At 41.3% G+C, this 144,179-nt stretch overlaps 5 protein-coding genes and 1 long non-coding RNA gene across 10 annotated transcripts; 5 read left to right on the top strand and 1 right to left on the bottom strand.

Moving 5' to 3' along the window:
* Window positions 1-15,252: 15,252 nt before the first annotated feature.
* On the top strand, window positions 15,253-25,497 carry LOC118121583. Its single transcript, XR_004698347.2, has 2 exons — window positions 15,253-15,495; window positions 24,507-25,497. It is a non-coding gene; the product is annotated as an uncharacterized LOC118121583 (long non-coding RNA).
* Window positions 25,498-34,484: 8,987 nt separating this feature from the next.
* On the bottom strand, window positions 34,485-36,541 carry fam43a (family with sequence similarity 43 member A). Its single transcript, XM_035177227.2, has 2 exons — window positions 36,415-36,541; window positions 34,485-36,300 (listed from the first exon to the last, which is right to left on the bottom strand). Exon 2 carries the CDS (start codon window positions 36,269-36,271, stop codon window positions 35,231-35,233), a length of 1,041 nt encoding a protein of 346 aa, XP_035033118.1. The 5' UTR covers window positions 36,272-36,300; window positions 36,415-36,541; the 3' UTR covers window positions 34,485-35,230.
* A 1,236-nt stretch (window positions 36,542-37,777) lies between these two features.
* lsg1 (large 60S subunit nuclear export GTPase 1) lies at window positions 37,778-43,925 on the top strand. The gene is made up of 14 exons (XM_035177213.2): window positions 37,778-38,086; window positions 38,730-38,856; window positions 39,117-39,237; window positions 39,323-39,409; window positions 39,559-39,645; window positions 40,206-40,266; window positions 40,453-40,629; window positions 40,808-41,182; window positions 41,429-41,530; window positions 41,629-41,772; window positions 41,908-42,031; window positions 42,524-42,603; window positions 43,004-43,177; window positions 43,313-43,925. The coding sequence occupies exons 1-14, from the start codon at window positions 37,994-37,996 to the stop codon at window positions 43,490-43,492; spliced, it is 1,932 nt and encodes a 643-aa protein (XP_035033104.1). The 5' UTR covers window positions 37,778-37,993; the 3' UTR covers window positions 43,493-43,925.
* Window positions 43,926-44,892: 967 nt separating this feature from the next.
* tmem44 (transmembrane protein 44) lies at window positions 44,893-52,854 on the top strand. Its single transcript, XM_035176928.2, has 10 exons — window positions 44,893-45,144; window positions 45,227-45,356; window positions 45,797-45,887; window positions 46,079-46,230; window positions 46,384-46,470; window positions 46,589-46,759; window positions 47,653-47,814; window positions 47,926-47,988; window positions 48,143-48,262; window positions 52,635-52,854. Exons 1-10 carry the CDS (start codon window positions 44,981-44,983, stop codon window positions 52,818-52,820), a joined length of 1,326 nt encoding a protein of 441 aa, XP_035032819.1. The 5' UTR covers window positions 44,893-44,980; the 3' UTR covers window positions 52,821-52,854.
* Window positions 52,855-56,794: 3,940 nt separating this feature from the next.
* Window positions 56,795-90,079, top strand: atp13a3 (ATPase 13A3). 2 transcript variants are annotated; one of them, XM_035176526.2, is made up of 34 exons: window positions 56,795-57,058; window positions 64,740-64,820; window positions 68,786-68,872; window positions 68,961-69,134; window positions 70,833-71,066; window positions 71,645-71,715; window positions 72,014-72,097; window positions 72,918-72,987; window positions 73,270-73,404; window positions 74,358-74,430; window positions 75,232-75,363; window positions 75,524-75,706; window positions 76,059-76,216; window positions 76,574-76,762; window positions 76,970-77,031; window positions 77,136-77,286; window positions 77,543-77,662; window positions 77,983-78,000; window positions 78,365-78,518; window positions 78,747-78,867; window positions 79,010-79,134; window positions 79,937-80,097; window positions 80,179-80,307; window positions 80,410-80,489; window positions 80,694-80,736; window positions 80,843-80,952; window positions 81,238-81,334; window positions 81,442-81,514; window positions 81,633-81,810; window positions 81,934-82,112; window positions 82,205-82,293; window positions 82,711-82,791; window positions 83,561-83,653; window positions 84,900-90,079. In XM_035176526.2, exons 3-34 carry the CDS (start codon window positions 68,822-68,824, stop codon window positions 85,092-85,094), a joined length of 3,813 nt encoding a protein of 1,270 aa, XP_035032417.1. In that variant the 5' UTR covers window positions 56,795-57,058; window positions 64,740-64,820; window positions 68,786-68,821; the 3' UTR covers window positions 85,095-90,079. The 2 variants fall into 2 exon arrangements, with proteins under 2 accessions (XP_035032417.1, XP_035032418.1); XM_035176527.2 differs by lacking the exon at window positions 83,561-83,653.
* Window positions 90,080-91,726: 1,647 nt separating this feature from the next.
* Window positions 91,727-126,155, top strand: opa1 (OPA1 mitochondrial dynamin like GTPase). Of its 4 annotated transcripts, XM_035176428.2 has the most exons (31): window positions 91,727-91,925; window positions 92,803-93,127; window positions 93,382-93,478; window positions 93,726-93,833; window positions 94,754-94,804; window positions 96,518-96,600; window positions 98,214-98,369; window positions 100,010-100,063; window positions 100,448-100,552; window positions 100,824-100,910; window positions 101,190-101,303; window positions 101,513-101,593; window positions 101,699-101,773; window positions 101,866-101,937; window positions 102,114-102,213; window positions 102,429-102,559; window positions 102,745-102,817; window positions 103,106-103,178; window positions 103,264-103,379; window positions 104,429-104,493; window positions 104,639-104,715; window positions 105,763-105,928; window positions 106,185-106,337; window positions 106,605-106,713; window positions 106,916-106,995; window positions 107,211-107,351; window positions 107,453-107,569; window positions 107,677-107,770; window positions 108,417-108,527; window positions 123,925-123,998; window positions 124,141-126,155. In XM_035176428.2, the coding sequence occupies exons 1-30, from the start codon at window positions 91,897-91,899 to the stop codon at window positions 123,987-123,989; spliced, it is 3,108 nt and encodes a 1,035-aa protein (XP_035032319.1). In that variant the 5' UTR covers window positions 91,727-91,896; the 3' UTR covers window positions 123,990-123,998; window positions 124,141-126,155. The 4 variants fall into 4 exon arrangements, with proteins under 4 accessions (XP_035032319.1, XP_035032320.1, XP_035032321.1 ...); XM_035176429.2 differs by lacking the exon at window positions 94,754-94,804 and having other exon boundaries at window positions 91,728-91,925; XM_035176430.2 differs by lacking the exon at window positions 98,214-98,369 and having other exon boundaries at window positions 91,728-91,925.
* Window positions 126,156-144,179: the final 18,024 nt, after the last annotated feature.

Genomic DNA, 144,179 nt, shown 5'->3' with positions numbered 1-144,179 from the left:
TGTGCTTACAGAGCAGAGTGCAAAGCAAATGACAGCGAGGCCGCTGTCTCTTATCTGCTTCGAGCCAATTTTCTGCAGAGCTGTCTTACTTACTCACACCATATCACGGCTGCCATTAGTAGACTACCTGCCACGTGAAAATGCCATCAGCTGCGTGGAACATGACCGCTGTGCCTCAACGTGCAGCCTTTAAAGGTCTGCTAACATCGTTTCCTGCAGCGAATGGAATGCCATGTCACTGTGTAACGTAGGAGGGAGATGTCAGGGTAAAGGAGAGAGTGTGCTAATGTCGTCAATGAAGAATATCACATGTCACAAGCGATATTGCTCAACTGTGAGAGAAACGATTAGCTGATAACAAAGAGCAATTAGAGGAGGCAGAGATGTGTTTGTCTGGTCTGATTCTGCCTTGTGTTCATTATTGAGTACGTATATAGCAACAGTGGTAAGATGATGAATTTATCTTTCAAAGGCTTGCATTCTTTCAGCTGCATTCATCATAACAATGTATGCAACATAATGGCTGATCTGCTGCATGTATATGTTCTATGTGTGTGAGCGAGCATGCCCAGCTCTGACAGTTTGTCTTATTTGAAAACAACTGATAAACCCGAAGGTCCTTGAACAGGAGTCGGGTCTGAATCTGCTATTGGCGAACCTCTTATTGGATGGATGTTGCAGAGTTAGGAGACTGACCCCGGCCTCTTTAGTGAGGGCTGTTGTTCTTCTTTATGTGCAAGGTGACCTTGTCCGCTCCAGAAATCCTGCAGGATCACTGATGGCACCGTCTAGCCAATGTGGGCCTATTGAAAGCTGTTGTACTGAAAGCCTTATTCAATACAGCTTTCTCCCTCTTTGTATCAAATCTGAGCAAAGGCGGATGGAGCCCTCTGTGATTGTTTTAAAATGGACCATCTGGCTCCCTGAATAAATGAAGCTCCTTGTTTTAATGGCAAGAGAGACTGTAGAAGTAGAAGCTCAGATAAGATGCAGTTGTTATAATAAAAAAAATACTAAAGCAAACTGTCACATAAACCTTTTGATTTGACATATTTCTTTAATGTAGATGTGTCTGGAGAAATATATTTTTGCTTCATGTGTTGAATCAAACCATAACCTAATGTAGTTTCCTTCTTTTATAAATTCCCAATTGCACTAAAATGATCCATCGATCAAAGCCTGCATGAATTAATAAATACATCTGTTTATTTATTATTTCATACAAGAGTTTTATTTTTTACTGTCGGTTGTCAATCTTTGTCGTTTGTAGAGTCAATATAAAAAATACTTAAATGAGTTTCTGTAGGATTTATCTTATCACTGTTTTATGTGAATAATGTACTTTGAGGTGAGGCAGTTGTAGTTTAATGTTTAATTGATTAATCTGTAGATAATTGTATTGATTAATCAATGTTTTTCCAATAAGAATTTATTTATACAGCCCATTATAATTTTTAGAGCTGCAACAGTTATTGACTAATTGATCAGCCCATTAATTGGTTACTACTGAAAAATCTATTTAGTTAGTTTTTCATTGCCAGATCCCGAATATTTGATGGGTCCAGGTTTTTAAAAGTGGACATGTTATGCGTTGTTAAGCTGTGTGTCTCGTGCAAATATGCTATAAAGATATAAAGATGGATGACATGATGGCCTCCCAAAAGTGAAGCCCAATTATCTTGAAACCCACCCTGGTGACATGCTGCAGTAGAGGTCATAAACCCTGCCTCCTCCATGTTAGCGGAGATGACATGAACCAATCTAAAACTTTAAAGTACATGTTAAATAAACCTTTCTCAAAGGTGGTTCTGTCTTTTTCTGTCACCCACCCATCCAGCATTTCCTGCTGTGTGGTAGATAAAAGTAAAAAAAAACACTTAACCATTCAGGCTCAAAGATGCTCATCATTCCTCGAACTACGTTGTATTTTCCTTCCAGTGGCGGCAGACAAAGAAGTCGAGAGGACAAAGGTGTATGTTAAAGTTATGTGATGCTCATTCTCTGAAAATGGAAGACAGCATACAGTATATAGGCCACAGGAGGGAGGAGCAGAGGATGAGAACATGGTGAATAGATGGGACATGGACATAAAAGAGCTACTCCCCAGACAGACGCACACTTCTTTCATCCTCCATTGTTACTGTGGTTAGAAGCACACGTAGATGATCAGATCAGAGAGAGTAATGACTTCTCTGTTGGTTTGATGTTTTGGCTGCGACATGTTTTTTTCATCTTGAGCCCTGGGTTTAATTTAACTATCATTAAAGAGTTCTTGAAGCTGTGCCAACTTTTGGCAAGATTAACATCCAGAATGTAAGATAAACAAGTTGCAGTTTTCGTCGAGATGACGCCAGTGATTTACGCAGCATGTATTGTCTCCTTTTGGTCCAGTCTCCTTCCTTGCAAGGTTTATCGCAGTTGCACAAATGGTGTCCATGTTGTAGTTAGTTAAGAAATGTAGCGCTGAAGCTTAGTATTATGCTAGGAGTCTTTATTTACAAAGACTGGTGCAGTGCCCATTCCAAACATGTCTGTTTCTGTTTTCTTGACCTGCGGTAATGCCCCAGAGCTACTTCAGAATTATTCCCTGTCGGCCCAGATGTTATTGGCTGCAGGCTACCAGTTGCAGACTGCTGCTGTGGTTGTTTGTTTATTCAAAGTATTAATTTTGAAAGTATCACATGTCCAAATTGGACTAAATTCAGCACTGCACTTCTTTGGACAACAAGGAATACACATACTAAGTGTGAAGCCGATAAAAATAACAGTTTAGGAGATATGCGTTCGACAGACAGAAAGACAAAACTGGTAAAATGGGAGCACTGTTGCTTCAAAGCAAGATGGTTCCTTGTTCAGCTGGAGTTTGTGTGTTTTCCCCGTGTCTTTGTGGGTTTTCTCCTCTAACTCCAGGTTCCTCCCACAGTCCAACGACATTGGGGTTAGATTAATTGGAAACTCAAAATTGACTGTTTTGAGTGGGAATGGTTGTTTGTCTCTGTTCGTTGGCCGACGGTGTACCACGCCTCTCAACCCTCAAGAGAAGATAATAGATGGATGGACACAATTTGTCCACAAGTTTCACCATCGATCAGTTCTGGACGGAGCAAGGTGTTACCAACAACATAAATCCATTGTCCATGCTGACCTACATTTGCTGTGATTCTTGTGACATTTATTAACCTGATGCGAAGATTACAGCTGAAATGTCTAGTGTGTGATCATCTGTGATGACAGATGCCCACTCAGTAACCCAGCAACATGCTAACCCTCGGGCCGCAATATAAAACATGGGATTATTCGTACAGTAAAGTCCTTTGTATGCCGAAAAGATAACTGGTGGAGAGAGTAGTCATTTCAAAAGCTGGCACTTGATGTGGTGTAAAAAGACAGTTGAATGAGGTTATGTTGATTATAATGTTAAATATGGCTGTGATAATGTTTCCTGGCAGTTTGTATTATTCCAGATCATTGTGTTGAGGCTGAGATGCTCACCCGATGTAAACCCTTGATGACTTGTTTCCCCATTTGTGTGCCGCAAATTCAATCAAGTTCAACCTCAGGGGCGACGTTTATCCACCTCAGCACTCACACAAAGGGAAAGTGTATAGTCAGAGGTGAACAGTGGTGGTAACTGGGGCAGCTCCACTTTAATTCAACAGACGTAGCAGCTGACCAAAGGATGACCTGTCTTTTGACGTCTGACTTCTGGCTCAGAAATAGTGGGCACTTTAACAGTGACACATTCACAAAGAGAACAAGGCACTTATATAGAAATATATAATATATAGTGGTAGACATCTTGAATGAAACCCTACAATCTTAGATAGTTATTGTGTTATATGATCAAAGAAGCAATGATTTATTTTAACAGACAGCAACATTTGAATTTAGCTGATTAATATCTGTAATTTTTATTTACATTGAGTAGACACATGGACGCATGGCACGTGACACCAGGCTGCATATTAAATGAAGATTAAAAAAATTCATCATCCGACTCATTTGACTAGATTGATATTAACATTTATGATCCACGTGTATTTTTAAAGGTTTGACTAGTAGCAGGAAATAACTTAAGATATAGCAGACATTATAAAAACATCAGATGTACCTGCTTAATAAATAGAAAGTAGATCACAGTTTTCACTTTTTCCAGTGTTTTCTCGACTGTCTTCTTTTCTTTTTTGAATAAAGACATGAGAACGGCTTCTTAAGTTAGCTAGAAGTAATTGAAGAAACAAATAGCCATTTTGCATTTTCTACACAAATTTGCCTTACATAATTTTTTAAGCATTTATATCATTAGATGTTCTGTCTTTAAGATGGAAAAAAACAAAAAACATTTGTGAGTCATCCTCCATGGACGGAAATTCCACCATGTGCCGCTGACCCTGTGTGCAGATGTTTCCTCTCTCTGTTGTTGTTGTTGTTCTCCCTCAGCACCCTGGGGGTCTCTTCCACTCAGCCTGAGTCCAGGTCACCACGGTCATATTGACGATCTTTATTAAGAGTGGGCGATTAAAAGGAACACGTGTGTTTCTGACTAGAAACACGAATGAAGCAGACAGATTTTGGCTTGTTACATACATGTCACGAGCAGAGGAAGGTAGCAGGGATTTTTTAGGATTTTTGAAACATAATAACATTAGATTTTTCCACTTTGCATGTAAATGCTGTAGCCCAATTTCTAAACTCAATTTGTAAGAGATAAAAAGCCTTTTTACTGCTGATATTTTTCAATAATGTTGTACAATAAATATGTTATGAGAATGTGGCTTTCGTGAATGAGAAAATCAGTAATGTGTAGAAAACAAATGTACCTGACACTAGCTTCCTTCCTTAATCTCCCTGTTGTCTACTTCTTCCCTGATCCACATATCACATGATGTGTGTGCCTGCTGCACGTGAAATATACAGTATACGAGTGTGTGTGTCCATAGAGAGGACATGTTGCCCTTTTCCTGCCTCATCTTTCTCTCATTCTTGAATATCACGTGTGTGGTGCACACAGAGGGATGGTGGTCTTCTGATAAACAAGGCTATAAGGATCTGAATTTAAACCAGCGACCCACACGTGTCTCTGCGTGGGGGTACATACACATCATGTGCAGGTATTTATAGGAGTCATGAATGATTTTCTCCTGCAGCTTTCCGAGCACAGGAGCATACGTCTAAAGATAGGGTACCCCGACTGTGTCTGACTAATGAGATGCTCTGATTTCCTCTCAGAATAGAAAGAGGGACACTCCAAGTTATTCCACAGATGCTGAATGACTGCAGCTTATAAATGGAGACTAGGGATATACTTAAGTCAAATTTTCTTGGTTTTGGAATAGCCACTTAGATTCACATGAATTACAATCATTTGAAAAATCTTACATTTTAATAGCCAGAATTATATCTTTTTATGTGCAAATTATGTGTGAATAGTAAGCCTTTTCTTTATCCTCTCCATTAAATTATGCTTTTTTGCAGCATAATCTAAAGGCTCTTACAGCAGATGATTGTCAAAAGGGTTAAGATTTCTATTATTTACCAACTACTATGCACAGTTTTATTCGATAACTCATTAATCAAGGAGAGATTCATCAGAGGAGTCTGCCTTAATGGACAGTATCTTGAAAATGCAATGAAAAACAGGTGCAGCTCTCACGTCGTCTCAAGTTGAAAACATTAACCAAAAATCATAGCTTGCTCTAATACCAAACTGCTCTTGACTTTTCTATTCTATGTGTTGTGTTGAAATCAAACTTTGTTGTAGCTGCAGATGAACTTTACAGGGTTTGATAGTTTTGACCTTGGTTTATGTGCTTTGTCTTTTTAGAACTTCTCGGAGGTGCTGGTCCATGTGCACAAGAGTGTTTACTTGCGCATGTTTGTAGGCACTGCTGGAAGTGAACAGATCAATTAAAAGCTGATCACAAGATGTCTGGTTTCCCTGAAATGCGAAACCCCCACACATTTGAGAAATACCAGGAAAAACCTGGAAGTCTGGAAGACATGACAGCCTGAATCAGACCTTGTTCATGCTCCTGCAATAGATTTTGGGGGAAATGCTGCTGTGCTGAAGGTTGTGATCAACAATCGATGAGTCATCCTGACAAATTCACAGGAAATCATCAGGAACCAACCTGTTACCCTCAGATCATTTACAGTAAGTTCTGTGAGTTGGGCCTCCGTGGATCGAGACGCTTGATTGGTATGAGATCAAGGGAATTGGGAAACCAAGTCAACACCTTAAACTTTCTGTCACGTCCCTCCAACTTTTCTTGAATGAATTTCGCAGTGCAGTAGAGCACATTATCCTGCTGAAAGAGGCCACCACCATCAAGGACCATAACTTTCTACTTTCTCTTATGAGAAAATATGATTCATCAGACCAGGTCTTCCATTGCTCCATGGTGCATCGTAGGCACAGTGGTTGCAGCGAGGGCACTCTGACCACAGAGTGTTCTCACATCTTTTCCCATCCCACCTCATCTGTGGGATTGGACCACTTTTTGGTAGTTTCTAACCACAGCATCCTGCGAACACCCCACTTGCATCTAGCCATCACAATCTGACCCATGTCAAAGTCACTCAGACCTTTACACAAGCCCTTTTTTTTCTGCTTACAGCAGATCAACTTTTCACTTCACGTCACATGTCAGTAATTTTAACTATGTGGCTGATTTGTGAATGTCTCAGATTCTTTTGGTGACAAACACTGAATATGGCTGAAGCTTCTCTCGCTGTGTGTGTGTTTTTGTGTGTGTGCGCGTGCGTGTGTGCGTGTTATGTAACACTGGTATTAAACAGAGTGTGGCCTCAGGCTACATTGTTGCAACCCAGGACTCACTGAGTCTAACCAGCACATTGTGCTTCTCTCCCAGTCGACAGTTGTGACAGTTTGCATTAGACAGAGACTTGTTAATGCTGTGGCTCTTCCTCCAACCTCGACCTACCCTGCAGCCTTCAGGGCAGAAGTGGCAGAAAGTTTACGGAAATGATTTGTTTACATTTTAAGTTGCTCAACCAACTGTGAAAACCTGGAAAGTGAAGTCAATTTACACTATAAAACCATAGTTGTAGACAGAGAACATTAAATAAAAATAATAACAAGTTATATTAATAAAAAGCAATGAATTATTAACAAAACAATGAATTGTAACTACAGCTGTTATAAAACTTAAAGCAAATATAATCATAAAATATGAACAGATCTTACGATGGAAATTAAATAAATCAATGTCTTAGATTAACTGAATGGGCCTTTTTACAGATGACATGACATGTCACGGTAAGAAAAGCAAACGGGTCAATAGAAAAAATTTATCATGGCTTAATTCCATGTCTCCACTTCCTCCCACTATCCAGAGTTGAAGCCAAAATATCCGACATACGAGCTCTGCTATCTTTTGCATTTTGAGCCAGAGTCTAGTGATCAAGGGATGGAGCCACAGTAGTGAGCTCCCTCCGATACACACGCCTATACTGACCTATACTGCAGCAGACCAGTAGGTGGCGATCAAGAAGCTTCGGCTTTACTTTTGTGGGGCTGTACTGACCATCTTTATATACAGTATATAGGTTACATGCACTAAAGCAGAAACCTCCATTTGCCTCCAGTGATCTACAACCTACAGTTGTGGTAAAATAATGCTCTCCACTTTTTCCACAATTTCTGCTCCAGCCCATGAGCCTTGGGCATATGGTCATTTCATTCAAACCTGATTTAGTGGAACTATGCTGTAGTTTTATTTATAGATGAATGAAGCTCGATAATAACATCAAGAAACAGACAAAAAGCTAAGTACTTAAATTTAACATCCTGGATGGACTCTTCATCTCCAGGTGTCTTAGGGAGTGTGTTTTGACACTGATGCTGAGATATTATATTGACATGTTTTTAGCAGAGAGCGTTCCCTTGTGGTTGTAATGAGATCATTGTGCTGAGGTCATACGTAATGTGGTCGTTGAAGAACCAAAGATCGATAAAATCCTGGAAAGGCACTTCCAGCAGTCTGAGACATCTGCCATTTAACTGTGATGTCTCTGGTTCTCATCCAGGTTGGCTCACTGACAACTGACTGGTTTGAGATACAATACAACAAAGAGACTATTCTTCATCTTTGTGTTTTGCTGAGTTGTGCACTGTTAGATTTCTGGCAAGCTCGAAGACTTCCTGCTAAATCTTTTTCTCTCTGTATGTTTCCATTGTTTATCTCTGGGTTCAATTTCCTACAGCTGCGGGTTTGATTTAAAGCCACCAAGCGGCTGAACTCGCAGCAGAGAAGACAAGTGACCGCACTCATACTAGCTGGACAAATAAAACACCACCAGGGGACTTTAAGTGCTCAGCAAATGTTTTGACATGAGAATCTGATCTGAGGCCAGTTTGTAACCCAGTATCCCCACACAGACACAGGTCATGACCTTTCCTACCGAAAGTTAAAAAGAGCTTTCGTTTAATTTTCAGTTTAATCTCTGCTCATTTTTTAAACAGGAAAAAACACATGAGGAGAAGTTTTACATTATTTTTGTGCTTTTTTATTTATTTATATTGTACGATTCGGACACAAGGCAATTCAAAGAGCTTTAAAAAGGCAGAGAAATATATTCATACTAAAACATAAAATTAAATTTAAATCAGAATAAAAACAGGGATATATTAAGTGATTTAAAAAGATCATACAGCAATAACATGTCTTAGCAGAAGGCCTGTAAGTAGCTGTTCAGCTAAGCCATACAGTTTGTATCTCTTTACTTCCAAAATCATCAACGTGTCTCTCATGGTGTTTCTCCTAGAAAGTACTTCTGTGTGAAGGCCTGATAATAACTCAGTATGCAGATTGGGAAAGTTTGTTTAATACCAGATATTTTGTGGTGGTACAGTTATTTTCCTTCAAATGAGGTGATTTGAGCCGAATCAGTTCTGACTGAACGATGAATTTTTTAAGGAATTCATGAAAGGTCATCTTAAACCTACCGACTTTGTTTTCTTGTTTTTCTACCTTATGCATTTTTCATTCTTAGATATTTTATTGTATCAAATCTCTGTGCAGTTAACCACAACTCCTTTTATAAACACACACCCTCTGAATACTTCATCAGTGCTGAGATGCAGACACTCCTCAGAATTCTGAAACTTTTATGGCTCCTAACAAAGTAGAAACATTCAGTTCCTTATCGGATCCTGTACCCACCTCCTCCAAATGCACCTGTTCCTTCATTTTGTCCTAAGACCTGCGAGGGCTCCTTATAAACTGTGAAGAGCGTTGAGATTTCAGCAGTTTGCATCAGACACAGCTAGTGTGTGGGGGTGGATTTGTATGCAGTGGGGGTTGTGTGGATGGCAGGTACTGTCTCTGAGGGCCTTGTAGGTCCGCAGCAGAGACTAGAGATTATCAGGATGAAACGGTTTACCAAGTAGATGAGGATATTTGAGATTAGATTTGAAGAATGCGAGTGTAGTCAAGTAAACCCCATTACCACAGTGGGTTTTAAAATGACCCTCTTCTTATGCTTGTATAAGGATATGCGTATCCCAGTACTGTGTGTGTGTGTGTGCGTGCGTGTGCGTGTGTGTGCGTGCATTTTCTGATATAGCCTATATGTCAGATGCATGTCAGTATATGTACATGTAATGAAACTAACTGCATGTAATAATTGTATATATATGAATCACCACTTTTGAGAAACTTTCTCCAAAGTTAATTTTATAGATTACTTTTGTAACTATCTAAATTTCAGTTAAGTTATTGATTCATTAAATTGTGAGTTTATTTATCAGTATCTCCAGTTTGTTGCACTTGTTTTACGATGATGCTGATTAGTTTTCATTGTATCATGTGCTGAGGTGTACCAAAAGGTTCTGCTCTAGGCCCATTACTCTTCTGTATTTGCGTTCTGATATGATCAACCATAAACTTGGTTTGTTTACGCGTTTATTCTTAGTTTCATTGATCATTCTTAGCATTGAATGTTTTATGTAAAACAGCCTTTTCCTACACATTAGCTTGGGGTCAGATTTGTTGGTCCAGACTAACATTATTGTATCTCTAGGTGGGTTTCCATCCACTTGTATCCTCCAATTTGCTCATTCAAAAAACTTGGGGAAATGCAGAAATACCCCCCAAAAATCTTAGTATTGAAAATAATATAAATACTATTGGCTGACATGGAAAGGTTGGTGTATTGTGAAAAACTAATTACGATAAAGGAAATGGGCTTAGTGCATTATTTATAACATACGTAACATATGTAACTTAAATGTTGATTAAAGATCCAGCTCAAATGAAGAGATGAACGACAAAAACATCAGATCTGTGTCGAGCAATGAGGCGACTGTTGCTTTCCTCATATGTTAATGAAACAGGCATAAATACCACATTTACATAATGTTTACTGGATTGTTTTCCACTGCTGAGGCTCTTTACATGAGGCTGCAAATTACAACATTTTGCATAATGCTCCCCTTACAGTTAATTATTGTTCACGTCATGTCTTATGACTGCTATGGATGCTCTTTCATCTCAAGTGGGTGAGCCATTTTCGTCATTTACTAATAATACAGTTGCTTAATAGGTATGAGATGAGATGATCTAGAAGAAAATGACTGATCACCACACCCTCAAATTACCATTACACTCCACTTAAGTGTTTTGCACAAAGCAATAAAAACTAAATTAACATCACTTGGATACACAGTCATTACCTGCGTACACACGACCTGGCACGTTATACTGGTTGTTGTAAGGGTAGACTACAGCCCAGTAAACAGTTTTGGGTGGAAGGATTTTGCTGCTATTACTGAGGCTCAATGCAGACAGCATGGTTTTATTAGTATAGTGTGACATGTCCCCGGTAACATGGAGCTAAAAAAAAAACACTCAGTTTTTTCACTTTTCTACATTCCTTGTCCAGTCTGTATCACAATCACCTTGTGTATTTTTTAGCTATAGATGCACACATTATTACAGGTACGCCTACTGCTGTTAAAGTATATGCTTACATTTTTCTCTGCTTGTGCCTGTTGTCTGCTCCTTGTGTTCAAGGTTGAACACCGCTGCTCCCTTCCCTTGCCCAACGTAACCAAGAAATGTGGGCCGACCATTCCATGAATCAGTGAAATAGGTTTAGCGTTGGCTGCAGATGGCCCTCTGTTTGTCAGGGTCATAAAGATATGGGTGATAAAACTTCCCTGGACAGACATCAGCAAAGCTGCTGCTGTTGGGGCCTCATCCGCGCCACGCTTCCCTGGAATATGGGCTGTCCGCTGAGCGCCTCAGTGGACAGAGCGGCAGAGCATTCATTAGAGTAAGTATACCCTCTTTAATGTGACCTACTATTCCTGCATAGAAAGCTCAGGGTCACAGTATCTCCCAAACAAAATCAAACGTAGTGTGTTTTCAAAGGGAGTCAGACTCTTTGAATACAGTGTGCAGCTCCTTCCTTTGGGCATCAAACACTCACCCCCCTGTCGAACTGAAGTGTAGGCAGCTGTAGTCAGCTTGGTTTCAATTAGAGTGGATTCCAACAGTTACACTTTCCTGGAGAGGAAAAAAAACCTTTAACATTCGAAGGAACTTCTTAAACTTTCACTAATAATAATATAAGTGCACTGCTATATTTCAGTCAGTTTGTCAAAAACAACCCATAAGGATCAACTATAGTTAGATCAATCACTTATAAAATTCATTCAAAACTCATAAGTTGTTCTGATAGGATCTACTGAACCATCCCTGTGATGTCTGACCTTGGTTATCATGGTTACAATAACAAACACGCAGAGTGTACCAATGGAGGGATGCGGAACATGTTGTCCTCATTGTTAAAATAATAAACACGCTCTTAAACCAACAGCCTTTTTCTCCGTCTAACTTTTATATTTGATCACTTTTAACTGATGTGGACATTTTAGCTTTATAATATTATCTGACTTCCCTCCTTGCTGCCTTCATTACTGCAGCTGCTTAAAAAAATAATCTCAAGGGTTTTTTATTTTCATTTACACTTAATAAATGACATAAGGAACAATTCAATTCAAATTTTCATTAGGTTTAATTTAAATTTATAGTGTTTGTGATTATTCCCAATCCTTCTCATTACAAGCATACAACCACACACTCGACATCCAAATCACTGAAATGTCTTTTCTTCAGCAAAAAGGTAATCACCAAACAATTTGAAAAAAACTGATCATAGCCAAATATCTGCTGTAGCACTGTTAACGTGATGGCAGTTCTTTATAAGGCCTGAGAATAAACACAGAGGCCATAGATCCAAATTAGCAAAGCTCCATTAAATCCTCATTTAAGCAATTAGTCCAAGAGGCCTTCATTAAAAGCTCAGTGACAGAGCCAGTCGGTTGTTTTCATGTTACATAATGATAGTAAACAGACGTAGCACTGAATAGACACAGGCAGAGGCCTGTTAATGTCTTGCTTTTATCCATTTTAGACAAAGAGGTGTTACTAGGAAAAACTTTCAATGGTAGGTGTGTATATATATACAGTACACTTAGAATTTAAACTGCAAAGTTTTCAACGTTACTCATAAAAAATGTAAGTCCATGGTGTAATGCACATGGCACGAGTTTATTTATGGGTATGTCCAAGTTTAACAAAAGGTCACTACGCAGAATACATGATTCAAAAGGGTTGTACTCAATGTCGTTGTTAATCATGGGTGTGGCTTGGACATAACTTGCAGTAAACCAATCAGAGTTTGGTTTGTGCCTGACCACACCTAACTTTATGACCAACACACCCGTGGGTGCTTCGATTGGCACAATTGCTTATGGTAATTAAACAACATGGGCGCTGGATGACGAGACGACCACGGCATCAGTGTGGAATGAGCAAAGAATTTGTGTCATGCTTGGTGACACTGAGACCTATTATAAGGTCCATTGACTACAAGGACCGACCCACTCTGTGTCTCAGACATGAGAATATTCACATTATTCACTTTATGTGGGAGTGGTGCCTAAAAAGTAAATATATTGGAAAATTATAGGTGCAGCACTAAAACAAATGTATTATGTTGAAATTCTGTATTTGTCACTTGTCATTTCACACAGTGGTTACTTAGAAAATATACATCAGTTTCACTTCAAATTCATAAAAGAATGTGCAGAGCGACACCTTCTCATTATCACAAGACAGTGACTCATTAATTGTGTGTGTGTGTGTGTGTGTGTGTGTGTGTGTGTGTGTGTGTGTGTGTGTGTGTGTGTGTGTGTGTGTGTGTGTGTGTGTGTGTGTGTGTGTGTGTGTGTGTGTGTGTGTGTGGAATGCTGGATTAGTCAAACAGCTTCCACTGCCATTGTGCCGCCATGAGTTTACGTTGCTGTGCAGCAAACATGCAGTACCTTTCTCTACAGTCAGCAGAACATCCTGGTAGCTGAAAGAAGTCAACGATAAAAACTCACCAGTAAAAGCTGATTTTGTTTCAGGAAATTCTCATTATATTACCTTTGCATTAGCAGGTACAACATAACATATTATTCACTGTGCATATACCCATCTCTCTGCACAACAGCAATAAACGGCAGGGATTTGCTGATACAGATTTCATAACAGTCATTATCTATAAATTTCTTTCTGTCAACAAATCCCACACAAACGTTTGTTACTCTGCTTGAGGTTTACCTAAAGTACACAAGCTTTAAAGTTGTGCACATAAATTGACATCTTACAAAACTGTATTGTTCTGTTGTGTGTCATGTAATGTCATAGCCTTTAACTTACTGACATATTAATCAACATATTCCATGTTCCTCCACTTCCTCACTCACTGATGCAAACACCAAACACCAAGCATCAGTGTCAGTCTAAAATATGTTTGTAAATGACTGAGGTGGAATAGAGTCTATGTTTCCCAGGCGTCAAAGTCAGTCTCCCATGTGTCATGTTTCAAAACATCTGAAAATATCCAGACAGATCTCTTTTCAAAAAATGTGAGAAAACATCATCCATTCTGAGTGCACTCAAAGTTTCAGGTTAAAATCAGGTCAGTGTCTTCAGGGCAGCATATCTACATATAACTTCCTCAGACGTTGATTTATTCCTAGAGTTGAGAAGCCAGGTCTCCTGTGCTTAACTTTACTTTGAATCTTGGTCCTCTACTTAGACTGGGCTGCCTCTAAGAATACCACATGTAAACGGTACACACACCACTAGAATCACACCCTGCAGCAGCACCACACGCGTTGGATTCTTGTGAGGGCGTTGATTGCTGTGAACGCAAACCACTAACGACAGGTGCAGCGCAAGGTTTGACTTGACACAGACGTGATATCATCGTCCGGGGGCGACGGCTGATCAGGGTGTTGGGAAAGTTGCTGCTTCAGTTCTTGAGAAAAGAAAATGTAGGTGGGGACGGTGAAAAATAAATTGTCTTTTCCCAAAACACCTCTTGAGGTTTCCTTTATGACTCGGTGTGACTGTTAAACAGAGCAAAGTAAAATCATCCATCCATCAACTTTACCGCTTATCCTTTGAGGGTTGCGGGGGGGTGGAGGAGCCAATCCCAGCTGACATTGGGCGAGAGGATGGGTACACCCTGGACAGGTCACCAGCGTATCACAGGGCCCACACACAGAGACAAACAACCATTCACACCTACAGACAATTTAGAGTCTTCAGTCAACCTAATGTCCAATCTGTCTTTGGACTGTGGGAGGAAGCTGGAGTACCTGGAGAAAAACCCACATAGACACAGAGAGAACATGCCAACGCCACACAGACAGACCCTGGCCGAACTGGGATTCGAACCGGGAACTGTCGTGAGGCGAACGTGATAATCAAAGTCAAATTAATTAATGTAATTAAAACTTAAACATAGGAGAGAATGCAGTTAACAGGAGGTTTAAGAAGCTCAAACTCAAGTTAGTTAAACAAAAAGACATGCTGAGTCAGCTCTACTGCAAACAGCATCACAAGGCACTGCCTCCTGCAACATCAGTGGCCCTTTGTGTTGGTTCTGATCAAACAGAGTCATCCATTACTGTCCTGTTTAAAACAGACCTCTAGGGTTCATGACCAGGTTGTTGTCTTCAGAGGCCACGAGGATTCAAACGCCTTAAGAGCCCATTTTCCGGAGCCACTGAGGACACGAGCCAGAGACAGGGGTGGATAGGATCCTCTGCTTTCTTTCTTCTTGCTCTGGGATGCATCCTGAGGCCACGCAGGCGGCGGCTGGAAATAGCCCAGACATACGGGCCAAGTTGGAGCAGCGAGCTGTTGGTGTTGTGTCCTGTAAGACTTCCTCAGCCATGCTGCTAATCAGCACAGACATAGGAGGATGCAGAACGGGAGCCAGACAGAGATCAGGCTCCACTGGGTGAGGGAGGCGGCAGGAGCGTGCGCGTGTGGAAGTATGTGGGTGTATATCAGAGTGTGCATGCAGGTAAGCATGTACAACTTTGAACATGTGCGGACGTGTATACAGGAGACAGGGGAGTGGCGTAATCTGACTTGGATTCTTTCATCACACCTTAATTTGGAGGTGGTAAGTACATTTAGTCAGGTACTGTACTTAAGTACAAAGTTGAGGTACTTGTACTTTGATCTCTATTTGATGCTACTTTATAAAGTTAAAATATAAAAGATATTTTCTCTCCACTACATCTTTGCCACAGCTATGAGTTACTTTTATCATTTTTATCATCACCTTCCAAACACATTTCTACCTTCTGCAGCCAACTTGTAAATGTAAACATCCATAATGCACCAATGCACCAAATGAAGATTAGATTTTTCCTTTTATGCTACATTAGTCTGTTCAATCAATTATTCAAAATGTCCCTGAGGTCAGATCATTTCATTACAGACAAGCTAGATAAATGATACCTACTTACAGGCAGTATTGATCTACTGTGTCTGATGCAATGCTTTTACAGGCCAGAATGTGGGTTTGACCAGAACATTAGGCCAACATGGGGCTAACATGGTTTCAAAACCCATCAGCTGAAAGGATGTTCTGTACATGCTTCAGTATTCTGGTGTATATGTATCCCAGCAGACGTAATCAAATCTCGGGTATGAGGTTATCTACTTTCCTGTTTAGCATGGGACAGATATTCCTGATCATTATTAAACATGCCAATATGCATTTTACATTGATGTAGCTGTAAATAATAATTATTATTAAATGTTTATGGTGTAGTTTTATCAATTCTTTAAGTTAACATGGATTGAAGCCAGGAAATACATCCTACAGTGCTTTTCCTTTTCCTATTCGTTCCTATTGGATCAGATATTTGGCTTCACTTTGTAGCCGCTCTATTTAGCCTTTTTACGACACCTTGAAAAATGAGATAAATGAGGTAAATCAATGTAAATAAGCCACGGGAGATAATGAGCTCTCTGGATATAAAGTGGCACCTGTCTCGTAACCCAGCAATCTTTTCCAAAACTGCTTAGGCATCAAGAAAACTCTTTAAGGAACATAAGTGTAAGTTAAAGGTCTAAATTAAAGGCAGAGGATTTCCTTACAGACTAAAGAATAACAATAGTTTTGATATCGTAAAGACTGACTTTGGAGATCTGAAACAGGTCATAATAAGAGTGTTCTTTGTGTAACAATTATTTTCAATGAAAAACTTTATTTGTGCACAGGGATGGAAGACCTCAACATGAAAGACTTGTGAGCTCTAAAGGATTTCAGGGCCTTTCTTGCTGCTTCTACTCAAAGCTGATTAACTTACACTTTAAAGTCTGATGAACCTAAATTTATTTTCTTTCTTGTGTATGAATCAGATGTTATTTTCTTTTAAACCTCATGTATATGAAACATATTTATGAGGTTGATAACATTTGTATTGTGTCTTTTTTATTTTTGACTGGGGCTCAGTCTCAGTCTTCTTCCCTTTATTTCCATCCTTATCTGAGATAACACTAACGTTTGAGCGACTGTGGCATTTCAGCATTTTATTTTTAGAATGATACTAATTGGCCCAGTCTTTTACGTGGCACTGCATCGTCTGTTCATTTGGTTGAATGAATGTCAGATATGATAACAGAACTGGAGTGTATTCCCCCAGCAGCACTCTTTCTAAATCACTGAGATAAGACTGTCAGTTTAGTGATTAAAAGTAAACACAGGACTAGTGTTTGGAAAACCCTCACACTTCCCTACTGCCTACTGGCAGCTCTCCAGACATCCCTGCTCTCTTTTTGCATTCGTGAAATCCTTTCAGAGGTGTTGCTCATAATAATCGTGAAAATCAGTTAATTATGTCCCTGCAGCCATTGTCTTGTCTTGTTGACTGTACGCCTGCAGTGTGTGAGTGGGAGTTCACTTTATAATATCCGAAGGTTACGGCGCCACCTTCAGCTGACCGTGTTGTCCTGAGTGCGCAAGGGTTCATCTGATCTTGGCCGAGGGAGTTCAGGACACATGCACATGCACACGCACATGCACACGCACACACACAGTCTGAGGTCTTTATCTACACTACAGCGAGTGTGTGAGTTGATGAATGAGCTGAGACAAAGAAAGAGAGATGTGGTGGCTGAGAGGACGGAGGAAGTTAAAGAATCACACTTCCCCAAAACACACTGAGTCAAAACCTCTGTCCTGTTTCCTGTTTACAGCGCTGTGATGACTATTTTTGTCCACTAGCTGTTCGAAGTGAGGCCTTCGGATTTTAACAATAGACCATAGCTAAGAGAGCGACCATCTAGACTTAAAGCAGCCACACTCACTCCTTATGCCTTTCCTGTTTGTTAGCTAAAGTATGTTATGTTAAGCTTGATTTAATTTGTGTTCCCCCCCTAGGGAAACTAAGCTAATTAAGCTTGCTAGCTAATCAAACTATGCCGCTAAGCTAATTGGCTACAGCCAGCATAAAACTGAAAAAAAAAAACTAAAAAAGCTAGTCAGTCTGTTCAAAAGTCTCAGCTCTGACTCGGCCGATGCACTTTCTGTTATGAATCAAATTACTGATATATAACATGTTAGTTAGTGGGTTAAAGGTTCTGGTAAATGGATTGTTTTACCTCCGGGTTAGCTATTCTCGCTAGATTCCAGTTTCTACTGTAAGCTAAGCTAACTAGCTTTTGGCCATATCATCTTATTTACTGTACAGACCTGAGACTGATATTGATCTTTGAGACTGTCCACCTGTAAAAAAAAATTATCCTCTAGGCTAAAGGTTTTCTGTGAAAGCATATACGAGTGTTTTATTGTTCGGCGACCTCTAGCAGCCGTTGTAATTATGATCTTTAATGACGAAAGCAGGTGACACAATATAGAATGGGACAAAGTCTGCGTTAAGAGGAAGTAGAGACGATGGTTGGGTCCACAAAACAAAGTACTTTTACAGACGAGGACCACAAACGAGTGTAAATGTTAAATAATCTTTTCAAAATATTCTTACATATAATGTAAAATAATCAAAAAATGTTGTTGTGTAGATCTGATGCAATTAGTCTACAGCAACTTCTGACTAATAAGTACAAGTAACAGAGGCTTCACACAGACATTGGTTAAGGCTTTACTATTTCTTTCTGGTTGACGAAAGGAAAATGTCCTCACTCTATATCTGGAGGTGGGTCAAAGGTGATGTCGGAGGTTGAAGAGCGCAGATCGAGGAAAACATCTCAGTGCAGCAGTCTGTTCTGGCCCCACAGCCATCTGCCATGACGCCTGTTTATCCATCATGTTTCCTGTGTGTGTTTGACCATTTTATCTATGAAAAACATTGCTCTGTCTTAATGTCCCTGTCATGTTTGTACTTCTATCTTAGTGAGGACATTTATTGACATAATACACTCCCTAGACCCTTACCCTAACCTTAACCATCCAAACTAAATACCTAACCCTAACCCTAACTAAATCTAAATCTAAAAATCTGAACTTTGTGAACAAACCTTTGCTACTTTCCATAGAAGAGAGTTGCCAGCGTTTTGTAACCAGCTGAATGAAACAAAGCGTTTTGACGTTCCACAGTGTTCAACTTCAGATTTTGCACATGAAAGGTCCATTAATATTTTATGATTTGCCCTAGTCTGGTTTTCACTTAGGGAAACTTTAGCGTTGTGATGCTCCTGTGTTGCTCTGCTGGCTCAGTTTAGTTAAGCCACATTCCATGTCACTGCAACAGTTCCAGTCTGGCTCAGTCCCATAATCACGTGTAGGATCCTTGCTGAGTCTGTCTATTGTCTGTAAATGTTGTCAGATGAAGAGAAATAATCCCATCCAGCAATCTGCCACATGAGTTTGAGTGAAAGTGGGGAAAGAGAGACACAGACCCAGAAAGCAGAGGGGATCTCCCTCACACCCGTGCAGTCTTTATTAAGCTCCGCCAACCACAGCTTCCACCCCCTCTTCATTTTCCCACACAGCAGCCAAAAAGGCAGAAGTTGCAGCGACAGCCGGCTGCAGATACCCTGTGTTGGGGGTCTATTTTTAACCACATGCTTGTGTATTGGGCCGAGTTAGCTTTGTAGGTTTCTTTGTGCTGAGCTCTGGCTCTTGCAACACAAATGCTGTAAACCCGTGTTTCCCATCCAGCCGCCGAGATAAGAGAGTTTCTGCTTTTCTAGCAGACAGGGGGCCTCTGCACAACAACAGCGAGACGGCAGATGACACACGGAGCACGGATACATGCAAAACAAACATGCACATTCTCTCACACATTCTTTCGCTTGCTCTGTAAACATGTATGTGTGTGTATGTGTGTTCACGTACGTTTTTTTTTTTCGCTCGCTACACACAAACATAAATAAACGAACATAGTCGGCAACATGCATGCACAGCCTTGGTTATTATTTTTAGACGGCAGCTGTTGATATGGAATATTTTAAAAATTTCCACAGAATGTTCAACAAATACATTTTCACTTTCACAACAGTTCATACAAGTTTGATGAAACCATTATGTAAGTATAAACCAAGTGCATACTGGCACTCTAGCATGAATAATAGATTACTGGAACACCTATTCATACACACGATGCAGACACACACATGCACACACAACTAACGTACACACACACGTTTTCAGACATGACATGACAAATCCGGATAATCGGCTATGGAGTGTGCTTTTCACACATGTAGAAAGCAAGGGAGAGGTTTTCTGCACAGACACAACAGCAACAAATCCTCCCCATTATGCAGGCGAGAGGCGGAGCAGCCGGCTGCAGCAGGCAGAGGCAGAAAGTAACACATTACCTCCGCTGCGGAGATCACGTGATTTTCTTGACAACACACAGTCACCGGCATCAGCTCTTATCACCACAAACTCTCTTGACAACTCTGTTGGTGTCTCCTGCGTGTGTGTCACTGCTTTTTCATATTTGTTTTGTTTTTGTCATTTTTGCATCTGTCGCGTGTTAGAAGCGTTTTCAACCCAGCCACTCGCGTGCGATCTCCAGCTGTGTTCACACATCGAATTCTCCTAAATATCCACAGACTTTATACTACGAGGCCAGGTGGATAAAGTCTGCAGAAAGTATGGAGCCTGTCACTCGGACATTTGCATTCACACATGCACCTCCTCTGGAGAAAATACGGTACATGTCTGAAAGCAGCTATTGGGAATGCATACAAGCATATGCTCTGCACCTCATTGTCACTTTATTCTCCCACCATCCGAAGTGTTTATTAAGGTGTGATAAGTGACACCAAACCAGGCACAGCAGCTGGGGGAACGCTGTCCTACCTGAGCTGAATCTCTTCACAGCAGGCTGTTGTTATCGGGGCACAAAACAGCTGCCGCCGTTTTTTAATTGTGTTAATGCATATGCATCAACATGACCTATATTCACCCTCTGCATTTTCTCATTTCAGTCATCTTTGACTCTCATTGATGTCTCTCTATCTTTCAGGTTAGGATGAAGGGAGAAAGGGGAAGGAACAGAATGTGAGGAATTTGGCTGGAAGAGACTGTGAATAATCCTTGTAAATCTAATCAAAGTGGTGCCATGTCTGTGTTGTGAGGTTGCTTTTCAGCAGGTCGGTTTATGAGGGAGTCGCCCTGAAAGCTTGTGTTCTATTGTGTCAAAGCACTGCAGATGTTCTCCTTTGAAAAACGTCCTGACAGCATCACCTGAGCTTGCACGGAGTTTGCACATAGGCTAATATCTAAAATGCGATCTGTTTCCCTGTTTCACTCATCACAGCCCTTTCCAGAGAAATGCCAGTGTGGCTAAAGTAATTTGTCGTGTTAAGCTTCTGGTTCTGTCTTTAAACATCACTTTATAAACTCATCATACCAATTATACAATGTGTAATTATAATAATCTGACACCTCCCTGGAACCGGCCGCAGAAGAAAATGACAATAATGATTTCAGATGGAATCCTCGAAGCTCTGCAATTTACAGATTATATAGGCAGAGGATTATACAAACCCATTTCATTAATTAGTTTGATTTAAAGCCTCTTGTCTGTCCGGTCCAATCTGTGGGTCTGTAACAAAGGCTGCAACTTTCTGGCTGCAGCTTGAAAGTAGCACGGCAGGCAGACTCACATGTTCCACATTTCTCAGTCACATGTTAACCAGAGGAATATCTCACCTTTCTCCTTGTTCTGCTTCACAGAGAGTTCAGAAGTTTTACTGAAGCTTTGGTGCTGACACAGTGTGGTCGAACAGGAATTTGGAGATCGGAGATTAATCAAACTGAATAGAATGGCATGTGTTTAGATGGCTACAATCAAATACAATAATGCTGCAGATTGAAATCAAAAAGAAAACATTGTGTTTTGCTAGAGCCTGAATAGGAGCAGGCCAATAGTATATGGACCACGACCAAGCAACATTGTCTCTGTTGGCAGTTTACACTGAGTTTAGGCGTCATTTACACCGTGTTTTTAGCCTAAATGTCCTCTGCTAGCCTCCTCGGAGCCGTGTTCAAGTGCGCACATTTTAATTTCCATTTTAATCAGGAGACACTTATAGAGTAACTAATGGAAATGAATACATTTGAATGAAATAAAATTTATTGTGAACAAGAGGAATATGAAGGTATGATGGTGACTCTCCAGGAACCTCGACATATGTGGTGGTGATGAAAAGCACGAAGACTGAAAGTCTGGTGAAGGGCTTCTGATTGGACGGTTGAAAGGCGATGATCGGGTAGTGGGATTGGGTGATACGACTTCAAATCTATATCACGATTATTTCAACTTTACCTCGATTACGATTAATGAATGATTATTTTATAAACCCCCCCAATGAAGGGGGCTACAATGAAGCCAAAACACTGCGCTGTGTCATAATCTGCAGGAAGAACTTCTCTCCTGTCTGCAGGACGAAAAGAAAGAATGAGCTGATGGAGCCGAGCGATGACTGCAGGTGACTTAGGATGTACGTGAAAGAAGAAAGTCTTCCTGACTAAACTTCAGATTCATTTAGCAGATGTTTGTACGAATAGTGATTCAGTGTATTGATGAAATACATGCAAGCAGTGATATACACTCAATACCTATTTAATATCTGATTGGTTTATACGGTCTGTTGATGACCTTTGGGTAATCACTGTCGGTGTCTCTTCCTCCTCCCTCCTTCAGTCTGTACCTCGTTCCCTCTTGTTCTCTTCTTTGAACTCACATTTTTCTACTTTCATCTCTCCGTCTCTTAGCCCATTGGAGGACTGCCAAAGTCTTCTGGGGCCAGGCCAGTTATGAGCGGCTTTGCATTCCAGTCTGATCTGCAGCGTTGGGCTGGACAGGTTAGACAGGCGGGGCGGAGGCACGGGACTCCACTTGTGACAGATGGGAACGAGACCCGGAGGAATCAACCTCTGCCCCCACACCCTCCCATCCTCATCTCGGCTTTATCTCACTCGAGGATTTTACTTTCTCTTACTTTCTTATGACCCCATTGAAAACACACTCAAGGTTTAGCAATGTTCTGGCCACTTGAGCGTGGATTACATGTATTTTTAGTGAGGCGCCAAACATTGGATGCAGTTTTGCGTGTGTGTGTGTGTGTGTGTGTGTGTGTGTGTGTGTGTGTGTGTGTGTGTGTGTGTGTGTGTGTGTGTGTGTGTGTGTGTGTGTGTGTGTGTGTGTGTGTGTGTGTGTGGGGTTAGTACATTGTTTTCTTACAGTCATTGATAATGTTGATAGTCTTTTTATTTATTACTTGAAGGCTACATAGCCACTGTTGTTTTTTGTACAATCAAATATTTTTATAAAGGAGCATTTGTTGTAAATGTTTTAGTTTTTTGCCGGGGTCTGGAATTGGGTATCGAGAATCATGGAAATTTCAGGATATCGGGATCCACTACAAAATTTGGGGTATCGTGACATCCCTACTAAATGTCTCCCTATTATACTGATCACATCATCGTCTGGGTGGTGTTACAAATTCTTTCCCAATGTGTTTCCTGCTGCAAATTAATCAATTTAGAACCAGCTAACGAAAACAAAGAATGTTTCAAATTTTTTTAAATAGTTGTTTTGGTTGAATTGTGATTTTGAATTTGTGGGGGGGGGGAAGTGACCTCAAAGGGTTGGACTGTTTGTAAACTTGTGGTTTGATACTTTTGGCAAAGCAAGCACACAAACAAGCTCACACAAAACTATGTCCCGTTCACCAATGGGTTGTGAAGTATGCGCACACACACACACAGACACACACAGAGACACACACAGTGCAAGCCCATTTAATCACAAGAATCCTGACTGGGAGCATTCCTGTCGCACGGAGTTAGCACAATTTGCTTATTAGAGCAAACAATGGTATCTGTCAATTTCATTTTCATAAGCTGAGAGATTACAGAGCGTTGTGCTTATCCTCTGTATCCAGCTCAGCGCACCGCAGTTCCTCTGTGTTCCCACGTCCGATTGGCTCCATGATGTATGTGACTTCAGCAGACCTGATGTACTGCATGACCAACTCACGGATGTTTTATTGGCTGCTTCATAAATACTTTCTCTACACATGTTGAATACACATTAGACAACCACGGGATGAGTGTAAGTGTGCTTCTTGTAATTGTCTGAAGCCACCTTGCTGATGGCATCTCTCAGCTGGCCATGTGTCACCAGGGTGCCATTATCCATAGTAAAGAACAGCCTCTCAGGTATTACTGCTGCGGTGCTACAGAGGAGCCTCTGTTCAGACCTGCTGACTCCCAGTTCAATAACCCGCTGCACCTGAAAGTCTGCTGTGTCACTCACAACCACCACTAATGACACAAATTCACACAGGTACGCACAAAGTCTAATAGTTCTAAGCATATGCAAATACACACACAGATTTATATAATTTGTATAATATGTGTGGCCTGTGACACAAAGTCTTCTCTTTCTGCTTCCCAATCCTATGTAATGTGTTTCCATGTGTAATAATGAATATGAATGGGTGTGAGTTATATTCATGAGTGGACATCTGCTGCAGAGCAGGATCACTGTTGCTTTGTTTTTGGGAAGAAACCCTGCAGATGCACCTGCGTTGTGTTTCCTTGCTTTTGTGTGTGTTCAAGAGTATGTGCAAGTGCATGAAAAGGATTTTGTGAGATTGTTTATGCGGTGTGTCAAACTGTGTGTGTGTGTGTGTTTCCAGGTGGAGGAAAGAGGGGGAAGTTTGCAGCAGGGGACCGGAGAATGAAATGAAGGAAACGGGAAGGAAATGACGAAGGCTTATTCTCTGAGACTGCAGAACTGCCACTCTCTCTCTTTATCGTCCTGTATGGAAAGCCTGACACACACACACACACACACACACACACACACACACACACACACACACACACACACACACACACACACACACACACACACACACACACACAGCCTGTTGTTGATGTGACTGTGTTGAAAACAGGATCTGACACACGGGATGGTAAACACAGATTTTGGAGAATAAAGTCAGAGAAAGAGGACAGAGACAGAGTGAGGGAACAGAAAGTCATATACAATGTTAATAAATAAAGAACTAAATAAAGACTTAGTAATAAAGATGTGTACAGCTAAAATGAAAACTAAAGAGTTGACTGTAGTGGAGAGGAACATTTTGTAAATGTCAATAGTTTGAAAAAGGTTTTGATAACTTCGATAATCTGTCCTTTTATTCAGGATCCAATTCGTCAAACTGCGGTCACCCCCTTTAGAGATAATAATAAGATAACAAAGATGATTATATGTCTCTAAATAAAGCCTTTTCTGCACATTCAAACTTTAGACAGAGGGAGTGTAGGAATCCAATCCTTCCACAGTGATAACCCTCAGGTCAGCGAGCTGGACTGTTGACACAAACATCACTGCGGCCCGCCACAACACGACAGATCAGGAGCGGGACGTGTTTCCTATTTGTTTCTGCTGTGGCAGAATTAGCAGTAAGCGGGGATTTAATGGAGATTTTTCCCGGCACTCAGGAACAAACAAGATTCTTCTGCAGAAGCCGAGAAAGAAAAAAAAACGAGAAAGGAATGTCACAGGAAGGTCAAATGTCACAGGAGGAATGTCACTGGCCTGTTTGCTCTCACGTGTATTCACTCATGCACCTTACGCCAGGCTGATCATAAACATGTTCAATAAAGGTTAGTTTGAATATGTGCATGTGTGTGTTTCATTTGTTGTGTGGGTCCATTTCTGTGTTTGCAGTTTCTTCCTTTCTTCATTAATGTGTCTAGTTTGTATGTTTTGCAACAGTTTTCCCCGAGTGAGCTCTTGTGTTTCGCTGTCTCAGGGCACAATAATGCTTTTCCTCATCAGGGTGTGACCTGCTTCAGATAGAGTGCACAGCATTCTGTGGCTTGACAGCAGTAGATTCTGTGTCACGTGGGTAATTGGAACCAAAATAAATCCCATGACAGGTCAAATAAAGGCAGCTCAAAGCATTTTAAATGAGATATCAACTACGAGAGACAGAGTCCCAATGGAAGCTGCATGGCTTTATGAATCGCTGATGCTTTTACAAAGAGAAATTTGCTCTGCGGCTAGTTCATAGAACACAGTCCAGCCTCCTCATGAAAACTTGCTGTGGATGGTGGCTCCATCGCAGGAAAAATCCCCTGGTGAACAGGAACTGATGTGTTTCATGTTCTTGGCAGCAGCAGCAACAGGAGGCTGGAATAAAGAAAAACTTGGTATTTGGCAGGATGTGCATTAACAAGCCTGACTTATCTCAAACGTCAGTGGAGGAACAAACAAACTGCAGCACATGAACACACATTCAAATCACTGTTCGGCACCTACAAGCACAAAATCAAAGATGACACCCATATGTTGCCTCTTTCAGGCCGGCCTCCAGGTAAGCCAGGCGACAAAGCGGGGCATAGCAACAACCAAGGTCAGTGTGTGTTTCCTCCATGGTGAGTGGCTGATGAGGGCTGATGACATGCTAATTCCATGGAGACTGCATTGTGGGTGGGGCCCAGATTACAGTCTGGTAGTGGAAATGTAGCAAGGTTGCTCTGTTGTTTCCTGGAGCTCACGGCCTGTGTCTTAAGAGGCTTTCAGGGGCTTGGAGGAGATGAGCTGCCATCTGGCTAAATCCCAAGCAGCCAGCCACACAGGGTTCGGGACATGTTGACGGCGCTGACGTGGTGCGATGCAGGACAGGACTCCTGCTGCGGTGGATCACTCAAATCCATACCTGGGAAGAGATGATGCATTCCAAACTGTTTTGGAACTAAAATATCACATGTTCACGTATTTTAATGGGGGACACAGTGTAAAGAGATATCAGCCCAGTCTTGCCACCTCTTAACTTGAGCTGTTGAATTTGCAGAGGAGTCTTGGCTGCGTTCAATAATACATTCAGTAACATAAGCTGAAATTCAAAACAGTTTTAAGGTGACAGAGTTCACTGCTCTGCGGAGACAGTATCCATCAGCCTGACATGGTCATGAGCTTAAACCCTCAGATAGTTTGCTAATTTAAAGTTCTGTAAGGGGAACACACAGTTTATAGGAAACTTAATAATATCCTGGTTCATTTATTGTCATCAGCATCAAACGTAAACTTTGTAAAGTAACGCAACCTGGCAAATCTCAAAATATGAATACTGAATAAATACACATTTTAATACTGAATGTATCTGTAAAATGGCAAAACAATTACAAATATTTCAATTGTTATGTTTAGTATCTGCCACTACAACATTATCATACGTATTTTGATACTCACAGCACATAGTTAAAGTTAGAATGGTTTGTGTTATAATGAAAGTTATTGTGGTCTTAGTTTAACACTGTGACCACAGTCATTCATCTTAACCTGAATGCTTTTTTGCAACCTAACCACATGTGAAAGACCCTAACACGTCTGTGTGATACAAAAACATTGGTATCCTTAACATGGAAAAAACTGTGAAAATAAATTTGTCTCTCACCACAAAATATATTTCTGCAGACAGGATGGCCCTTCCCCGGGAAAACATTCGTTTTTTGTCAATTTTATAAACCTAGAAATGACTATGAAATAAGTGCTGAATATGATTGAGTCGTGCAGAGAGGTTGTGGGTGTTCACCACATCTGTTTCAGGTACAGGACAAACCTGCAGGGAGTGCAGCTGCTGGCACACAGCCTTCACCGTACCAGTCTGCCCAGCTCTGACAAAGCTCTTCACACTTCACAAAGTTGACTTTATCCTCCTCTGCTGTGGTTCTAGCCTGTTTTCAGCTTTTAATATGACAACGGTTTGAAATCTTTAGGAGTCACGACACCGTCAGTCATTATCCCGTCTGTCAGTTATGAGTCACTCAAGGAGATATTTATAGTAATATTGATATTTATAGATATTAACTAACTTATTCGTTGGATGCATAAGATGATATTTTAAAAGTACAAATAGCAATGTGACCATCACCCCTACGTTCTTTTCATCTTATTACAGCGAGTGTATCTTCAATAGCAACAACAGATACATATTGCTGAGATTTCTATGAGACCTAGTTTTGTTTAGATTCCCCTGACAGGAAGCCACATGGTTCGGACTCTGCCTGGGGCTGAACGACTTCTGATGTTCCGTCCTCAGACCTCCTGATCAAGTGGAACATGTCACAGGGGTGGACGCAAATGACCTCAACCTTATGAGCCTGTTATGTCATTCTATCAGGGAGAAAAAGAGTCATGAGCAAGTGGTTCAGACAACAGTATGGATGCTCTGTGGCCAACAAAAGAAGACTGTTGGTGGGATGCTAAAATGAATCCATTCTAACACTGTTTCTTTGATTTCAGGCCTGCATGAGGAAATATACTAACATTCATCTGACAACATGTTTTTCCAGCATCAGGCTTAATTTGAACTGTATGGTTGATTGTATCCTGCACAGCCCCACATAGTACAGTACGATCAGTGCCAAATATATTTGGATAATCATTAACACATCTGATCTACCTGAAAAAATGAATTATCCTAAAACCGTGAACCCATTAGTGATTATCTGCAGAGTGAGAAAGCTGAAGTGACTGTACCGATGCTGGTTGTTAGTCTCTTACTGATCCCAGAACTCACTGGTTCTTGATCTGGTTCTGACCAGTCTCTTTCTTTATCGGCTTATGATGAAGTTCATTAAACTGCTGGAGGCAAATGTTTTACCAGCTCTTGCACCTTTTCATTGACTTTGAATTCAATCAGGCTGCATCTTAAATTTCTCACACACATTTCTTTAGTTTTGTCGAGTAGAAACTCTTAAATCTGATTTGGTGACATTCATGTTGCCCTTTCAGGCAAAAGATTGTATGATCCATGTCATTTTATGACACAACTACCTTGTTATTATAGATCCCAGCCATATAATAAAATTAAATCTGTCAATAGGACACCTATCCCCTGATGTCAGCTGATGATATGCAGAACAAAACGCTCTGAAGCCGTTGCTCGGTCATAGCAGGGATCCTGATCCCTTCTCACAGCAACAGTTTGTCGATACCAGGCGACAGTGTGGCCTGTACACAATGACCTGCAGGGAATTGATCTACATACAGCACAGTGGTGACGTGATGTATCAGTCAGTGACGAGGTCCGTCTGTTGCAGGTCATGTAATGGAAACTTCAGATTTGATTAGTGAAATCGATGCCTCTGAGCTGTAGGAGTCAGTAAACATGTCGCTGTGGTTGAAACCAGAGAAGCTTCCAGGTGTAGGGACATTTTACACAAATAGCAAACAAGTCCAGCCTGTGGAGCTCTGGTAGTAAACGGCATGTGTTGAGATAACAGCCACTTATAAAACCCTGCTAGCTGCAAAGTAGATAAACATAACTGAGGAATCTTTATAGCAGGGAACCTTTACACTTGGGTTCTGTTTTTTTAGGGAAGCCTTTCTGTCTGTTATGTAAAAGCACCTCTCAGCTCACTCATGCATGAACACAAAGAAACATGGACATGAGGTGTTGGACACTGCATCTGTTTCCTGTCCGTATTTGAAACGGGACAATGATACATGTGGATTCCACCCCTGTTTTCTTTCTTTTATTTGTACTTATGTAAAAAAGTAGGCCACAGTATCAGGTGAATAGAAGACGCCTAAACCTCGAATGATAAAAGCAAAGATAAGCGAGTGTTTGGGAGGCAGAGATGTGCTTTCAGGTGTCCCCCCTACACAAAACCTGCTGATGTGATGAGTATCTCATTAAAAACACTAAAAAGCCTCACAAATCCAATCGCGGATTCCACATAATGAATCGGGCAGCCTGTCTGTCGGAGGGTCAGCCCGTGATTTTTCTCTCTCTCCTCTGTTATTATGCCATTTCCTCCCTGTTAACGGAAAGACCGAAATAACCCAGCTGAAATCTATGGCTCTCCAGGGGCAAAGCTTTTGTGCCGGAGCAAGTGGAAAACAAGAGCAGTGTTGGTTGAATGGGACACTGCGAGATATAAGGTTTCACGGGCTCATGGGGCTCGGCCCACAGTCACGGCTCATTACATGAGCAGGCTGTATTCAGACCCACCGAGAAGTGTCGTGTGAGATGCTCCGCGTGTATGAAGGGGATGTTGTAGCCTGGACTCTTGTCTGAGGCTGAACGATGGCTCAGTGCACAGTGATGAAATAATCTGTAGGTACCTGCAACAGTGTATTTAGTGAACTGAGAGTGGAGAGGTTATGATCCCAGCTCAGGGAAACTAAAGTTCAATGCCACAAAACCTCTCCTCCTTCTGCTTCTCTGATTTTTGTATCCATGATGTCAGAGGTAGGTTCATCATTTTGGTCCAGACTCAAATTTCTCAACAGCTGTTAGATTGATCCCCATTATATTTTGGCATTCGTGATCCCCAGGGAATTAACCTCAATAGCTTTGGTGAGCTTTTCCTTAGCATCACCATAAGGTCAAAGTTTTCCATTATCCTATAAATTATATAAACATCTACATGTTGGGTTTGGTATGTTTTGGTACAGATAGTCATGGTTCTCAGAAGATGTATCGTAATGATTCGGGTGATCCTTTAACTTTTCCCCAGGCACCACCATGAGGTTGGCATTCAGGGTTTTGGTGTCAGACCACTAGCATGAGTACATGCTAAACTATGTTGGTGAGCATGGTACTCACTACTTGCTAATATTGCATGTTCGAATTTTCTCGATTAGCATGCTAGGAGTTAGCGTAACTCTGTCTTTGTGGTTGATTTTATGCTCGATAACCCAAGTTTCCAGCCACCACTGCATAAAATACTAACATCTACATGGAAGTCTCTCAGACACAGTTGATTGTATTGAATCCACATCTTCAATAATGAATTAAAGTCTTAAAGTAATTAAAGTCTTTGTCCACTGATGTATCTGTTCTCCACTTCAGCCGGGGCAGCACCTCAGAGGACACGGCCCACAAAGTGTCTCCTAAAACAGGTGACCATGAAAACGACCTGTACCCACACACAGAGTGCACTTGCACACATAGATACTGACACAACTCCCAGCAGACGGCTGTCAGATTCAAACTAATGAGAGCTGAGGCTGGCACCATAATGCATTTCTCTCTCTCTCTCTCTCTCTCGCTGTCTGTCTGTGTCTTTCTCGCCCTCAGCCATCACCCCGATGCCTGCGCTGGACTCATACACATCATCGTCTCCTGAAAAACACCAGCAAAGTCCACCTCAACTTAGAAGCTCTGCATAACTCTAATCCCATGTTAGGTGTATAAATGACCCTCGGCGGTGGTTTGTGTAATTGTAGAGTGTGTTGATTACACACCTCCACCCTACAAATTGTAGCGTTCCGTGTCTTCCTCATCTGCCCGCAGCTCTGAGCTACAATTTGCATACAGCATCTGATTATGATCTGAGGGCTTGAGGGGACATGTTGCTCTCTTCTTAGAAATTGATTCATACGTTTTCCTCAGAAGGCTGCTGTGCCTCCGTGCTCTGACTCAACCCCTCTGACATCTCTTGTGCAACTGGTGAAAAATCAAGTCCAGGCACCGTCTCAGTTGTTTTTATTGTTCAGAATGAAGCTGCGTGGATGCCTGGAAGTGATGATGCTCATCTGGAGAGTTTCCCCGCGGCAACGTTCGACGAGGAGCTAATGAGGAAACTCTGCTCTTCTGCTTCTGTGGCAAGTCGGGTCTTGACCTCCAGGTTCTGAAGGGTGCTTCAGTCAGAAAGTAGTTCTCTCTGTGAATTATGAATGGGATCAGCTTTGATGAAGGGTTGTCATGTGTTTGCGAGTTATCACTGCAGAGAGACCTTGTGTTCACTGAACCCTGTTACATATTTGTATAGAGTGGCCTATATATACATTGTTAGAGAGCACATTGACTCAAGTGCTGTGGGCTATCCTTTAGATTCCATACCTCTTTCTTCTTTTACTGCACTCAGAAAAACATATTATACTTGATAGAAGATATCATTGTTTTTAGGAATAAAGAGTCCAATGGCTCACCTGATTGAGCAGGCGCCTCACGTACGGTGCCGTGAGTCCTCCTCCCCTGGCCTCAGGTTCTGTTTTGACCCTGCCCTTTGCTGCAAGTCTTCCCAGCGCTCACTCCCCCCTGCAACTATTTTGATATTTGATTAATCATTTTGGTCTTTTTCGAACACTAGTTCAGGCCTCTTAGTTTTGAAGACTTGCTGCTTTTCTTTGATTAACGTGACAGTTAACAGAATACCCTGGGGGGAGGTTGAACTGTAGAATCGTAAAACATAATCAAGATAATAATCACCAGATTACTAAATGAGAAAATTATAATTTATTGGAGCCTTTCACAGCAGTGTTGTTGTCTTCAGTTGTTTTTTTATTTACAACTAGGTCACACACTCATCCTGTTTTAATAACTTTTTACCGCTTGAAACCTGTAATTTTCCAGAAAGCATGAAAGAATGAAAGGCAAAAGCAAACAGGCTTCTGTGACTGACAGTTGAATGTATAGCCTCCTTCCCTGTGACTCACACACGTCTGACAGTCGGTCAAATAAACACCTGAGTGTTCGAGTGTGTTCAAGGGAAAAGTTAACGTGACATGTGAAAAACTCACAGCCTCCTTTTTTCTACTTCTCTCTTATCAGTCCGGAACTCTGCTCACTCCCTTGGCAGCGTGAAACACTTTCTAGAAACACTTGTCGTCAGCAAACACTTTCAGACACTTTAATTGTAAGAATGAGCTATCTGCACATGTGGCTGATTTCCAGGCAACGCTGGGAGACTGCGAGACCTCCATTGCTTGTGCAGAGGTGGGGCACCAGAGCGCCTTCATGGAAATGTAGGTCAGGGAGAAACGCGGAGCTGTAAATGCGTCGAGCAGCTGCACAAAGCGGGAGCAGCAGTTTAATGGCCTGTTGCTACGTCTTTATGTTTATGAGTCCTGGCCGTCCACTAATTACATTAAGCGGGGCATATGCTGATGATGTCATGCTGTCTTTGTGTAATAAGCGTGGCCTCCGTGGAGCTGCAGCTGGTGTAGACAGGGCACCAGACCACATGAGGAACTGAAGCTCGCTGGGTGGGTTTCTGTGCTCGGCTGATGTTTCGGTCTGTGTGTGTGTGTGTGTGTGTGTGTGTGTACTCATGTTGTGGGGACCTAAAACTGTTTACATTGTCACATTGTGGGGACTTGTTTTCTTATGGGGGCAAGTTAAAGTTAGGTTAGATTAAGGTTAAGGTTAAGGTTAAAGTTAAGGCTATGGTTAGGTTAAGTTAGATTTAGTTTAAGGTTCGGTTTAGGTTAGGTTAGGGTTTGGCACGTAGTAATATGGTTAAGGCTTAGGAATAAGTCTGCCTGAAATCAATGTAAATCAATGTAATGTCCTCTGAAGTCATGGAGACATGACTGTGTGTTTTGTGTAAGCTATGAGTTTGTGAGTTTGTGTGTGTGTGTGTGTGTGTGTGTGTGTGTGTGTGTGTGTGTGTGTGCGAGTGTGTGTCTCCCCGCTCATAATGAGCCACTGTGAAGCTTTTGATGGGATTCACCCACCGCTGGCTGAAACACACTGACCCCCCCTCACTGTGGATTTTCATTCTAAATCCATGGCGGGAATGTTTTTTGTTTTTAGTGAATACCTCAGCGTGGCAAACGGTTTTGTGCCAGCTGGTGAAACACAGTTTGTCCACATAACAATCCCCATATTCACCTCCTCTGGGCAACAGAGAGCCTGTTCTCTCCCTCCTCTGGCTTTACTCAGCCCTGTTGGCGTGCAGCGTCAGTGTATTGAGTGAGGCAGAGCATCTCTGCATGGTTTAAACTGGACTCTGGAGGTGCAGCCCTGACACACACATCAATATTCGCGTGTTTGAGATAATACTGTTATATTCGTCTCAGCCAAATGACTTGTAAGAACAGCCTGGTTTGTGTGGAGGCCGGCTGCTGTGCGTGAAAGTGAAAGTGACAGTTCTTCCACTTCTAGATCCGCAGCCGCCGAAGTTGTAACACTGCTGATAGGTCACATCCCTCACTGACCACAGGGTCTGTTTCTTTTGCTGCAAAGACTATATGTGACGTAGCGACTTTCAACATGAACTAATTTAATCTTTTATTAGCTGCTCTGCCACTTAAAAGCTGACATCTTGATGAAGTGGAGCTGACATCCATCACCACTTGTGCATACTGTTCTGATTTCAGTAAAAGGGGCACGCGTGGAGGAATTTTTACCTGCTGGATCGATTGTATATTCTCTGAAATGTCCAACCCAAGGAGGACGGATAGCAGATAAATAACTGACTGTGTTGTTTCAGGACATCTGGTGTGTCTGCTGCCTTGTCATTAAAGGATCCATGTAATGTTCTAAAAGCTTGTGCTCATGGTGACGTCCTCCTCTGGCCTGGTTTCCCCGAGGCCAGTCTCAATGAATGGGCCTTTAGTACCTTAACTGAATAACTTTTACAGCCTGTTCCCTGAAAGCACATCGGTAAAAAAAGAAAGTGCATAAATCCAGCCGAGAATATTGAATCAAAAACATTTACAGAAAAACAGATGTCCTAGATATAATATTAATACTAGAGAGCTGAGAAACGCAGCGTCTTTGTGTTTCCAGCCTCTGTGACTTGTGTTCACCAGCAAAAATCTGACCTCGATCTCAGACTCTCTAAATCCCCTCTCATATTAAAGAGCACTGGAGGGAAACATGGCCCACTTGTCTTCCAACTCACATCGACATAAAACGTCAACGTTTTTTGAAATCATTTTCTTTTTTTATTATTTATAATTCTATGAGGTTCACATAACAAACCACATTTTATTCTTTTAAAAAATAACATATTTATACTTAAAACATCTTACTTTACATCATAATACATACAGGTGTTTTTTTCTTTTGCACGGCAAAGATATGACACTTATGTTTCAGACAACAAACATATTATTTACATGTAGTCAACATAATACTTGAATTAATTCCACAACAGTGCAAAGTAAAATAATGAGCAGGCTGTTACAGGGAAATTAAGGATGCCTGTTCAGACCCACTGAACCACTGAGGGAAAACGTGCTTTAAACCGGAACGTTGTTTGGATCATTATGAGCATTGCTCAACAGAAAAAAGCCTTTTTCACGAGAGAGAAAAAACGTTAGGTAAACAAGCTCGAAGCTACAACAAGTCCTCTTAAATAAAAGAGACGGAATTAGTGCCTGCGCCCTGAGTCGCGCTGGGATTTTGCCGGTTCCACCAGTTATTTCTCAGACAGGCATGCACTTGTTTGTCCACTTTGTCCTGTGGTCACACGATCTCAAACTTGTGTGTCCGTGTGAATTGTCCCAGAACCCGAGAGGATCTTCTGTGGATCCTCTCAGTGAGTCGCGGAGGCACAGATCAGACGAACTCGCCCCAAACACAGCGAGAGAGGAGATGTCTCTTTACAAAGGAGACATCGTGGCTCAACAAAACAATCAGAGGCGCACAGAAACACCAGAGAACATTCAGGCAATTTCCTGCACCTTCACCTCCCCAAACCCGTTGGAGAGCGGAGCGGGGTCCTGGTTGCTCTCTAAGGAGGACTCGCTCCCCGTGCTCTCCCCGGAGAGGAGTCTGGTGACCCTCAGGTCCGCTTTCAGGGTCTGCACGTCGTTTCCTATGCTCATCTCCCCCAGGTCATTGATAATCTGAGTCAACTCCTGTTTACCGTTGGTAACAGAATCCTCGTCCGTGTCCAGAACGTCCTCACACTCAAAGTGCATCGCTTTCTCCTCCTCCTCCTCCCCGACCAGGTCCTCCGTGATGGAGCCCAGCTTGGGCGCGCTCCGGCTGCGCTCCACCGGGGGTTTGTAGTAACACTGTCCGTTCAGCAGCTTCCTGAGGGGGACCAGCGGGATGGTCTGCTCCCCGATGAGCTGCTGCTGCTGGTGCCGGGCATCGTCCCTCCGCTTTAGCCTCTTGAACTCGGCCAGAGCCGTGGCCGAGGTCTGGTACAGGAGCAGCGCCATGGCCTTCGCCTTCTCCGGCTTGGACACCAGCACCGCGTGGCAGCGCAGCATCACCGCCTTGTGCTTCATCTCGTGCCTGTAAATCCAAGCGAACACCTTGGGAAGCCTCGGGTCCGCGACGCAGTAGGTTATCCGGTGCAGCAGGTACAGGTGTCCCGGCCGCTTGGCTTTGTCGTCCACATGCACCATGCGGATGCCCTGCGAGCTGATGGTCAGGCGCATCTTGGTGCCGTTCTTGCCCATCTCGCTCTTGCCCCAGATCTTGCTCACCGCCACGTCCGTGCAGCCGTCCCCCTTGGACTGGATGGTGGTGGCGTTGCCCAGGTAGAGCACCGTGTAAGTGGGGTCCTCGCTGGTGATCTTCACCTTTTTCCTCTTGGACTTGAACATGCTGCCCACCCTGTTGAGCGCGCTCTCGGGGCAGGACTTGGCGAAGGAGGTGAGCGCGGAGTAGTTGAGACTCACCGCATAGCCCTTCTGCTTGGACTGCTTGTCTTCCTCTATCAGGTCGAACTTGTTCTTCTTCCACGGCAGCATTTTAGCGCTGGTTCCAGTCAACAGCAGCACTGGGAGAGAAAGAGAGTAAACTTTTGATTATTCTACGTCTCGACCCTACAGGTGTTTGCTGCCTGTCACGTCATAGGAGGTATTCTGTAAGAGCTGAGCGCGGAGCACCGTACGTCATGTGTCCAGTGCGTAAAGTGCTCCTGTCCATAGTGTGGCTCCAGGTCCTATCTCATCGTAGAGCAGTGAAGTGACTGATGCAGACAGAGGAGCTGCACGGCTTATATACAGGGACAAACCATCTCTGCGCCGCTGCAGGGGTGGAGGGAACCAAGTGTCGACAGATGCGTGTTGGTTTGTGTTGGAAAGGCTCATTGATGGAAAACTCTCACATGTGTCCGCTGTTTTCTAAAGGCTGCAGGAAGTGTACAGTTTGTATGAGTTATTTTTTAAATTAAAAATGACTCCAGGTATAGAGGCTGCACTGAGTATTTAGTTGTAACAGTGACCCGCAATAATTACATTGTTGTTTGTTACAGTTTTAATGTCGTTATGAAATAAAACATCAGAAAGTATAATTAGTCATTTTGTATATGAAATTAACACATAACATTCATAATTTTATTATAAGATATCAAGTGAACACAAATCAAATAAGTTCATGAAAAGTGTATACTATGTCAATATTCTGTAATTATTTATTTTTATTTTATTTATTCTGTTGACTTATTTTATATTTTCATTCTATCTATCTATCTATCTCTCTCTCTCTCTCTCTCTCTCTCTCTCTCTCTCTCTATCTATCTATCTATCTATCTATCTATCTCTCTCTCTCTCTCTCTCTCTATCTATCTATCTATCTATCTATCTCTCTCTCTCTATCTCTCTCTCTCTCTCTCTCTCTCTCTCTATCTATCTATCTATCTATCTATCTATCTATCTATCTATCTCTCTCTCTCTCTCTCTCTCTCTCTCTCTCTCTCTCTCTCTATCTATCTATCTATCTATCTATCTCTCTCTATCTCTCTTCTCTCTCTCTCTCTCTCTCTCTATCTCTTCTCTATCTATCTCTCTCTCTATCTCTCTCTCTCTCTCTCTCTCTCTCTCTCTCTCTCTCTCTCTCTCTCTCCTATCTATCTATCTATCTATGAGGCAGCTGACAGGAGTCACTTTTGTTAATACCGCTGTTTTACACTGCCATCTACTGGTTCACATGAGAAGTGCGTGTGTTAAGCCTGTGTGTGTGTGTGATCACTGTTTTTATTATTTTGTTTGCAGCATTTCGCAACATTAAAGTTTTATTTACTACTATTAAATTCTGTTCTATTTTATTAGTTTAGTGTGTCACATTCATGTTGCTGTAAATCGGCTGTTGCCAGGAATGAGGAACAAAAGATTGACACTGTCCTATTTTCTTCAGGACACATTTAAGAACTGGACAAACGAGTGGGTTGTACCACAATTACGTTGCTATGGGTGGTTAAAAAGGGACAATATCCTGAGTTTTTATGGTGTAATAACTGCGATATTTTCTGTGAAGCACTACCCATTGAAATTAAATATATTCATCTCGCGTTTATTGAAACAGACTCGTCCGGATATCTGTCTTTGAAATGGTTTGGTCCACTTCCGGCTGCTTACGACAACAACGTTGGGCACATGAGGAGCAGTGGTTAGCGACGCATCCTGAAGTTGTTCCGTATCAGACCAGTTTAACTTGAGCGTTTGTGTGAAGTGTGGACATCAGGAGTTGTGATGGGTAAGAATAAGCCAGGAGGAGGAGTGGGCCGATCTCTGATCAAAGAGAGGCTCCAGTCAGGCAAAGGAAAGAAGAGGGGCGACTGCTGGGTGAGCTACAACCGCTAGCTTCTGTTCAACATGTCTGACACGAACATGTCTGACACTGATAATGTGAACATGTCTGAACATAAACTAATAATGTGAACATGTCTGACACTAACATATCTGAAACTAATAATGTTAAAGTTTCTGAAACTAATAATGTGAACATGTCTGACACTAACATATCTGAAATTAATAATGTAAACTAATAATGTTAAAGTTTTCCTGAAACTAATAATGTGAACATGTCTGAAACTAATGTGAAAATGTCTGAACTGAAACTAATAATGTATAATAATGTGTGGTCGTGATGTTGCCAAGAGATCATCATATCATTAATATTGCAGTTATGGTCCTGGACACTTTCTTTCCTTCACTGTGCGTAGGCGTCAGTTTAGTTGTGACCAAATTCCCATAAGAAAATGTCAATTTGCAGAAGAAGGTGAAGCTAATAAATGGATATCTCCTCCTAACAATTAGGTTCCCAGGCTATGGAGACAAATTAGCGTTGTGTCTTGATTACATGTATATACAGTCCGTGGTTTTGATGCAGGGCAGTCCTGGGAATCCAACCTGCCAAAGCTTACAGTTGCAGTGTCAATTGAATGTGTTTTTATCTGACTCCCTTTCTTCACCTTTACGTCTCCAGCGCCACACCAGTGAGCTGAACGATGGCTATGACTGGGGGCGGCTGAACCTGCAGTCGGTGACAGAGCAGAGCTCCATGGATGACTTCCTTGCGACCGCTGAAATGGCAGGAACCGAGTTTGTTGCAGGTTTGTGGTACCTCACTTAACTCGTGTAGTTCTTGGGTTGTCTGTTGTACACATGGTTGTACATGCTCTGTCCAAAGATTGGGAACAAGCTTCACTCACACGCATTTAGAGGTGTACTACTACATGTACTCATGTATGTTAAAATCATGTCAAAGTGAATCCAGATGTTCTATAAATCGATGTCTCTCAAACCAAATAAAGGTTCTCATTGCACCTTTATCCTTTCATTCCACTTCCTTATTCTTGCTTTGTTTTCTTAGAGAAACTCAACATCAGCTTTGTGCCAGCGGAGGGCAGAGCTGGTCTGTTAACAGCTGAGGAGAAAACCAAGCTGAAGAAGCTGCATGAAGACAACAAGCATTTCCTCAGAATTCCCCGACGGTAGACACAAGAGATCTTGGTAACGTGATAACATTTAAGTGTATTCTGTGTTTTAATAGTTGTTATGTCTCTTGGTGGTTTTAAGCCCCCACTGGGATGAAAGCACCACAACAGTTGAACTTCAGCAGGCAGAGAAAGAAAGCTTCTTGGAGTGGAGACGAGAGCTTGCAGCGTGCGTATATATTTCTGTCATCTTTCAATTAGTAATGTTATCCAGTTTGTATTTTTAGTAAAAAAAATTAAAAAACATTTGTATGTTATACTTGTGTTGGATTATTAGTGTCGATAATGTAACAAAATATCTTTTTGTTATTTTCTAAGGCTGGAAGAAGAGCAGATGCTATTTCTCACACCATTTGAGAGGAATCTGGAGTTCTGGAGACAGCTGTGGAGAGTGATCGAGAGGAGGTACGAACCAAATCTCTGTACAGCCGCTGGTTTAACCCTGTTCTCAATGGAGCGCTGCAGGAATGAGTCCTGAAGCATCAGTAAATTCCCCATTCATGCTTGTTAAGCATTTACATGTTTTTAAAATGGGGGTTGCAAACAAGTGGCTAAAGAGACTGCAGAGTTTATTGGGGACATGTAACGCATCAAATATGAAAATCACTCCAAACGATAGCCCTCATTTACAGCCTCTTTGTTTCTATACTCATGTCATTCCAAAATATTACTAACTTTTTAAAAAGCCAAATCAAATTAGAGGTTTTAATCTTAATGGTGATGACGCTGAAGTCATAAAACTGTGATCTCTAGATCATGTGGAGTCTAACATTATCTTTGCTTTACATATGGGATTGTATTTAGGCAGAAAATATGGAAAGATCCCGTTGGCTGTTTGTAGAGTGAACCAGTGATACTGAATTACATGGTGGCCCTACAGAAATACATCATATCTGCAGCACCAATGAGGAATATCTTCATTTCATGTGACGCTCAAAGCAATATTTTGTTTTGGTTTCCTTTAGTGATGTTGTCGTTCAAATTGTTGACGCCAGAAATCCCCTGCTGTTCAGATGTCCTGACCTGGTAAGAACATATCTTTTAGGAAATGTTTATTTATGAAAGGAGATTACGTCCTTTACCTTTGTGTGTCCCACTTTTTATTATCAGGGGCCGTTGTTTGATTTACATAACTTAATCCAAGAAAATCCCCAAATTCTAAAAACGACACTTCTCTCGATTGATTGTACTTCTTTCTTGTTGTGCTTGTAGGAGTTATATGTAAAGGAAGTGTCAGGGGATAAGGTGAACATGCTGCTTGTGAACAAGGCAGATCTGCTGACCAGGGAGCAGAGGCGAGCGTGGGCCAAACACTTTGAGAAAGACGGGATGAGGGCCGTGTTCTGGTCGGCCCTGGCTGAGAGCAACAGGCTGGATGCAGAGGAGAAGGTAAGGGGATGGAGATTCGATGAGCTGCTTTCTGAGTGTGTTAATACATTGATGGTGAATGTATGAAATTTCAAATGTTTTTTGAATAAATCAGTGTGAAGAGACATCATGTAGCATCTTAAGACATTTATAGCTGACGTAAACCCCAAATGAATGTGACCAACTTCTCTTTTCACAGGGTTTGGAAACGGAGGGCATGGAAGTGGAGGATCCGGAGTGTGGAGAGAGTGACGAGGAAGAGGACAGTAAGCCGGACAATGAAGACTTGAGCCAAAAAGGAGCGGATGGAAAGGAGGAAGTGAAGACTGAGGAGGAGGAGGGAGAGGAGAGTAGTTCAGAGGATGACGAGCAGGAAAAGATAACTGTGGCTGATGAGGAGTGGTTCACCTGCTCAGAAGACGGGTATGAAGAAGGGGAGAGGACTGTCGGTTCATCCAGTGAGTCCTCATTCCACAATTCCAGCCGTCTCCTGCATAAAGATGAGCTGCTGGAAATATTTAAGGCTGTTCACAACAGGCCCAGGTGCAAAGAAGGAGAACTGACCGTGGGACTGGTGGGTAAAAGTTCTGGCTCTGGTACATTTGTAGTCATCTATAGGAATGTTAATGTGTTTGTTTCATTGTAAAAATAATGAAAAATGCCCCTAAGTGAAAATAATCTCTAAATAACAGTGGACAATCATTCTATTGGTTTGCAAACATAGCATTGATCACCGTTATTAGGAGCAGGTGGATTGCTAAAAGACCCTAATCACAAAATGATGTGAATAATGGTTTCTCGTCACGTATGAATCTGACAGGTTGGATATCCTAATGTGGGCAAGAGTTCCACCATCAACACTATTCTAAGGAACAAGAAGGTGTCGGTTTCTGCTACTCCTGGACACACAAAGCACTTTCAGGTGAAGAACTGCTCCACACACCATATGAATTCAGATCATGTGTAACATCAACATCAGAAAGCCTGAGGTTTTTCCTTTTTTTTAAACATATATTTCAGACCCTGTTTGTGGAGCCAGGCATGTGCCTCTGTGACTGCCCAGGTCTGGTCATGCCCTCCTTTGTCTCTACCAAAGCTGAGATGATCTGCTGTGGGATCCTGTCCATCGATCAGATGAGAGACCACGTACCTGCCGTCTCTCTTATATCCTTTCAATGCTTTCGGCACAGCACCTGCAGAATTCAACTACAGCTTTTTTTCCCCCTGTAAGGAAAGAGGTGTTGATTAACTTTAAATACACTGTACAAGTTAAATAAAAGTCCTTAACAGATTCGATACATATGTCAGTCAGTCCCTCGGCATGTGCTGGAAGGCACCTATGGCGTAAACATAATCCGGCCACGAGAAGATGAAGACCCTAACAGGAACCCGTCCTCTGAAGAGCTGCTGATGGCTTATGGATGTGAGATTATCAGACATCAATTACCAGACCCAAACATTTACTTGTCAGCATGTAACTGACTGAGAAGGCTTATAACAATTAAAATGATAACAATAATTATTTCCAGCAGCAGTATAAGAAAAGCTCAACATATGCTGGTATAATTCCCATGCATTGCACAGGCACAGTTAGAGGTTTGACACATAGAATTGTTTTAAATTGTATAAATGTTCTACCTCAGAGTTTTTAGCTTGTGTTTGCCATTTTCTGGCCATTAAGAAGAGTTTATAACCACAGGTAACCGTCAGGTTTCTTCCACTTCCATTCAGGAGCAAAAATATTTTTTTTAAACCTGAAAAAAAACATTGATTTAGACATTTATCGTGATGATTATCGATACTGACCGAAATGAAATTTTATCGACCTGTAATGACAAATTTTCTGCATTTGGAAACCAAGATGTTTTTAGATAAGAGCTAGATAAAGTTTTATTCTTTGTTTATCTTTTTCCAGACATGAGAGGTTTTATGACAGCCCATGGCCAGCCTGATCAGTCCAGATCGTCCCGCTACATCCTGAAGGATTTTGTCAGCGTAAGTACCAGACAGGGTCCAGAATTAAGTGTCAGTTTGTGGTGGGTTAAGGAAATAAGGGACCTTTTTAAAGTCAATATAGAGCCTCTCTCGCTAGCAAAATCAAACATGAACATTTATCCAATTGAATGAATGTATTTTAATCACCTGCTGCTTTAAATGCAACAAGTAAATATCCTGTCCTTCTGCTGTATGTTCAAAACTCAGTGGGAAACTTTGGCTCTGTAGCTGCATGTTGAAGTAGCTGTTACACACATTTATTTTGTATCAAGTAATTGTCCACAGAGAATGAGAAATGTAGATGAACACATATGGCTTTACCATCCAAACAGTCATTTAGAATATGTACATCTTGTGTGGAACACTGACTTTGTAACATGCTCTCCCTTACACTCTGCAGGGAAAGCTTCTGTACTGCCATCCTCCTCCACATATAAATCCTGAAGACTTCCAGCCACAGCACGACAAGTTCCAGAATAAAGATGTAGACGAATGTGACATTTCCACGACAACACACAAACATCACAAGGTCAAGAGAATAGAAAACTCGGTTGACAAGAACTTCTTCAATCAGGTACAGTACATCTGATGTCCTCTTACTAGTAAGAACAATTCAAGAGTGGTAGTTATTTATTATCAATAATTCAAAAAGAGAGGCTTTTCATTGTGGAAATCAGAGTTTGAGCGTTGATGTGTCTTCTGTCTTTAGGACAACGTGCGGGCTCTCACCAAGGGCGTTCAGTCCGTCATGGGCTACAAACCAGGCAATGGACCTGTCAGCCAAAGTAAAACCGAATCAGAGGTGGTGGTGGGCAAACCCTGGAAAAAACACGGGAACAAGAACAAGAAGGAGAAAGTTCGCCGGCTCAACAGCCACCTGGACGCCTGACAGTGATCTAGAAAATGAGCATTTTCCACTTGCAGATCGTTTTTAAGCAGGAATGGGGGAAATAATCCAATGTACAATTCACATGTGATTCCAAGGGAATTGATGCTGAGCAGTATTTGTTTAGATTTACACTTTGGCTACTTAATCCTGTGAGAATGGAAAGGTCAGGCTGTTGTGATATAAACTAATGAGGAGCATAATCTGTCATGGACTGTTGTGTTTGTTAAGATTGTATTGGTGCAGTGCATTCCATCACCAGTTGAACAACAGATCTCACCACAGTGTTTGGAAATCATGTGAAATTAGTGAAAAATAAAGACATTTTCAAGTCTTCATTAATTTACTCTATGTTGGATACATCTTTTAACCACATGTTATGATTGACAAATGTAAAGAAGCTGGATCATAGAATAAAATCAATGTTTTCATGCTATTGTGTTGCTGCTTCCATTTCTATGCGGTTGTTGATTAGTGCAAAAGTAACTTTGCATTTGCTAATATAAATTATGGAATTAAGCCCAGGGATTGATGTCATTCAATATAAAAGATAAGACACTGTGACACACACACGTCTGCCCATCATTTATCTGGTCTGTGGTCAAACAGTCTCTTACCTTTGTTGAATAAAACAACTCACATGTATAAAATAGTTGGAGATCGACATCTGCTGTAGTTTGTTGTTCTTCAGTCACTGAAGTTGAAGGAAAAGTCGAGGAAGAGAGACGGAGATGAAGCGGAAACAGCGCCAACATGTTCAGTGGGGGCGCTGAAGACCGGGGTTCGATTCCCTCGACGGGGAGTGGTTTGGTGCTTGTTATTGACCACAGAGCAAACTACAGGAGAGCTTCCAGCGTCATGTTGTCAAATGTAGAATTATAAAGACAACGCTCTCTTCCCCTTAAACAAGGCATCGTCTTCATCCATGAATATAAACACAGTGGTTCCTGGATAAAACCAATGTCCCCTCACCTACGTTATTTATCATGCTGATGTTGGACGGTCAAGCCGAACCAAGTTTAAATTTTTCTCTTCTCTTTGGCCTTCAGAGACAAAGATGATTTTCATTATTGTCATTGAATCTGCAGATAAATTTGTACATTTCTAGTAGACAGTTGGGAAAGTGTCAGACCATCTAGGTCTCTTCAGTAATATTCTCATAGCGTCATCATAAGCAACTTGACGTTTCTTTGAGCTTGCATTTTTGTAGTATGACCACAAGTGGGCGGTATAGAGCGGTGAATAGATGTACTAAACTGAAATCAAATATTATGAAAAATAAAAATGTGTTGTACTTTGAAAATGTTTCTGTTAAAAACTAAATGAAAAGTCTCTTGAATTCAATTTCTTTAATTGATTTTAGAAAAACGTTTTATTGTTGGTCTTGCAGTTGCTGCCCCCCCAGCTCTCTCACTCAGCAGGTGTGTGAGTTGTCTTCCTCGTGTGACACTGGATGTATGTGTGTCAAACACGAGGGGACCCGTGCTGATCATGGATGTTCACACTGGACCGGGATTCAACTCTTTCTTCTCTCAACTGTTCGCTTTTTGCATGGATTCTTTCTCCACCTGTTTCTCACGTGACTCAGACAAACCCTGCGTCCTCATCGCTCTCAGCTCTTTGTCCTCGCTCGCTTTACTTCTGTCATGTCTGCTGTAAGTCCTCATCATTGCAGACTCTTGCTGTGGCTACTCCCTGAAACTGTTCTGCATCACACCCGTGTTTCAATTGTTTAAGGTTGATGTACCAGAGGTGCAGATGTCGTGGGGAAGACCCTGCAGAAGAAACCATCATTTCCCTCTACTGCCTCCTGGGTAACCTGTGCAGCACCGTGGGAGCCATTCTGTCCACACAGCTTTATATTCAGGTGACTTCTTAAAATCCAGTTCACTTTTATTTGTAAACACAAGTTTGAGACCTTAAAGATCAGCGAGAACCCCAACAGTTACACGTCAGGCTGAGGAGAGAGAAAAAAGGGGGAGAGAGGAAAGGTGGGTGGGAGAGAGGGGACAGAAGAGAGAGAGAGGTGGAGAGAGAAGAAAATTATAAGAATGATGTTTATAGATGTAATGATGTTAATACAGCTTGTATGATAATAATAATTGTAATTATTTAGATTATTATTATTATTATTATTATAGTATAGTATAATAATGGCGATAATAATAACAGTTGTTGATGTTGAGTATTGTCAGATCTGGATCCTGCAGTTCTGGACTCAGAGATACCTGCAGAATGAAATTAATCATTGTACTTTATTCAACTTTGCAGGCACAATTTAATTAATGTCTGCTACGCCCCCTGTAGGTGTTAATGGGCACCTTTGCAGCTGCTGTGGATGCTGTCAATGTGATGTTTTCCTGCTTCCCAGTGTTGCTCTGCTGGAACACAAAGACAGGTAAGCTTAGGGTCGTATCGTAATAATTTGTTTAATACGAAGTGCAGGTCGGCAGCTCAGTGTGTTTTAATACTAGCACCCAGCTGGCCAAGTCCTTTAGGCAAATGAACAGCAAGGAGGCTTATCAGAGAATGCTGCAGATAACCAAACAAACCAACTGTTTCTCTTCTCCTCTCTGTGGCCTCCATCAGAGAGGAGGCTGAGGGTCATTAGGAGGCGGAGGAGACAGCACCTCCTCGCAGTGTGCGTACTGATGGTGGTCGCAGGAGGTTTTATGAAGTCTCCGGTCAAACCAGCAGACAGGCTTCTCAGCGGGAGGAGACTGCTGCACGTCACCCTCCAAGTAACCACTCACCAACTCTGTGGACGGTCACAGTGTGGTCGAACAGCCACACGTTTATACATATATATCTCTTTCAGTTTAGTCGATGATTTTTACTAATATAAGTTTTCATACATAATGTTTTAACACATTTGAAAATGGTTATTCTCAAAGGACAACACTGAAATCCTGGGTTACATACTTGGCTTGATCTCTTTTGTCATCGTCTGCACCTCCAGGTTCCCTCCGGTCTGCAGAGTCGTAAGTGAAAAACAGCCCATGAGTGTTTTAATATCCGAGCTACTCATCTCTATAGTCGGATTGCTTTCCCCAAATTCTGCCCACTGTTAAGGGAATGACGTTACTTTCCCCCCTGTAGTACAGAGGACGGCTGTTGACCCAGGCCCAGGTGTTCTCAGGACTGCTGTGCTCCCTGGCTGGTGCCCTCTACGCTGCGGTCCTCCTCCTCTACGACACTCGGATGGGATTCCTCCTGAGAGTCATGCCGTGGCTGCTATCAGCAATATGCGGAGTCTGTCTGGATCTTCTCGTATCCTTGCTTAACAAAGTGTCTCTTACTGAGTCTTCCATGCTCAGGGTTTCAGCTCCCAGAACCCAATGCACCAGCCAGAGCTGCACTTTGCTATTGGTGGCATTTATAGCACAATATTCAGCAAATGAAAGGTTTTACATTTTCGTAAAGCCCTCTGGTTGCTTGTTTTTTTTGAATTACAGGAGCTGCAGCGATAGATGCCATGAAATGAAAATAAATCCTAAGCAGTTTTCAGACATGAACTCCAGAGGATGTGCGCTTATTGGGTCCGTACTTTTACCGGAATTTGATTGGTTGAAATTTGATTGATTGATTGACACATGAACAATGCAGGAGCGTTCAGGTGACGGGTGGTGCAGCAGGACGTAGCAAATTAACACCGCAGAGGAAATCACATGTTTTTGTTTACAGCACATCCACACTGACTTTGGCCCCAAAAGTTCACTTGATATGTTATTGGATGTCTCCTATGTGTGTGGCACCGCTTTTTTATCCTAAGATATTCGTACTCTTTTAGATTTTTTTCAGTTTTGCTTCTGTCGCGTGTTCGAAACATAATCACACAACCACTTGCTCGCCGTGAAGCCTGTGACAGATCCCCTGCTGTGTTCTCACATGAGCTCACTCGGACATTGTGCAGAGTTGTTTCTCGAGAGCTGTCTGGAGAAACTCTGCAGAAAGTCCAGAGACTCCCACTCGGGCATTTACACTCTCAAATACAGCCCCTCCAGAGAATGTCCGGAGGATCTCTGGAGTTCAGTGCACTTCTGAAAGCAGCAATAGATTCCCATGAAAATCGGGGCTAGATTTAATAGCATATTGAAATGTGCGTGACTTGTACAGATTTTCAAATGGGAGTGATGTGTTGACCTTTTACCCAACGCCGTCAGATCCTAATCCTCCACTGGTGCAAGAGAGGAACCAGGCATCAGTTTATAAGCTTGTCTCCAGACACAGAGAGTCTTTTAGGCGGCTCAGGCATCTCCACTGAGGAGAATGTTGCCATGAAGAACCACAGAAAACAAAAAATGAATTCATCACCACAAACAGAAGTAAGTTTTCTTCATAAATAATGCTGGTTATTGGCTTTGTTTAATGTAATCCTGAATAATTAAAGTGCTAATGATATGTAACAGGATTTTTTTGTCATCTTTTTGTACTAGTCAATGTTTTCTTCAAAGACAAAAAATGTCCAGAAGATGTCTGAAATGGGCCGCTACATGGACGTGAGTGATCACCCTGCAGGGAAAATCATCAAAGAATCTTTTGTTCACAGTAGTGATGTGGTCTCTGCATGTGAAAATATCTGCATATTTTCTAATCTTGTCAGTGGTCGCAGTTGGTGTGTGATATTTTAAGTGGAAACTCTTCTGTTTGCAGGTTTGCTTGCAGGAGGCGGAGGGCGAGCGTCTCGACGGGGCAGGGCGAGGGATCAGAGTGGAAAGTTTCGTCCTGTCGGATACGTCCTTTGACTCCTCAACAGTCAGCTCAGATCTGGAGGTGCGTAGGAAGAATGAAAGATCTGAATTTAATATTTCTATTTTGTTGCCTGTTTTTATATATTTTTGGGAATATTTATACTTTAACCACACCACTGCAGATTCCTTGTATGTGTGAACCTATTAGGCAATACAACCCGATTCTGTTTCTGGGTGTTTAGGTAGGGAATGTTTAACCGGTGCAGGAGCCGTGTTACATTTTCTTACAGAGGGGAGATGGGTAAACCAGTGGCAGATCTAGGATTTTTCTAAATCGGGCCATAAAGGGTCACAATTTACCCAGAGGGGCACTATAGGGGCCAATCAGATTTCCGCTACCCCCCTGACCCCAGCCCTGGATCCGCCCCTGGAGTCAGTCACGAAATATGAGGGAAATGTTTCATGTCACAAACAGTACTAAGAGTATAGTATTATATAGTGTATACAACTGTCCAAATGATTATTATTGGTATTTATAGGGCATTTTAACTGAGGTCATTTAGATAGATACATAGTAAGTTACAGCAGGAACAGTTTGGCTGTGCAATAATGATGGTTCAGCTGCTTCAGTTTCAGAGTCCTTGTATTGTCATGACTTACTGGGACACTTGAATAGAAAAGAGACATTGTTGTAACAACCCCATAAATCCCTCTGATTTAATGTTTATTCTTTTTTTATGAACCAGTAAGGCCTTAAAGTAATATTTTACGTTTTATAGCCGACCACAAGTTTTCACCTGCATGTCCGCTTTGCCTTAAACAGAAATTGAAAACTGTTTTTTACAGTAATCTCAGATACAGAAGTCCTGAAGTGCTCTTTTCAAAGTGTACCACTAGGTGGTGACAGCATGCAGATATAAGGGATGGTGCACAGCCGCTGTTCGCCTGCGGTGTTCTGTCACCTTGTGTGAACTGCTCTGAAGATCTGTGTCATTTCAGTTTATTGCCTCTTTATCTCGCCTCATATAACTGGTGTTATCGTTTTATACGTTCATGAAGAGGAGGAAGTTGTGTGCTCTGCTGTCCAATCAATGTTTGATAAACTGAAGGACAGGAATGGAAATAAAATGCTGTCAGCCCATTTTGGGACATTCAAATTCAAATTCAAAAATACAAATGGAAGGCTGTGGCCGTCAGAAATTTACAACAGCAAAACTCTGATGTCTGAGTGCAAGTGAATGCAGCAAGAGAGGACGCTCCCTGTAGACTTCGTGGTTGTACCCATCACACAACAGGAGCTGTTTTCAACTTTGTGTGCCTTCAGTCAGCAAACTGTGGGGTGAAGGAATGAAAACAGCTCTTATTCTCACAAGCTTGTGCGGATGGGAAGGAGATGTGGTATTGACAGAGGTTCAGAAACATATTTTATCCATCATTATAGACACAGGGTTGGTAACAGAGTAATTTTACTCTCTCCAGAAACCTCTAGTTTCTCCTGGAGCCAGCAGCTTTCTGTGCAGCCTCTCCTGGTCCTGGCTGCAGACATCCTCTGTGGATGACTTTTTTTTTTTCTTCTGCTAATTGCATGTGTCGGGTTTCCTACTTCCACCAGTAAAATACCATATGGCTGCAGATGGAGAGTGGCAGGGTGGTAGCACTAGTAGTGTGCGTCCCTCACAGGATTGAGTGAGTGACACATTAAACCTGACTGACCACAAATTGCCATTTTTCACTCATTCTGCAGACGCATGTCAGCAATGCAGTTAAATTTCTTTCAAAGCTCAGTACCTGAAGATTTGCACCGTCACCACATTTCAAAATAAACATCAGGGAAAAGGACTTTTAGGGTTTAATCAGCTGGACATCTTGACCACACGTGTGGCTTAACCGAATGTGAGTATCCCAATTAAATATCACCTTTTTTTTTAAAGACAAACTTAAAGAGTTTCAATATCTCCATTTTGGGGCTTTACAAGCATGTGAGTGATTGTGTGTGTAGATATCTTTCTGCTACCTCCTAAAGTCTCCCCCCCCCCGCTCTTGACAAACCATGAATATTTCTCTAGATCCACTCATGCTGAACCGATGTGCTGCTGTGCTACATGAATGTGTTTCAATGGGTTTAAAGTAAACTTTAGTAAACTCTGAGGCCCGGCAGTGTCACAGAGCGAGATGTGGCTCTGTCCCTTCATGAGGAGAACACACACGTGGAGACTGCTAGTTAATGGTGAAGCCGACGATGGTGCAGACTTTAGTTTCAGTGCTTTAGCAATTTCTTATCTGAATCAATGTTTGCTCTGTCCAAGTTCTTAGAGTTGAACTCAGAATAACTACCAGTGAGGACAGTGTGTGTGTTTGCCGCTGGAAACCAAGCTTTGTTTTTCACGTGATGCTCAGGGAAGTAAGTCAGACGGTTTCTTCTGAGGACAACAGTCAGCAATGTTTTTTAAAGCATTGATGAGTCAAACTATAGAGTGATAAGCGCGTGTGGATAGAGGTTTATGGCTAAATGTATGGTGCTGTCATTTACGAGAAGCAGGGCTTGTATTTTAACTTCTTCTCAGTGGACAGTTGCCACAGAGCAAAATTGGCCTTGACGGTTCACATTTATATAACTTCCACTGCTCCGAAAGGCCGAGTTTGAGTTTGCGAGCGGAGTGAAATTACAAGCTTTTACTTTCTCATGCAGGCCCTGATGCTCACAGCCACAAGAGAAACTCCCTCATTATGCTGTCGCTGAGAGCCAAGCTGTGGAGGATGTCATTTAACCAGAAACAAAGGCAAATGGTGTGAGCCCAAACAATTGGAGCTTGATACTGTTCACCTAACAGGAAAAAGCAAATGATGGGAATGCCTTTAGCAAAGTTAGAGTAAGAGGACTCTAAGAAAAGCATTCAAAATGTCTGGGTTACAATGTCTGCAGAACTCCTCTTTACTTGAATCTATTGTGGTGGACGTCTGTCATCCTCCAACAGGACTGCGACTGTTTTGGGAGCAGCTCAGATCAGTGTGAAACATGATAAGGTGGAATTTGTGCACTTCTGACAATAACAGGTACTCTTTGCTGAGGAGTACTGAACAGATCTCCAATCTGTAATGTTTAACAACTGGAGAAGTCATATATTACTCGCTTCCTCCTGAACTCTCTCTCTACTTGCCAGTTAGAATTAACAGAAGACGTTTACTTGGTGATTTAACAGAGGGATTGTTTCCATAGAAGTTGACTCCATGTCTAATGTATAATCCATAATACACAGAACTCTAGATGTCAGTGAAAACTGTGGAAAAGTTTGTCCTCAACTGTAAAATGCAAGTAGAGACAGCAAGGAAGAAGTGTTTACATAGAACATGTATTGAATTTTTTTCCCCTGCTTTTCACAATAACTCCATAATCACTGATCATGATAAAACCGCACTACGCTTTGGAGCGTGCTGCCTGTCTAAACCGAGCAGTGGGAGCTCACTTGGCTCACCGCAGCTTGAATTGTCTATTGTGCAATGTGTTCCGTGAGCGTTTCTGCTGAGTGCCGGTTCTTATTTGTTTGGGTGAGGCTGAGGCAGGGGGTGGTGGGTGGGGGGGGGTTGACGGAGGGGGTACAGTGAGGGGTGGAATTGTTTGAGTTTTGCCTTATGGCCCAATTGTTCTGCTGTAAAGGATCTTTGATTAAAGACCGAAAACCGGGCTGGGCCTGTCTGCCTAGGAAGTCGTGCGAGATGTTTGCCCCGTCTATAGGGGGGCAGTGCTACCCTCTGCTATTCTGGGAGATGTTTATAGTTTCTTGTGTGATGGCTCCTGGCCTGGAATTTAACTGTGTGTGAACACTGCTGAACCTTTCATGTTCTGGGTTTAGTTGATGTGGTCATACTACAATGGTCATTAAAGTACACTTATCTGAAACATAGACAACCAGTGTTGGAAAAGGACAAGGCACAGGGCCTCAGAACAAGTAATAAATCGTCTCGTGTTTCCAAAATAAAATGAATGATCTGTTTGTCTGGTTGTTTGTAAGCAAGATTATGCAAAACTTGGTGGGAGGATGTTGAGTGGGTCAGGGTAATATTCATTACATTTTGGATCCAGGAACTATTTCATCGCTCTCTTTAACATTTTGAGATTTCTGACCATTTTTCCCAGGGAATAATTCATGCATCTTGATTTAAAAATCTGGTATATTTAGGGCACTTAAGTGTTTGATATATATTGACTATTCGACTATTGGACCTTGGCAGAGGTATACGCACTTCTGAGTGTCATTCTAGTTAAGTATGAGGCAGAAGAGTTAGATGGTGTTGATTCACCAAAAACTCTTTTATGCCTTTTTAAAGACCTGTTTTTTTTTCAATTCTTTGCATGTTAGAGTAAGTATGCTAATATTAGCTACTAAGATGACTCTTTATACAAACATGTTATGACAATTATCCAAATAATATTTTGACATGTCCATATTTTCCAGTGGGATTTTGAAGAGGCAAATGATCAGTGGAGAGGACCAACAGCAAAACGACAGGAGGAGGATGAGTTCCCCCTCCAACAGTGTCCAGCAAACCCCAAACCCTTCACCATCTGCACCTGTTCCGTGTCTGGACTCCTAAAGAAAACGCTGTCTGGTAAAGAAGAGAGTGTAAGATCCACAAAGTGATGATGAAGAAGAGAATAAAATCTGCAGAAAAGGACCCATCGTCTGTCTTGTTTTTGTACACAGCTTTATGATTTAGCAAATATGTAAAACGTATTGTTTTTTAGTTCAATGATGAGAGTATAACCATGAGTTTTTTGGCTGGTAACAGTGGATGTTTAATTATAGATGCATTGTGCAGCTTTGTCTAGAAGTTGGGGCCATTTCTCAGAGCAGAGGAGCAAATGCATTTACTGTCGAAACTCTGTCCTGACCGCATTCATCAAAACCTCTGACAACTGGGATCTGTTAAGGAGGTTTACGGAAAAGACCTCCCCTAATAAAACAATATTGCTCCCCCGCTGGCTTGCAAGGTTATTGGGTCATATCCTGTATTTTGCTTGTCGACCTGGGTTATCAGGGCTGGACTGGGAAAAGGGCCGACAGAGCAGATAAGCGCCAGACTAGACGGCCCGGGCTCGTCCGTCCTCTCCATCATCCATCGGACTTCTGTCCATCTGGCTGCTCTGGGGCTTTAAAGGATGATGAAGGAACAACTAACCAGGCCATTTTAACTGAGGGGACTTCCTCAAAGCCTGAAAACCAAACAATACACAGATAAGAGCTAAGTTATGAGGCATGTTTTCCTCCTCCCTGTTACATTTCCTCAAGTGACATGTCTTTCTGAGACAAATGAGTGGGAAACCACTAATGAAGTGTAACAAGGCGATCGCTGATATCAGCAGTCGCACTCATGTTACTCAACACCTTGTTTTTCCTGTAAACACGACTCAATAGACTGGGAGATCATTCAATTATATTGTTGTGAATTTGTGAATTTCACCAACACCATGCTGAGATGATAAGATCTTAATTTGTTATTGTTCTACCAATTTAAGTGACCGATTAATTAATAATGTTGAGACAACTGTAATTAAGAACTAGAAAACTTGGCAACTGAAGTTATTGGACGGATTAGAGGAAGAAATGACTTCAACAAGGTTATGTTTTCACCCCTGTCTGTTGGTGTGTTTGTTGGTTTGTCAGCAGGATAACACGAAAACTACTGAATGGATTTCCATGAAACTTGGTAAATGGGGAAGAACCCTTTTGTTAAAAATTTTTGTTTGGGTATTTTCTGACATTTCTACTGATTACCAAAGGGAATACATGGATCTTGGTGAAAATAATCTGTCATATGTAGGGGACTGATAAGTGGGTGCGACTTGATTGAATTTAAGGGGACTACTGGGCCTTGGCAGAGGTATATGCTACTGTTCTAGTATAGCATACTGATATATTACTGATTTGCGAAATTATATCTTTTAACATTGTGATAATTGTTTTATCCATATTGTCCAGAGCTGCCGATAGTGTCTAGTTGTGCTTTATAATCTATCTACTTTTAGTTTAGTCTGTAATACCTTTTGGTTTTTGATAAATGAACCCACAATGAAAAGCCTCACACTTCCTGCTGCTTATAGGCCAATCTATTGTTGCTGATGAACAGCGATAACTTTATCTGGTGCATACAGGTGCTTTTTAAAAAAAAATGTTTTATCCGCTGTTTACTCGGGGACTTAACCCAGAGAATCTTCTGGAAAATAGACCTAACGTGAGTTGTGGTTTTTAATCTGTTTTTCCTAATATATCCAATAAACTCAAGAAAAAAAATTGCATTTGCACTCCATTAATGTCGTCTGTAGTTATGATAAATGCTGAGCTAGCATTGCTCCATCTCTGGGCCTCATCTCTGTCCCTTCTGAGATCAGCTGAAAGGAAAACAAACAGCGTGTCCAACATAAAAAGGTGGAATTCTGTTTGCAGAAGTGATCAAGAGCAAGGATTAGCACATCTGAAGCAGCAGTGGGGAATGGGCCTTTCTGTTTTTCTTGGCCGTGCGTCAGTGATCCCTCCACAGAACATGGAAGATAGTGGATGATTTGAGGCCGCGGGACATTTTGCATGTTTGTTAGAAGGGGAGGGGGGCAATGTTCAGGAGAAATACAAAACTCTTGAATAAGCCAGGAATGAATGATTACCCAGTAGTTACTGAAGAAAGAATTGGATAATAGTTCATTGTGAATTTCTTAAGAATAGTGATTTGACTCATAGCTCAGTTTACTTCCCACAAATGGTACGACTCAGCCTGTGAAAACATTTACACGTACCCGATATATTTGATTGCATCATGAGAAATGCGTTGATCTGTTTATGAAAAATGACTCACCTGGGAAGAAAAAAATTATATCTAAGCTTCTGGTGCTTTGATTCGTCTATTCTTTAATTAAATGTTTCTCTTACAACTCCCTCAACTTTATGTATGTGCAGTTCAAACTCACCAGAGAGCTCGAAGCACCAGTGACGTTTGTTTCACAGTGTTTGTACGTTTGCTGAAATTAGCATGATTGGAAATATCCTGTTTGTGGGCCCCCGGGACAAGGAGATTATGCTTTCACAAGTGTCTGTTTGTGTGTTTGTTGCTTTATCTGTTTGTAGGATGACACTTAAAACTACGAAACCCGTTTCCACCAAACCCGGTGGAGGGATGGAACCTGGTTCTGGGAAGAATCCATTAAATCTTTGTGAGGCTATGGATTAAGAGGTGGATCCATGATTTTTGTCTCTTTCTTAAACAATGACTTATTACAAACAAGTCATTTATCAGACCACTTCCTTGTATCTTTTATACAGTATTTCTACTATGAGAACTATACAATCATGTGTAGTATTACTGGGTCTTGGTGGAGGTATGCGCTCTAATGAATGCCATTCTAGTTACTTGCTTGTGATTGTATTTTAACCGCTTTTCAGTACTTAGTAATTACATCTGTCTGATCATTTTAAGGGAGTATTTTGTAATGGAAATATCCGTGAGTTGCTAAACTGGTCTACTGGACACATGCCCATGGGCTCAATGGATCAGGTGGCTCCGGGTCTTCACCTGACAATTTTCCCAAAAAGAAACTCTAAACCACCAACTTTATGCAGAAACATTACTAAGAGGCACAAATCATATACTCGATGACAACCCCAAACCAAAAAAACAGAGAGACTAAAAGCCACTCAACAACATGATGCTATAAGCCACAGAATGATGAAGAATGACACCATGGCTTTGGTTAAGAAATGTACTGTGTCCACACATTCAGTTCACCTCAGCTCCACCCACAGTCCACCTCTTATATGGTATATCAGTCAGCCATTACCATTTTGACAGCGCCTGACTCAGACGAGTCAGGCGCTGTCAAAATGGTAATGGCTGACTGATATACACACTCAACCAATTGTGAATCAGTCTCATCTGTCCACCATGACATTTCACCCCATTTCAATAGCATCAAAAAGTACTTAAAACCAGACTTGCAGGGAAAATAAACATACATCAGGGTGACGAGAATAATCTAAAAGGACAGACACCATGTTTGAGAAAAATTTACTGTGACTAACTCTGACTCTTTAGTTTGGTCATTGTCCCGTCTGCTCATTTTATGACCTTCACCTCAGCCAGCCAGCTAATAATTTGGACCATATCCCATTTGCTAACATGGAGGAGGCGGGGTTAATGAAATTTTACTTATATAAATGACATAAGTAAACACACAGTATTATTATTAGCTGTTAGACTTTTTAATTTGGTCTATACACCATTTGCTAACATGGGGAGTCGTGGTTTATGACCTATACCTCAGCCAACCACCAGGTGGCGATCGAGACGTTTTGGCTTCACTTTAGCAGAGGTCCTGAGAAGCAGAACAAAGTAGCATAAAAATGAAATATTCAAGTACTTAAATATAATACTTGCTGCAACACACGTGTTATTACTATCTGTTGAGGCGTCACGGCTGTCAGTATCATCATGGCTGTCAGTACCATCATGGCTGTCCGTACCACCATCATGTCCCACTAGCGGCAGGTGAGAGACCTCCCTCCCCTCACTTGAAGCACATTCTCTGGGTGAGTCGTGGGCGGTGTTCTCGCTCCCGTGATTTCAGCACATGTCACTTCCTGCCGTCACGCAGCCAGTTCGGGCCAGTTCACCGCCGCTGTAGCCCTCAGTCTGTCCCGCTGAGCTGTCAACACACAGCGGCGCCGCGCTCCTTCTCCTTCTCCGCCCGTCCGACCGACCGTGTGCCGCGGCGACGTTTCCCCGCGAAACCCCGGTCCGCCGTCCTCCTTCCGCGACGTCTCCCCGCAGATAAGAGCCGCTCTCGTCTCGCCATGACTCGGAGGTGATCTTCAGCGTGACCAGGTGGTTCTGGGTGAGTGGCTGCGCCTTCATCGCTGTCATCCTCACCCATGTGTCAGTCGCTACCCAGCGGAGCTAAGAGCGGCGACGTTAGCAGAAGCGTGTGTGTGTGTGTGTGAGAGTGTGTGTGTGTGTATGCGAGTGTGTGTGTGTGCGGACGTCCACCGTCCTCCTTGTCGCGGTAGTTGCGGGGGAAACCGGGTCAGGACTGCGGTTCGAAGCCCGTCTACCCACTCGCACTGTCTGGAAGTAGAACGCACGATCCAACGCTGGGAGACACATGGAATTTGTTATGAAGCTAGTGACCGAGTAGCACGCTAACAATGAAGCCAGGCTAGCGTTAGCCTGCTAGCCTACATCCAGCAAACGTCTTCCCGATGAAGCGCTAACCGGCTGCCCGGGGCTCGTACCCACGATTAGCCAGATTTGACATCTGCGTGGAAGCCTTTTAACATATAAGCTAACGAAAGGACAACACTGTGTAAATCGAATTGATCTTACAACGAGGCTACACACAACACAGATGTGAACGTGTGCTGGTGTCTGTTTGTTTTCTAAATGGCATAATTGAGAGGTTTATTTCGCGTGGCTGGGATTGTTGGAGCTACATTTCATACAATATCCATAGATCGAGTCATCGCAATGAAATCCTGCTTTTATTGAGGCTGTAAATCGTCAACACGCCTCCTCTCTGACAGCTTCACTGCCTGTGAACACCTGCCCCAGTGGTCTGGTCTCTAGTTAAGACAACTTAAAGGATAACCCAGACGTTTCTTCATTTAACCTGCTAACCTGCTTTTAAATGTAAATGATTACTAGGGGGGTATTTGAAATCTTGAAATCCACCCTTGAGCAGGATCAGTATGTTTGGCTACCGTGAATCAGTACCGCAGTGTAATCCAACACCAGCAACTCTTGTTCTTTGTGTCTCTGTTTGTGATACTTTTCAGGTGATGATCAGAATCTGCCCGATCGAGCCCTAAGACCTGTGATCAATAGGCTAAATTGCTGTTTTTGTCGATGGAGTCTGGTGGTTTTGAATATTGCAAAGTAAAGGCGTTTGTTTTTTTTTGGTTAAAGAGAAGCATGGTTCTCTTTTACATGAAGAACGAACTGTGTTAATAATAACAGTCTGAATTTGTCTGGTATAATTAAGCACCTCTGTGAACTTACTTTGAGGTTGAACAAATGCCCAGTCGGATTACATTGCAGCTCTGTCTCGCAGTTGCTGGGTATATGTTGCTTTTGCTCAGTAGTGGAGCTACTGCAAAGACCTGTGTCCCAACTCCCTGTCAGTAATTTACACCCACAACATGAGAAAACAAGGTCCAGGTTCAAAAAGCACAGAGTTATCCTTTAATGAACTCATTGAAAACCTATGCCATGTTGGTTTTTAGGTTTATTTTTAATCTTGTTTTTATCCCTGCTAGAACATCAGTTTAAACGCCTGCAGTAAAACATCAGTTCTTGCACACAGTTCTAATCTTTGGTCACAGTGGATTGCCATTATGTTTTCTTAAACGGAAAACTGATATAAGTTTTGTTTAACTTTGAACTTTTTAAAGGAACAGTATAGAAACAAATGTTTTAAGGAAGGTAAGTTCAAGTTATCCCACTCCAAACTCAAAATATAAAGGTATGAGACTCACATGGCCGATACAGATTTCCAACGATTAGACAGCTTGCACTGTCCATTATGTGCCTGACAGCAACTTAAATGCGTAATGAAAGCAATCTATCCTGCAAAGACTAAATAGGATTAAAACAATTTACAGTGTCGCATCAACATTGAGTTCCAGTTACTGGTGTCTTATGGAGTTTAAATAACTTGAAACTTATAATTTAAGCAGTTACGTTAATTGGTAATTAAAAAGGAATAACATAAAAGTAAAGATGATAAAGTTCACTTTTTAAATGAATTGATGAATTAAACGAATGAAACTTAAATGTCTGCCTAAGCCACAATTTGTTTATGCCAACAGAGCATTCAATTGCTGAAAGACGGCCTTTTCAGTGATCTGAAAGACAGCAGGTACCAGGCTTAATCTGATTAAGTCTTCTGTCATGGCTGCATAGTCTTGGCAATGAAAATGTGCCAATGTAACCAGAGCTCTTATCTAGAAGCACAGGCGACATAACCATTCTGAGATTGAGTTACAGACTATATGTCTGACTGACTTCTGGGATTTTCTTAGACACTTTATTTCCGGGTTTCCCACAATCCGCCTTATTGTACTTAGATTAACACATGTATAACTGGTACTTCATCACTTTCTTATTTCTGTCTTCATGACATAGGTTTTATCCAGAATATGTATATTTTATATTCTTGAATAAATGAAAGAGAGACATTATTTTCATTGTACAAGATTATACAACGGAATTCAGAGTGCTGCTTAGTGCAAGATAAAACAAACGGGAAAGTTACAACATACTTTGACAGTGAATATAACATACATAATACAAAAATAGAGTATTGCACTTATGATGAATTTGAATAGAAAGCATGTAAAACTGTCAATGTTGTGGTTCAGTGATCTGATAGCCCTTGGGAAAAAAACAATTTTTGTGTATGTTTGTCCTTGATGTAATGCTCCTGCACCTCCTCTCAGAGGGCAGGAGAGTGAACAGTTGAATGCTGTCTGTGGTGATTTTCCTGGCTCTGCTGGGGCACAGGGAGATGGAGATGTCTTCCAGGGAGGGCAGAAAGCAGCAGAGGTTTTTTTATATACTCAGCATTGCTTTCCATAAGTGCCAGCTGTCAGCTAAATAACGGACTACCCATTACTGTATTTCCTCAAATAGGTCCAGGGCCACCTCAACTGAAGAAGGTCATAGGCCTTAAATTGACAAATGACTTTCTTCCTGATTCCCTGTGTTAGTTTGGCCACATTTTAATCTAATGTTTGGATCGGCTCACATTTGGCCTGCTTCTCTATATCCTTGTGGAAAGCCCTGATATGATGTAGGTTCAATTTTATACCATAATATTTGACAAGATTGAAGCTTTTCCCAAAAAAAGGAATTACTACTTTATAAATGCATGTATATTACGTTTTAGTTGGTTAAGATACATTTGTGGAGATCAATTTTCACCTAGATGGTAAAAATGTATTGCAGTAGAACCTGTGTAATATATTTATTGCATGTGGGAGACAGAAGCCATAATTGTATAATCAAGTTAATTCCATGTGTGGGATTAGGGATACTGGCATACATAACACACCTGGTGGTTGTCTGAGAATAACCAATGGTATTTAACACTCGCCCAAGTAGAGCCCTATGTGTGGGAAACACTGAGATATTGACTGTTGGCTGCTTATTATTTATTCGTGCCGTGGTATCTGTGGTCTACCCAGACAAGAAAAGCTTTCAGTGAACAAAGGATGAGAAAGGGATTGGAGATGTAATCAAGCCAACACTGATGTGTTAAAAATATCCGGATCAAGTAGCATAAATATTAATTATACTCGAGCAGCTATCAGGAAAACGTATTCATTGTCTTTTCTCTTTTCTGTTTATATGTTAACAGAGTCAGTGGGTTGGCTAGCATATGTGTCTTCTGTAGTGTCAAGGTGAGGCTGAGGAGATAATTAGTTTGCATAGAGGAATGATATATGCATGATGGGGGTGTTATTAACTCTCCTAATTTATGTTACGTAGCTGTGTTAATACAGATTCCTGGACTCAAGAAATTGTACTTGCTGTTTCACCTTTGAAGGTCCCCGTCACTGGGAGAGATCTTGAAGTCAAAATGGAGATTTGGAGGTAGTTGAGTCTCAGTTTAAGAAGTTAGGTGCCAATATTCCATTGGCCTTTGAGCCTGTACCTCAAGACTTCTCACAGGTGAGCTTTAAAACATCGGGATCTGATGGAAGGCCCGCCAGTGTGGATTCAGAGTGGAGATGAGAAATATCTCGACATGGAAAAAAGTCCTCTCCATGGCCCAGCACTGTTTAGTGTGGGTGCCCAAGTGCAGTGTGATAGAGAAACAGACCTTTCTAGTGCCGGCATCGCGGTTTGCCTCCAACAAGATCAGGACAAGCCAGCGACCCACATCAGTGGACTCGAGAACACTTTCAATGTAAATACGAACAACTGTGAAATGTAACGCAGTGATGCAAACCTGAGAACGCAGTTGAGCAAGGTGAATACAGTGAGCGTTGCAGATGGACTCAGTTAATTGCTGACTGAAATTCCCTCTCTGATTTTAAGTTATAAGGTCAGATCAGATTAGTTTTTAATTTCAAATAAAGATCATAGTTTTCTAAAACTTTTTTTTTTTTCAAAGACAAGTAAAGTAATGTTTTGACAGTTATGTGAAGGTTTGATATATAAAAAAAGCTAAAAAGGGACGCAAGGACATTTTTGTTGGGATTAAATTATGGAGCAATATCAATATTTATTTAAAGATGTGTAATTTGTTTTTTAAAAGAATGGTTTACAAAGTATATATAGAAAAAATGACTTATTTAATTTTGCTCATGAAATCTAGAAACTGAATAATTTGATAGCGTGTTTCATCTATGTTGAATATTATGTCACCCAGGGTTATTATGCACCAATTATCCGTTTTATGAAGTAAAACTCCATGTTTTAATCTCTTGCAAAGTGGTATCAGCAGTTTTCAGACTGTCAAGAATTGCCGCTGTTAATCCAAAGCATGTGCTGTGACTTAAAACCGAGTACACTTTTGAACTGTAAGATTCTTTTTTTCCAGCCCTTTCACTCTTATTTTGTTGTCATACTGTTCCCTTTTTCGTCCAAGGGACACATTTCTTCTAATGTTGAAATATTTATGGGGGGCATAAAGAATTTTTGGGACTCAATAAAAACAAATATAAGCGCAATATCAAATTTGTTTTCCTTAACATTAGGATCCAATTAATTGAATTATGTAATTGTGTATGACCATGTTTCAATCATTTATTTCAGCTGCATCATTGCTACAGAAACACAAACTTTGTCTTTAGGATTAAGAGGGCAGTTGGCCATAGTTTGACATAGACTCCCTCTTAGTTATATGGGGCAAAGTTTCTATAAACTTCTATAAACTGCTGGTGCTGTTATAAGTACTATTATAATTAATTTATCAACGTGGAATCACTGCTACTTTTATTCTGAAGCATGCAAGTGTTGCTGTTAACATTATTCCGGTATTCCTACATCAACCACCAGTGTTACGCTTTTCATCTCAATGAGATTGGTGCATATCCCTTGTGTCCAGAATTATGGGGCAGACCTCCTTTTACGCAGATTGGAGGATGCCCACAGGTGAGGAGGGGCAGGTTGGAAACCATTTGGTGCCTCAGCGGCAGAACCGTTTGTGTCAGGAGAGATAATGCAGTTTCCACTGTTTTTTCCCTTGCACCACCAGAGCATGCTGGGGGTCGAAGTATTTGTGCATGAGTGGCGTCATGCCCTACTGTATGCATTTCCGTCACTTGCCCTGATTTCTCTGACACTGCTCCCAGTTTGGGTGAACAATTTGTCCCTGACTCTAATAGCTCTTTACTGGCTGTCCATGCAGTTGCCCATGGCTCCTCCTGCTGTACAGGGAGCTTCTGTCCGAGGCGCACGGAAAGATATTTTGCCTCCACGCGCAGTGACTTGTTCTGTCTTGGCCTGTGAGTCTTTTAGTTTAAAAACTCCTGGTCTATCGTGGGGGGTTAGTAATACTATTCAGATTACCAGGGAACCATCCACCATGTCTCTTTGTGAGTGTAAGTGGAGAGTTACTGCAATTGTGTCCTTTCTGTCAGACTTCATCAACAGCAATTAGGCATTTTCTACAGTTAATTGTGTCCTGTTTAAGGGGGTCTGTATCTAGGGTCTCTGCTCTGCTGCTGGCTGGTCGTTGCCGCTCACATTTGCTCATGACTGCCAGCCACTGAGAGCTCAAAGGTAAAAGTGAATTTGAATATTTGAGAGGGGCGTTTCCCACGAGACATCTCACTCGTACTACTCCAAGGCCAGGGGTTACCGAAGTAACCTCGAGTTGGTGTATTTGACCAGTCTTTCCATGGGAGAAAAAGTAAACAACTTTGTGTGTGATGGCTAAGGAAGTGTTATGGTTATTCAGACAGCAGTGGAAGGGCAATTGGTCAAAGATTTTTTTAGTAAGTGATTTAACAACTTGATTGGTCCATGATCTGGAACAAAGCTTGGCTATAATACCCCATGAGTAGGAGGGGAAGTGATAAAGAAAGGACATTGAGTGCAGAGCATGATGGCAACAAAACACTTTTTCCTCTTAATGAATTATAGACTTCTGTCATTAGGTCATGGCTCATTGTTCACCTTTTCCCTTTTGTCTGTGTTGAAGAACAGGACAGAAAGGGAAAGGAGAACATGTCTAGTCTTGGCTTCCTTTAAGTTAATTGTTTGTATACTTTTGCTTTGCTCGACACCGTACAAATGTCTTGGCTGATTTAAGTTGCTCGGCCTCTTGTAGAAACTTTACTTCTGCAAATCACACATAATTGATATGGGTCCATTTGCTTATGTTAATGAATGCATTACCTGTAGTAGTCAGAAAGCAGCTGATGCATTGGAGGGTCCGAATGCTCATTTCACAAATAATTGTAAAAAAATATCAACAGCTGCCTCACGTTTTTTTTCCCTGTTTGTCGTTTTTTTCCCCAGGCCGGCATTGTTTATTGCTACAATAGAAGACTAATCAAATGTGAGCCAACAATGTGGCTTTAGGCTGGGTTTGAGGAATCTATAAATATCCCTGAAGTCAAACTGACCCCTAGACTCTAGGACCTAGAGGCACCAAATATGGTCCTCTATAGTCCAGTGTGAACATTGGTTTCTCCTTCACATAACTTACCTTAAAATATCTTTCCCCCTCCTTTTCAATGTAGACTACATCAGAGATAAACCTGCAGCAGATTATTTTGGCTTTAAGGTTAGAAAATCTGGGCTAAATCTTTGTTTTCAGTTTAATATCTCCCCACAAAAGTTATTTCTGAAATATATAATACAAAACTTTGTCTTAAATACAGGTAGACCGGGAGGAAAAGAAAGCTGATACTTGCCAACTCTTTGTTCTGTGTAATAGTGGCCTTTGAAACATCCACTATTGGTCGACCTCTAACTGATTTATTACATTATTTCATCATCATTTGTACAGGATAGGAAACCAAGCCTTGAATAGGAGTCAGGAGGAATCACCCCCCAACTGGCGCCGTTTCTGTATAAAGTCACAATTATTTGCTCGAGGCATAGTTTATCATGACCCATCCAGCTCCCAGTACCTTTATTCACTGGAGGAAATAATTACTGGCAATGAACCGTAAAAGAAACAGGATTAGCGGCAACAGGAGTCCACAGAAGCTGGTGGGAACAGGAATATATGAATCTGAACTTGGATGGTGGGATTTCACTTGCCCTCTAGTAATTCTGTCCTAAAAGGAGGATATTCATGTGGTCATGGTCTTAAGATTTGTTCTCTCTTTTAGGGTATTCCACAATACTAAGAGCTGAGTGTTGAACTTGCTTCAGACAGTAAACTAATTTGTTTAATTTTTCTTAATTAACTTAAAAAAAAATCCTCAATAATCGGGATGATTATACAGTATGTAACTGTCTCTCCCAGGTTACCTACAGTTTAAACGTTGTCAAATTAGTTGATAGACTTGAAAGGCTAATTTATGCTCACCGTTTACAATGAACTTTCTCCCCCCCAGGGTTCCAGGTTGGTGTGGTGAGAGAGCAAGCTAACTACGGGGTGGAGGACTGCCTGGGGCATCCTGTCCCTGGTTCTCAAGGTAACTAGAAAGTTCTTCTTGTGTAATGCTGTTGGATTGCTGAGAAAATGCAGCCTAGTAGAGTGAATTCTTATAAATGACTGAATTGCAGAGAATATTGAAATGTGAAAGTGAAACCCTGTGAGAAACACATAAAACTACCAAGAAGCTTATCCAACTCTTGTCTTAACTCTCTGCTTTGGGCTCTGATTGAGCATCAGCCAATTATGCTTTGTTCACATAGACACTGTAGTGATTCAGTAGTTTTCATGTCCGTTTCGGCCAGATCACCATCCTCAGTTTCTCATCCAAAGAAGTCCCTCAAATGGCTGCTCACCCAGTCAGTAAATCCACTGAGCTGACAGCGCTGCAAATATACCAATGAGCTATGTGAATTCATTTGGTAAAACTTAGAACCAACAATCTATTTATATTTATCGGACAACGGGTTACTCTTGATCATTTTGATTGTTTAATGATGCAGATATAACTTAGCAGTGCTCATTTTCTAGATTGACTTTTGGGATCCTGTGTTATTTTACTGTATGGATTATAAAGCAAAGTAATATTTGGATGGCTGCTTCTGGACGAGACATGATCTCCATGGATCTAAAGGCTTGCACCATGACATAAAGAATGGTAAACTTTGATTTAAAACCTCATCCAGCATATTGCTTTAATTCTGACCAATGTCTTCCTCAGCTTGACTCTGCTGTAGAACTACTGCCCACAATAATGGCCATCAATCAGTTTTCTTTGTACGGGACAGAAACCGGTCTTGCTATAATTACTAATGATCTATTGCTACTGATTCTAGGGCTGGTTCAATTTTAATTTAGCTTGAAACTGTCAACTTTGGTCTGTTGTCTGTTTGGATGCTTGGAGCCTGTAATTATAGAAGCCCTTTATGTTTTCTGAGGTTACCCTGCTGTTATCTGAACACATAATTCAAACATAACATACTGCGTTATCATCTCATTCTCTGGTTTCAAAAACCATTTAACTTTGATACTTATCAGTTCCTCTTGGGTGCAGTTTTATATGGATGTGTTGTTTCTGAGTCGCCATACCACCACCAACAATGTTGTGACAGAGTGTGTCCATTATGCCCTGGTGTCGGCATTTCCAGTCATTGCAGAGACTGGGGAGGGAATGTTCTTGTTGCACTGCACCCACTGCCTCGCGCCTGCTATTGTAAAATACAAGGAAGGGCTTGGTCCTAAGCAAAATATCCCGCTGTATGCCAGAGAAAAAGTCCAGCCGGGTGCAGCTGGCTGATAAGATCGAAGTGCTGGGGGCCGCGATACAGGATCAGTGAGTCTTGTAGGTTGGTGGCGGCAGTAGCAGGGTGACCCTGTAGGCACAGTTCCTTGTCGCACCATCCGGTGCTCTGATTCTCAATGACTCAATTACATTTTTTTGGTGTATTATTTTGTGTTCGTGTGCGTGTCTGTCTCTTTTTTATTTCATCTCTGAATCATATTCTGCCTAAGCGTGCTTTCATGTGGCAGTAATTAGTCTACAGGTTAGAAAATGTGTGTTTTTGTGTTTCAATTTTGAATAAGTTGTAGAAGCTTGTAGATGAATTAATGAATTGAGGACTGTGTGGTTGAATGACTATTGTATCTGAGAGCATTGCAAATTATTATAATCATTAGCAAATGCATTTTGTCTGTTTGCACACATTATCCAATGTAATGTGTGTTGGCATGGACCCTACCTTGTACAGGCTATTTCTTTTTGTGTGGCTACTCTTCCCCCTTTGCCACCTTGTTCTTTTTCACCCAACTCTAGCTCCCTCAGTTATGATGTGTAAGTGTTGTGCATAAAGACGAGAGATACTGATTCGTTTTTCAGTACTTTTTAAGTTAATTCTGTGGAAGTGCAGGATTTTACCTGAACTCAACATGACTCATGATATGATGTACAACAGTAGCATAGTGTGTGTAAGCTGTACTGTTACAAATCACAGAGACACAGAAGCAAGTTTTGTCCTGCCCTCGGCTGGATGTGGTTTCAAGCAAATCCATCATGTAAACAAAGACGCCAGACATTAATGTCCATCTCTAATTTGTTACTTCCTTCAGTTTTTTTTATGTGGCATGATTGGAATTACCATGACAAAGCTTGTCCACCAATGTTTTGGCTTGTGCCTTTATCCCTCAAAAACCTGATGACATAATTGTAGGGCATGATGGGTTGTTGCCAGTTCCCCCAAAATCCCCAGTGAAATGCTGAGTATACCTGATTGACTAATTGATTCCCAACTGGAACTAAAGCCATTAGCCCAATTAAGCTTTATTTTTTCTACTCACAGTTCGACTCTGAACAGTCTGCTTCATTGTTTGTCTCTGTACAGTGTATGATCCATAAATGACAAAGTAACCTGCTGAAGCTTATTTTAGCTTTTAGCCTCATAGACAGATTTAAGCGTTTTTAACGGCCTGTTTGTTTTTGACCCAGATGCCCCTCTCTGTCAATATCAGAATTCAGAGACACTCACACACACAGTGACAGTGTACCTTCCTTGGCAGCTCGCTACTCCTCTGGGACAACTGAGGGGAGGAAAGCGGGACAAGCTTGATATTGGGTAACACATATCTGCTGACTCAGTCGTTTTAGTCTCAGGTGTTCTGAGGTCAAGCAGCTGTCTAAGAAGGGCTCTACATTTTCATAGTTTGTGTTTATCAGTGAATTACTAACCCTGTGTGATCTTCACTGTACATTGTATCCAAAGTTTTATCTGCCTTATGCTTTTTCCCCATAAACAGTTGAAGAGTTCACTATGTCCATTGGATGTCCTTAGAAAATCATAATATGTCCTCTCACACAGTTCCTCATTGAAATCCATGCACTATTGAACATTTCACAATGCATGCATGTTTAACATTTTCTAAGTATGTCAGCCTGTTATACACATAGTGACTCATAATCGGCATTAGCCAATGTCTGCATTCACAAGACCAATAAACAAAAAAGTCGACCGAGACATCTGCAGCCACTGTCTCCAACTGATACTGCTGTGGACCCCCGACCTCACTAATGTCCGCTTCAGGGGATACTAGGGCCGAAAAGACCCTCCCTCCTAAAGACTTGTCTAGCACAGATGCCTTGTAATTATGTGTCACACTCATTCACAAATCCCTCATGTATCCATTATTGCCTTTAGCTAACCTTTTAAAGTTTCTTCCTTGATTTAGCCACTATACTATTGACTATAGTTCAACCATATATTTTTTGCACTATTGTCCAGCAATTTCAACCGAGCTATTTACCTATAACTTTGATACTATAACTTAGCCAATTAACTACTTTCAGCCAACTATTTAAATTGTTTTTATCTATTATCACTTTTAGACAACTTTTTCAACTGTTACCGATCCACTAGTAGTGGCAGTTATTAACGCAGAATCAATGAACGTGATGTAATAATGGATGATCTTTACATTTTTTTTAAATAATGTCGTACTTGAATTCTGGTATTTTTAGTGTTAATCATAGAATGTTGTGTTGGAGTGGGACCAAGGTTGGTTAATCAGATTTGAGGTGCCTCCCAAGTTGCCCTTTTGGGTTTGCACCACCACCGTACCACTAGATTTTGATACCAGATTAAATGGTAACTGGCTGCACAGTAACAGTTCCAAATCCTTCTCAGTTTATAAACCCCATCTGTGAAGCCATGCGGAGTGAATGCATGATTTTGCAACCACAGAAATACAGGAAATGAAAACAGTGAATGACCTGGGTTTTTCCCCTTTCTGGCTTTTTCACGTCATTATGTAAGAGAGGAAGTTGATTAATGCATTGATGACAAATACACAGCATTTTCCACATGTTACTCTGCTGCACAATTTCCCTAGAAAACCTTGTGACCCCCGCCTGGGGTGTGTGACCCTCTGGTGTTGAGCCACTGTTTTGATAGGCTGTGGCAGAGCTGAAATATTTCTCCAAAGTTCACACTGACATTTTGTCTGTTGTATTTACAGTGACTAAGGAAGGGGCTTGGCACACTGTTCTGCAGCATGGAGAAGGAAGACCTGAAGGTCCTCAACAAGGGCGAGGAGGAGGAGATGGTACTGTCATTTTACATCAATGCCAATGTAGGAGCTGTTGCTCTCACACTCATCAAACTGCACCATGTTCTCTTGTTACACATTTTAGGAGCTTCAGGGCTACCGTCTCTGTCGCTGGCGACTGGTCCTAGTGGGCCTCGGGGTGCTGTGTACAGGGGGCTTCCTCCTCCTGCTGCTCTACTGGATGCCAGAGTGGTGCGTCAAATCCACCTGCACCCGTACCACAGCCCGTGATGCTGAAGTGGTGTTGCTGCGCTCCGTGGTAGGTAACCTGTACAGCTGCGATGATTAGCTAAATTAATCTGTAGCCACCTGCTAATCGATTTATCCTTTTAGTAATTTTCCATTCATAAAATATGAGCTATGATGCTGATCAAATGTCAGGATTGCTGCATTTTATATTAATATGTAATTTTATAAATGACAGTAAATTGAAAATCATTAGATTTTGTACTTTTGGTTGAACAACAAATGCAAACTAAAAACATTACTGTGAACTTCAAGTAATTGTAAATATATTTTTTTCATAGTTTGTAACCTTTCATAGACTCAACAATTACTAAAGATGATAATTGTAAAATAATGAAAATAATTTTAATATTAGTTGTAGCTCTTGTAGCAAACTAAGGTTTGAAATTTTATATTTACATTTCAATATTTTGAATTGTTTGTTCATCTCATGTTGAGCCTCTGAAAGCCTAGAAAAATAAAGTAAACACAATTGAAGAAATAAGATTTATCTTCCACTGTAGTTTGGAGAACGGACTAATAGATAAGCTGTTGCCCATGTAGGAGGATTCAGGACACATGGTACATTATAAGTTACATTGTATTATATAACTTAATTTACAGGCCTGTCTGTATCCTAATAATTTACAAGCAGATCTTCTTTTTTTACAGTAATTGCATTTTATGTTACATTTTTCTGAGATTGTAGTTTTTAAAAACAACACTCATGATTCATTTTTCAAGATATCCAGTTAACTGCATGGATTTCATGTCCAAATGCTGTCAGGCGTAACTTAGAAGTAAGATATATGCAGAAGATAAATCTTTCAAGCTCATATGCTCTTAAAGCTGTCAGTGAATACAACTGATGTATTGTTGCAGCACAGTAAATACATTGAGAAGATCTGATTCCTGCAGACGGTCACACCAGCAGGAATGCACAGATAGCTTGCCAACAGTGTGTTCAGAACATTCACTCTGTGTGAGTGGGTGTGTGTTTGTATACATTACTCTCTCTCTTTTGGTCTCATGCTAGGGTGCATGTGTGTGTATTCATCCTTTTATCATGTGTATATAAATCTGTGTATCTCATTCTAGTTGTTGATGACATTGTAAATGTCAGTGTGAGTGATGGGGGACAGAGGTTTGAATTTTGTCCAGGATTAATGTTCAGTACGGTCAAGATTTTAAGGTGAATTATATTCGGGCCATATGATATTATATATATTACATCTTGCCTGGTAATGAACAAGAAGTTTTACAATATCCTTCTTTTTTTGGCAAATTATGTTTATAATTTTTCATTTACGGTATGTGTTTGGTGGCATCGTTGATGTGCTGTTTTATGTATTGGTGAAACAATAATAAAGTTTTGTAAGTAGAATACAGGGAAATGCACACTGACAGTGTCACGTAGTGTTGAGTGATTGATATTTGTCAAAAATACAATGCAGTGTGATAACGTATCTTATAGTAGTTTGAACATCTCTCTTTCCTTGCAGAGGTCAGTAAATGCAGCTTGTTGCAGGTGCAAGCCAACACCACAAACTTGTCACTTTCCACACTCCTGCCTTTCATCACAATGAAAACTTCGGCAAAATGCTTTAAATTTGTTTTTCACGATAGAAATCATAACAAAATGTTTAGAATCATCTATATTTATAGGCTGTGGGATGAATGAAGGGACCTAAAGTTCAGTAGTTTCACTTTCTTCATGTATTTGTTTCACCAGGATGAGTTTCGGCGCTGGTTCCTGGCCAGGGTGCGAGTGATGCTGGCCCCGGGGAGTGACCCCTTCCACAGCCTGGAGACCCAGACCACCTCCCCCTGCTCCCCTTCCTCTCCCTCCTGCCCCTTCTCATCCCCAGCCTCCCCCTCTCTAGCCAACGGACACACCACTCACCCCTCCGATGGCAGCCCCGCTCAGGAGCTCATCAGAAGATTTGCAGAATACCAGCCCACGCAAGTAGGTGCCCGTCTCAGCAATGTACTGTATTTACACACATACCCATCAACGATGGCAACCATCAATCAGTTGGTTTCTACAGTTGATAGAATGGTTTTGATGTTTTAGACTTCGTATTTATGTCGTGATGGGGGGAAAAAACTAATTCTTAAAATATACACATGTACAAAACTCTGGAGCACTTCCACTAAAGAAGTTAAAGAGAAAGTGGTCTCAAAGTTTTGGACCGAGGTGCGTTAGATAATACAGAACGCTGCCTTGGCCTTTCTCTTTCTGTCGAAGATAGAGACACTTGCCCTCCTTTGACTTGCTGTTCTTTTGGCTACTCTACATTGACCACATGCTTTCCATAACCAAGCAGTAAACCTAACTATACAAGTACTATACAATTACCTCCACTGAAATATTTACATTGACTTAATTGAATGGGATATTGCACTTTCTCGAATTGCTTTTATTATTGTTGCTGTTTTCCTTGTAAATTTGCTTTGAATTGTATTGACAACATTGCTGAAAATGCTGACATGCGTCAAATGAAATTCTTTTCCTTCTGCCCCTCTCACCTCTGTATCCCTCAGATCCGCTATTTTACCTTCCATAGCACAAAGTATTACTGGAATGACGAGGTGCAGAACTTTCAAGATTTAAGGTAAGCACTTACAGACATTTTCTTGGCTTTGTTTTATACCTTTTTTAAAGATGTAGCTGGATTTATATTTCTTACAGTAAGCTAAATTGGCAAATGGTTTTTTTGGAAGCATGTTTACAGTAAAACTCTGCCATAATGATAACAGCAATATAAAGATGAAACAAGCAAAATAGAGCTATTTTGCTTGTTTCATCTTTATATTGCTAAATAAATAGTTTGACCTGCATTGATAGCACTGTTATGTGTAATTAAAAATGTCCACGTTGCCTTGTACTTTGAACAACATTCCTTGCCACAGTGGCCTGGAGGACTTAGAGATCAGCTGCTCCACTCTCCACTCGGAGCACAGTGAAGGCCTGACCAGGAACCAGCAGGAGTACAGGTAACTGTCTGAGGGATTGGTTATGCCAGATATAAATGCAGGAACTCCCCAGATATGCCAATTTAAATGGTACACAGCCCAGTGGATTACGCTAGTTCAGAGGTGGTCGACGTCTGGCTAAGCAGTTTGACACACATGTAGAAGTTATTTACTATCGCTGACCTGCATCATACTGACTGTAAAGAAGGAAGTCATTTTGTCAGAGACATCGTTATGCAGACAAGTTTTGTGGTTTTCGTCGTTCCCAAAACTCCCGCAGGAATTTGATGAGACATTTTGGAATATGAAAAGTCAACAAAAAGAACTGATTATATTTGTTAAGCCATTTACTGTAGAGTAGAGCTATTGTGCCTGATCCAACAATGCAAAATCATTGAGCTGAGAAGCATTTCCATCTCTCAGTTTGGGACAACCGACTATGAGTAGTTCTTTTAAAGACTCAGTTCCCCTCGAGTCTGACTGACCAAAACCTGGAAAACCAACTGTGAGTAGCATCGTCATCACAATCATCTGACATCTGCTCACTCGCCAAAGAGAAGCAGCTCCAGCCATGGGCCCTCAAAGGATAAGGTTCTAAAAATATAAATGGCCCTTGAAAGGGAAAAGGTTCCTCACCCATGCACTTAGTTCGAAGCTCTTCATCGAAAGTCGAGAATTCGATCAGTGAAATCATCTGGTGAACTTATCTATTTAGAAAGACGACCTATATATTTTAATGGTACTATGTTGTGTATTTCCATTCCATCCTGCACGTGTTTGTCTTTAGACGAGCTGATTCAGAACACTTGACCTAATGAATGTCTCTTTCACCACTTGTCAGGAAACTGTTCTTCGGAGTGAATGAAATTTCAGTGAAAGTGCCTTCTGTTTTCAAGCTGCTTATCAAAGAGGTGAGGCCCAGTTTGCATTGCCTTTAACTCAAAAGTTACAAGTGGGATTTGTTTTGATAGTTTTCTTAACTTATGGTTATAAACAGAAAAAAAAAAAACAAGTTGACTCAGCTTGATCATTTTTATTATATACATATAATTTATATGAGCATTTTTCTTTCCTCAGTTATAGTAGCACCTCGGTTATGTCCTCAATTGGTCTGTTTTTATCTGTGATTACAATCTTTAAACTTTGACCTCGGCATTTGCTGCACTAATCTTTCCCTCTGTCTCCTCCTGCAGGTCCTAAACCCTTTCTACATCTTCCAGCTCTTCAGTGTGATCCTGTGGAGTGCCGATGAGTATTACTACTATGCTGCGGCCATTGTGTTCATGTCGGTTATATCCACAGCTACCTCTGTGTACACCATCAAAAAGGTGAGCTCCACAAATTGCTGAGACCCTTTAATAAACTAGATCTGTTTAGCATACTGCAGATTTAAGAGAGAACCAGGTGAAAGTGAATTGGAAGAGAAATTAGATCCATTTGCTGATCCACATCTTCTTTAGACTTTAACAATTAGCCCATCATAGTTCACAATTTGGATGTATTTGCTATTAAGATTTTATAAAATGCATTTTGATTTTATTCACATGGTAGGGCATATTTATAACAGCAAAAGCTATTGAGATAAGATGGCCCAATTTCTAGAGGGAACTCAAATCTTTACTTTTACATTACATTACAATACGTTTCATTCAGCGGATGCTTTAATCCAAAGCAACTTTACAATAAGTGCATTCAACCATGAGGGTAAACACCCAAAACAACAAGAATCAAGTATTTTTGCAATTTGCTTCATAAAAGCCAAACTAGAAGTGCTACATGTAAGTACCATATAAGCTTAGAGGTTTCGTAAAACAGCCTTTAAAACCAGGAATACGACTGCATGTGGAAAGTGGTATTATTTTACTGATAATAATACCAACAAGGTGCATCTTATCTTTCACATAATTGACATCAGTATGGTTTTATCTTACATTGGCTTCCACAAAAGTCTACCTCCCCTGTATGAAACATTATTTGTAGTACCAAACAGACAAATGCATATTACATTACATATTACAATCCTATTATACTGCTGTTTATTGACTGCTCTGGTGCAACCAAGTTTGTAATGTGACGGCACCAGTGAGAGCCCCTGTCAGAATGACTCGCTGCCCAACTCGTGCCTGATCCAGGGTTTTGAAGGCAGCATAAAGGCTCATATTCACACGGTCTGCTGCCCCTGGCTTTACAAACCCAGACAGAAACACCCTTGCAGTAACAGAGGTGCTCATGGGAATAGAGAAGTTTTTCATCACTCTTTTCTTTGTCTTTTCTTCTCCAGCAATACATCATGCTTCACGATATGGTGGCAGCTCACAGTATTGTCCGTGTGTCTGTATGCCGAGCCAACAATGGTTTGTCAATTTTATTTTTGTGTGTGCAGTTTTTCATGAATGCCTCTGTACATAAATGGAAGTAGTAGCTCATATCGTGTACTATTCTATTTGGTTCCCAGCCTTTTTGAAGAGTGCTTTTACAAACCAGACAGTTGGCATTTTTCTGCTTCTGTGCTGGACCAGACTCAGTCACACAGTCACTCTCCTTTGGCTGTCTTCCAGATGGCTACTAGTTGGGGAGACCGCAGAGTTAGAGTGTGTGCATGTTAGACAGTGGGTTTAGCACAATAAAAAAAGCACTCTTTAATGGTTTTGCACGTGCCTTTTATATAGCTACATTCATTTTACAATGGGTGATAGCGTCTGCAGAGGGGATGCATACGCGCTGACAGTTTCATCACGTATCTTATCAGATAACTAAGATTACCTCCATGAGTTGGACAAAGGAGAATATTTAACTCATAGTCTGAATCTGTCAGAAACATTGCTATGAAGGTTTATACACCACCAACATTTTTCTTTATGCATCCATTCATTGCCCTGGCCCCTGCTTGAGATGCTTTTTCCTACTGCTGCCTAAGGGGGTGTGAGTAATGAGATATGTGCTGAATGAGACTCTGGGACTCTGTCACAAAATATCTCCTTCCTCACTCCTCCATTCCCCAAATCCACCATCTGCTACTGTTGGATCATTTATACACTTTAGCCACACTCCTAATTGTCTCTCCTATATTTTATTACCCACTTTGCTCTCCACCTGTGTGTCAAATGCACACATTTACCTTCTCTATTCTTCCATTGTACCCTCCTACCTGGCAGATATCGAAGAGATTCTGTCTACTGATCTGGTGCCTGGTGATGTGATGGTCATTCCCAGCAATGGGACCATCATGCCATGTGATGCCGTGTTGATCAGCGGCACCTGCATCGTCAATGAAAGCATGCTCACAGGTTAGAGGACATATCTGAAAATCGAAAGTCTGATAACTTTGGAAAGAGATTTGTTGGAATATTTTATATATTTGTAGATACAGGAGACTCCACAACAACAAAAACGTGTGTAAGTACACCTCCTAGAAGCCAGTCTTGATATAGGTCTGCTCTCTGTCAGGTGAGAGCGTTCCTGTGACAAAGACCAACCTCCCAAACCCAGGGCCAGAAGAGATGATGGGGGAGGCTGACAGTGCCTACAACACAGAGGACTATAAGAGACATACACTCTTCTGTGGCACCCATGTCATCCAGACCCGCTTCTACACTGGTGAAATGGTCAAGGCTGTGGTGGTTCGCACAGGTAGGTGTGTTATTAAATGTGTTTTGAGGTTAATTTGATGTAAATGTCCTTGATGCTTTGTATAAAAACTGGTACATTGTGAGTGAGATTGAAGGACACCAACTCACTTTATCCGAAGAGCATCTCTGATGTAATCATTAAAGGGATCGACCACACACCCCCATTAACACAAAAGTGTCACTCTTTGCTTAGAGTTGCTGAGAATTTCCCCCAAAATACAACTCCCTGCTTGTAAATTTTAGGCAAAGTTAGGAGCTTTCTGAGAGCGTTCTCACAGTATTTGTCAAACTCCTGATTCCCATATAAAAAGCAGTTTCCACTTTTAAAAGACTTGTCCTCTTCTTCTTCTCAGGTTTCAGCACAGCCAAAGGTCAGCTGGTGCGCTCCATCCTGTATCCCAAACCCACCGACTTCAAGCTGTACCGTGATGCCTACCTCTTCCTGTTGTGTCTGGTGGCTGTAGCTGGAATCGGCTTTATCTACTCTATTGTCCTCAGCATCATAAACAAGGTAATGTACGAGGTGACCGATTAAACAAATGCAGTGTAAAAGGAGGTGAAAATGAGTGCAACTGTAAGAAAAACCAAATCTTAAATTATACTATGGAATATAATGAACTGTTAAATGCTTCAGATTACGCTCTAGGCTTTTGGTTGGATTAGCACATTTCTTTGGATTTGTTGTCAGCATTAATAATCTGAGATGAAACATATCCAAGAGAACATTTGTTTCACACTGTTCAGGCATCAAGTGATTTTCTGCAGCTCCTGTTCAGAAATGTCAGCTACTACAAACCAGAATTTTAGCCAGTGAATGAGAGTGATATGTGAATTTCTACCTGATTTTTCTCTTTTTTGCCTGCTCTAGGTGCCAGCTAAGACCATCATCATTGAGTCCCTAGACATCATCACCATCACTGTGCCACCGGCGCTGCCAGCTGCCATGACAGCCGGAATTGTGTACGCCCAGCGACGCCTCAAACGCATTGGCATTTTCTGCATCAGCCCACAGAGGATCAACATCTGTGGGCAAATCAATCTGGTCTGCTTTGACAAGGTGAGCACGAGAAGTTGACTGCTGTGTTTTCTCAGTCAGATTAAATACACAACACATTAACTAAGGATTTGGAGCGATATTGTTGATGTTTGTATTCGGTAGATATCGATAAATTAACTAAAACTGTTGTTGCCCAGATGAATTCCACCTGCCAGTGGTTGTGTGGCACTGCAGAGCTCATCAATTCTACTTTATTTCTTCTTATAGACTGGAACTCTGACCGAAGATGGATTAGACCTGTGGGGTGTCCAGAGAGTTGAGAATGGCAGGTAAGCTGACCTGTACTCTTAATTAAGCGAACATGAAACTACCACTGTTTCATTACAATTCAGGCTGCATTGCTGAATTGCACCTACCACTCCTGCCCGTCCAGTTTCCACCTGTCAGAGGAAAATGCCTACAAGGAGAATCTTGTCAAGTCCCAGTTTGTGGCTTGCATGGCCACCTGCCACTCCCTCACAAAAATAGAGGGCCAGCTGTCCGGGGACCCACTGGACCTCAAAATGTTTGAGGCTACAGGCTGGGTGAGTTGTTTTGTGTCTGTCCATGAACTTAAAGTTGGTGAGGGCATGAATGTGTGAATGTGATAAGGCAGACCACCCTGAATAAAATATATGGGGGCCAACAGCCACATGGAATCAATTTTATGTGTAGGCTACCTGTGTGTGATAGACAGAAGAAGATATTTATTTTAACAAATGTTTTGACCCATTCTTGAAGTTTTTTTTTCCTCAAATACATTTTTCTGATCCCTGTCTTTCGAAACCTTTGCCCACCCAGATCATGGAGGAGGCCACCGAGGAGGAAACATCGCTCCACAACCGCATCATGCCCACTGTGGTTCGACCCCCAAAGCAGCTGTTGCCTCAAGAGCCTGCAGTGTCACAGGAACAAGACATGGTATGTGGGTTAGCTAGCAGTCTGGAAAATATGATAAAATCATATATATCTGTTAATTTTCATCATTGTAAATGAACGTGAAATCTATTAAAATCTAATAATCTAATTTCATAGTTAAGTATTAAAGAGATTTTATTATACAAATATTTCATGACTTGTTTTATTTTATAGCCTAAAACAAGTTGATTAAAGCTTAAATTCACAGTATATGGGCTATAATGCAACATATCGACCCTACCATTGCAGTATACAGTAGCAACAACAATTATATTATATTATGCTTTTACCAACATACCTCTCTGTCCTTTTTCTCTTTCTAGGAACTCTATGAGCTCTCGGTAAGAAATCTGCTTCCTCTTTGAAAATGTAGTTTTGAATTCCTCTTGGCTTTCTTGAACAACACAGATCTCTCTGAAAGAACTAGAATATGTATTGAGAATTAACAGTTTGTATTGTTATGATAGTAATGTTGCAATTCTACTTCAAACTATGTTAAATTTGCATTATATATGACTTGCATATAGATTATTTTCAGTTTCCCATTACACAGACACATTCTGTCACACACTCTTTACTCCCTAACCCTTGTTCCGTTTGCACTGTCAGCCTGATGCAAAACTGAGTCAGCAATCACGTGTGTCTCTGTGTGTGTGTGTGTGTGTGTGTGTGTGTGCGTGTGTGTGTGATCGTTTGTGTGTGCAGTCTGTCTATGAGATAGGTATTGTGCGCCAGTTTCCTTTTTCATCAGCTCTCCAGAGAATGACTGTGGTAGCTCGTCTGCTGGGGGAGAAACGTATGGACGCCTACACAAAGGGGGCGCCAGAGGTGGTGGCTGGTCTCTGCAAGAGAGACACAGGTGAGGTTTGCACGGTCGCTGTGGTGACAACCAGCACTAGGAAATGCTTGACATTTCATTTTATGTTTTAAGGTTTTAGCAAATACAATACACTACTTGTACAATGATGGAAAACGAATTAAATGAAAATCGGTTGCATCACAAAAGCCTCACAACTTTGTGTTTTCTTTTCATGCCCTTTGTGCCTCTCTGACTTAATGTATCTCTCCACTATTTCTCTCTTTGCAGTGCCAGATAATTTTGCAGAGGTTTTGGAGGGCTACACAATGCAGGGTTTCAGGGTCATTGCTCTGGCACACCGACGATTAGAATCCAAACTTAACTGGCACAAAGTTCAGAACGTCAACAGGTAACCGTTACTGTTTATGTTGTTGTTTGTCAATTATGGTAATTATGGTTTGAATGTAACAACCTATTATGTGTTCTGTTTCTGGCCACAATTTACCATCATCCAATGGCAACTAATGTGTTTGTGTCTTCGTTTGAAACAGGGATCACATAGAGACAAACATGGATTTCCTGGGTCTGATCATCATGCAGAACAAGCTGAAGGCAGAAACTCCAGGTGTCCTGCAGGACCTCCGCCAAGCCCACATCCGCACAGTCATGGTTACTGGTGAGCGCATACACACACTGCACATACAAACATTCACACCCACATAACCTAACCCTAACCCATAAACTATGACACTGTGAGTCATAGAAGTCTTAAATGGGAAAATGATCTTGCAAAAACCACAGACTGTTAAAAAATAAATGGATTAGGCAGGGTCAAGGACCTAATATAGAAAACATATACACACGATCATTACATTTCTCTCTGTAGCTGGTTAAACCTCTTGAGTTGCTATCACAAAAGCAGAGCAGAATTCGATAATCTCCTGTGTTTTTGACATTCGATTTAGTCACTCTGGTATTTGCTCAGCTGTACCCATAATCTCAACTCACAAAAACTTCTAGGCTGCCCAGTGCAACACACAACCTCAAATGTCCACCAGACAATCCTCTGTTTGCCTTTGCTTTCCTGTTATTGTTCACTGTATTCTCAAGGTTGCTGCAGACAAAAGGACATGAAATGTAATGTATAATTTATGCTTGATTGATGATCTACACACAGTAGATGCTATTTCAGTCTCAGGCTTTCTAGCAAATTCACCCAATGTCACCAGCCCTTAAACTCATTTGATAGTGTCCCCTTGTGGTAATAATGTGCCCCAGGACTATTGGCCTCTGTTTTCATCCAGCGTCCTACCATCAGTCACAGGCAGGTAAACTCTCCACTTGTGGGATAGGCAGAGAAGATAGTGAGGAGCAGAAAGGCATGACATGCATTAATAACATTTAAATAAACAGTCTATAAATCAGTAGACCCTTGTCGGTATTCTTTATTTGATCTCCATGGTTTGACCACATTCCAGGTGACAATATGCTGACAGCAATTTCAGTGGCTCGTGACTGTGGAATGATCCCACCCCGGGACACAGTCATCATTGCTGATGCCCATCATCCCCATGACGGACAGACCGCCAAGATCACCTGGAGATACGCTGACAAGCCGAGCAAGACGTCTCGCCTGGAGGTGAAGCGATGGGGCTGACACTAGACACGAGTACTTGCAGAAACACATAATGGACAAACAGTAATTCTACTTTCTTTATAGGGAGTGAACATCAGCCTAGAAGATGTGTGTCATGAAGATGAACCCAAAGCACAAGAACTGTACCACTTTGCAATGAATGGAAAATCATTTGCTGTAATCTCGGAGCATTTCCCGGACATGCTTCAAAAGGTATGAGGTCTCTGCAATGAGCGTGGACATAACTCTTAACTGTTGCAGCTCCTACTGTTGTATTGGGACGGTGCTGTTCTGACAATGTGTTCTGCCTCGTAGCTTGTGCTTCACGGGACGGTGTTTGCCAGAATGGCCCCAGACCAGAAAACCCAGCTTATTGAGGCGTTGCAGGGTGTAGAGTGAGTATTTCAGTCAAACACGTAAAAGTTATTTTTAATTTTTTATATAAACATACACAACTTGTGCAGCTTTTAGTTGTGAAACTGTTAGCTGTTATCATTAATGGAAGAAATACCCTTCAATAAAAGCTGTAGAAGACATTTTTTAAGATTAAAGTGTTAAAATTGAGCATGAAGTTAATGTTCTTTATCTCTTTCATGCAGCTACTTTGTGGGGATGTGTGGAGATGGAGCTAATGATTGTGGGGTACGTAAACCACGATACAAATAAATGTTGGGTCTGACAATAACATATTGAAATGGACATCCATTTATTTGAGTCTGTACTTAAACTATCTGTTTTCCACACACAGGCTCTGAAGAGGGCTCATGGTGGCATCTCTCTCTCAGAGCTTGAGGCCTCTGTAGCTTCTCCCTTCACCTCCAGGACCCCCAACATCTCCTGTGTCCCCAGCCTCATCAGGTATTTCTTTCCTCCTTTATAGATTCATTCCACACCTTGTATTAAATACATAAACAAAAGGAAAGATGAAATGGAGAAATAGAACTTGAAGGGAAGATCTCCTCATGATCCACATGGACAGATGATGTTTTATCTGTCATAGGCTGTTGTCATAGTGACTGGATAATTATGTTTTATCATTGAGTTTCCCTCATTTGGTGCAGTAGTTTTAGTATTTTGCTTTGAAGTGGATTAAACTTTGTGTGTTGGATTTAGAGATGACATGCTGGTTAATTTATTTTACAGGGAGGGCCGCGCCGCTCTCATCACCTCCTTCTGTGTGTTCAAGTTCATGGCCCTCTACAGCATCATCCAGTATATCAGTGTCACCCTCCTCTATTCTGTACGTACCGCTGCCTCCACAATCTATATTAGCAGTTGAATTAATAAGACGTCCAGTGAATGCTCAGGAGTGTCTGATCTGAACTGTCTGTTGTCTTTGTTTTTTAGATCCTCAGTAACCTGGGAGACTTCCAGTTCCTCTTCATCGATATCGCCATCATCCTCCTTATTGTCTTTACCAGTAAGTAGAAGAGGAGTAACAATATAGATACAAGCAATATAAATTACACCAAGGTTATGTGTCCCACATTTACTTTTCTTAACCTGTGTCTTAACTTATTGTCCTTTCTCCTTTTCAGTGAGTCTGAATCCAGCGTGGAAAGAGCTTGTGCCGCGTCGGCCGCCATCAGGTCTGATCTCAGGGTCTCTGTTGTTCTCTGTGCTGACACAGATCCTCATCTGCTTGGGCTTCCAGACCGTTACATTCCTGTGGGTCCAGAAGCAGCCGTGGTACACAACCTGGACACCACTCACAGAGTGAGTAACTGCTGTCATGACTAATGCACAAAATACAATATTTTATCATGTGTGTCTGTCACTTTTTTGTTGCTGTATTTTGACTCAACATGTTTATTTTGACCAATCTCTGTCCTCACCCAGTGTCTGCAACATGTCATCACACATCAACATGTCCGACCTCAACAACACAGAAGTGGACGACCACAACATCCAAAACTTTGAGAACACCAGCCTCTTCTATGTCTCCTCCTTCCAGTATCTCATTGTTGCCGTCGTTTTCTCCAAGGGCAAACCGTTCAGGCAGCCCAGCTACAAGAACTGTGAGAAACTTGGATAAATCTGTCCTAATATAGTTACAAATACTTTACTTTTCTTTATTGTAAGTTTGTTTGTGTTTCTTTGCTCTCCGCAGGGCCTTTTGTGGTGTCCACCCTGATTTTGTATATTTTCCTACTGTTCATCATGTTCCACCCTGTGAAAACGATTGATGAGTTTCTAGAGGTAAGAAAACGTAAATCACAAAAGAAATACACACCTTTACTCAGCTCTGGTGTGAAAGTTGTATCTGGTTTTATCATACCAAGCACCATATTTGGGCATATGTGCCTTACTTAAGATGTAGACCCATAAAGCATTGGTAGTAGCCACTTAGTGAGTTATTAATGTCACCAGATTGATGATCAACATTGGACCCTCTCTCTCTCTCTCTCTCTCTCTCTCTCTCTCTCTCTCTCTCTCTCTCTCTCTCTCTCTCTCTCTCTCTCTCTCTCTCTCTCTCTCTCTCTCTCTCCTCTCTCTCTCTCTCTCTCTCTCTCTCTCTCTCTCTCTCTCTCTCTCTCTCTCTCTCTCTCTCTCTCTCTCTCTCTCTCTCTCTCTCTCTCTCTCTCTCTCTCTCTCTCTCTCTCTCTCTTTGTGCAGATTCTTTGTGTCCCGTTTGACTGGAAAGTAAAACTTCTCCTCATTATCATAGTCAATGCTGCTGTGTCTGTGGTGGTGGAGGTAAGACACACACACACATACTCACATGGTAACGGTAGATGTTTTTCTCATGTTCAGTTTTTGTTTTTTCATGCAATGTGCTCATCTTTGTCTCACTTTTATCTTGTGTTGTGAGAAGAATGTTATTAATATTGATTTCAATAAGAGGAACTTTGGTATTTGCAATGGTTAAAACTTAAAGCATGTGACTTATGTTAATATTTTTTGGATGAAATGTATGCAGGTATTTGAAATCCCTCAAAGCAGAGAACGTTTGTCTAATCTGTGGACAGACGGATGCTCCTTAAGAAAATAACTTATTATTGTACAACTGCATGGCAATAGATAGTTAATGCTGGCCTGTCCCACACAGTGGAGCAGTATCACTTTGCCTCAGATTTCCTCCAGACGGCAGCCCTTGCATACACAAACTGCTTTCACCTAAACTCCTGGAGCAAACTGCTTTCACGTCTACAATGAAATAAAAAGAAACCAAAGTTATTGCACATAATCAAAAACTTAAGAGTTTTCTATATATATTAAGACCTCAGGATTAATATGATGTCTCCTTACTAATTCTATTAATTGTCATTTTAACTTCGCATGTAATAACTAACACACAACTTAATGGAAGAATAATTGCAACAAATGATCACTTAAACTTTTGATACATTGTGACAAAACCACTTGAAGACCTCTGTGAAAAAACACAATAGCAGGAACTATGTGAAACCAAATTTCAAATCAAATCTCTGTAATTCTTTCCCCTGCCCACTGCACTATTCCATAGACCTTCATCCTTGACATCATCTTATGGAAGCTTGTGTTCAGCCGAGACAAACAGGGCAGCTTTGGCGTCACTCCTGCCGCCCCGACACCACAGGTTGGGAAAATCTGACACCTTCTTCTCTAGCCCTTTCATTTTCCTCTTGTGTGGTGTTCCCTCTCACTGTCCCCACTTGTATCGCTAATACTTCAGAGCACACCTTTTTATTTTAACCCCTAACCAAGACCCCAGTCTCTTTCTGATCTTTCTTCTCCACCTCGAGTTGTCCTGATGGACACTGGGTTCAATGCTTGATAATGGATACAGTTGTACTACACTCAGTTGTGAGATGAGCTTCAAAACATTTAGTTTCCTTTATTACATTCTTACTGAAGCTGTTTAACCTAATTACACTGAGATAAACGAGTCAACCATACAACATGTCCTTTTAACAAGGTGGTTAACACCTTCATGCTCAGCTGTCAGCATGTTACATTTTTTATTCATATTTGTGCCTTCAAATTTAAATTTCAAATTTAAATTTCAAAATTTAAGAAAGTAAAACTCTGAATAGGAGGGCAATGAGACAGCACTCTGCACTGGAGGAAGGACCATCAACCATTCCAGTCATGATATGATAGTTATCTGTTAGATGAACCTCTTAGGTCTTTACATACATGAGTACATATTTAATTCTGTGGCATGAAAAACTTTGGGCACCCCCGGTCTAAGTTTCTATTACAGTGACTAAAAGATTGGCCAATTTCCCAAAAAGAATACGGTTAATTTAATATTTTAAGCAATTAACTATTTATTCATTTCCATGTTTTACATTTTCAAAATAAGGAAAATGTCCCAAAACAGACAATTTTGGTCACCCTGCATGGTAGGGACTTAGTAACCCCTTCAGCTTGTAAATGCTTTTCATGCATACATGTCAGTGACAGCTTGGGTCAGAGGTGTTATCTTTTCAGGTTGTCACCCCCAAAAACATAGAACAGACAACACGTGGATAAACGACAAGAGATAAATAAACATTTTTATTCCACTGTTAATTGTTCAAAGTTTATTTTTGGATTTCATTCCACCTTTAAGCTTCTGCACTGGACTGGAACAGCAAACCCGGAAATTGAAATTGTCTTTGAACTCAAATGTCATGGGGTGCCCAAACTTAAGCACTCTGTTTGCTGCACTTGTCGCATGCAACAGCTATAGATGCATGTCACAGTCTGATTTGTTTATTAAAGTGTTTTAGAAAATCTGAACAAAGTAGGGAACCAGTTGAACCAGTTCATCCTTCCCTTCTTTCCGCTCTCTGCTATTATTTATTTATTTTTTTGTTATACCGATGTGATATTTTCAGAGGGGCATTGACCTGCAGGTGTTCAAGTGTCTGTCCTGGCTGTGCTGCTCACGCAAGATGCCCAAGGCCCGCTACATGCATCTGGCCCAGGAGCTGAGTGTGGACCCTGACTGGCCTCCAAAGCCAACCACCACCACAGAAGCCAAACCCCGCCCCGAAAACGGCTCCACTTATCAAATCATGATCAACTCCTAGCACCCCCCCACAGCGCCTCCAGCTATCCTTTCTCACCTTTCATACTGTAGACATTTTTTAAAGGTGTGCTTAGTGAAAGCACATTCAATAGGATGATTGTTTGTCATCACCGTTCAGAGACTTGCCTCCAACACTGTAGTTCCAGAGACATTACTGCAAAAACCACAGGATTACACAGACAGTGGGGTCCATACGTGTCGAACACGGTCTCAGACTCTCAGGTCTCTCTTGCTTTAAATGTCCTTAAAACATCTGCACGTCAAAGTTGATTCCCTTCCCTTATTGCGATGTCTGTTCACCAAAGCTGAGCAGCAACCCCAGTTCAAAATCGCAAGTCAACCGAATAAATGTCTCTCGTCTTTGTGTGGAAGCGATGAAAGATAGAGCTAAAGACCCACTCCACTTCTGATATAGCTTCTGACAAATTTGTGCTGGTAAATCATTTCTACACTACCACTGTTTAAAATAACTAGGCGTTCAGATTTCATTTACAACCACTGTATTAGAAAACCCATTTAGACTTAAGATTAAAATAGTTGATATCATGTCTGAGCTTTTCAGAAGTGTTTTTTTTTTTTCAATAGAAACTTGAGAAGTATAGGCCAAGTTGAGGGGTTGTACTCTAGTCCTCAAGTTCAACCCACTCTGACTGAATTTGGAAGTAAGAGAATTGGCTTATATAGGAAAAGTTCCAGTTTGAAATGGAGAGATTCTGCTGTTGGAAGCCTGGAGTTGAATGTGGACAGAGTAATAGATTAGTCTGCACTGACCACCTCAGTGTGACGTGATCTTACAGTTTTTTAAAGAAACAGAAAAATGTCCAATGTGTTGTGTTTTCTGAGCAGCCATCACCCCACCTATAGGACTTTGACCCACTCTGACCTGTTGTAGGTGTTGCTGGCTCTGATTGCTACCATGTAGTGGTCTCATACATCTAATGTACATATAGACTCATTTAAATGAGTTGGCATAAACACCCGACAAGCACTCATTTTGTGATAACCAAACTATTTTCAATCTCTCCCTGTGATGAATGAACCACAAGTCCAAGCACACTGAGTTGTAGGAATTTGAGAATGATGAACGGCTGTGGTCTCGTAAATTTGCACACCCCAACCAGAAGTTCATGTTCGCATTTAATAATAAACACAAATATACAACTATCAAAGTGGCTGATCGTACAATTCTGGAAAAGTAAGAGGATGAAGTTAGGGAAAGTCTAGATTTAGTGTGATTTGGAAACTGCACAATATGTCTGAAAATATAATAATGTACTTATAGTCGACATTTAAAGTATTTGTAGACCAGCTGTCGTCAGCCACATTGTACCATGACCTATATAAATCATACTGTTTACCTGTGATCTCCTTCAAAGGTGTGAAAATGCAGAAAAGCTCTTGTAGGATTATAGAAAGTGGACTTTAAGTTGGTCACACATTATACATCACAGGTTGAAGACTGAAAGTACAAAACAATGAAAGTGAAGGACATTCGGGCTTGTACAAAATGACCTAAGAAGAGCAGTGAGGCAGACGGACACACAAACAGATGTGCTCATCCACTCTCAACCACAGGCTGGGACCTGTGACAGTTTCTCCATCATTTTTGTCAGAGATTACCTTAAAGATTTTTAACAAAGGTATTATGTAGAAAATATAAAATAAAATTTAAAAAAAAGACTAAATGAATCTTTGCTTTTTAGCCATGCTAGCATCATGACTCAACTGGTCCAGACGGAAATATCTCATCAACTGTCATGAACTCCAACACGGATGTTCTTCTCTGTAGCTCCTCATTCATCATGTCATGTCACCAAAATGTCAACAACACAAGAACATAACAGGTTACCTCTGAAGCTAATGATTAAAGTATCATCAACATTAGCTGAACTCTGATATTCCAACACAGCATGCTAACATACCCAGTGTTTTACATCCATCAAAATCGGTTATCAAGTGTGTCATGAACTTTGCACCCTTGCAGGCTGCTAATGTGGCTATAAACCATTAATCCAATGTGTTTGCGTCGGTGAGCCATGTCCTGTCAGCGTCTCGTAACGCCAGACATGAAACTTAAAGTACATCAACACTTGCATGAAGCCACCTCCCTACCTGTCATGTTCTGAGGACTTGAAAGACTAAACGGTTGCAATACTAGAACTATTACTACAAATATACAGCATTACTGTAGAAGACACATTAACATGACTGTACTTTAAAAAGAAAATCCACACGAGAGGCAGCATGAATCTGACTGGCTATCGTGGACAGCTGATTACATGCATGAGACCATATGAATCAAAGCATCCTACATCTGCAAACTCCAGATTGGCTAAAAGAAAGCCAGTAGTTTCTTTTTCAGCACAATTTCTTCCTATGGAAGACTGATTAAAAGTGTGATGGAGAATTAAGGTAAAGAATCATGCATCTTATCCTCTCGCTGCTCTTGATGCAATCAAACGATCCGCGCAACAGCACACCCTGCACAGGACAGATGCAGATTAACATGCACAGTTGTATTCATGTATTACACATGCTACCTGCATAGAGAGTTAAGGGCTATATTTATGTTCACTGCTATTTCTTGCTGCTCCCCAATATCTGTTCTCAAAGTATTATGTACTCACACAGTCTGGAGACTTTGAAGGTGGCTGTAGAAGTTCGTAGTTTCATCCTTTTGTAAAACATTTTTTTGGAAAATCTAAGTACTGAGAAAAAAGAAGCAGTTTACACTTTATTTTAGTACTTTTTTAAAAATGCAAATAAATACTTTTTTTCAGGCATATAACATCATATGAGAAATTCCTCATTAATCATGATGAACAGTCACCTAAGGAGAAAACTACAGACTTCTTAAAGTCACCAGAGATGATGTTTAAAAGTCAAAATGCAAATTTACGGTGGAGGATCACATGAAAATAGCTGGTTCCTATTGTCAGTATAACTAATTGCAGCCTGTCTTTCATGAATTATATGTTTTATATTCTTTTCAGAGTGCGACTCAGTGGCTATAAGACACCACGTCTAAGACACCTAACAAATGTCAAGGTGATACAATTTGACTCCTTCTCAGTGACATGAAGCAAATTACATCTCAAAAGTTTGTTGAATGTGCTGTGTTGTATGATATTTATATGGCACAAAAACATCATCTTTAGCTTATTGATCATCAATGAGTTTATTCAATGGTTGCAAAAGGTTTCTTCATATTCAGTGATAACAAGAGTCTGAAGTTGCTCAGTCGCTGAAAGCCATCGTCTATTGAGATGCATGTAATAATATTCCAAATGTATATGAAACATTTGATCCATAACATTTTTGTGACAAGCTCAAATGTGACATGTGACCATAGTTTCCATGGATACATAGTTTATTTAATGAGGAAAGTATTTTGTTATGGTATTTTGTGGACAAATTGTCAATGTGAGGGGTGTATAGTTGATAAAACTGGTAAGATGAATAGTGTGGCTGAAATGGACATTGTGGTGCCAATTTACAGAAGAAGTCTGATATTTTGTTTAAAAATGATCTTTGTCTAAATCTGTTTATTTTGTTAAATTGAGACAAACTTGCTGATGTGCTCAAACAAGGGCCACATTGGCTCCTATGCTTCTGAATATTCAGTGGTATTTTTCTTTTTATTGTTGATTTCAGGGTTTGATATTTTTTCTCCATAGATTCCTACTGAGGCTAAAATTGAATGTTTTGTAAAGAACAAAATTGAATGCAATGCAATACTACAGTTGTTGATTCTATTCCCAAAGACTCCATCACATCTGTATAGGTTATTTTAAAAAAAAAGAAGAAAAAAAGAGTTCAAAACAAAGTTTTATTTAGCTTGTTCAGTTCTGTCAAATCTGATTTAACTGGGCACAAATGGACTTTAAACAGTGATAATAATATTAGAAGTTGGATTATGTCTGTATATATGAGATACATTTCTAGTGTGTGCATAAAATTCAAAGAAGATATAGATATAAAAGTGTATGTTTTTGGATTATCAAAGGGCTGGTGTGTCTTTTTCTGCTATTTTGGTACTGTGTGTTACAATCACTTGTTTATCAACTTTTGATTTGTACTGTCTGTTGGATTTGTTCAAACTTTCACTTTTGTCGTGGACTTGCATTCGGCTGGATCTTCCTTATTTGGGCATAATCCTGGGCATTTATTTCACAATCTGAACCAGTTATTGAGAAGTATGATCCGTGTTTGTTCTGTCTTGGGTAAATCATACTGCAGCCAATGTTGACTTTAAAAGTTTGAATTAAGATGAATGGAAACTTTTTGATTAGGAAATTGTGTCTTTTCAAGTTCTTGTAGTAGATCTACTTCTCAGCTTATCTTTTTTTTTTCTTTCTCTTTTATACAACTGTTTTTATAAAACCAAGGATCTGACACAAGAAGGGAATAATTCATTTGATGTCGTATATTATCACCTCATTTCAGCAAATTGAAACATCTGACAATCTTGTTACTTTTCTGTCCAATCATCCAATGTATGTGTTTGACTTTTTTATTTTGGTCTTGAACTTTAAAAACAATAGTTTGCATCTGTGTAAATTTAATATGAAATTGGCAAACAAGAATGTGCATTGCTGCTTAATATCAGCAGTCTATTGTAGAAGTGGTTATATTGCTGCTAGGGGGCAAAGTTATTCAGTATCAGCTGTGTCATGACTGTGCACCTTGAAACAGATAATTCATCAATTTAATGATGGCAAAGTGTAAATACTATTGCTTTTCCTCTACGCTACAGTTCTGCCTTTTATTCTGACACAACTTTGCCTCTATGCGCTTATACAGGTACAACATATACCGACAGTCAGCATTGGCCTCTCTCACATGATGTTTTTTTTTTTAAACAATCGAATGACTTTTAGATTGAGTCAGCCACTGAGTACATGAAGCCTCATTTCGATGTTGTTTCCTCAGGGAAATGTCTATTTGTAATAAATAGAGAAAATAAAAGTTCATACCCAAACTGAATGAAAATATACTTGTGGTAAAAACTTCTTACAGTCCATGTGTATGTCAGCGCTTTTTTTATTTGCAGCTCCCACACCTCATCAAGAGGCTCACCAGGGGTATATGTATTTTTGTTATTGGCAAAGATGTACTTTTTTTTATTTTTATTAATTCTTTTTTTTTTTACCTCATAATTTATTTTTTATTTATTTTCATTTCTTTTTTTTCCCCTGAGGATTGTATTTCAGATTTATCATGATTTCTTTCTTTTCAATAAATGTTTTGAAAACTATCTGGTGCAAGTCTACGTGTCATTTGTCTCCGTTGTAATTCATGGCGTTACATGTAAAGAATGGGTAGAGTTGACATCAGATAGAAGAAATTCAAAGTTGTGTTTTTAGAGGTCACCTGGATGTAGTACCTTGTTAATGTGAAGAGGGCGCAACCTGTTTACTGGATCAAAAAGTTGAAAGGAATAACCTAAAAGTAAACAATTGGGAAACAAATAATGGCTTGTGGGATATTAAGGGCTGCAAAGGTCACACATATTAGGTCATCCAAGTTCAGACACAAGATAACTCATTTTAAAGAGACTTTAAAATTTGATAGGAGTTGTCACATTTCAATGCATTCTCACTATAAATGTGGACTATGGAGGATCCAGACCCTGAATTGGGTAAAATGTGGCTTAAGGTTACAGCAGTTCATGCCCTCACTAGTGTCAACACTCACCTTTTAAATGCACAAATGTTGTTTACATAAGCTGCTGTACACTGATCACCTAGCAGAGCCTGTGTATCAGTCTGTTCATTCTCACCTTGTCACTTGCACTTTGCCCATGACTTTATAACTACACTGTTTATTCAAATTACATTGAGTTATCGGTATTTCTCATTTACATTAAATATAAGATAGTCAGCTCTCGGGATGGTGTGACGACCTCATGAGCACTTTCCACGTTTCTCTAAGGTTGCAGAGTTTGCTTAGGAAAATGACTGTGGTTTTCTTGTGTGACATGAAAAGGAACATTTCATTTTAAATATATAAACGGTATACTGTAACAATTATTTAGTGTAGTTAACATCAAGTTTAGGGTCTCTATTCTTTCTTTGGAGGCTTCTTTATGCTTGTTTTATTATCATCGGGTTGCATTACAATCATCGGGTGGCCTATCTGGTCCAGTTAATTCCAAGAAGGCAACTGCCCAGGCACCCTAAAACCCTTTTTTATTTGCGTCCACATATTATTATTAATCGCACATCTATAAAAAAAAAAACTAACCCTACCAATGAGATACAATACCCTGTTTTCATCTCGGACAACATATTATTCCATCATATAAATACTGTAAGGCTGCAACATTTGCATTCATAATTAATGCATTTCATGTTTTTATGAAACAGTTGCATTGATTTCATGCTAATACAGTGTCAGAAGATAGATTTGATTTGAGAAACCAATTATTATTATAATAATAGTGATAATATCTGACCCTGCTGCACTTTATATAGAGATCACAGTCTCTCCATCCTATACATTTTTGATGATAAGTTTATGATTTGAAAAAATATAAGCCACATTCTTCCACAATAAAAGAAACTCTTTTACTCTGTAAAACATTACACCAATACATAGGAACTATTTCACTGGTGCGTTCTCTGTCCGGGCCGATTTGGCGGTTGCACCGTTCACCGGAAGTGGACTGTCATTCTGCCTGTGTCCTTGCTAGCTAACGAGACAGTAGCTGTAATGTGCACCATTTGGGAAGATGAATTGAACTGTGCCTGAAGAGTGGATTTGAAGGAGATTCGTGTTCAGCCGCCGTCAAGAACCGCAACATGTTGCGTGTCGGGGGAAAAACCGCCTGGTGAGTCCGTATTTAGTGAAGGTGCAGCGGTTAAGCTGGATGTGTTAGCTGCGGAAGGAAAGCAGTGATGGAGCTGCTTCTTCTGACAGCTGAGGGCAGACAAGCCAGCTGGGAGTTAGATACCTCTTCACAGATATTACAGCTAACATGATGCACCTGTCTTCACACGGTCACTGACATATTATTATTATTTATTACACTGCGCTATCTGGACATTCAACCGTCCAGCTAACTGGTTAGCTAGGAAGCTAACTCGGGTGGCTGTGACTTATCTCCAACCGATTTGTTTGACAGGCTGTTGTGATCTGACTTTAAATGCCTTCTACACACGAGCTCAAATAATGCGCTTTTAAATGTACGTTATTAATAGAACATAGAGTTTAGATGTAATTATTAAAGGGATTGTGACGTATTTTGCTGATAAGTAACGCTAACATTACCTTAAAATATGCACCACGTCTTCTGCTTGCTTGAATCTCTATGTAATGCTACGTTGAAATAAGAAGATCACTGACCTAACTGCTACCTTGTCAAAGTAAGACTGACAAACACACACACACACACAATCCTCCATTATTACACTTATCAGTTCTCTGTATTTTGGTGTTTAACTCAATCCACCACTCACCGTCATAGGCTGGGAATGAAACAGCAGCATAAACAACTAGTACGAAAAGCTGTTAGATTACTTAGTTTCTAACCATCACGTTTTTATCTGCATGCATGATTCTCTTGTGACTGAGATCAGGGTTTATATAACTTTACCTGCATCATTAGGTAAAGAATAGGAGGGACGACTAGAAGCTCCCTCTGATATTGTGCACATGAGGATTGTGAGCTTGTGTAATTTTTTCCTCTGATTGCTCCATCCTTCCAGCATGGCCTGCAGGAGCCTGGTGTCCACCCACATGGGGGTGAAATTCCCAGTACCTCTGCAGAAGCTGCACCCTCTGTCCCGGGCCATCCACCACCGCTTCTCGGGAAACGCCAACCCCCAGCGACCTCCCCATCGTATGGCAGCACGCTATTTCACCTCCATGTCACGGTTGCCAATGCGACCACCCAAGCCTCCCCGTGGGTCGGGGGGCCGCGGCTACCAGCAGCAGCGCAACTTCTGGATGGTCCGCCTGGCTACTCGGCTGCTGAAGCTTCGATACATTCTGCTGGGCACGGCAGTGGGAGGAGGGTACACAGCTAAAAAGGTTAGAATTAAGTCACTGAATGTTTGTAATTTGTTTTTAAACACAATTTTTATTCATAAAGTTGTTTTACATTCTCTGTTATCCTTAGCTTTAATATCTTGTATCTTGTCATTTATTAGTTTTGAAGCTCTCATCATGCATTTCTGTTAATTACCAATTTCTCAAAGAACTTTTAATGTCGTGGAGCTCATATCAGAGTGATATCTTGCACTGCATGCGTGTAAAATAACAAGAGTTTGTCATTTCTCTTCCAGACATATGAGGAATGGAAGGAGATGCTGCCTGATTTTAGTGAATACAACTGGGTCATTCCTGATTTTATCTGGGAACTGAGTGAACAAATTGATCTTGGTAAGCCTCTTTATTTTAGCTTCTTGATTCATTAAGGACAATACGTACAATTCAAATCTGGATTTTGGGTAAATCTATTCATTTGTGGCCATAACTTTATTGGAAATTATCGCTGTTTCACTCAGTCGAACAGGGACAATTGTTCTTAGACTATACTTGAAATGCGGCTCCTCAGTTACTTATCATGGGATAGGACTCCCTACCTTTTTGTCATCTCAAATTACCTCGTTATCTCTTGTATCCACAGATAAATTGGCCAAAGCGCTACCAGAGATGGAAGAAATTGCCAAACTACTACCGGATCTAGACAAGATAAGAGAGAACTTTTCTTTCCTCAAAAGCCTCCTGACTTCTGGTGAGTGAACAAAACCTGACATGTGCTCCTCAAAGTTACTGCATCATGACAAAAATGACATAATTATTTGCAGACATCAGATTGTCCAGTGTTCAGAATTTAAAATTAGTATAAAAGGAATTGTACTGAAACAAACCTCATCTTCCACACCTATATCAGCCTCTACTCTTATATTATGATATAATTCAGTGGGCAGCGCACACACTTAAGTATTGTATTTGCAGTTACACCTACTTCAAAGTGACCTCTGCAGAATGAGATAACATAGACTCATAGTTATTTCAAAATATAAGGAAGTAACCTGCTTTATGCTGTAGATTTCTGCTCTTCTGTGCTTGCTGAAGGATTCTTCAAAGAGCCCTTGTTTATGTTAAATTACTTCTGACTAATGTGTTTTGAATCAGTAGTTTTTATAAGCAAAGCTAGAAATCCTTGAATTATAAAACCTTGATCGAAGTAGGACCACATGTGCATTACTGCTGCAAACCTGGACAGACAAATTGTATATTTCTGTGTTCCCTTCAATACATCTATATAAACGACATTAACAACAAAAAATTTGTTTCGGTTTCAAAAGAGAATTATTATTATTATTAAGAGTATTTCTCTAATATACCAAATAGTTTTCAGTTGAGTCCAAATTTACCTGATGTTTGATAACAAAATATGAGAGTTTGGGCTCCTTGAGAATCACACCAAGTTCAGGGTGTGCTTATCTCTTTTAACAGTTTCGCATTAAGTGGCTGCTTCACTTGGATTTCTGGCACATTGGCTGCTTTGGTATAATACACACCATTTAGCTGTGTCCCTGCTTTGACCATCATCCCTCAGCTTCTGTCTTTTATGATTTTTTTTTTCTTGTGTTGTTCTGCCTTTCTCCTCCTCCCCTCCCCTCCTGTTCCCCTCCACGTTCTTCACAGGTGTGAGTTTGGGTAGTGAAGTCAAAGGAGCTGGTCTGCATCTGTTGTTAGGTGTGTAAACCCTGCACTCAGTAGCGCTGCCCACTCCCCCTCCTTACTTTCTGCCGCTGTTTTCACCACCATCTTGCCACGATATGTGTTTGGTTGTTGGTTCCTGCTTGCGATCCAGAGGAGTGCTTGCCAATGGTTTGTTTCGAAAGGCAGGAGGATTCATTATCACATTGATTTCCAGGTTGCAGACCAGTGCTGCTGTCAACAACAGCAGTGCTCCTGGTTAATTCAGGCTCTTTATTTAGTGAAATGTGTGACCTGTGGCCAGGATGGTGAAAAGGTCCTTGAGTATGTACAGGAGTTTGATCATTTATGCAGATAACTATTTTACCATATTGCTGAGATCTGTTAACTTGAATCAGTGAGTATTTACTATTCTTTAGTTCAGATCAAATCACAAATGGATCAATAACCTGCCTATGTTTAAATTTTTTCTTCATAGTCTAGAAAGCTCCGAAAAGCACATCCACTGTGTTCGACTTTAGTCTCCTCTTCCCTTTTGACTTTCTTTAACCTGCCTGTCCTTGGCTGTACTTTGTCTCATCTGTGTTATTTGTGCCTCCTTTGACTTCCACCCTCTCTCCCCTGGTCTGTACCTGCTGCCTTCTTTAATTAGACTCCCATCACTAATCTTCTTCTGTTTTCATTTACTGACACTCAGATGTTTGGAAAATGCACACAAAAGGAACTTTACTTAAGACATCAAGTCTTCAAATATTCAATAAATATATATATTTTTAATTAATAGGTTTAAAGTTGTAAAGATAAATAACAGTGATGTAACCCTAAATGTATTTAGGTCATGTACAAAAGTTTATACAAAGACATAATTAATCTAAAGGTATTTGTACAAGACTTGTCAGGGCAGACTGGACCACACCTCTGCTGTGAGTCAGAAAAATGACAATGTCTGTGGTTCTTTCCATTATCGCTCCATCTTTGACTTCCAAATTTTTTCGTAAATACCTTTCTCATTAATGTGGCTAAGCAGGCTGTTCTTCTTGCACAGTCAGATTATGCAGCCCTCACTTAGTCTGTTCAGACAAGGTCCCCATGTAATTCAATACTTTATTACTGTACTTTAGTGTTAAGAGAAAGTCAAATCAAATCAGACTTTATTGTCATTTTACCAGACATTCAACAGTAGCGCGTGCAGAATTAAACGGCTTTTCCGGAATAATGAAAGTCTACCAATCAAATATTAGTGAAAAAGTATCCAACCTTAAACCTTAACAGAACCAATCTCTAACCAGATTTTGTAATCTTTATTGTGCAGTTTTTTTATGTTATTTAAAGAACTCCAGTAACTCCATTTGTCTTTTCAGTTTTGCTGGAGCTAATTCTAATTAGCCAACTTGATTTAATAATTAATCAATCTTAATTTTTGCTGTGGCATGTACTATGTAAATATTATTGCTATTTATTAAACATTTTTAATTAAGTTACATGAATAATTCAGTAATCACAAATTGTTTATTTTATGTGTACACATATGAACATATTATAAATGTTTTCTGTACAGTTCAGTGCAGTATTCTCCAAACGTCTGAACTCACACTGGTCTTTATTTTTCTAATCAAGCATTTAAGTATTATCTGTCTTATTTTGTCAGTGGGTGTTGTCTCCCTAAGCCTGTTGATACTTATAGCACTCATTAGTCAATGATGCATTTTATTTGTGACATTATTTTGTGGTGTATGTCTCCTCTGGTAGAAACCTCAGGTGATCCTCCTCTAAAAGCCACAGACTCTTCTGCTGCAGCCCCACAAGACCCCAGTGACAAGCAGTACAAAAAGGCAAGTTAATAAAACCTATTGACACTCCTCAGCTTTCTGCTCTCTACTCCACCACAGCTCGGCCTCACTCTGCTGCTGTCTGCATCGTGGCTGCGTTTCACTTCAGCGGCAAGAACTGTACCGGATTGAATTTAAATGTACCCAAAGAAACTTGTATACGATTTATATGAGAGTCATATTTAACATGGATTGATGCATCACATCATTTCATGTTACAGAAGTTGATAAAACCTACAATTAGAACAAGATCCTGATGATATAATGTATATAATAATTCTCGGTGCCTTTTGATTCAGTCTGAATGTTAAAATGACGACACTGGCTGTCAATCTGTTTTCAAGATAAGCTTTTGAGCCGTCAAGGCAATATTATGGTAAGAAACACAAGTGTGTTTCTCACTTCATGGCAGCTTACATTAAGTGTGGTATTACGTGAAAAAGCTTTTACCACTGACACAGGTTGCCATGTGCTTACTGTGTGGCATTCATTCTGATATCTACCAGAGCTTCAAGTGCCTTTACTGCCCGTCATTCTCCTCAACTTTTTTCCCTAGAATTCTGTCTTGGAGACCATCCCTCCTTCTACAGAATATCATGCAGCAGCAATTGCTTTGTATGCATGTGTTTTATTTATGTCGTCCTCTCTCCTTTTTCACTTTAGTTTTGTCCATTTCCACAAAGTGACCAGTTTCCGTGTGTCTTTGTTAAATTTTTTTGTATGTTACTGTAAGTTTGTTTTCTATCACTACATAGAGTTAAGCTGTGAAAAAAAGAAATTACACAAAGGTTTGACTTTAAATATTCAAAAAAAAAAAAGCCTTCCTTTCCTGTTCCTTGCTTTATGTCTGCAATCATGGTCTCCAACATGAACAACTTACACAACAAATATCTTACAAGTTAATATTTCAGCTCAAAATACATTTAACATGTATTTTATGTGTATTTCCCAAAGGAAAGAAATATAGAACAAAATTAACAGTAAAATCATGTTGGGGACCTCGAAAACAAAGCAAATGTCACCTGCTGTACATTCTGCTTTGTGCTTCACTCCTGATAGAGCAATGTCCCAATGCTTTGCTTGTTAGATCATCATCATCTTCAACATTATCAGATTAGATACAGTCAGAACTACTTAACATTGTGTTGCAACACAACGCTGTGGACTGAGCTTTGTTACTGCTTCATCGTTACAGCTACTCTATGTATAATGTACTGCTGCTAAGTATAAGTATGTAAATCAGTTGTTGTCTGAATCATTGATCCAGTGGTTTGAGGGTTAGAGTCACTTTTGTTGCCACTTGTCGAGAGGTGCTGGTTGTGGTATTAGTTGCCTCTTCTGCCGTCAGTCTTGCAAAGTTTGGCGTCTCCCTTTAGTGGTTGCGAGAGACTCACTTTGTTAGGTCACACTGATGATGGTGGCTAGATTAACAAAGCCAAAGATCTTGATTCTGTTTAATTCGACCCTTGACTGATTCGTGATTCTCCAGCATGAGCAGAACCAAGGTTTCCTGTGTTGGGAAGCAGCATTGGCCTGTGAGGCCGACCAGCCCAGTGGCCGGCTGTTGTGTTTTTTTGCTGCTCCTACCTCTCTCTCACTATGACGTACCCCAGCAGGGTCTGCTCGGCGAGCTCATTCTAATTCAGCAGCAGATCCAGCGGCACGAGGAGGAGGTCCGGCGGGCCGCTGCAGCCGATAGTGCGCGCCCCCCACCGCCAGAGCCCGCTCCCAGTCCGCCTCCGAACCCCAGCCCCCCTCAACAGAAGCGCAAGGTGAAGGTCCCACCCCACTTAGATCCGTCCTTTCCCACAAACGTTTCTTAAAAGATCACAGCTACAGAGTAGGATAGAATAATTATTCCCGAAAAAAAAAAACTATCTATACCAACTGCTTTAACAAAACATTAGAGTTACTCAACACCAGGCTGAAAGCAGGTTTTTACTGGTCCTTATAGTCTGCTGCATCTCTGACCACACCCTGCATCACTGTTCAGTGTGTTTGGATATGCTCAGAGATGTGCACCTGTAACCTAACAGTGATATCACAGTGTACTGACATACCATGGAGTACATTGAAGCTGCATGGAGATAATTTATAGTACTGCAGATCAGTAAAAACAATTTCAGTTGGTGTTGAGTCTTTATTTGAACTTAATTTGTGTAGAATATTGCAATTATATTAATTAAATGAAACTCTTTTGGACGATTTGTTGTGTTAGCAGGGCTTTTGAAAATTCCTAGTCTGAAGGGGACAGAGGACACAACATAAACAGCTGCAAAATAAAACACTAATGCATTCTAATGCTGTGCAGCATTGGAATGCATTATATTTTGCTGGTGTTTGCGTGTAGTCCTCTACTTTCAGCCATGGTGTCAATATTTTAATATCTTAAGACTGATTTTATTTTATTTATAATGTAAACAGCCCTTTAGTCTGTCCCCTGATATTCTCAACAGTAGACTCCATGTATCACCCCATAGTCTGTAAGGCTGTGTTAAAGTTTGCATTATCAGTGGGCAGTGGAGAAGGCATGCATGGACCTTCGTCTCCAGAGGTGGCGCAGTAGCTTAGCCTCACTCTTGTGCAAGTGGATGGATAATCATCAGGAGCCGTCCATGAATGTACAATGTAGGGAGACACGGCATGGAGTGGAGTGGCCACTTGCTGCATGGTGTGAGCTGCACTTGTTGAAACTACCACAACTGGACAACTTTGATTAAACATTCAATTACGGTTATCAACTGCACGGAGAAGTCTTTAGCTTACAAGACATTTTGTAATGACCACACATCTCTTTTAATTCAACACATTCAACTCTTTTTAACACACTGTTGGTACATTTTACTAGAGGGTGATTTACTGCTCACTTTCTGTACCTGTTATGTTGAAATTGCTTTTGCTTAAAGTAGTCTGTGTGTTTGTTAAATCCTCCTCCTTCTGCTGCTAGTCCCATCTGTCCATGTACGCTTTCTGTCCTGTCTCTCATCCTGCATAAACCTGTTGCAAGGGTAAAAATATACATAATCTAATGAGGTTTTCCTAGTTATGAAAAATCAAGGGAAACTAATAATAACTAAATATTTCAAATCAAATTTATTTGTATATTTCACATATTATCCTGTGATTTGTGCTTGTTCTGTGAATCAGAGCTGGTTGATCCAAGCTGAGTAATCCCAGAATGAATAGTGTCTGCCTGAAATCTGATTTTGTTCTGTTAATGCATTAACATGACTGTCAACTCTGGTTCTCTCTGTAATACAGTGTGCACGTAATGAACCTGGTGGTGCTGGGATTTCATGTTTGTAAAGTAGCACGATGAGGGTTACGGAAACCCCTTATTTTCAAAACTGAAATGAATCATTAACAGTTTGTTGCTATTCCTTTTTTCCTATTTTTATACTTCAACCTCTAGTCATCAGACAAAGAAAAGTTTGACCAGCTTCAAGAAGAACTGCTTCGTACGCAGGTACAGTAAATTTTCTGGTACTTAAACTGACATCATCTACAATGCGATGCAATAGAAAGTTTATGTTAAATGAAAATATAACAAATTCCTGAAAATGCCCAGTAAATACTCTGGAGTAATAAAGTTAAATTATATATGCTCCAATTTATACATAATGTTTCTTTCAACAAGGAAACAGATATATACAAGAAAAAAGTTCTATACATATGTGAAAAACTTGTAATAGAGAAATAAATTACAATAAATGCTTTTATAGCAAAAACAACATATTACTTTAGTCGAGTGCAGATAAATAGATCTGGACTTTTGTTAAACACTAATTCTTTTAGTGTTAAAGTGTGTGTGATGCTGATTGTTGATGTTACACTTCTGTTTATTTCACAGCTAAAATACCAGCGTATGCTGGAGAGACTGGAGAAGGAGAATAAAGAGTTAAGGAAAGTCGTGCTGCAAAAAGACGATAAGGGGATTCACCGAAGGAAAGTCAAGGTAGGTTTTTAAACTCAAACAGATACAATGAACACATTCATTTCTAAGACTTGGACTTACTATTGAGTTTCATCATTATATATGATCATTCTGGGGACACAATAATATTTTCAAAGAATTTATGTGCTGTCTCTTTACTGCTGCTCTGAGCAGCTGATTTGTTGTATTGGTTTATTTATTCCCTAATCCTCTCTGGAAGTGTGAACTAGATGCCTTCAAATATAGGTGCATGCTGCATCATTAGTTTTCATTTCTGTGTCTCCTCATGTAGAAATCCCTTATTGACCTGTATTCTGAAGTTCTGGACATCTTGTCTGACTACGATGCCAACTACAACACGCAGGACCACCTACCCAGAGTAAGTAGCACTCACATTTACTTCCTCATTCACTTAAAATGGTTTGTTTTCAAAGAATGGCTATTTTTTTATTCGTTCTACAATTTTTGCCAATGAAAAATAATCATACTGTTAATCAAAAAATATCTTGTTTCAATGTATTTTAGACTTTATTTTTAAATTTTTTGATGAAGCCTCACACCAGATTACTTAGATCATCATCGCTGATCCTTCCCACTTAGTTTTTCTTATCTGTTCACTCAGTCTACAGTCACCCACTTTCTCTCTGTTGTGTTGCAGGTGGTTGTGGTTGGGGATCAGAGTGCTGGGAAGACCAGTGTGCTGGAGATGATTGCTCAGGCCAGGATCTTTCCCCGGGGCTCAGGAGAGATGATGACACGGTCACCTGTCAAGGTTAGTGGTCTCAGACCATCAGATGTTTGTGTAATAATGTCCTTTAGGATGTGAAATAAAAAGATTTTCCCGCAGCTGGTTTATTTGAAATATGTCTGAATTTTAGTTGTCATGGAAAGACCATGTTGTTAAAATGCAAGTAAACACTGATTTTAGAGACATTTTGTGACACTTGTAATCTTTTGACGATGTTCACCTTCTCTTTGTAGGTAACACTAAGCGAAGGCCCCCATCATGTGGCCATGTTCAAGGACAGTGGCCGAGAGTTTGACCTCACTAAGGAGGAAGATGTAAGTCACCAAAGCATTCACTCTGTCCACTTAATATGAATTACACCATTAACTTTGTTGCCTGTTTACACAATTTGATCACACGATCTTTCTTGCTTCTTTCAGCTCGCCGCTCTGCGGCGTGAGATTGAACTAAGGATGAGGAAGAGCGTGAAGGAGGGACAGACAGTCAGCTCGGAGGTTGGAAATAGTACTTTTACTCCGACCGAAACCATAATGATTTACTTCTGTAACGTTTCACAGACTAATCCTGTTTATTTTTTGCATGTCAGACAATATCGCTAAGTGTCAAGGGGCCCGGCATCCAGAGGATGGTGCTTGTTGACTTACCCGGTGTCATCAGTGTGAGTATACATTCTGATAAGGGTTGAAACTTTTACAACTTTCTTTTCTGCTTACTGGAATCTTTCAGTAATGCAGTAAATATTGTTTGTTTTTTATTTTTACTATAGATTTTCATATAAATCTTAAAAGGAAATTAAAATTAAATCTAATAGATTAAAATGTTTGTCTTTCTCAGACGGTGACAGCCGGCATGGCATCAGACACTAAAGAAACCATCTTCAGCATCAGCAAAGCCTACATGCAGAACCCCAATGCAATCATCCTCTGTATTCAGGGTGAGCCATAAACATGCCATTCCTGATTATAATAAGTAAGCAGGGATCTGAAGTGTCAGAGGATGGACTTTCAGGCCCTCACCCTTGTTTTCTTAAGCAAAATACTAAATCCCAGCTTTCATTTGTTTTAAACTCTACCAACCTCATTGGTTTTTATAATTTTATCTGTATCCTATTGTCTCATCTATTGCGACATGTGATTTCTCTCTGTTCAGATGGCAGTGTGGATGCAGAGCGCAGCATTGTAACCGACTTGGTTAGCCAAATGGACCCCCACGGAAAGAGGACCATCTTTGTCCTGACCAAAGTGGACTTGGCCGAGAAGAACCTGGCCAGTCCAAGCAGAGTAAGACATTTTAACTGGTCACCTGCCACACCATTGGGCCTGTAGTGCCAATGCAACCAGGCAGACCAGAACCATGATACAGATGCACCACCAGAGGGCGTCCAGTGCATAGATTTCAACCAGCTGGTTCCTTCAATGAGCCAATGCTTCAGAATTTAAATCCTTTCTTTCACTTCACATTTTAGATCCAGCAAATAGTGGAAGGAAAACTGTTCCCCATGAAGGCCCTGGGCTACTTTGCTGTGGTGACAGGCAAAGGTAACATGTACTTCTTAGTAAATTTTTGTTGTGTATTTAATGTCACATTATTTAATTAGGAATTTTGGATCATCATGATCCTAATTTACTAATTTAGATTATGACAAGACCAAAGGAGCTAGAGCTTATGTTTTCTGCTGTGTATTGTTTGTGTGGAAGTTTTTACCTTGTACAAGCTGAATTATGTAGCACTCATAATTACATCGTTTAAAATATTACTCTATGAAGTCCAACATTACCTGAACTGTCATTGACTCACCCCTCGTGCTGCTGTAAAACTCTGTGCAGGGAGCCCCGGTGAAAGCATAGACTCCATTAAAGACTATGAGGAGGACTTCTTCCAGAATTCCAGGTTACTGAGGCAAGTAACACCTGATTCACCAAACTTGAATGTTAAATCACATTAATTCATTTTAAATTGACAATTGATCTATTCATTTGACCAGAGATGGCATGTTGAAGGCCCACCAGGTGACCACAAAGAACCTGAGTCTGGCTGTGTCTGACTGCTTCTGGAAGATGGTCAGAGAGTCTGTAGAGCAGCAGGCTGACGTCTTCAAAGGTGAGGCTGCACCTTTCAGGATACTTTAACCTTTGTCACAGAGTGTGTTGTCTGATTCCTCAACCTTGCTATTTCGCAGCAATTAGTGGATGTTTATGTCCAAAACTCAGAATGGTGCCAGGCATGTCTTGAAAGTGGGAAATCACATTTTGAGACAATATTCATTACCAGTGATGCACTTGCCTCCATCCATTACAATGCACAGGGAACAGGTGCTACTACTCCTGATTCTTCCACCTCCTGGTGATGCTCTAACTCATCCTACCCTGCCACACTCCTGTGCTCCCCCAGTCCTGCGTTCCAACTCAAATTAGTCTAGACAATTACAAGTCCATTGCTAACTGTGCTGGAGATTTATGACCATGAGACTGCAGGTCCCATAGGCACATTGTGTGGTGTATTGATCCATAGCCCCATCAAATTACACACAGCCGGCCTCAATCGCCCGTGCTTGGCGCCACTGTGGCCCCACAAACCAGCAATTAGCCTAATCTCCACTGCGGATAGGGAGCTGTGGAAGGGGACAGCAGGCTCGTTGTGTGTCTGTGTGTGCCTTTGTGAGAACTAAAACTCTGACTTTTGATAAGGCGTGTGTGATTGGCCCCATCCCCTCTCCTCCTGAGGGACCAGTTAAGAGAGTGAGTGTGCAAAGTCCTCATCCACTGTTAATAAAGGATCGGCACCATTAATCGTCTAAAAGCTCCATATATCATAGCAAGTAAAAACAAAGCAGGCCCTGTCCCTGTACGGTCATTGCCTGTTGATTATAGACTATTATTGTTTAATGAAGCGTAACAGCAAAAGTTAAAAAGTGATAGAAATGGGTAAGAGATAAATTCAGGCATGATGGAAAACCACCTGGCAAATGACAAAGAGGGAAGTTTATTTTGAAATTTCAAGAGATGAATTAAGTTTCTACATTTGTCTTTATGACGGAACCACTTGTGCTTATTATAAGTTCACTAATTTTGAATCTGAAGTTGAAGATTATAAATGTTGAAAGTCTGTTTGGATAAAATATTCATTGTCATAGTCCCTCCTTTGCACAGCGTCCCGTTTCAACCTGGAGACAGAATGGAAGAACAACTACCCTCGTCTGAGAGAGCTGGACAGGGTGAGAGATGCATTCAGATGACACGTGCATACTTTTTTCTAAATACTTAAACAGACGTCCTAAAACAGCAGATACGACAGATGTACACCACAAAAGTTCTCTGACGGCAAATAATATTAATTGTGCCTTTTTTTTTTTTTTACAGAATGAACTGTTTGAAAAGGCCAAAAATGAAATCCTGGATGAAGTCATTAGTTTGAGTCAAGTGACCCCACAACACTGGTAAGTGATATAGAAAGTTATATATCTATCAAAATTAGAGCCTGACTGATATGGATTTTTGGGGACTGACGGACACCGCTTCATTCTTGAGTCAGAGGTCGGTTCTCACAATGTAAATATAAATTTTTTTAGATCGTCATGTATTTCATTCACCCTATGTAGATAATTGGTCTTAACAAGATGACACCACTAGGGGACTGAACTTTATAAGAATTGAACATGAATGTAATTACATCATGTATTTGAAGCTGATGCAGAAATTCAACCAGACATAATTGGAAAGCTATTTTTAGCTCAAATGGCTGTTCTTTCTTTGACTAAATTAACCGGTGTGTAAATGTATATTTACACCTCAACCCCCCCAACGAGGAAAACCTTGATAAAAGAGATGTATGCATGGTGTGGCTGTCCCCAGTGAGTGTGCCATCGGTTCTCACAGATCAATACTCTGATGAATCGCCCTTGGACGGGAACAGGGGTGGCCCTGTTAGCCAGCAACCAGCCAGCACTATTGGAGAAAGTGGCCATTGACAGTGAGGAGTGCTATCCTGAACAAAAGCGCTGCCTAATGAAATATGAGCGTGTTTATGATAAATGAGATGAGAGAGGTGCAACACTACTCTGGTCTCAGGGGAACTTGGGGAGGGTTTTGTTCCATTGTCATGCTGCTGTGGGGAGTGAGAGTGTGGATGCTTTTAGCTGCTAACAGGGTCACACTGAAGCTGTATCAGGACCTACAGTCATATGCAATCACAGGAGCATTGAGTATCCAAGTGAAAGCAGCTGAGCTGAGGATGATCCCTCTTCACTCATTGTTTTCACGTCCCACCGGGTCACTTGAGTGAACTGAGCTGGACGCTTAACTTTGTTCAGAGCACTCTGGCTTGTTAGTTCCGTCTAAGATGTGAAACGAAGAATCACCGAAATCTAAAAAAAATGTTACCATTCCTATGTTAAGGCCGGATCACCTTTTGTATTTTACTAGAACAGGCAACTCCAGAGTGACTTACAAATCCTGTTTCTTTGCAATTTCTTTTAACCCTGAAGGGAGGCCATCCTGCAGAAGAAGCTGTGGGAACGTGTTTCCACCCATGTAATTGAGAACATCTATTTGCCTGCTGCCCAAACAATGGACTCTGGTACCTTTAATACAACAGTTGACATCAAGCTCAAGCAGTGGACTGACAAACAGCTTCCACACAAAGCTCTAGAGGTAAAGCAAACTGTCTTAATATCATATTATGATTCTGATCGCTAAAATTAAAGAATTGTCAAATTAAATATTTTTATATGAATCAGTGCCTGAGATAGTTTTTTTTGTATTTCTTTCTCTCAGCTACTTTCAAAACTGAGTTATTACTGTTTGATATGGTATTTTAATGACATTAGAATTACATATTCTTTCATATTCAATCAGGCAATGGCCTTATGATTCTTTTCTTTCCCCTAAACACTTCTCTCCCCATCAGGTTGCCTGGGAGACGCTGCAGGAGGAGTTCGCCCGCTTCATGGCTGAATACAAAGGCAAAGACCAGGACGACATTTTTGACAAGCTGAAGGAGGCTGTGAAGGACGAGAGCATCAAAAGGCACAAGTGGAATGAGAGAGCCATGGACGGCCTGGTAAACACACCATCCACACAGAAAATCCACTTCATCTCGGCACAAGGATACAGAGGGATTATGTACAAGTTTATGCAACCAACTCTTTTTTTAAAGGCAATTTAGGCACCATGTACCCTGGAATATAAAGAAAGTGGTCTTGCTGACATTGGTGCACTCATGCTAACAACTTCCGTATCTACTACTGGATTTATTATCTCTTTTCTTAAATTACATTGCACGTCTCTATAATAATGTTATTTTATTCTTGCACTTGACATCTGCCAGAGGGTTATCCAGCACAATGCCCTAGAAGATCGTTCCATCACAGACAAGCCTCAGTGGGATGCAGCGATCCAGTTCATGGAAGAAACTCTGCAGTCACGCCTCAAAGACAGTACGTATGCCACGAACATTCACAAACAAACAAATCACAAACGTACACGTTAAGAAGAGGACAACTGTTGTAGGACCTAGACCATAGAAATTCAAGATGCAACCATGAGGTTATGATAAATACTTAAAGCTTCAGCTTCTACAATGGATGGTAGACTGAATGTGTTTCATTCTCTTTTTACTTTTGTCCTCTCTCCTTGTAGCTGACTCAGTAATCAGAGACATGGTGGGTCCAGACTGGAAGCAGAGGTGGCTGAACTGGAAGAATCGCTCACCAGATCAGGTCAGAGTTTAAAGAGTCTTCCCACTTTCCTCGAAATAACAGTGCTGTTGTTTATGGAAGAATTATAAGACACTAGTATAGTTCTGGTTATAGTGCAGACCCCCATATTTAAACTGTCAAGGTCCCAGAGTTTTATAGTTGCACACATTACATTAAATAATTCTCTCTCTGTCTCTAAACAACAGTGCTCACTTCCTCTTCTTTGCCCTTTTTAGCACATTCGTAATGAAACGAAAAATGAGCTGGAACGTTTGTTGAAGCTCCACGAAGACCACACAGCATACTTGGCCAATGACGAGGTCACCACAGTGAGGAAGAACCTCGAAGGACGATCGGTCGAAGTTGACCCTGTGCTGGTGAGAACATAATACCTGTCTATGAACTTTAAGTAAAAGGTGACGGAAAATATAATAGGAAAAGAAATCTGTCACTGATATGATGACTTGTTCCTGGACAGATCAAGGACACGTGGCATCAGCTGTATCGCCGACACTTCTTGCAGAAGGCGTTGTCTCACTGTAACCTCTGCAAGAGAGGTTTCTACTACTACCAGAGACACTTTGTTGACTCTGAGGTAAGGAGGGAGAAAAAGCTCTCCTGAGTTGTATTTCTTATCAACTTTCTTCTCACCAGATTCAAATAACATTGTGTGGAAAATGTAACCGTTTACCTTTTTTCTAGCTGGAGTGCAATGATGTTGTTCTGTTCTGGCGGATCCAGAGGATGCTCGTCATCACAGCCAACACTCTCCGACAGCAGCTCACCAACACTGAGGGTAAGGATAAGGGACATTCATGATGAAAGATTGTTCTAAAAGGAGGTTTCTATTATTTTCACAACTACGGACACTTAACAACTTACTGTCTGGTTAAATATTAGACTATCTGCTTTCTTTTGTTAGTCAGCCATGCTTTGCCTCATATGTTCTCATGAAATATTATGATAATAATAATAGTCGCTCATTTTGGTTTCGTTGTTTGTTACTGGTCATTTTTGTCATTCTATAATGTTATCAGATTATCCCTCAAATGAATACTTCATATTTTCCGATCTAGCTTTGTCTGGTGGAGTAAATAGTTGCATCAGTGGCACCTTCGGTAATTTAGGCAGAAGATTCAACACCGAGGTGATTGGATAAAGCTTAGTTCAGAGTGGCCCATATATCGATTACTGAGGCAGCGGGACAACCTTTACTTATGGACTGAGCTTTGTGATATAATTTACCCAATGTCTATAACCAGTTATCCAGGTCATGGATAAAAATTCAATAATGAAATCGGTCCTACAACCCGAATGCTCAAAATCACCCATTGTAAGAATAGACGATGGAGGAAAGTGTTGATCAAATAATTCAGTCAGAAAAATCCAATGCATTGTTGTTGGATGGGATATTGATTGTTATTCTTTATGTGTCCTCGCAGTGCGCCGGTTGGAGAAAAATGTGAAGGAGGTACTGGATGACTTCGGGGAAGACATGGAGAAGAAGACCCATCTCATTACTGGCCGACGAGTCCAGCTGGCCGAGGATCTCAGTAAGACGCACAAACACTATTCAAAAACAGACACTTACATTTAGAGCCAAAATTAAAATGGGTAGAGAGACAAATTTCAGTTTCTCATTGGATCTTGTAGTGATCATATGTGATTTTAAGTCTAAACCTAGAGCCTTGTATAACTCAAACTTGGGCTCTCATGTATTAGTGTCAAGTGTACTCGATTCAACCTATGGTAGCTATAGTAACATGTAAATAGTTACATCTTAGCCAATCTTAAAGCTGTCAGTAGGTGGCAGTGGTGTTTAAGGAATCACTATTGACCAGTCTGATGCGGCAAGATTAATTTGGTTCATACTTAAAGCTGATTCACGACAAGCAGGTTAAAATAGCTTGATGTCAGTTGTGCTGCTTCTTTTTACTTCTTTTGTCCGTCACTCTTGGTAGTTCTACTTGATACACAGTGATGCAGATGATGTATTTTTACAATATTTTTGGACGCTAAATTTGTCATATAAGAAATTAAGGAAAGTAGGACGAGTTGTCTTGTCTCCTGTTTTCTTCTCTATTAACACAACCTTGCTTAGTGCCCACGCACGCACGCACGCACACACACACACACACACACACACTCTAGTTGATTTAATGTTAGTCATGTCAATGGACCTATTTACAAAATAGGTCCAGAATCTAATGGAGTTTGTCTCATTTTCCATTTAGGTATTAACTGAGTGTAGCATTTGAAACGTAAACATCTGGCCCAATATATCCGATAATTTTGACTTTTCTGCTTGCAGAAGCTTCCTATTAACAGTTAGTTCAATAAGGGTTGGGTTCATCATATGTAATGTGATATTAATAATGCTGTTCATTACTGAAACTAAGAATCATGGTTTAGATATCTATAAACAAGCCCTTAAATCTCCATTAGCACTGGGTCCTCTTTCACAGAGCCCATTGTGTTTCTGCAGTTGCCCAGATTGTGTAGCCAACTTTTACATTAGGTGAAGGCTACCATAGATTCTCATGCGTGTTTGGAAAAGGCATGGGTGAGGGGAGGGGTATTAAATTGATTGCAGTCTGCAACCAAAACACTAGATGCCACTAAATCCCACACTCCGGTCCTGTAACTATCCTGTGGCTACAAAAAGCATTAACAAGTCAGCTATGTAGTGACAGGCCTGGATTGCCTGTGCTTTGCCTTCTGGTCCTGAGAAAGCTCATCCTTCTCTCTGCTTCCTGCTGCCAGATACTCTTGGCTTTTATATCCAGAAGTGTCAGGTGTTGCTTGGGCCTCACACACACAAACGTTAACCCTGTAAGAGTAATTTGTTTAAACTCTTACTCGTGTATACAATCGATTTTGTTTGGCTTCCTGACTGCTGATAGAGGACTCCTGTTGTAAAGGTGTGTGTGTGTGTGTGTGTGTGTGTGTGTGTGTGTGTGTGTGTGTGTGTGTGTGTGTGTGTGTGTGTGTGTGTGTGTGTGTGTGTGTGTGTGTGTGTGTGTGTGTGTGTGTGTGTGTGTGTACGTTTAGTTTAATTAGGACTCAGTTATCAGCTCCAGAAAGCACACACACCCCTTCATTGACTTTTTTTCCCCCAGTTTCAACACACATGCTCACACATGTATCCATATAAGAATAGGATACACAATGTATTCAGGTTTTTAAGAAGAAAACATTTATGTGCATAGTAGACATGCATAAACACACACATAGTCATATTAATACATTCAGGTACTGTCAAAAACAGGGGGGCTCTTCTCTTCCACCCTTGAGTCTAGTTTTCTATGACACCAGCCTGGGGGAAGAAGAGAGCTCATTCATACATAAACACACACACACACACACACACACACACACACACACACACACACACACACACACACACACACACACACACACACACACACACACACACACACACACACACACACACACACACACACCTCTCCATTCCACACACTGTCGGGAATGCCCAGACCTGTCTGGCCTTGTAAATCCTATAAGGCAAGTCGATCCCAAACTTTCTTAAACAGGCATGACGTTCCCAATTCCCACCACCGAAGACCCCCCTCAGTGGTAGATGTGTGAATGTGGTTGAAATCTGTCACGGGATCCTATAGGACAGAAACACACCTGTTCACACACACACACTCATGCACGCACGCCATACACACACACACGGACAGGTTCCTGGGGTCCATCATGGGAACCTTGTAAATTCACTGGCTGTTACATCTCAGGTTTTCATTTTTTTTTTTTTACTCAGTCAAAGGGACTTGTAGAGTGGCATATTGAATTTTCTGACACAGCACAGATTATCAGGGATCACTTGTGTGTGAGAGGCGGTCTCACATTCTGCACCTACATCAGTACAAGCTCTCAGGAGTAAGAGGGTACAAGGATTGGAGCCACATCACTAAATATTTCTGTTTTTCTACAATCATTAAATTGTGTAAGTGCTAGAGTTTAAGAAAATATGTTAAGTTTAAGCAAAGAACTGTAGATAAATCTCCAAATAGTAACCTAGCACCACATTAGAAGTCCTCGTGGCAGAGGGGTTATAGTTGCTGACCATAAATTAGAGGTTCTCATGGATCCCAAAACCTGCCCAACCTCTACCGTGAAACCATATTAGAGATTTGGGTCTGGCTTTGTTGTACAGTATTCTCCATATCTCTATAGCCTTATTACCCGTCTATCTCTACCATCGACTCTCCAATAAATGCTTAATATGCCTGGAAGAAAAACACACAAAAAATCTATTTTGTTCTTTCTCATAATTGCAACATTTCATCTCAGCATATCAGGTTTTTCTTTTCTACCTTACAAGTAACTATGTTCAAACTGTGAGGTTGAGTTAGTGGGTGAGTTGTGGATCTGGGTCATTAGATGTCTGACACTTTCCACAGGGATTTCTGTGTAATGCACTGTAGACCCATGCGTGTGGGCGTGGGTATGTGGGTCCGTCAGTCTAGACTGAACTGCATGGCTGATAGGCTGACTTGGTGACACGCCTCAAAGCACATCGTGAGCAAGCTTACTTGGAGCAAAAGTTAAAAAATAACTTCAAGTCAAAAAGTTTTCTTTAGATGATAAGGTAATACGATACCCCGGGGTATTTGAAAATAGTAAATGTTTTTTTTCAATACCCTCATTAAGAAATCCTGCTTTGCAAATTAGTTAATTGATGTTTTTAATGTTAACTTTTGCTGCTTTATTTCTGATGGTGATCTGAAAATAAAACTGGTACAGGCACAATTTCTTTGACATTGTTTGAAAGTTTGAATCATAAGTTTTATTTGTAGAGCTCCTTTCATCCAAGAAATGAAGCCGAAGAAACTTTTAATCAAAAACAACACATGCGCTAAGGGATTCACTTATAAATAGACAAAATGAACACAAAATTATGATCAAATGTTAATATGACACAAGCTGGAGAATTACAGGTAAAGTGCACTGCAGCCCCCTTGTGGTGGGACACAGTGTAGCTGCAATTGGCGGCTTCCTTAAAGCCCATACAGTGTGATTGTTGGTCAGCTGGTTATACTGAATACCACAGGGAAATTTGGGGAGGGTTTAACAGTAAAGTGTGTACGGCCAAACATTATTCTAGAGTTTGCAGCTATGAAAATACCCAAATTTGTTGAATAAATGCATCATCTACTCATTGCGTTTTACTGGAAGCCATTTCAGCTCACAGGCATGAATCTATGGCAGGAACCTCTTAATGTGTTTTTTCAAATCAGGGGCTAAAACACTTGATAGGACTTGAGCACACATTTTCTTTGCCATACAATGGTGCACAGGATATTTGGTTTTGTCCACGTCTTTCTATGAACCAACTTTTCCCACTGCATTATGAAGAGCTGTTGTCCCCCTCATTCTCCAGCCCTTTAAAAGACACCAGGTCTGATTGCCTCAGGCCCAAACTGTAGCCTGACCCCACAGGTCAGCCAGCTAATACCACAGCCTATTTGATCCAGGTAGCTTTCTTTTCCCTCTCTCCATCTTTTTGGATCTCTCAGTCACTGTTTCACAGCCTCTGTCCCTACCTCCCCTTCTCTCCCCTGACAGAGGAGGAGAGAAAAAAAATGGGAAACAGACAGGAGACAACTTCTCATATAAGAAAAGGAGGGAAGAGAGGAGTGGGAGGTGGGAGAAAGGATAAACATACTTAACAAAGGCAGAAATTTGCTCCCAGGGGCAGTCTGCTGTTCAGCTCTATCTGCCTCTACTCGCAGGCAGGCGCAGCATCGCTCAGGTTACAAATACAGGTCAGGTGTGTGCGTCAGTGGGTGAGAACGTGAAAGCCCCAGTAATGAGTGGTACAATGTGCACTGCAAAGAGCTGTGTTTGTCAGCTTGTGCCAGACCAGCTGTATGGCACAGTGCCGTCTCTGGAGCAAAGCCCAGCCCTAATGTGCAAGCACAGGCCTCTTTGGAGACCACTGGGATGTCGCTTGGCTGCTTCATTGCCCCTCATAGAAATGTTGTTTAGTGTGTGTGTTGTGTGTGTATGTTGTGCGTGTACTGGAAAAAATACCGTGATGCCTGATTTGAGAAAGTGCAGTAGTTTGAGAGTGTTTCCAGACTCAATAAATACTCTTTTATGAAGTGTAGGTTGTCATATTCAATACTTTGAGATACAACACTCATGAACATATGACAACACCATAAGGTTTGCGTCAGCAAATATATGTCAAGTGGGTTATTTTACATTTATAATATATAAAGGCGCTTTCAGAGGGATGTCACAGCTATGTTAACTTCAAGCCTAATTTCAGTTTTAACCCTTGTTGTACCCATTTGTTTTGTTTTCAAACCCTATTATCTTGTTCCATATACATATTTCTTATCTGTCTGTTTAGTGGTGACCCAAAGACTTTCTTTGCTTGAAGTTTTGGTAATTTTCTGTGTAAATAGAGGCGGCAGTAGAGACAGTTGTTTCTTCCTCTGCTCCTCTTATTACACCTCGGGAATAAGTGCTGCCTGGCTGTCACTTCAGTCGTGGTGGCAGTTTGTCACCCTTGTCAGATTGATGAAGAGTGTACTTGCACAAGCGCATGTACGCACGCACGCACGCGCGCACACACACAGACACACACACACACACAAAATCTCTTATTGGCATATTATTACATCAGCTTTTCCTCGTTAAGTTTAAGTCAGTTGTGAGTTTAAATCCTGAGGAAAAGAGGTTATGTGAGTAACCATGGTATTACTTTACTTTACACCTGTTACTTTGTATATTGTTTTGTTTGTTCTTGTAATGATGTGCATGTCCTCTTGGTAATAGTATTGTTGTACATAGTAGAACATGATTTTTAGACCATGAGGAATTTTTGGCAAAGTGATGCCAATTTGGCAGTTTATCAGTTCTTGCTTTGAGGATCAAACAAGCGTTGGCAGATCGTTTTGAGTTTTTACTATAAGATCGTATAATAGCAGTAAGACAAATCAGTCACACAATTAAATTATTATTTATAGACCATGCCTGTTAATGTTCTTCAACGTTTGCGATCATAAATCTAGTCACACTGGAGATTACTTTTATTACTGTATTACTGTACTACTGACAGAGCTATATGATTTGAATATCTCATAAAGGTTAACAAGCGTGTCTTGGATTGCAGCAAAGACTTTTTTTCTCAATTGTTTAGCTGAACAAAATCAGCAACACAAATAGTATCATTTATGGTTTGACATTCTCTATAGAGGATTAATGATATGTGCTGATTGAGATTTTACGTTTTATTAGTTTGAAAACATCTTGTACTGTGCATTACCTCCATAATGCTTGAGGTAAAGTAGTTTCCTGATTGAAAACTCAAGTCCATTAGTGTCATACTTTGGGTTCTTGCATTTTTTTGCAAGGGCTGATTTCATGATCGATCACTTAGTCAACATACAGCGGTAACTTCACATCTTCACTACAGGCTTACTGCTGCCGATGAATTCAACAATGTGCAGAAACCTATGGATTCCAGCTCTTCTATTGAGGCTATTTGAGGGTTAAGGAATTAAAGGTGTCAACCGAATGTGCTCTCAAGAACCGTGCTAATGTGTGAAGTGTTTGCGTGTTTGCACATGCCGTCACTTTCTCTTTTTTCTTTATCTTGTGTAGAAGCAGAATACAATAAAGCTCTGGTTGTCTGGGCTTGCTCACCGGAATGCCCTCTCAGCCTCACGCTCACTTTGTTTCTTTCATCTCCTCCTCCTTTGAGCAGCTTCCTCCAGAGTGATTAGCGAGGGCTCAATGAGAAGTGCTTCTCTGTTCTCGTCTGCTGTAAGGCATGACGTATCATCTTAAGGTTTTGTGTACGCCGGTGCCTGTGCTCAGGAGGGAGAGAAGTGCAGAGCATGCTGCTCCTGCACAAACCTTACAGCCGGTCCATGCTTTCTATATGGCTCTAAGGACAAGTCCTGTTCTTAGGTATTAATGCTTCTGTTGCTTCAATGGCCATGCTTCTGAAAACTATATTATATTGATGCTAGTTACAATATAAACTGTCTAAACACCCCCAGGAGAAAGGGGACCAAAAGATTACCAGTTATCAAGTTGTTTTAGTTTCATCGTTGTCTACCGTGCATTCAGAAAATATTTAGTCTCCCTCACCTTTTCATATTTTATTATTCTGCTATTTTCTTAAAAAGGTATCAGGACCCTTTACTCACTATGAAGATGAAACACCTTTGGCAGCGATTATAGTTTCAAGCTTTTTAGGGTAAGATGCAACAAGCTCTCTACACCTGAATTTTCTACAATTCTTCTCTGCAGATCCTCTCAAGCGGTGTTGGGTATTTTAGGGACTTTGTGCACAGCTGTCTTCAGGTCTCTCTAGAGATGTTTGATTGGGCTTGAGTTCGGTCTCTGGCTGGACCACTTAAGGAAATTTATTGGGTTGTCCCTGGGGCAGCCCTGCATTGTCTTGGCTTTGTGTCCTGGGTCATTGTCCACTTGGAGGTTGAACCTTTGGACCAGTACGAAGTCCTGAGAGCTTTGGACCGACTTTTCATTAAGGATATTTTAGTACTTTTCTCTGCTCAGCTTTCCCTTAATTCTGACCAGCCTCTCAGTCCCTGTCTCTAAAGAATATGAGGCATCCACCACCATGCCCAACTGATGGGAAGGTTTTGGGAAGATGGAGATGAGCGATGCCTTATTTTCTCCTGTCAAGACATTTGGATGTTGAACAGTTCCTCATAAGAGACTGTTGTTCCTCACAGTCTTTGAGGTGCTTTCAAGTGTCTTCCACTGAGGAGAGATTTCGGTCCGACCTCTCTGCTTCAAAATCCAGATTGTTAGATTGTTGCAGTGATGGTTGTCCCTCTCAAAGTTGTATCGACGTTGGATCGGTTCTTGGTCACCTCTCTTACCAAGGCCATTCTTTCCTGATTGCTCACTTTGATTGGGTGGCCAACTCGATTAAGGATTCTGGTTGTTTCAAAATTCTTCCATTTAGGAGGAGACCACTGTTTTTTTTTTTTTGGAGCTGTGCCTCAATATAATCCGGCCTCTGATCTCTATGCAGCTCTTCAACTTAATTCACATCTTTGTAGACATGGCCTGAGTCGACTGGTCCGCCATTTGGAAGGTGGGGTCGGCTTTTCTGCAGTGAGCTAGAGGGTAGACTGTTTGCTATTTGGCATGTTGGGGATTATCGCCATTATATGCACTCTTATTACATTGTTTGTCTGTTTACACTTCTCCCTCTTCTCCCTCTTACTTGGTAAAACTCGCCTCCATCTTCCTGAGCAGTCTTCATTGTCTCTGATTTAATAGACACTAGTTATCTGTAAGGCTTTGTAAACTGAGAGGCTTAGTAGAGTTACAATATAAGTTTGTTTTTTCCCACGGATGAGGAAACCACAAGCTTCAGTGTCGCTGCCAAATAGCATTTTCTCCCCAGGTGTGTCGGGTACACAAACACCAGATCTACTGTTGTCATAACACTGGTGTAAATGAGGTGGCCCCTCCTACTTTGTATCCAGTCGTGTTCCCTTCATGTTGTGTGAAAGTAAATGAACAGACTTTCAATTGCAAAGCACCTTTAACATCTATATTTGCCCTGATAATTATTAGTAGTATCGTTTTGATGCTTCCAGTATATTGTTTCGGATGTTTCATCGCCTAGGTCACGTTTTCTTTAAAATGGCTTTGAAGAGGATCATTATCTGAATTTGTACCAATTAAGTATTTAGTTTTAAAGGTTAGCATTTGACCTGGATTCCCTGCATTACTCCAGTTGACTGCGTGTTTCTCTTTTCTACAGTAAAGCTTGTTCTTCTCTCCACTGTTTAACTGTTTCACTATTGACTGACTGATCTCTCTTTTATCCCTTCTCGTCAGAAGGCAGATCATAAGAAGCATGATTTTAAGTAACTTTCTTCTTATTCTGACATTCTGAATTTACTTCCTGTATGTATCTCCAATTATTAGTCCTTTTTTCTAACTGTTTTCTCTCTATCAAACTTCGCTGTCAGGACACAGGAGTCTCTTTTCCCTCTCTGCTACTTTTCTTCCCCCTCCTCTTCATCACAGCTCCAACCAGCCACCTGCCCCCCATTTACCAAACTTATGACCTGCTTCTCTTTCCACTTTACCATCACCTATCTCTTTATCATATTCTCTCCCTGAGGCTCTTTCTCACTTCCTCCTTTCCATTCGGTACATCCATCCATCCTCCCAGGTCAAAACCCAGGAATGTCTTTCTAAGACATTTTGCACTTATATATTTATTTTATGCTGTTATCCACAATCAGTTTGTTAAGCTCTTGATAATACAGTTGTTGATCAGTGGCTACAGTGATCAGTTGTTGAAACTGACTCAGAGAAAGCACATAAATATCAACTAAATACAAGAATACAAAAATCTTAGTATATTAGTAAAATAATTCTTCTCTAAAGTCCCTGCAATTAAATATCCACTAAACTGCTAATAATGACATTTTGTTTGTTGGCAACGTTGCTCAAACACCATTTCCAGTGTTTACAGTCAGAAAAAGTTGGCTGAAGGACCATCTGCAGGTGATGTGGCTGCTTCTGACTACCCTCCCTTGGCACAAACTCAGGAAATAACTCCAGCGGACTAAGGAAATAAAAAAAAAAGTGTGTTTTAAGCAACCAATCAAGAGGCGATGATGGAAGTGGTGATAAAGAAACTGAACTGTGAAGGAGAATGTAAAGCCATCTTTCGTTCTCCTTTCGGGCAGGGAGAGTGCAAGTGTGGGAAAATAGGGAAAAGAAGGAGGTGTGTGATGGGAGGGGAACTTCTGCGGGGCTTCTGTTCACTTTTTTCCAGCACCGTGGCCACTAGGGAGCCATTCCCACTGATCCACTTGTCACTCACACACATACACACACATATATATATACACACACACAAAGATCAGACATCAGGTGCTGGTTAAGATGAGGTAATAGGAAAACCATACACTCCCACTCTATAACAGTTTAAAAACATGCGAACTTCAGGTTTGAATTTTCTCATGTTATGACCCAACTGCCCTTGGAGCCTTGAGACCATCTTCTTTGATTTATTGTTGTCTAGTTTATCAGACATTTCAAATTTAAGTGCCGGAAAATACTATAAAATGTGTTTCCTCAGTGTAGTAATGTTACCTTTATCAGGTACTCAGCCACATTTTGAGGCACCAGAAGTACTTTTTCCGCTTTGCGCTTGCAAGTAATGCACCTGTGGTCCAGTGAATCCAGGCTACAGACATGAACAGGCCTTTTCTAGAAGCTCAAAGGAATTCCAACCCATTTGCTCCTCAGTGTTGTATGGATGTGAAGATGTTTGAGAACCAGAGCAGCTGGAAACATGTGTTTACCCAGAGGCAGCAAGGGGAAGAGGAGCGCTGGACTGTATTATCTCTCTCCGTCATCTTGTTTGATTGGGTGGTCTGGGGTCAGTGCTGTGTCAAGAAGGAAGTAAGAAAGGTTTTTTTTTTTACATTTACGGCCAATTATCAGCAGGACTGGATACATGCAAGTGTTTTCAGTCACTTGTGTGTTTGTTTTGTGTGTGCGCTCATTCTGGAATTGTGATAAGTCGGTCCACACACCTGTGGCTGATTCAGCAGAGGAGAGCTTCTCTGAGGGATTATGACAGGATCTCAGTTTAAACCAGACTTGTCAGCCTCACATCCTCAGGCCCATGTGGCCTCTCAAGATTGATCGCCACTTAGCCTCAGCACAGGCCTCCGTTTGAGTGCAAAAGGTGAGTCTTGGAAAACTTCAGACCCCAGACCTGCTGTGATTTACACCATGAGTCACCAGTAGACTTACTGCCTCAGACCTGTTCAGCTTTAACAATGGTTTGGGAAATACTGGAGACTGTTCACTGATATATTTTTAGATGATCTTGATGTATCTTTCTCTTCCCTTGCCCTGGAGCTAAATCTACCATCTTCCATCCTCATCTTTACAACCCCCTGCTCTAAAATCTTTGAAGCTTGGCTCTTCAAAGGTCCAAGCAATGCTTGTCAATAAAACCTGCACCTCACCTGGCTCATTAATTAGAGGTTCCCTGCATTTTGTTGTGTTTTGTTAAGTCTACCCTCGGGCTGACCCCAAGCTTTGACCTGCTCAGGCCTACGTATGTCTTTCCCCAGGTTGGGTTGCTCTTTCGCAGGCATCTGTTTTCTAGATAAGACCCGCGAGTGTGAGGACTGATTCATTGCTCTGTCACTGACATGGCGTTTGGGCCGTCAGCGTTACCGTTCTCCTTGTGTCTATATCCCCCATGGCCCAGTCTTTATAGTCTTTACAATCCAGATTTAGGGACAGATCAGGCAGCATGCTGAAGAAAAAGCGTCTTTTCTGTTTGTTACATTAAGAGATCATCTTTCAAAGAAGGAAGCACCAGGCCGTTTAAACATTCACTGTCTCCACCGACACTGTAACCTTGGCCGTCATGAGATATAAAAAGTTTCTTCATGAATTATGACGGGTCGGGACAGGAACCAAACCCTCCGCCCCACTGTCTCTGGTGACTGTACAGCTGAACTACAGCTCTCTTGTCAGTTGACCGTTTCAGAGCAGCACGGCTAAAATAGCCTGAACCTTGGCACCAAACCTCATCCACTGAAATCTTCAGTTGTCACTTCTTCATATCAGTCATCCTTTCTTTAAAGTTCCCTCCCTCTCACATCCAGTGAAGAAGAGTAGCCATCTCCCATATGAAGGGGATTAGTTTTTTTCTGTCTCACAATAAGTTGCAGGCCTCCCTCTCATCTGTTCCTGTCCTCTGTTCGCTCTCTCCTCTGTGGTGGCTACTTGTCCAGCAGGGCCACGCAGTTTCACAGTCTAATTACATGTCAATTAAAGGATTTTTGGCTCGGCCGTCCTTCTGCCAGCGCTTCGGCCGTAGCAGGCTTAGGGGACTCGGCAGAGTGAGAGTGAATGAGATATCATTTCATGTGGAGATCAGCCGAGAGAAGGCCTTGAAAAGAGGGGATTGGGGGGAAAGGCTCCCCTCTCTTTCTCTGAATGGGCGAGAGTCCCTCCGCCCTCGGCAACCCACACAACGCCCAGCATCTTAAACAAGGGGCCTCTGGGATAGAGGCCAGAGGATTATGGGAATATTCATGACCAGATAAAGGGGTGATCGGTTGAATGACTGTGTTTTGGGGCTCATCTCTTAGGTAAACAGGAGCCTAAATGGAGTTTTAGATCGCTACTCCCACTACTCAGTGAGGAACAGGTCGCAGTGACTCTGCCCACTTTTTTTTTTTTGTTGCATTTCCACAGGTTTGTGAAAAGAAAGCCTTGTTGTGGCCTTTTTATTCATCTTGCTGCTGTCTTTTGGTGGCAAACAGATGGTGTTGGGGGAAATGAATACCTGTTTCTTGCAGTTTTAAACCACAGTATATTGGCTTTTTTTCGTGCACATTCACCCGCGGCCTCCTGGGCTCCTGAAAGCCACTGAGGGACCATTTAAAAGTCATTAAGCATCATGTTATATCGGAATGGTTGATGGACCTTGCTGTACTCATTGATGCTGTGCTGTCTCACCCCATATTGGAACTTTAATATGCATGGAGTTCAATGCAAGTAAACCTTAAACTGGGGTTTATATCGGGATAGATGGCTGATGAATTTGTCCATGTTGGTGGGCTCCAGATACCAGCACTTGCTGCCAAGTGAAAGTGAGACATTTTCATTGCCAGTCTTCACTCTTTACACTTGAGTTTTCCTGATTATACTGTGTTTTGAATGAATAAAGAAAGCAGTATGGAATGGCAGTGCTATATTTGAGTTTTACCTTGAGTTGGCATCAGCAGCTAGCTAAAGCAGGGGTCTAGTTCTCGTTCACTCCAAAACTGCCTTCTACAAATTTTGTCTTTGTCTTTGAACAACAAAGAGGTAATTAGCTCGAGAGTCAAGAAGAGACGAATTAGAAAACAGGTGTAAGCTTTCTCTCAGTCTGAGTTCAACCTCCTGGTTTGATCCCCAGCTCCTCCAGAGTGTGTCAACGCGTCCTTGAGCAAGACACTGAACTGTGTCATCAGTGTGTGAATGTGTGAATGGGTGAGTGGGTGAATGTGACATACATTGTGAAGTGCTTTGAATGAATGACAGACTGGACAAGTACTATATAAATACAGTTCATTTAACTGTTTACTATTTGCACCAGCACCTCTGATCACTCATCCTTCTTTTCCCCAAAGTAAACAGAGTACTGCAAGTTGTACAGATTGTAGAGCCATCTAAGGGAAATGTGTGTTATTGGATTGAATGTAGAAATAAAATGTACTTGACTTGATAAGAGTTGCACAGTACAGACACAATCCATTTGTTGACTGGATGAAATGATGGGTTCAGGTGAACAGGACAAAGATTTTCATCCACCATCAGCTCCCAGCCAATCTAGCGATTCAAACCAATGTCTTTTCTCATCACTCCCTCTCCGGTCTTGCTCCGTGTGTCTGCCCAACAGTTGGCATGTTTGACCCGTGTTAAGCAGTCAGCATCTTAAAGGCCGATGCTCCTTCAAGCACACTATCATCAGCCACATCTAAACCCAGTTAGAGGCTTTGAAGCTTGAGCCAGGGGATTTCCCATGTTTTGATGATCTGACAGTCAGTACCCTCCTTCTCTGCACACCAACCAAACCTCAACGCCCTCGCGTCTCCTTTTCTCCAGGTCGGACAGATGTTGGTAATCCTGCTCTGATTGGCTTGGATTGAGTTATGTTGTCCTGTGGTCACGGTGCACAGCCCACACGGCTGAACTCTGTCAGTTGCCTTTGAGCCATGCCCTCCATGGGCTGTGTGTTGGAATGGCGTAGCACAGGGTTATGTTTCATTCAACCCCACACCTGCTGCAGTGCCTTGTCAGCAGGCCCCTCGACAGGCCCCTTTAATGCCTCCATTAGGTGTTGTAATCTCCCCCTAACGCCCTGCCATTTTGCCTGAGTGTGTTAACAGAGTATCAAAGGCTGGGGAGTTTTTTTTTTTTTAACCATCTGCCAGCAGTGAGTGTGTAGGAAGGTGAAAAGAGGTGGAGGTGGCAAGACTGCAGAGCACTAGCTGGTTTTCAAGTAATTGGGTGTGTGTGTACTCGTGTGTGTGTATGCGTGTACATGAGCCATTCAGGGCCAAGCTTTTCTGGCTGTCAGTCATGTCTTCTCAGTTCTGCCCACCTGTGCATCCGTGCGTGTGCCTCACATGCTATCCAGCACTTCTCGGCTCTGCTAGTGTTTCAGGACGTGTGTGGGGGTGTGACTGCCTCTCTCCCAACAACCATTTGCTTTTCATCCATCAGGAAAAGGATACCTCTGCAGCCGTGCTCCCATCAAAGGGGCTGCTCACATGCCCCTGAGCACGATATTTTGTTTCAGTCCAGAGCACGCACACAGTTATCACCTTTGTGCCGACCTGAAATAGACACTTAGGACATTGTTGCTCTGAGGTCCAAACCGCAATGATTTATATCCCTGAAAACGGACAAGTCTTTTTAAATCTGTGTTTGCATTGGGCCTGCTCGTAGGGAAACAGTCCACAATAGGCTGGCTATGGATCTTGTGTGGCTGATTGATCAAGATACAGCAGGGCTAGTTTGTTCTTCAGAGCCAGTGTTTGAATTTGTGCTTGGGGGGGATCCAGACAGATTAGCGAGGGTGAAGGGGGAAGCTTGGGGAGCCAACCAGGCCAGGAGCTGCAGCTGGCATTACGAGCCTCGGCTTCCTTTTCTCTGCATTGGCCCGCAGACTGCCCTCAGCCACTGTTTAATCAGCGCTTAAGACTGCTTTAGATGGCTCGCTCATCTCGTGTGACAGTACATGTTTGGTGGAAGGATTGCTGGTCTTATATCGTCCCCACACAATGGGAGTGTAATCGTGAAAAGAAGTGACTGTTTTTCCAGTAAATTCCCTCCTTTCATGTCAAGTGTTGTTGTTATGGTATCTCCTCCTGTCCATTAGCAATGTGCCCGGGAGGTACATACCATGAGAAAGAGGATGGTGAGAGCTTTGATGTGGTCTGTGCTCACCGGTAAAGGATATACAATTCGTCATCATCAGATGTGTGACAGAGGTCTGCCTAGACGTTTGGCTGTCACCGTGAGAGGGGACCATCTGGTGTTTTGGTGAAGAGTGGAGAGGACTTTCTACCTACACACATTTACTTTTGCGAAAGGAATTTGTTTTACATTGTCTCTGTTTAAGGAACTGATTTATAAACAGCTACTGATGCTGATGTCATTTCATTTAGTTCTGTGTATGTTTCAGTGATGTTCAGAAGCAGCAACAATTTTCTTCAGATAAACGATTATGGCCATTATCAATTATTTTGTTATTATTTTACTGATGATCGATTCATGATTTTTGTCAATATGTCTATTTCTTTGTGTATTTGCACGAACCCAATTTGTTATCCTTAAAAGTTTTACATTGTCAGACCAACGGCCCAAAAAACCCCCAAAGATACTCATCTTACAACGGCTGAAACCAGAGATTTTTCCATTGTTGATTAAAGTTATTCTGTTCTCAGTTAATCAATAAATGGTTGTGTATTAAACATTAAAAAAGTTATAAAATTACCTTTTGCGCTGCGGATGTCTTCACATATCTGTCCAACCAATCGTCCAAATGAAAAGATGTTCTGTTCACAATGATCTAAAACTAAAGAGAAGCAGATAATCCTCATATTTAAATTGCTGCCACCAGATAACATTTGGCTTAGAAAATCTCAGTGCTAGTTCATTTTGAAATAATCATTAGCTAAGTTGTAACAAATACCTAATTGTTTCAGCTCTGCATTTTTCTACAAGACGGAAAGCAGAAAGTATTTTTCATAAAGCTGAAATGAATAATGTAGTTTCTTCAAATATTCTACAAACATTTGATCATTTTTCAAAATTAATAATTCAATTATTTAACATTGTCTCAGCTCTAACAATTCGTTTTTATTTATGTTGTTACAGAGAAAGTTCGTGAGATCCAGGAGAAACTTGAAGCCTTCATCGAAGCTCTTCACAAGGAGAAATAAGAGAACCAGGTATTTGTCTCTGTCACAGTCGATAATTCAGTATAAACGACGCACTGACTTATTATTGAGTTATGACTTGTTTTAACAATCAGTTCTGTCAGAGGGATGATTGACACCTGAATGTATGTTTTGTTGTTTTTCCTCCTTACAGAACTATTTACAGTAAATGTTTGGATCCGACAGAGAAATGCACTGAACAAAGACAAGAACATGTGTAAATGTCCGTCAGCCTCACCACTCACCTGATTTTAATGCCCCTGGCTCGGCTCCCTGTTCCCACCTGGGCACTGATGGAAAGATGGACCTGAACAGATCAGATAGAGGAATAGTTATCAAGCTTTCTCTTTGATTTTCCATTTTGGTATGTTTTTTTCTCTTCCCCTCTTTGCTTGTGAGCTGTCCCACGTCACGAGGGGAACCCGTGCACCGGCGCCCAAAGCAAACACAGTAGATCACGGGGAAAACCAGAAGCTTCTGTTGAGTTTTCACTGAGAGGATTGTCTACATGTTTTTCATCTGACCTGGGATGTTTGTGTGTACATGATCATACCAGTGTGTGTATTCAATGATCTATGTACCATGAACACACTGGCACTGGTCCTGACAGGTGAAATAATCCTGAGTTTCATACCTTTATCTCACCTGGAGCTCACAGGAAACACCAAGATACACAGCTCAATGGGTCAGAATTTGCGTCTTTTCAGTTTTTCTTTAGTTGCACTTAGGATCCAAAGCTCTTAACTTGTCCTCCAAGCTTCACCTGTATTCTTCATTCACTCTGCATGTCTCCCTCAATGAAGAATTGAAAGTAACTACCTGGTTCAAAATTCAATGTCCTCTCCGATTAACAAGAATCCTCTATGAAGGTGTTTGGAAACTTTATTATATAAAGATTTCATTTATTATTTTTGACCTATTGGGGTTATTTTGACAAATTGTATGTTTGAATTTCTGCCAAATACACGTGATGCTCTAACTCACGTTTGTCTCTGTAAATCTCAATGTGTTGCTCTCTCATTACACATGAACACTTCACCTACTGTGGATCCACCTCCCCATGTTTCAACTGACAGACAATAGTAAAACCACCAAACTGACGCCCTCTTAATACATATAAAGTGAAGGGTCTTTGTACTTACACATTATTAATCTAAGTGCTGCAGCTTTGACCTGATTAGTTGATCATGTATTTGTATATAACACAATACACAGTTATACCGATCATAAAGTTAAAGATTTCATTTCTCAATATCCATGTTACATCATCAGTTAAAAATGTTGAATGATAAAAACATCAACAACCAATCCAGTGGCGCATATCAGTAGATTTTGAAAGTCCATTAGTATTAGTAGTGTCTGTCAGTTGTTACCACCCACGTCTATTTTTTGTTTTGTATTCAGTCGGTCTAGTCTTACAGAGGTTGGAGGGTTCCTGTGTTTTCAAAGCTGTTCCCGGTTTCATCTCATTTGTTCAATCCCCTCTGTACCTGCACAGAGCCCAGGCACCTTGTACGTATCCGCTCTCCCTCTTCCCGTGTCCGGCTCTAAGATCTCACCCCTCTTGCTGCTTCAGGAATACGATCACTCCGAAAACCAGGAAAAGTGTACAAACTCCTCAAAGTCATGAAAAAGGAAAAATATAATATTCTGGCTTGTGATTTTTATCTGAAAATATACGTTGATTTTTTTCAACCGACCGCTTCTCCCACCCGTCCCTGTCCCAGGCCCTGAGGTTTCCCGATCCTGTGCTTCTTCCTCGCTCTTATCATCAACCCTCCTCTTCTCTCACATCACCGCGCTCGTAGCTCCGCCTTCATTTGGACCAGTACGACTCTTTCCACCACCTTCTGTAGATTCAACTGTCATATATTTGACAGAAAGGGGTTGAGAGATTGTTAATCCCATCCATCCACTCACATTTCAATATGGGTATATATATATATATAAAATGCCGTACATTGTGTACAGGTAGAGTTGAGGGGAAGTCGTGTACAGCACATGTCTGCAGAGTGAACTTGTGTAACAGGAAATCGGTGGGTTGGTTGAAAAGCTGTTGTATGTTGTAGAAAGTAATGTTTGCATGGTGTACCCCATCAGATGTGCTTTATTTATTGAATTTGTGTTGAAGAGAAAAATAAGAATAAAATTGAGATAAATAAAACAAGATTTTTCATGATTTGTCAGCTTGTTCTGGTGCTGTTGAAACAATCTGCGGTCGGGTGCATCATCATCCAGCCTGTTATTAACAGGTTGTGCTTTTCTGCCATGTCAGTGGTGACGGCTGCTAAAATATCTCGACAACTATGGGATGGATTGTCTTGATTCTGTCCGATTTTTATGTTCCTCTGACGATGAATCGTGAAGTTTACAGTTTTATTTTGTTACTTGATCATAACCTCGACCAAGGAGGTGTTTGTTTTCACCCATCTGTTTGTTTATTAGTAAGGAGGATTACGCAAAAACAACTTAACAGATTTCCACAAAACTGTTCTAGTTTTTACTGTTGCATTAATATGAGGGCAGCATTTTACTACTGTAGTCGGTTGAGGTATAGAACAAGTTTTACAAAATGTTCAGTAGTTTAATCCTTAATGTTGCATTATATTTTATAGGCTCATCACACATCCGTCTGTCCGTCCATCCATCCATTATCTACACTTATCCTTTAAGGGTCGCAGGGGGTGCTGCAGCCAATCACAGCTGACAATCACTGCAACAGTCAATTTAGAGTCTCCATTTAATCTAACTCCAATTATATAGTTTTTAATGTTATATCTTCATTTGATAAGTAACTATATCCATCAGAATAATGTAATGGAGTACAAATTATTGTATTTACACATGAATTTACGTTAACATTTTTGAGAACATTACTTACTCTCTCAAGTCTTGTTTACAATGTCCTGAATGAATCAAATCTCAATTTACCTGAACCTTTAGAGTATTTGACAAATCAATCTAAAAATGCTAAGTCATCGGGAATCACTTTGGATTCACTCTCATCCTGGGAGAGTTTTAGTAGAAGTACACGTGTTATATTTAGTAGACCCCTGTGATCTCTCGGCACACAGGTCGCTGCTCTCTGCAGAGACCTGTGTGCCGACGTGCTGAGGCCTCTGCTCCGGGTCCGGGCAAACCCTCCGAGTATTTAACTCTGCAGGCTGTTATCTCATCCCAGGGCAGGCTGCAGACACGATGCAGCCCGAGGCAGGCGGACAGGCAGGCAGCCCAGGCCCCGACTGATTAATAAGTCGGAGTCCAGAGGTCCTACACTCCTGGGCATCCTCTCTTCTTTCACAAGAGCCTGGTTGTTACAGCATCTCCACGTTGCTCAGAGGGCAGCACGGTGGGGGTGGTGGTGGGGGGTTCCCATCCTTAGCACCATCACCGGAGGCTTCACACATGAAGGTAACTGCCTCACATCGACGTGCTGCTTTCTGTCTGTCTTCCATGTTCCCCTGTTTTCCTAAAAACAAGAGAGAGGGAATAAAACCGACCCTAATGACTTTGGAGCAGCCATGAAAAGAGACGGGGGAAGAGTCAACCTCCAGCAGAAGGCCTTTGTGCAATCAGATAGCCACGTTCGGGGAGGAGGGAGGCCGGCCGGGACACACTATACGCCATTAGCATCTGCAAAGGCCGTCACATTGACTAATAGCCAGCGCCACAACGGCACAGTGGTTCAGTTTGTGTTTTCCCTCAATCCCCTTTATGCTGGTGACACAAAAGCAGCCGGCCCAGACCTGTCAAATGTGCCACAGCAGCGGACGTGCACAAAGCTTCATTTCTACTCTTTCTTAGGAAAAAGAAAGGGCCAATCTTGTTTCTTCATTTTATTTTAATCCCCCACCTCATCACACGAGACACATTCTGGGTGTTTGAGCCTGGGTGGGGGGTGACGCTTGTCAGTATATGATGAAACCCTTAAATAAGTCTCAGAAAAGGGCAATAAATTGTGGGGCTGGGTGTTTTTTGGCAGAAGCAGCGGTGTTAGCATTTGTTTGCCTTCCTGTTGGACGCGCTGGCTTTGTCTTGGTCTCTGTGTCTCCTCTGGGTTCGAGCGGCTGAGGTTTTTGGCGACTAGATGAACACACTTGGTCGTCCTCACCTCCTCAACGGCACCAAACCGCTGCTGCAAAGCATCCTCACGTGGACGTTAACCAACACTAGAGTTCCACTTTACAGATCACTCTATACATTATCTGTCATTGGTTTCCTGTGTCGTATCATCAAGCTCGAAGTCATGAAGAAATAACGACGGGTGTGGATCTGTGCATGTTTGAAACCTTTCAGAAAACAGGATCTTACAGTGTAGCCTTTGATTAATAAGTGTCTGTTAATTTGGATTCGGAAAGAAATTACTTACGAAAGCTCCTAAAAACTTTTAGCAGTAGACTTATTTCTGTCATGAACACAATATTGAACAGTTTTGACATTTCACATTAGACATTTTTGCACTCACTGACTGAATGAAAAATTTGGATCATGCAACCAAAGACTTTTCCTGCGTTCATTTTGAAATGTATATAATTATTAATATATTATTATTATTAATAATAATAATAATAATACACTTTATTTATACTTCACCTTTCATACTTGCACCTCAAAGTGCTTTACAATAAAATGACGTGAAATAATATAAATCAATAATAAGATAGCAATGAAATAAAACTTGGGGTAAAAGCATGAAACGACTAAAAGGTATGAAAACCAGTATAATATAAAGACAAAAAAAGATCCTGTGGAAAACCATGATTATGTAAAATGTTGGTGGTGTTGTGCTCTACTGAGTGATATTCTAGTTATATATGGTTTGTTTGTCTTAAGTATAAGGTGAAATTTCCCAAGCCACAGACAGAGCATTTCCTTGATGGTAGACATGACAAATACTTACAGCACATGAGATACTCGCTAACACTCTCTGTACACAAGACACACTGTACAACATTCAACACGTACGCGAGACGTTTCATATTTGAAGAGATGCTCCAACACCTTAAAGACAATGTCTCGGCCTGTGAGGGTCACTTATCAGCACTTCATTCAACAAGTGCAGATAAACACAGTGGATGTAAATCTAACACTTTGCACCCCGGGAGACAAACTACCACTGTGGAGTCACCGCGGATGAATCTTATCAGAGGCTTGTTGAAGCAACAGGCTTCCTTCTCCGTTTCAGCCCACAAAACCCTCTACTGTCCCCGGGGCCCGCTGCTTTCTGCCCTGCAGAGAAAAGCGTCACAATTGGCCTTTGTGTTCATTATGTTTGAGGCATCTTCCCATTGCACTGTGGGGTCCATTCCAACGCTGAATTAGGCCCATGGGGATTTTAGCCAAGTCACAGAGGTCAGTGACCTTCCTTGTCATACCCCCCAACACACACACACACACACACACACAAACGCTCACACACATACAGAGAGCCCGTTTCTGTGTGAGCTATAAATTATCGCAGTACTCAGCGTTTAGATTTAAGGACCTACAGGGCTTGACCGTGTGAATCCTGTGGTGGTCCTGTAGCTGCGCGTGTGTGTGTGTGTGTGTGTGTGTGTGTGTGTGTGTGTGTGTGTGTCTGTGTGTGTGTCCACAGGGGTGGCAGGGCAGAGGATGACTGTCCACCATTCAAATGTGACGTCCACCCTGAAGAATCCATGAAGTGACCTCATCGTCTCTCACGGTGCAGGACATGAATCAGGCCATTGTGGAGTGACACATTCTCCATCATTAAATCCCTGATGGTGTGTGTATCTATATATTTCCCTACTAATCCCTCCAGATGCAGGGTGTCCGCTCACACACAGGGTCACTCTCTGCACAAGGGACAGACAAAACACACACAGAGGAAGGACTGTCATGTCAGCGCTGCTTAAAATATCACATTAAAGATTCATATCAGAATTATCGTTTGGTTATTAATGTGAAAAAGTCAAATCCTGCATGAGGGAACTATTGTTTTCGGAAATTGCTACCACACGAGTACTTAATAGGATCATAATACACAGTATTTATCCTAAATAAATACTTGTAATACACAATGGACCTTCAATATCGTCTGCAGATTACAACTACAACATTGTACTAACAGATCAATTTGATGAGAATCTCCCTGATGTTGAAACGTTGTCCTAGTTTTGATCTTCAGTCACATTGTGCAGGATCCTCTTTATAATATTTATCCCATTCACTAACTTCACTGACAAACCCGTCCCTGGAGATTTTCATACCATGGAGAAGGAAGTTTTTATTTTGAATGAACTTTAAGGACAATTTCACACCCGACAGTCTGGAGCAAGGTTTACGTTTGATCCGGTTAGGTTTGGTTTCATATTTAGGGAGCGCACTAATGAATTTAGTTTTGATATATGTACGAGAATTAAGAAAAGGAAGCAACTGGTGATTTTGTTAAATTTGTTTGTTCTAACAGCAGCTTCAGGCAGAATAGTTGACACTTGTTCAAATGCAACAAATAAAGTTGTCGGCAGTGAAGACTGCAAGCTGCTTCTTTTGCTTCTAGTGTTCAGTGCTCCTGGTCCAAATGTTTAACAAAAATGTTTTCACAATGCAAACGATCCAAACCATGTTTCAGTTCGATCTGGACTCAGAACACCTCTTTTAGTCAGACTGAAGTTTGGTCTGTTCCAAGCTGTGGACCGAGGAACCTTTCACAAGTGATTTGGTTCAAACTAAACTGAAAAGTCTGAATATCTGGACCAAACAATGTTGGTGTGAAAGTAACATAAATAAGAATTTATTCGTGAGGCCATAACAATAAATAAATGTAATAATAATCACCTAAAACTGCTTAATGAAGCCAATATTAGCATATAGAACAATAACTGTATTAAAGAATGATATGAAATGTGTTGGAAAACGTGCTTTAAAAAAATCTTACTCTGTGGTAATGTCTGCTCAAAATCAGTATTCAGTTCATATCGATTACCAATATCAGCTTAATATTAGTTACACCTCATGAGACATGCACAGAAATCATTCTGCAGTGTGAACATTACTATAAACACAAATTTATGTCGAACCCATCTCCACAAGATGGTGGTTAAAGTGTGAGTGAGTGGTAAAATACTGAAGCTGTGGGAGAAGGAATAAAAGGGGTGTGTGTGAGAGAGAGAGTGTGTGAGTGTGTGTGAACTTTCCTGTGCAGAATGGAGATATGCAAAGTTGCCATGGAAAAAGTGATCGTCGCACAAACTGTTTCTGAATGGAGTGGAGGTCTCAGTGAGAGGGAGGGACTCTGAGCTTTCAGCACAAGAAGCAGCTCTGGGTGTGCATGGACTTAGTGGGATTATGTGAGCATTCATGGCAGCCAGCGAGGCCAGCAGGTGAGGCCTGCGCTCCGCTGCCTGAGCCGTTAGGTAAACAGAAACAAGCGTCGTCAAATCCCGGCTGCGTTGCCAGGCTGAAATTGTATCTGTCCACATCACTTACGTCAGTCAGGCTGATCTGATGGGCCTCCTCCTGCAGAGCCGCGGTGACGGGGGCCTGCACTTGTTGCCGGATGGGGGACACTGAGGAGCAGCTTTCATCGACTAAGTGCCACAGTGAGGCCAGACCAAAAACGGTCTGGTGACATTACTTGACTGGCCGTCAATAGTATCTTAGCAGGCACTAAAACCAAAAGCAAACAGGCAGTGCGGCTGAGTGCAGATGTTTGAGGCGAGGCTTCGTTCGGCGTTAGCAGCATCGTGTGTTTAAGTTTGCGAACTTTTGTCTCTTTATAAGAAATGCTGATCTGATTTTCTCTGAGCTTATACTTTTAATTAGATTTGCATTTTCAAACAGGCCAGTTTTACATGTGTTCTGGCAGTAAAACGGAAAAAACAAGCTTAAGTTACAGGGACAGCTCAGTGTCATCGCAACAGATTAGAAAAAGAAAATTGGCCACATTACACATTCAGAGTTGTCAGGGATTCCTCTGCTTTATTCTCAGACGTACTATATGTTTTTTCTCATGACCTTAGTACAATTACGAGTTGAAAATAAGATTAGAAGAGATTTAGGAAGATGTTGAGCTGAATGAAGACCTAAGACCTCGACAGTGAGGTGACGCATGTTAACCAGAGGACATTCTGTCTGGACTCACTGATGTTGAAACACACAGTGAAAATGCTGAAACAACAATACTGTGGTCGTCATTGTGCGGCTCCCCAGGGTTACATGGACTTTAATTGTCCATTGGTCCATGTCTCTGTCTCTCATTGTCTGCTTTTGTGACTCAACCAACACACGTTTGTCAGCTGAATATTTTAAAAAGTTAACTTGTAACTTCATTGTTCTCCCGAACGTATTGTAAAACCCAACAGAACCTTTAAAGTGAAATCCATCACAGTGGTATCCTATCGTGTCATGGTCGTGCTCCTCCTCCGCTGCTGCCGCTCTGTTTGTTCACCTGCTGGTCAGTCATGTCCGGGCTGAAAGGCCAACGCTCGGCCCTGCTGACCTCCTGACCTCCGGCTGCCTCCACACGCCTCCTCTCCGGACCAGCAAATATTGTCATTCAGTCAGTCGGTCAGTCGACCAGTCAGTCAGTCAGTCGGTCAGTTGGTGAGTCGGTCAGTGTGTCTTTGCTGCCCACTGAGTGTTTGACTGTTGACAGAGAACAGCTCCACCACCATCGGACAAAAGCAATGGCCGGCCTTGTGTACGTGTGTTTGTGTGTGTGTGTGTGTGTGTATCTGGGAGCTGAAGGGTGAGCTGCACCAACTAGAATTTATTCAGGAGTAAATTGTGGTTAAATATATTATTTTATTAGATCAAAACTCCTTTCTTTAAATCTCAGTTTAGCCCTTAAGATTAACATCAGTCCAACTTTTATATCATTAACTTTTTAACAATTTATACCAACTGCAGTTATTCGTTCGACTATGCGACAGCTTTAAAACTACATTCAAAACGAATCAGTTTATGAGATTCAAATTGAGTTCCAAATATGAATTTATTGTTTTATGACCACTTTGAATATGACTAACCCTTATTTTAGATGAGTTTATTTCAGTGCAGCCAACCAGTCAGATTTGTTCAAATGCATATGCAGAGGAGGCGACAATAAAGAAACCACTGAAAACTGATTTTGTGCATAAAATGTTTCCACAGTAGAAAAGCAACAAAATCATTCATACTTAAAAATGTCAATCTGCAAGCTAAATCCACTGATCTGCATTTTTGCTCATAGAGGCGTTTGAGGGTTAGGTTGAGGTTAGACATTCAAGTTAATAACAGTAATAAGAATAACTTTATTCATTCAGAATCTTTAAAAACAGAGTTTAGGAATTACTTTGACAGACAGAGCAGACACAGGATACTCAGGGGTACGGTATAAAGGGTTAGAGAAAGCATCTTGTCACTGAGTGTCCTCACAAAGATAGAGCTTCTCGTCTGTGTGTGTGTGTGTGTGTGTGTGTGTGTGTGTGTGTGTGTGTGTGTGTGTGTGTGTGTGTGTGTGTGTGTGTGTGTGTGTGTGTGTGTGTGTGTGTGTGTGTGTGTGTGTGTGTGTGTGTGTGTGTGTGTGTGTGTGTGAATGTGAATGGTCCTGGGTGCTCAGGAATGTTTGCTCTGCCCACACTCAGCGACTGTAATCGTGCTCGTCTCTGCAGCCGGGATTGAAACAGACTCTCTGCAGCCTTTTATCACCCGGACACGGCCTGTCCCTGCAAGAGGAGGAAGGTAAATAACGGCAGCCACTTTAATAGGTGGATAATGTGGTCGCAGGGCACAAGCCTGACTGTCCCTGAGCAAACAGGATCATAGCAACCTGCACACACACTCACACACACACACAGACACACACACACACACACACACACAGACACACGGGCCACAGCTCTCGTACAAAGAAGACATAAAGAATGTAAAGACGAAATGTCCACGTTGTCTTTTATCTCACCGACCCACAGTCCAGCAGCTCGTAGTTCTCTGTGAGGATTTAAGTTACTCAAGCATTTTCATTCTTTCAAAGACACACACACACACTCTCACAACACTTGTTTATTTATTTATTTAAATAAATCCCCTTGCATTGTGATTTCATGTTGTCTTTTTTGTCCTTATTTCACGATCTTCAAATGAGTAAGATTTCACCAGGAAATCGGTTTTCTCAAAACAAATACAGATCAAACAGTCAAATGCACAAAAGATACTTTTACAACAAGTCATCTTTATTTACTTCACAGTTGTTTTCTTTTCCGTTTCTTCTTGTTTAGCCACTAATCTAAACAAACAATGTAAACAATATAACTGATCAACTATAGTAGACCTGTGTGAGCTGAAAATAGGACCAGTTGATTAGGGACTGAACATAATATAAACCTTTGTGAAATGTTGTCATGTTGTTGCTTGTGTTAATGATTTATTTTTCCGTTCATCCGTTCTTTTCTTTCATCATCATCATCCTCTCATCTTTTTCAATCCACTCCATCACATAAGAGGCAGTTTTATTTCATATTATCATATTATTATTACTTCATACACAGAGGTTTTTTCAAGGTGCAGTACAGGCACATTCATAACAACACAGAGGCAAAATGAAAGAAATCAATTCCAAATCAAAAAGCACAATTTCAAACAATCAAAGATTAGAGATTTAAAAAGAGCATGAAATAAAAGGTAGTGTGTAGTTTGTGTTGCTCTCCTTGTGAGGATGTTGCATTGACTTCCATTCATTGTGACCAGCCTAACCTCATCCCTAACAGTTAACTTAACCAGGAACCAATGTTGCCTCATTAGGACTGTGGTCCCCGTGAGGACCACTGGTCCCAACAAGGTCTGTGGTTATGCTGGAAAACGTCCTAAAGAGGCAACAAAAACTAGAATACACACACACACACACACACACACTCATCATCATCATCATCATATGAAACACACCAGCTTATCCTGTCTTATCACCACACACACACACACACACACACACACACACACACACACACACACACACACACACACACACACACACACACACACACACACACACACACACACACACATTTAAACACCACCAGCACACAAGTCTCCAGAGGCCAATTAAGAGAGTCTATCTACCTTGAGGCATGTACACCTCCAGTCACCACCACCACCAGCTACCTCCTCCTCCCCCCGTACACCCTTTGACTCCTGACACACGACCTCTGCGCTGAATGAGTACACACAGGGGCGTCAGAGCAAGACCCCCAGCCATTTCTGCCTCGCTATGACACACACACACACACACACACACACACACACACACACACACACACACACACACACACACACACACACACACACACACACACTCACAAACCCTCTGGCTGTGCACAGTGAACTGAGCAGTAAAAGAGGTATGGACCACTGGTCGGACACAAGGCGCCTCACTCCGCTGCCTCCTCACCGCACACATGCACACACACAGCTGGGAGGTGAGGGGTTATTTGGGGGTCGCAGGTTAATACAGTCCAAATGGACCGGACAGCTGCAGGATGTAGGGGGCGCTGTTGAGATGAGGAGAACTTCAGAGAGTGTAGTTTTTTATCACCGAGGGTCATTTTGAGAAAAAGTGTCATTTGTTGTCATTGGATTATGTTGTTGCAAAAAAACTGACTTCAATTTCATTCGTGACTTGTAAAGAATGATTGAAGAAGAAATCGAGAAGTAACTAAGAAATTAATGAAAACAAATGAAAAGATCAAGGGAGGAAAAAAGAGGGAGGAAGGAAGAAGAGAAGCAAGAAGCAGCATAGAAAGGAAGGATGGAATGTAATCTGATTACAAGATATGGTGCATGTATCATAAAAGTTGATACAAAGAACAGAAACTCCTATTGCCCCCGAAGTGCATAAAAAGTTTAGACATCTTACATTTAGAAGTCAGTTTTTTCCATGTGAGTGAAACTAATCTAACGTTTTTCTCTCCAATCACCTCAAGTTGAAAGGGGGATTCATATTGTCACTGCAGCTGTTTCATCTTCTGAGTCTTACAGATCACCTTTGCACCAAATCCAACACAATCCCCCAAATTTTGGGACGAAATGTGAATTGTTGCGACGTGGTGGTCAGTGTATGAGGACATCAAAGGGATCAGCTCAGCGGAGGCAACGCTGGGAGGATAAAACCAGAGCCGGCCAACAAAACTAAGCCCAACCTGAAAGGCAGGCAGGCCCAGTAATACGGGATCATCCCTGGTGTAATTCCTCCCTCCTGGCCCCAACAAAGAGACCTGGGACAAGGGCTGCACGTCTGGGGGAGGGGAGGAGGTATCGGGGAAGGTCCGGTGGTCCGACAGTCACTGACCAGGTCGCCATGCCAACAGCATACATGCATGTATACACACACACAGAAACAACCTCCTGCAACAGTCCTGAGCCCTCTTGCCCTTTTTTCATCCCTTCTATATTCTAATCGGCCGCTCTGGGCCTCACATTGTGTGTGGACGTGTCCAAACATGGCGGGAGATCACAGGTCAGCCTGGACGCTGACCTTGGCCCCTAACAACGCCTTTTGGGGGCCCAGTGAAGGGGGGGTGGGCTGTGTGCCGCTGGATGTGGGTGGTGTCCAGCCACAGCTCCATCCCTCTGTGGCAAGTCCGGTTCCTAATCGGCTCAGAGGCCTGTCGGAGGCCGGAGACCAGTCAGTATTGTCCACATGTGGCTGAAAGGCCTGGCGCTGAAAGGCCGGGGCAGGACGGGGTCAGACTGGCCACAGCGCTCTGTTGCCTTTCAAACGCCATCGATACACTGCCTTCACTCGGGCCAGTCCCGCATGGCGAGCACCCAGCCATGGACAGCGACTGCTTTCAGGTTCACCAGAGGATGACACAGCTCTCTGGGTAAAAGCATCATTGCATCATAAAATATATAATTTGATCTTTAAACATGTAAAGAATCTTGTTACCATCATATCATGTGGATTCAAAGGTACATTCCTATTATATGATCGTAAATCCTTCTTTCTTTTCATTACACCCTTCATTTGTGACCCAGACACTGATGGGTGGTTTCCTGGCTTTCCTAATGGTCAAAGTAGTTTTTGTCCCGTTAAATATAATAATCAATATTCAGATACTGTACGAACCCTGTGTTTTGCTGTTGAACTGAAACCACTTCAGTTGTATTGCTGCATAAGGTCTGTATCTCCCTCTGTTGTATTTCCTCACCTACTTTCCGTGCTTCCTATGATCTCAAGTATTTCCTGGAGGGAGACGCGAGGTTGCATAGAGAAGACGAGAAGTATGAAGATCAAATGTTTCACCTTTATTCGAAAGAACTGTTACATCAGACACTTCAATGTCAAAATAGAACTAAAAGCTAATTTAATGGTTTAATTTGACGAGGTTGTTTATGTCGCAGGAATCCAAAGCGCTATCCAGGTTAGATGGCGGACACACACACACACACACACACACACACACACACACACACACACACACACACACACACACACACACACACACACACACACACACACACACACACACACACACACACACACACACACACACACACACACACACACACACTGCCTCCACTTGTTGACTCAGGACTCAATTAGCAGATGTTAAAAAGACGTTCCAGACTCTAGATTCACTTACACTCACACAGCTGCCGCCTTTTTTCTGAGTCTGACCCACACACGTTAATTCTATTACAGCCGTCTGCCAGACTGATTCCATCAAGCGTCTCTCGCTAACTTACACACGCTAATCACATTTTCAGCAGAACTAATGCTGATCAATGAGGTGGGAGAGGAGATGAAGTGGTGTGGCAGCACGCGGGGCCACTGGTGTGACACAAACCTCTGTTTGAGACACATTCCTCAGGACCAGAGAGAGAGAGAAGAACAACAAGCCGTGTTTCTGATGAGTGCTAAATTCACTCATGACCACGGGGTATTTACATTTTGTGATGAATGCTTATGGGCTCCATATGGGATGGAAGAGAACTGAGGTGTGCTGTCAGCGATGAGCTTAATGGATATTGCTTTTTAATGAGGTGAAACAAAAGCACATTTTGCAGAATTACTACAAAATTATTTAAGGACAATGAGAACATAAATAATGAGATATTCTCATATTTATAAGGAAACTTTAGGTCCCAACACAACTTGTGGGCAACTGTGAAAACATTTTTGGATCTTGGAAATTATAAATTGACAAAACAATCTACTTACTACTTACTAGGACTCAGACAGAAAACAATATGAGATCAATGAGATCAACTTTATCAAACATGTTTCTTATTTTATAGTTTTTTTATACCTTTGTACTCACAAAGGTAATCGCTAAGCTCCATGTACACAGTGAAATTTCTACAATGAAATCCCACTAAAAAAGAAAATCAAGCCATCGACTGTAAACAAGCAAATTGTTTAGAAAGTTTGTCCAAACCAATTTTTTTTGAGTAGAAACAAAAATCAGTCCACTCAAAATGCTGATTAATTCCCACTGTGCTGGAAAACTCGATGCACACACAATAATGATAAGTGTGGTAGCTTCAAGTTGAGAGAGTTTTTAAACTGTGATGGGCAACGCTTTGTTTTTTCCAGTTAAGTTTGCCTAACCTTGGAGTTTTGATTATTTGTTTTTGTATTTCTTCTCCTACTCGACTTAATCCATTGCCCCAGATCTCAGTTATTATCACAAATAGAAACTAACTAAAGTATGAAGTATGAAACTGAAATGTCACCTTAATAAGTCGACTCCCTGTCACCCCTCTTCTGCTGCAACTCATCGCAGATTGTCAAGTCTTTGATAAAAGAAGGTGACACTGCAGCGAGTCCTGGGAAAGTCCAATTGCACCTAAGTGGGTATTTTTTAATGAAGTGGGCTACAACTCTTCTTGAAACACACACTCACGGCACATGTGACATCCCAGACTCCTCCGCTCAGGCTCATAGCACCTGCCAGTGGAATCGTCTCTTTTTCCTCTCACAGCCAAGTGAAAGACGAGCAATTAAATCCAATTGGAGCCCACAGCAATGCTGGAACATGGGCCCCAGAAGGCCCCGGCGGTCCGGACGTTTAATCATCATCTGACCTAGTTGCTCGTTCTGATAAATGGGCTCGGGGAGGGAAAGCGTTGGCCAGTCATTAATCTACAGTCAGATGGGGACAAGCACACACGGTCGCCGCCAAGTTAATTGGCCACTTATTTTAGCACGAGCGGGAGGCTAAGGCGAGATGGAGATGGATGTTCCTCCGTTGATCCATAATACAGCCCTCCGGGGTACTAATACAAGCAAAACAAACAGAATAGGAGGAGGAGGAGGTGAAGAGAATAAGATGAGAGGGGCTATGTCTCTGAGGATATCTGAGCGTTTTCCATAACTTCATAGGTCATGAAAATACAGTCTCAGGTGGCTTAAAAGAGAACTGGCTTCTGGGTAGAACCTGTCAATCATGACGTCTCATTGGTTGTCTTTAATTCTCATCTATGGTGCAATGTAAAAAAAGTATTTCATAAGATAGTTCGCTTTCCAAAACCTCGAGAAAAAGAGAGCAGAGTTTCAAGAATGTGCTCAGGCTTCTTATCTGTCCTATCTCCTCCACCCTGTGTGTCCTCTCTGCCTGGCCGTCCAATCAGGTTGTAGTGAGGGTCAGCAGTCGTCCAGGTGGCTGCCCTCGTGATGGATGATGGGAACAGGAGGGGCGGACCCAGTCGTGATAAGGACCATATCTTGACAGGGGCTTCCTCTGCTAACCCGAGTTTAGTCGCACAGTGTCGACAGAGACAGATCAATGTGCGGTTGGATGGATGGATTGATGGATGGATGAGGAGGAGACAGACATGGGTGGGGTCTTACGGAACAAGGCACAACCTGTCCTGCTGTGTTATCAGTTCACCTCCTGACCCCTACACTTTCTTACCTTTTCCTCCAGGGTTCACTTGTTCGGTTGAGTTTCTTGTTGTGTTCTCAGTCAGTCCATCAGTTTGGTTCAGATCAAAATATCTTCACATTCATTGGCTGGATTGTTGGATTTTGTGTCGAGACTCATGGTCCCCACAATATCTTCCCTTATTACTTTGATACAAAACAGCTGCAACAAATGCTTATACCTGAGGTTTGTACTTAACATTATTTGTCGACCCTTTATCATTCTATTGTTCATACAACAGTTGCCACTTTGAGGTTGTACTGTGTTGCCACTACCCCTTCACGGCCACGTGCTAAAGAAAGGGGTGGGGCCAAGTGGTAGGACTAAGGGATGAATTGAGACAGGGCCCTCTGATGTAGGGGTAGTGGCCATCTAGCCCTTCAAACACCCTTTCAACCGTAGTGTAATATAATAATAATAATAATAATAATAATAATAATAATAATAATAATAATAATAATAATAATAATAACTTTATTTGTATAGCACTTATCTAAACAAGGTTACAAAGTGCTTCACACAAAGACTCCATGGCAAAATGAGGAATGCAATTTTAAGATCCAAATCATAACATAAAAAGGTCAATACCTTAAATTTATAGAGAGACCCAACAGTTCCCAGTGTATTATGGACCCCCGTAAAAATGAAGGGGTAGACGTAAATTCCTGAATGCTTTACGAACGACCGAAATAAACTTCTCCTCTCATTTTCAACGCAGGGCAGAAGTTTCTATGACAAGACTAACGTTACATTGAATAAATTGATGTAAACCTGCTGACTCACTGACTGTGTATTGATCAATAGAGCAATCTGTCCCGTCTGTCCTGCAGTTGTCAGATTTGTCTCTGTTATAATGGTGGTTGATAACGGTTGTTAATATAACGTTAGTTGATATTGTTTGTGACTATAATAATGTTTGTTGGCTGCTGATGACAAAGCGAGTGGTGTCCCAATTCCTAGGGGAACATTTTCTAGCCCTCTCCCCTGTGGCTTCGTTTGGAGGGGGACACTAACCCTAACCCTTCATATCTAGGGCCAAGGAAGAGGAATTGGAACAGGGCCTTTGTCTAAGCTCAACTATAACTACTATTCCCCAACCCTTAAGCCTAACCTTAACTTAACGTGATTTGCGGTATGGGGACTTTCTTTTTCTCTTTCTTTCAGTTAACACAGTCATGTAATGGGGACTCATCTCTGTGGGGATGAGTCCCCATTACAAGACTGTGTTAACTGATTCAGGTTTCCACAAAAACAGAAAAGCCATGACCACTCACACAACACATATAGTGAGCTGAGGTGTGACCTGTGATCTGAGACAACAAACAGGTAAAGAAACCCATTAGTCCCATCGATCACCCTGAAAGATCTCATGAAATCAGAGACTGGACGTCCTCAGGGCAGATCTCAGTGGGCGAAAGTGGGTCTGTTTTCTTGTCCGGCCATGCAGTGTGTGAGTATTTGTGTTTTATTGTCACATATGTAAGGTTTGGAACATTCACCATCTGGAGTTTCTTAGTGTCGATGTTGCATAGCTGATGCTGCTCCTCACCATCACGCCTTGGTGAATTCAAGGAATTGGACTGAACACCAGGAGTCTGATCAATATGATAAATTAGGGCGTCACTGCCCTGTGCAACCTAATTCCAGCTAATTGGGACTTTTCACACATATCTCTGGAGCAGAATGCCTCCCCTAATGAGCGCGGCTGCTTTCATTCTCTGATCTGTGGACAGCAGCAGGAGCCTGGCCTGGCTGACCCGCTCGGTCCCCGGTGGTGAGTGCTGAGCCGGACACATCTCCTGGTGCAGCCCCACTGAATAGCTGCTCATCCCCTGCTCTCTGCAGGAGCCCTCGGTCTTGTGAGCGCCAGGCCTGACCCCACGGGAGGGGAGCGAGCCAGGGTCAGCTCCTAGAGTCAACAACCCTGGACTGGCCTCCACACCAGTGCCGTGCCCTCCGACCACAAGCCTCCACTGACCTGACCCTGCTCAAGCCTGGCGGGGCTTCCTGTGGTGAGTCAGGGGGTCAGTCTCCCAGTGGGTCATTGTAGCACTCGCTGACCAATGATGAAAGAGCTTGTGGCCCAGCCAAAAAGGCTGTAGGAGCCCTGAAAGTGAGGGGAGAGCGGCACCCCTGCGGCTGGAGTCTAATTTAGTGGGATGCTGGTGCGTTAGTGACAGACGCTGGGCCAACAATGGCTCAGTACTGGTAAACAATAATGTTTGTGCAAGGTCTCTTTCTTGGGGCCAATCTAGTGTTCACAAAGCCCATCTGGCATCAATAAGATGTCCTGAGATGCTATTCAGCACATCAGTCTTCATTTTGCCTGGACCTTCAGCAGAGGTCCTCTCTGGATGCTCAATACCCAGTGTGGCCGAACACTTAAAAAGTGACAGATGCTATAGATCTAAAGTTTTGGAAGGGAAGTGAGCATATGTGAAATCTATCTATTAGATTAGAATCAATGCACGCTGCCATGCATGGAAGTGTGAAAAGACTTATACAAAGGTTAGACCTCATTAGTGGCTTTTTGAATCCAGCTAAACTTGACCAGATTAGATTCTCGTCTCAGAATTGACATTTATTGGCTTAAAGTTAAATTGAAATACGACAAATCATAAAAATATAATATACTAAGTATTTGTTTCAGTTACTTTGCTATTATGAAGAGTTTCACAAAAACAGACATAAATAAAACCTTTGCAATCATGAACAAAATACAACTTCTCGCCTGAGCACACTTTATGCAGTTATTGATGAAGATTTATTGAAGTTGCTCTCAGTAGAATTTCCGCCGTTCAGTTCATATTCAGGGGGAAGACATTCCTCGAAGCAACAGTTTGACGCTTGAAGAAATATGTGTTGTTTGTTTCTTGCCAAGAGTTAGATGATAACATTGATGCAAACTTCATAACTGCTTTACATGTATCAAAGCCAGGATGTGGTTACCCCGCTTTGCATTAAAACTGGAAACAGTTAAAAAATCCACCTGCCAGCATCTTATTAGCAGATTATATCTTGTTTTTGAATCTGTCTGACCTGAACTTATACATTATGTTCTCTACATCACGTTCAGTCAATGTTCACGCAAGGTTATGTGTTCTTCTTAGCTGCACCAGTCAATGAAATGGAAATATCTTGTTTCTCTTGAAAAAAGAATTCTCCCAATTTCAACCTGGTATCTTTGGGAAACTTTGGATCTACATTAGAATTTAAACGTCTGTAGGTTTGACAAATGTTTTTCTGCACATTATCAGTTTTTAATTACTGACAGGTCATTGCTTGTTCAGGGGTTGAAGGAACATGTTGCTACTTGGGCCCAAAAGTGTAAAACAGTTCACAGAATTTCCCCCAGAACACTGAGAGGGTCCAAAATGCAAAAACGTCGTCATTCCAGTTCAATTCAGATACAAATGACACATGGTCTTTATGCAGAGGAGTGTGGGAGGAAGTTTGGAACAAGATGGCCAGTGAGTATTTTGTTCCCAGTGATGAGGCTGGGCTGGGGGTGAATAGTCAGGAGGCTAATGAATCAGAGCGATACACTTTCATAGAGCGTGAGAGTGGAGGAAGTGAGCACAGCAAGTGGCAGATAGAAGCCAGGGCTCTCTCTCTCTCTCCCACTCTGTGTCTAACTCTCTATGTCTCCCGCCCGATCTGGGACAGGAAGTGGGATTGTTTGTGACCAGCACGTGTGATCCACAACCCAGCATGCTCTGCTCTCCTGAGGGAGGTCAGGCAGGAAGTGGCCAGGCGTGGGCTGTGACCTCTGAGTAATGAGCGAGGACCCTCAGGGGGAATCGCTGCCTGCTGCCACGTTCTCTCTGCGTGTGCACACACACGCGCACACACACACACACACGCACACACACACACACACACACACACACACACACACACACACACACACACACACACACACACACACACACACACACACACACACATTGGAACACTGTGCAGGCAGTAGATTCACAGCAGAGATTCTGGTGAACCTCTGCTGTGTCAGATTCAGTTAAAATCACCAGTTTAACACGTGCAGGTGTTAATGGTGATGCTGTTGGTGCTCGCTCTGTACAGACTGACGTACACAGTATCAGACAGCAGGACCTCAAACACAGTGGAAAGGATGCGTCAGTGGTTTTGAGCCCCTTTAAACCATTTTGAACCTTATAAACAGATCATACTTACAGCGTCTGTGTTGAATAATCTTATATATATATATATATTGAGAGTATATTACATGTACATAACTGTCTGAGGAGATCAGGTCAGCGGAGTCAGTCATGTCTTAGGACTTTTATCTGAAAGCCTTTCCTGCATTTATATG

The sequence above is a fragment of the Hippoglossus stenolepis genome, chromosome 14 (genome assembly GCF_022539355.2).
Source record: "Hippoglossus stenolepis isolate QCI-W04-F060 chromosome 14, HSTE1.2, whole genome shotgun sequence".
Lineage (NCBI taxonomy): Eukaryota > Metazoa > Chordata > Actinopteri > Pleuronectiformes > Pleuronectidae > Hippoglossus > Hippoglossus stenolepis.
Note: the sequence above shows the minus strand (reverse complement) of the source record. Positions and strands in the feature narration are given on the sequence as shown.

Coding starts and splice junctions, on each gene's coding strand:
- fam43a (XM_035177227.2), bottom strand. CDS start 36,271: ATGCTGCCGTGGAAGAAGAACAAGTTCGACCTGATAGAGGAAGACAAG.
- tmem44 (XM_035176928.2), top strand. CDS start 44,981: ATGGATGTTCACACTGGACCGGGATTCAACTCTTTCTTCTCTCAACTG. Junction 45,888..46,078: donor CTGCTGGAACACAAAGACAG/GTAAGCTTAGGG, acceptor GGCCTCCATCAG/AGAGGAGGCTGAGGGTCATT. Junction 48,263..52,634: donor CAGTCAGCTCAGATCTGGAG/GTGCGTAGGAAG, acceptor CATATTTTCCAG/TGGGATTTTGAAGAGGCAAA.
- atp13a3 (XM_035176526.2), top strand. CDS start 68,822: ATGGAGAAGGAAGACCTGAAGGTCCTCAACAAGGGCGAGGAGGAGGAG. Junction 71,716..72,013: donor CAGAACTTTCAAGATTTAAG/GTAAGCACTTAC, acceptor TCCTTGCCACAG/TGGCCTGGAGGACTTAGAGA. Junction 75,707..76,058: donor GGCTGTGGTGGTTCGCACAG/GTAGGTGTGTTA, acceptor TCTTCTTCTCAG/GTTTCAGCACAGCCAAAGGT.
- lsg1 (XM_035177213.2), top strand. CDS start 37,994: ATGGGTAAGAATAAGCCAGGAGGAGGAGTGGGCCGATCTCTGATCAAA. Junction 40,267..40,452: donor TGTTCAGATGTCCTGACCTG/GTAAGAACATAT, acceptor TTGTGCTTGTAG/GAGTTATATGTAAAGGAAGT. Junction 41,183..41,428: donor GAGAACTGACCGTGGGACTG/GTGGGTAAAAGT, acceptor TGAATCTGACAG/GTTGGATATCCTAATGTGGG.
- opa1 (XM_035176428.2), top strand. CDS start 91,897: ATGTTGCGTGTCGGGGGAAAAACCGCCTG. Junction 102,214..102,428: donor AATCATCCTCTGTATTCAGG/GTGAGCCATAAA, acceptor CTCTCTGTTCAG/ATGGCAGTGTGGATGCAGAG. Junction 105,929..106,184: donor TTCCACACAAAGCTCTAGAG/GTAAAGCAAACT, acceptor TCTCCCCATCAG/GTTGCCTGGGAGACGCTGCA.